Source organism: Rhipicephalus sanguineus, chromosome 4 (assembly GCF_013339695.2).
Source record: "Rhipicephalus sanguineus isolate Rsan-2018 chromosome 4, BIME_Rsan_1.4, whole genome shotgun sequence".
NCBI classification, from domain to species: Eukaryota; Metazoa; Arthropoda; class Arachnida; order Ixodida; family Ixodidae; genus Rhipicephalus; species Rhipicephalus sanguineus.
The window spans coordinates 13,724,924-13,860,850 of NC_051179.1; the positions used below are offsets into that span (position 1 = coordinate 13,724,924).

The window sequence follows — 135,927 nt, forward strand, 5'->3', positions numbered from 1 at the left end:
TTTTAAATTAAGAAATTTCTCTAATAAATGTGTCTCAGTTACTTGTGCGTGAAAAGTCCCGATACAAGTTAAAGTGTATGGCTGCGTTTGGTGACCAGCTAATTTTATATTCGGGTGGTCGTTTGAAAGTGCTCTGATCGTGTTTGAAAGGGGTGAATTCAACAGCTTTAAGGCTTACAACGAGAACATCCGGTACGCAAGTCATGTTGCTCTTTCTTTGTCATCTATTGGCCCGCTTATTTTAGTAGTAATGATTATTTGCTCCTTAGCACCAATTTTTGAGTGCCTCCGGAGATCTCTGAAGCAGCCACCCGAATGTATAAGAAAGGCATATCGGCCGATAGGACATGTCGCTGGTTGAATTAACATCAATTAAAAGAGCGCAGAAAAAGGACACCTGACGAAGCCCAGATAGGAGCAGATAGGAGCATTACGACACGTTAGCTTCTCGATTCTCTCTCTTTTTTTATGAGGTGCAAGAGAAAATGCTTTCCGCGTATCGTTGCTGGAAAGGCCAAGTTTGTAGTATTAAAAAAAGGCTGAAAAACGCTCGTTTTTCATTATTATTTTTTTCCTGATTTTCTCGTATCTTTTTTTACGCTGTCTTCATAATAGCTCCGCATATCGCTTGCTTCAGACGAATGAGAACATGGTAGCCTGGAATCTTGTGATTGTTAGTCATGATGTGGCCAAATGATTCCACTTAGTGAATATATAAAATTGGAGCAGCAAAATGATGGACAGGGCGACAATTTTGCATCGCTATGCACAATAAAGAGTGTGCTGCATACTGATGTGCATCAGTTCTCGGTACTGTGAACAACTGATTCGGCATACTGACACTTAGTTTGATAAGTACTGATGAGTACTTAGTTTGATAAGTTTGATAAGTGACTTAGTAAGTTATCCTTGTCCATGAAAAAACAAACCTTATCTGCAAGTTTTCTTTTTTTCCCCTTTAACTCTTGATGCAGTGCTTCCCAAATTGGCTTGTAAAGCGACTCGGAGATTGTACAGCGACAAGAACAAAGTTGTTGCGCCGGTTAAACAACTACAACTATTGAAATAGCGTCAGGCCAGGAATCTGGAAGCTCTAACGTCCGTAACCTGCATTCGCAGCGCTAAAGAATTATGATTGAATATATTTACTTAGCATTGTGTGCATAACGAATTGAACTTTTAGTGCTGAGTGTAATGTAGATGTAGGACTTAAAACTTAGTATTTCTGCAAATTCTATAACTGCATACAACATAGAACGTTTTCCGAAAGAGAGAAAGGGAAACACGAGTCGAATTGACAACGTGGCAATTTTTGCAATGAAAGCTGAGACCACGATACTTAGAAATGTAAGTTAGGATTGTAAAATTGGGTAAAATTGGTGCATTATGCACTGTATTAAATGATGAATTTATTAGTGGGGCATCTACTAAACGGGCGTTTAACTCTGCCTGATTAGAAAAAGAAAAAGCGGGGAGAGGGAGACTATTTAGAGTGCAGTATGCCATGCTATGGAAGATCTGTGCAGCTATCCCTTCCTGCTGGTCGAGTAAGGGTATGTACTACTGCTGGGACATCACGTAAATTGAAAACGTACACACCCTTACTAATCTACTTTTGGTGCTCTAACAAACGCAGTTTCTGTATTTGCCATATCTGTTTTTGAATCGAGTTACAGAGTCAGAAGCTCTATGCTTTGCTTATTTATTTAAAGAATTTTTTACTGATATTCGGCAATTTTTGTTAACTGTTTAAGGCCTTCAGTCAAAAGTATGCTTCCCGTAGCCGCCGGTATTCAACTTCTTTTCCTAAATGCAGCTTGAACCTCCGCAGCGGATACCAAAATGAAGGGTTCCTCTTACCACCATTTGAACAGGGAAATCGACATTGTTTCCGCCCAGAAGCTCTGTCTTAGCGACGGCCAATGTTTAATTCTAGGTACTCACAGTCCGGCACCTCAACATTTTTAGTTACGCGCGGAGAATTTACCGTTGCAGTGCTTTTGCGATCTTGAAGAGAACTTTCACATGTGTAGAGTTCAGGGAAACAACTACTAACTATTGTTAATTACCCTGCAAATTACTTCGTAACTGAAATAAAATTTCATTGTTTTGGTACCAATGTATTTTCCATAGCCAGAAATACAAGAGAACGGATTGCGATATTCTTATACGATGTGAAGCGGACTTTACAGCATTATGATTAAGAAGGTTTGGCTGGTTGCACTGTGTCACCAGCGACTAGCGAAGCGTCAGAGAAGAGGCGGGTAAGCGTTCAAGTAAGCTTCATTTAACCATTGAAATGCCCTCAACGGAAGGTGGGGTTGCTGCGGAGCTTGTAGCAAAAAGCAGAGGCCGCGAAGATGCGCGACTAACTAGATCCACGAAGAGGCGTGTTCGTGACGCGTGAGAGTCTTTCGTGCTTAATAAGAACTTTTTGCTGACCGTGTTGGTGAATACTTGACGACATCGTCATTTTAGCGCTAAAGAGAGACTGTCGTCTCTCGTGAGTTCGTCTTTTTTAGTACGTCTTCGCGTCCTCCGCGTTTCGCTAGGTATCCCGTCCTCCGCTGAGCGCAATTCAACCAATGAGAGTTTTACATACACGTGTGTATGAACGCATAAAACTGTCGGAATATGAAGACAGACGCAGACATTGAGTTGTTGCGTAACTTGGTTACGTAGTTTTGTTCACTATTACCAAAGTAGGAAAGTTACCTATATAAGGGCGTACTAGCATGAGCATGATGTGACCTCATCTCTATAAGAAGAACACGGTGGATGCGCAGCAAATTCATCGAGCTGGCCAGCTTGAACACATCAGGTGTGGAGTGAGAATAGGGTGCCGACTTGCTTTCTCTTTGTTAGTACTTTTACAGCGCATACGCACGCAAGAAGAGACAGAACTGGCTCAGAGCGCTGAATTTCAAATAACAGTTTTTAAATGCCAAGCATTTCTTAGCAAACCAAATGCTCGTCCAGCGGGCCCGTGCTGTCGCAGAGGTTGTCATCGGAGTCCAGGAATAGGGATCATCCACGATTTCTTTACAGTTTAAAGAAGAAATGTTTTCATCATAATCATCATTATCATCATCATCATCATCAGCAGCAGCAGCAGCAGCAGCAGCAGCAGCATCAAGGCACTTTGACCATTTCTATCTATCTATCTATCTAGCCGCCTACGCCTGGGTGCTATTCTCCTTAACTTGGTATATACGAAAATTGGCTTAGGAGGGCACGAGTGTATGACGAACACGACTGGAAGATCATGGCACGACTAACATAATGATCCTGTCGCGTACGTCACGAACCGTTTCCCCCAGTCGCATGCGGCACATGCCCGCATAACACGGGCCGTTGAATGCGGGTATGCGCCACAGGTGATTAACAGTCTATACCAACCCAGGAACGTGGGGAGCTGACACTGGAAACCTTAACGGGAGAGCTTTAAGGAGCCCGTGTCTCAGAAAATCCAATGTCGGCATCGAAGGTGGGTGAAAAATCCCGACGGACGCCGAGAATAAAAATCTGGATTCGAACTGTAATCGAACCCAGGTATTCTGCGTGCCAGTCAAGTATTCTACCACAGGGATACGCCATGTCTTGAAACTGCTTTGTAAAAAGACCCAATGCAGGCGTCATTTCGGTGCAATGTCAATTGTGGTTGCGGTGTTGGCTATCCGCTCTGATAAAAATGTAATAAACATGAAAGAGATACTGATATAACTCAGCAAGCTATATTCAGGCGTTTCTCGACCACGGAGAAACTCACTGACTGCTTCGCATGAAGCCGATTCCCACAATACGTGGGATCTGCCGGATTTTTTATTGAAAGCAGCTTGCCCTGTCTCCTCACAATTACCTGATATTGATCAGGTCTTCGCATAAGTAGGCAAGCTGCTCTCAATAAAAACTGTTAGTCGAAAGTCAACACTCCGTTCTGACTTGTTTTTGCTTTTTTCCCCTGTGTAATTGTTGAAAAAGTGTGAACAATGCATCACCATCTAGCCAGCCAGCAAACGTTGTTTTTCTTTATTTTCTTTTTTTTTGCCGCCTCTTCACTCCGTGTGATATGCAGATATATTCTTGCTTGACCTCACCGATTGTGCTTTGTTGAACAAAACACAAGGAGACATTGTTCCTGGGCGAGTTGGTGCCTAAGCTTGGTAAATATGTTATTCCTGGCGCAATGCTTGTAACACGAAGAAAGGACAGAGGAGAGACGCGCTCCTCCGTCTCTTCTCTGTGCTTTCTTCGTGTTACAAGCATTCCGCCAGGAACAACATATTTAGCGAACAAAGCACAGTCGACACCCACGGATGATGTTGTTGGAAGTGGATTACACATTGAATGGTATCACACTTTTAAAGGGTCGTGCCCTAAAGCTCACGTTGAAAGAGAAAAATTCATCTCGAGAGAAATATTAACCGCATTTAGATGCTACTTAAAAGGTGAGTCATAGCTTTCCAATTCTAACAACTTCGGTGTGCGTCGCCCGAACCCATTCCCTGCGCACAGAGGTCGGCAAACTCGCTCATGAGTCGACTCACTCAGAGTCGGATTTGGCCTTGAGTCTGAGTGTGAGTCAGTCCGGGTGAGTAATATTTCGGTGAGTTTGAGTCCGAGTGAGTCCGGTTGAAGAAAATTTTGGTGAGTCTGAGTACGAGTGAGTACTATTGAGGAAAACATTGGTCAGTCTGAGTCCGGGTGAGTCGTAAGCGCAAAATATGTTTCTTGAGTGAGTCCGAGTGAGCTCCACGTTTTGTTGCCGACATATGATCCTATCTACTCATCTTAGACATTACTACCAACCTTACATCGGCTTATGTTTATACTCAAGTCTATTCACACACATCTCGGCACACTAGCATTCATGCTCCACCTCAATATTTACTCATCAGAGGCGTGAGTTAGGGGAAGGGGTGCGATGACCTCCCCTCCGCAAACTATTTCATGGGAAGTTCTTGATAAAAATATCTCGTGTGAGCCGCGTATGTTATACAAATGTCCTTACTGAATCGATATATGATAATGATAATATAATATGATAACTCGTATTTTCGTATTTGAAGGTACAAGATCAAAAGGCGTATCGTAGAGAACTGATTATATGAGATATTAGCGTTAAAGAGGATTGAAACGATGATCGCAAAAGCTAATTTTACGCCAACGTGCTCATGAGTTGACTCACTCAGGCTCACTCAGACTCAGGTAAAGCCGTGAGTCTGAGTCAATTTGAGTCCGATTGAGTAATATGTTGGTGAGTTTGAGTCTTTGCGAGTCCGGCTGAGAAAAAGTTTAGTGAGTCTGAGTCCGAGTGAGACTGGTTGAGGAAAATTTTGGCGAGTCTGAGTGGCTCTGAGGGCTCTAGGGTGAGCCCTCAGAGCAAAATATATTTCTTGAGGGAGTCTGAGTGAACTCCAATCTTTTTGCCAACTTATGCCTGTGCAAGACCGAAAATATGCTCTAAAGTCTGTTGTATAGTTTAGCAGAACGGTGATCACCCTGGTAGATGATCGTGTAAGGCCTAAGGCCCTGCGGCGACTTTTGCGCGAACACAGATTTGCTGCCAAAAGCCCACCCGCGGCATAATCACGCACATTTAAAGCAGTGACATCTGAAGTACCCGGCTATTTTCAAAGTCAGCTTCTACAATTTTCTACGATAAACTTAAGAAAAACAAACAAGAAAGGAGACAAATCTCAATATCTTGCCGGAAATTCACAAATATATATATATATATATATATATATATATATATATATATATATATATATATATATATATATATATATATATATATATATATATATATATATATATATATATATTTTTTTAAGTACAGCTTGCCACAGCCCGTCCTTCACGGCTAATAATATGCGTACTATCAACATTGACTTGCGTCTATTCTTAAGAACAGCCCTAGCGTAAGAACTCTTTCCTGCAATTATTGGCTCGCATTCGCACATGTAATCCCAAAGTTGTGTGTGGGTAACTTCGGATGCACCGGAATGATTTGTTATTCTTCCACAACATAGCAAATACTCGATGGAGCAGCGTAAATAGAAATACTCACGGTGCGCCTCCTGATATGCTGCGGTGAAGTTGCTCAAGACGCTTTTCTGCTTAACATTCCTGCCTTCTCCCTTAGCCTCTCTCTCTCTTAAACATGCACTATTATGCAAAACGACTTGCAAAGTGCTCTCGCTTTTTTTTTAACAGGCTGAACGCTGAGAACGGAAAGCAGCGCTTTGCCTCCTTTTCCCTTAAAAGCAGACATATACGGGCCCAGCTACAGAAAATACAGTTTTAAGCATTATTTTCTTCTTCTTTTTTTTCTTTTTGTTAAACCGTGTCCATTCTACTTGAGCGCAATATGGCCCCCTCCGCTCCCATCAAGTGGAATGGCGCTGGCGCTGTTTCGGATTCTAGGGATTAGCCACAAAGACGTCTTGATGCCGATTTTTCCGGGGCGCTCCTTCCCAAGTTTAGCGCTACTAAACGAAAGAGCGGGAGCGCTGTTTTAGCTCCCTAGTGCGCTGTTTCTATAATAAATTGCTCGCGCCGGCCGCAGCTTTGTCTGGATTAGATGCCCGATGCTGGCACAAGACGTCCTTTCTGCGTATCCCAGCGGTATCTTCAATGTAGTGGCTCCTCCTTCGCGTCTCTTTTGTGCTAAGTATTTGGACATCATTCGTTTCCTGCAGAGACACGGCAGACTCATCTCTGCTCTCTTTGGCTTTAACTCGCCATCTGACATGCAGTATTTTCTGTTGGTAAGAATAAATGTGGCTCTACATCAGTTGGGAAAAAATGCATGGCTTCTTCATCGAGTATTTTTGGTCTCTGATAGCAATCAGCGATGAAGGGTTAGCTTGCTCAATAAGGAGACGCTAGTACGTGCTTCGGTACTATGCGAAATATTTTTTTAAATTTAAAATATTGCGATATGCCAGTGATGTGCAGTTACACGTGAAGTCGACCTCGTTAATTTTATGCGTGTGTTGCTTCAGATGACAGGAGATACAGCATGCGCAATTCTGGGGGTCACGATCTGATTCCGGTGTGCCTAAAACTCATGACGCATTATTAATAAAAGGAAAAATGGGGCAGCTACGCACTACTGGCGCGAAGACTGAGCAGAGCTGGTGACGTTTCCCTCCTCCTCACCCTGACTTTCTTTTCCCACCTTTTGCTATACTATACTATACTATACTATACTATACTATACTATACTATACTATACTATACTATACTATACTATACTATACTATACTATACTATACTATACTATACTATATACTATACTATATACTATACTATACTATACTATACTATACTATACTATACTATACTATACTATACTATACTATACGTAGCTATGCTTGCTCTCTCTTTTTTCTGTCTCTTTCGCTATCTGCCTATTTCTTTTTCTGTCTTTCTATCTTTTTCTCACTTTCTAGCCTTTCCTCCTCTCTCTCTCTCTCTGCACTCGTTCTCTTGCCCATCTGAGTTCTTGCATCCGACGCCGGAAAAATCGGCGCACTTGTTCTGGGAGCAACGCAGAAGATGAAGAAGAGGAGAAAAAAAGCGCGTGCCGGTTCATGATGGTGATAGTTTTCAGGTCACGCCACGCTGCATAACGAAAAGCTTAACAGCTCCGCTGCAGAGGAATACTTAAAACAATAATTACGTGCCTAAAAGTAAAGCGTGGTTAAAGAGGTCATGAAGCACCCCTTGGGCTTGTTGAAAAAACACATCCTGTGGAAAGCTGACACGGCTATGAACTGCTCTGCCAAATATTACAGTCGTGCGCGCCGCGTAAAGGCCACAAGCGGAGCGCGAGGTTGCCGTTTCCCCAGGCACCCTCTTTTCAAACGGAGGCCGGTTCTCACTCTCGTCGGTGGGCGGGGCGTCTGCACGTTGACGTCGCGGATCTGCTAGTTTACGTCGCAAGAGACATAGCATGCTTATTGGCCGATAGCCGACGTAAATCGAAAGCGGCGTTCGGATCAGATGCGCTTCTTTCCACGGGGTGCCGCCACTTGCCGGCGCCGCACTCCTCAGTACATGGTAGCCGCACTTGCGCACGCGAATCACAGCGGGAGAGCGATCGCGCTTCATGACGCGCGCTGACGTAACTTCTTTCCCCCGTGCCATCCTTCCCTATGTAGCTTCCAGTGCGCTCGTCGGCACGAGAAAAGAGAGAAAGCGCTAAGAGGGTGCGTAAAACCCCATAAATCCGCTCGTTCTTGACGGATTTTTGCGGCAATCGATTCTGGAGGCAGTAAACTCCGATACTGATGCCATCAGATCATTACTTGGAAAAGTGGTTCATGACCCCTTTAAGCCTGTTATGCTTCCAAACTCAGTTTAACATTTAACAAAATTAGACCAAAAACAACAGTACATTTGCACACACATACACCCCCGCCACATACACGAAATGAAACGTTAATTAAGCTAAAGCTTAGTATAGTATCAAAATATTTATTTAGTAATTGTTTTGATGGTCTATGAGCCGCTCAAAACTCTCGTCAGCCGATCAAAGACGCTAATGCGGGCTTTGGCAGGTTTCATGAGCCTAAATCCACTTTAATTCATTTCAATTGATGTTATAATTACTACACTAGCTAAAGCTAAAAACATCAAATACGGCCCCCTGTGCTTTTCTTGACTTAATTGTTTGTTGAATTTCATTAGGTTGCGCCTAATAAATAAAACCAATAAAGAATCATAACTCGGCGAAGAGGCAAGACCTCGACGTCTCCACGTAGGAGGCCTAGGCCCACCCGACTAATTGCTGGTTTTAATAAAAGTTTATTCCTCGTCCTCTGTAGTATAAGAATAGCGTAATATCTGTACGTTGTGAATTACAACTTTAGTTCGTGCTTCTGACTCGCAGAGCATCCGTTAGAAAATTCCTCCTAACGACGGATAATGCTGGCATTGCAGGCACTAATTTTGTTCGGGCAGGGTATACCATTATGACGACCGCATTGCTACTCGCCAGCGAGAATTGGCAAAACCTCACCTTCACACAGACGACATAAACCCTTCTGTATTCTGCCTTCGAGAATGATTCCACATTGCCCTTGGGCGTTACAGAAGGGTACAGCACGATGGGGGAGGGGGGAGGGGAGGGGGAGGGATTACCACATTGACTCAGACAGCTTGTTCCATTCCGCTACAGCGTTCGGAAAAAAGGAATTAGAGAAAATGCACTTCCTGGGCCGGTACTCACGTATTTTGAGAATATGATCGCTACGCATAGAAATATAAAGCGGTTACTTTAGGTAAGTCCGAGTGAGCCCTAAGCGCGAAATATATTTCGCGCTCAGACTCCCCAAAATTTTCCTCAGACACACTCGGGCTCAAACTGACCAAAGCATTAGTCACCCGGATTCACTTAGTCAGACTCACGGATCGATCTGAGTCTGAGTGAGTCGACTCATGAGGGAGTTTGCTGCTGACCTATGGATTAGGGTAGAACAACTAAGAAAATTTCTAGTGAGGGGGGACTGCTGAGCTAATGCAAAAGGAAGTCCAATCAGAAGCCGAGAACTTCCTCTCTACAAACAGTTTCACACACCAGTGCAAGGGATTCAGTCATAACGATGAAAAAGATGTGTCAAAGAAGAACTGCTCTATTACCGACACACATAGGTAAGAAAAAAAAAACAACTATTTAGTGAATTGTAAATTTGCGCTTCTTGACATATCGGTGGTCTAACGCTAGCACCATGTGCATGATAGCAGGCAAAGTATACAATACTCATACGTATAAAATGAAAGTTCCTAGGCATCGTTATCCCTTCTCTGTCGATTCATCCGCTCTGGAGCGTTTATCAATTTACGAACAGGAATTGGAGACGAGGATTTAGACTGGAGTATTCTGCCACAGAAAGTGATGACTACGTGATCGTATTGAGGCATTCTGTGCGTGAAGTTTACTGCACGCTCTCCTATGCGGCAATCTTTTATCTATTCTCGCCCCACCCTCAAGGCCGAGTAAGACATGATAAGCACACAAAGTCAAGCCAAACATTCTCGTCTTTTATTTCAATGGATGCTTCTATCTCCGGCAATTTTTTTCATTGACAAACAAATCCGGAATTCCGCCCTTCTCCTTCCTATGCACGCGGTAGTATATTGCGTCTGGGCGGCCCAGTCTCACAATGAGTTTACGGCCTCGGCAAAAGCTCACTCATTAGCACTCGCTCTGATTTGAGCAATGACCTTTCTTCCCACGCAAGTTCTCGTGAGAAAGCTCTCAAATGCCAAAGCTACCGTAGTGAGCGCCAGGCGTAAGGCATTGATGAGTTCCGTATGGCTCAGCGATAGCGACCACATGTCGCCAGTTATCAGGAGTAAGCGGGAGAGACCCGAGCAGTCGTTGAAGGGCAGCTGATTAATTTGCCCGAATCGAATCATCTTTATGCCCATTAACGCCGGCGGCGTTTCCGCATTCCCGCTCCAGCGAGACGCAGCCTCTATACGGCAGGCAATCGAAGGCGCCTGCTGCGCTGAGAGGTGTCGGAGAGCACTGAGAGCGTTTCCTGCGATCGGGCTCTCGGATCCGAGACGGTATATGCGCCGGCTGCAGCAGGATCGATGCCCGTCGGCCATAGCTGCGAAAGAAGGACCAGTGAGGAAACACGCCACCATCATGGCCCTCATGGAGGATTTTCTCCACAGGTGGCGGTCCCGGCGGGAAGTTACGATGCGAGATGCCCCCTGCCCGCATTAATGTGCACCTAGATGCCCCAATCTTGAGAGAGCAGCAAAGCCTAGGAAACAGTTATCCGACAGGAGTCGCTGGTGACGCTCTGCTGGCGGCTTGATGCCCCCGAAAAAGGCCACTGACGTTGCGCGTCTGTTTCACCCATGTTATAGAAGTCTGTTTGTAAGACGGCCCGCGCAGCATACCCGGCAGCGGTGGAGCCGATCGATGGGATGCGGGGTGCTGCTTACGGTTGAAGGCGTTGACGCAGTGAAGCTCTGAAAGAGCCGGCGTGAACGAGGCCACCGATGATGCTCCTCCGGTTGGTGCTTCTAGCGGCTGCTGCGTGCGCGTCGCGCGAAGCCAAGCGGCTACACGATGACCTGCTGTCCGACTACAACCGGCTCATCCGTCCTGTCGGTAACCATTCGCACAAGGTGACCATCGTCGTCGGCCTAAAGCTGTCGCAGCTCATCGACATCGTAAGCGACCGGCACAGGCGACTTTCCATGATCAGGTATAATCGAGCTCACTGTGTCGCGCTTTTTTACAGAACCTCAAGCACCAGGTCATGACTACGAACATTTGGCTTGAACAGGTGAGCTATTTACTTTTTACCGTTATTGAAGGCTAAATATTACCGTCAACCTCGCTTTCTAGATTAGCCTGTCTAGGCCAGGCAAAAACTGCGCATGTATTTCGTTTAAGCCTGTGCTCTGGTTGAATAGAAACACGTGCTACAGCAACGCCGGACAGCGAGAAACAAACAGCTTTTTGCCACATACTGAGTTTGCGAACTCGTTTGAGGCGCGAATACATATCGCCGCCAATCAGGCCTTCTGCGTTTCCGCTCCACATGAGAGGCTTCAGCAGCCTTCCACAAGAGGGCCTCACCGACTTACCAGCGCAATTTCAAAGCCATCGAGATGGAGATGAGAGCGCACTCAATGTCTCCTGCGGACTACAGCGACGTCTGCGGCTACACGAAGGCCACCATGCCGGGAATGGTTGCTTCAAGACTGAAGGTTAAAGGGGTCATGAACCACTTTTCCACGTAATGATCTAATGGCCTCAGTATCGGAGTGTACTGCCTCCCGAATCGATTGCCGCAAAAATTTCTCGAATCCGTCAAGAATCAGCGGAGTTACGGGGGTTTGGCGCACGCTCCCAGCGCTTTCTCTCTTTTCTCGTGCCGACGAGCGCACTGGAAGCTAGACAGGGAGGGATGGCATGGGGGAAAGAAGTTATGCCAGCGCGCGTCATGAAACGCGATCGCTCTCCCGCTGTGATTCGCTTGCGCGAGTGCGGCGCCGGCAAGTGGCGGCATTCCGCGGCAAGAAGCGCATCTGATCCGAACGCCGCTCTCGATTTACGTCGGCTATCGGCCAATAAGCATGCTATGTCTTTGCGACGTACAGCGGACAGACGCCCCGCCCACCGACGAGAGTGAGAACCGGCCTCTGTTTGAAAAGAGGGTGCCTGGGGAAACGGCAACATCGCGCTCCGCTTGTGGCCATTACGCGGCGCGCACGACTGTAATATTTGGCAGAGCAGTTCATAGCCGTGTCAGCTTTCCGCAGGATGTGTTTTTTCAATCAGCCCAAGGGGTGCTTCATGACCCCTTTAATGATGACATTGAAGATGGGAGTGCCCTCGGCTGAACTATCAGTGCTGCGAGTGCATTTAGTACGGTCGGACTCATCGATCTTCCTCCAACACGTGCAACCCAGACATTGATTTAATACCTTCGTAATATTCACAAGAATTGGAAATCGATGAAACGTACATCTTGACGAAGCTTCTTCATTACTGGGCGAAATGATGATAAAGACACAGCAACCCACAACTTCTCAAGCTACGCACGTACCTAAACAATAAACGCGTTAATTCGGAGAGCTGTAAACGGTGCCAAGGGAGGCATGGTGACATACCAGCTATAAGTGGTTTGTGTATTCCCAATGTTTATTTGATTGCGGCCTAATTTAAGCTACAGCACTATTAAATGCGAAGCATTTCTTAGCGGGCCTAAGGCACTTTGGCCGTTTCTATCTATGTATCTTTCTATCTATCTATCTAGGCACCAACGTCTAGGCATTCTCCCGGTCGTCTCCATAAAATTGCCATGACAAGGGACAAGTGTATGACAAACGCGATTCCCTGATCATGACATAAATAACGCGAAATACCTGTCGCGTACGTCATGGAAACCTTTCCTTCAGTAACTTGCGGCACATATCCGCTTACCGTAGTTCATGTTAGGCGGGCATGCGCCATAGGTGATTCACAGTCTCAATCAACACATTAACAGCGAACATACAGATTTATACGCCAGGCAAGTGAGGGAGCTGAATACAGAACACCCCTGGAAGACGCTCGACTACCATACACTCGTCCACATGGTCAGCCAAAATGACGCAGTGTTCTCTTTATTTCTTACGAGGCAGGGCGGTGGCCTCATGCTGACTGAGGGTGACGTAAGGCTCACTGAGAGCCGCTTTCTGATTTATCTAAATCCAACAAGGCCTGGATCATACACGACATGAAATACGTATTCGATGTAGCCAGGGCTTCCTAAGACATCGTTCCCATGTCCAGGACAGGAGGCATCATAGATCACTTCTTCGTAAGAGGCATCCACGATTTCCAACAGCTGTACTATAGCTCATCCTTAAACCCTTTGTCGCCGCGATCACGAACGGATCCGATAAGAAGTCCTGTCCATCTGCTGGTGCTCCCGGTGATGATGACCTTGTTAAAGAACTGTCAAGAACCCCTTCCACACATGAACACGGCTTCGTGAAACGTGCGTGCGTTCTTCGTCATAACGGACAATGATAAGCACTACATAACAGCTCATCGCTTCTGGTGTTGGTAATACCCATGTTGCTGTTGGCATCGTTGCGCACCTGTAAACAAATTGTTATATAACACATATGCGACTTTTGAACATATGTGTGTGCGTATACCGTTTGCAGATATGTTTAGCGTCATTTCGCAACGTTTCGCTCAATGTAAAAAGTTACGCCACAGTCAACTTCTCGCCGTAGGCTTTGCATAACATCGATTCCCATGGTAAGCGGGATCTACCGAATTTTTCTTTCTCAAGATTAACAAAAATTTCACTCCTCAGCGCTTTGCTCATCGCACATTACAAGTGATGCCAAAAGCAAAGAGTATCGATAGATGCGCATACAAAGTGACTTGTATGCATTGTTCGTGACATTGGGCGATCCACCCAATAATCAGTGAACAAAACGGCGAGGGTCATAGGCGTGCGCACGCGGGGGGCAGGGGGGGGGGGTGCTGATCAAGGTGGTGGCGCAAAGTCTACCCGATACGTTTACTCAGTTATGGCCACGCAGGTTTTCAACGATAATGGCAGCTGAAGGCCCCTAATGTTGTATTCCAAGAACTATTTACTTCTGGTCTTTACTGCCGGTTAATTAGGGACCAAAGGCAGGCCATTCCTGATAAGCACGTCATCGCTCCATGTTTCTTTTTTTCATACACTGTGAAGCATGTTGTCCTTTGGGATCGTCCAACGCGGGGGGGGGGGGGGGGGCGCTACTAAGAAACTTTGCCCCCTGGGGAACCCTGCGCATGCCTATGGCGAGGATATTATGCACTCCAGAGGCACGCTAGCGAAACGACTGTTTTATCCCCTAATGATTTTATATACTTTACCAGCAAGCGTCTGTCTTTACACACATCACTTTTCACTGGCAGGCCTTGATTTTTTTTTCTTGGTTGAACGGTAACGTGAGCGCAGGGACAGAAATACATAGAAGCAAGCTCGAGCTTAAAGGAAGCCTCGGTGGCGTTTTTTGAAATGCATATGATGGCGTTCTTGTTCAGTGGAAAAACACAAGTTCGTCTCGTGCGCTTGCCGCTGTATAGGCTTCAAACAACGTGTCAGAAGGCTGTAGAAGTACGCCATTTCGATGCCCCTGACAATGTAACTCTACGCACGCCCATCGAGTGCCTGCGATGACTGCACGATGTTTGACCGCCTTTAATTTGTTGCCACAGGAATGGGAAGATGACAAGCTCCGCTGGAACCCGGAGGACTACGGCGGCGTGGACATGATCCACGTTCCGGCTGAGAGCCTCTGGCTTCCGGACATCGTGCTTTTCAACAAGTGAGCAACGAACAAGCTGTAACCTCCTCCCCCACCTTCGATATTCCTGCAAGTTTGTACATTCGTGATTCATGATGAGTGAGCACTTTAAAAGCGCATTACGCGCACGAAAAACAGGGTCATAGAAGAGAAGGGTTTATAGCGGTTTTATTTTCATCCCAAGAAGGTAAGGCAAATAAACAAACGCCGCTACGTCAGATTACCGTCTGTGTACGTAAACGCCTATGTGCTAGGTGCACGTTAAAGAACTCCAGGTTGATAAAATAAATCCGGAGTCCTACTCAACGGCACGCCTCGGGATCGTGTCGTGGTTCTCGCATCTAATGTCCGCAAAATTAAGCTTTAATTCTTTGAGGTTTTGATAGAAGGAAGCGCGCATAGCCAGATAACGTGAAATATTGACCACCGTCAACGCGGCGAAAGCAATCACGGACTCACGCGGCGCATGCGTTTTTCTCTTTCTCGCAGTGCGGACGGCAACTACGAGGTGATCCTGATGAACAAAGCGACCGTCTACTCGACAGGCAAAGTGGTCTGGAAACCGCCGGCTCTTTACAAGAGCACCTGCGAAATCGACGTCGAGTATTTTCCTTTCGACGAGCAAAACTGCCTCATGAAGTTTGGATCGTGGACCTACGATGGCCTTGAGGTGCGTCCACCGTGAAACGCGTCACTCGACTTCGGTCACAGGCCATATGGGATATCCGAGATAAAAAGTATTTTGCGCGAAACCTGAAAAAATCAGGACTGCCTAACTCCTGGATCTCATATTTTTTCAGGTGGTGCGCAAATAACCTTTCATTATGAAGTTCTACCGCCTCGCCCATACGAGTGCCCTTTAAGTCGTATGGGGAAATTATTACGCATATGTATTCCTTATGCTCGTTTATATTTATTAGTTCCTACATTCAAGCGTATTTTCGCGGCGAATGTGCAGTATAATAATGACAAACCTATATAAAGACTACGCGCTCATTATTTTGTAGAAGACCTTCTTCCTGGACGAGTTTGTGCCTATGTTTGTTAAACATGTTATTCCTGGCGCACTGCGTGAAACATGAAGAAAGGACTCTCCTCTGTCTCTTCTCTGTCCTTTCTCCGTGTTTCAGGCATTGCGCCAGGAATAGCGTGTTTTGCAATCATTATTTTCACTTTCCCTCTTATTATTGTTTTTCCCATTTTGAAGTCCTAGCCTTCTAAACAGTAAAGGTATACTGACTAGCTCCAGAACGTACTAATTTATTTAATATAATAGCTTTTCTACAGCCAGTTTCGGTTGAGTTTTCCAGGAGGTATCTGTGCCGTGACGTCACGACGTAGTAGGTGGTCCCGTGAAAGCAAGACATCGCGATGTTTTGCCACTGGCTCTCTCTCGCTCGGCTGCCTGGTATGCTGCTGTGTAGGGCCTCACAAAGAGTGCCAGCAACGGAGGCGACCAAGCGAGCAAAAGCGAGCGCCAATGAATCGCGATGCCCAGCTCCCACGTGATCACCTACTACGTAGTGACGTCACGGCACGAATGCCTCCTTGGGAACTCAATCCAAACTGCTTGTAAAAAAATTAAGGCAGCTTCGTACAAGTGGTGCGAAGCTGCTACCACAAGCTGGCTCGCACATAAATAATGTCGACGTAACACATTCACCTTATTACATAATTGTGGTGGCTCTGAGAAGCTGTAATCAAACTTGCTGCTCACGTCTTCTCATGCGCAGCGGCTTTGAGAATAGATTTCAGCATACACTGCTCAGATGGAATGTGTAGAATGCGGAAATGTATTCTGTGTCATGCGAGGTTTCAATGCTATATTCTATAACCATATTGACACAGGATGTTTGAAAGTTCGCTTACCAATGTTGTCTTCTGGAAAGTCCGACCAGAATGGTACGAGTGCTCTTTCAGAATGTGCGCTGGGGAACCAATCTAATTTTCTCCCCTTCCATTAACTACTACTGAAGAATTATTTCAATATTTGCCTACGTCAACATTTAGCAAGAAAGTGATATGGTTACATACTGTCCTCATAATTGCAAATATGTTCTGCGGAATCACGCAAGGTGTCGGAAGGGTTCAAAAAGGAAAACTGAAAAGCACTCGTTTGTTGCACGAAACCACAAGGAATTGCTAATTTCCTGGATAGCTCAATTTGTAGAGCGACCGCTCCGGAAAGGCATTGGTACAGGGTTCGATCCCCGTACCAGAACGAATTCTTCGGCAACTATAAGAAACGTTCTCTCTGTGAGATCCGCATGGATTTCCTTGTGGTTTCGTACTACAGACAGTGGTTGTCAATGTTCCTTTCTGTTCTCAGGGTTTTATGTTACGAGTGACGTATACGTGGGCGCAGGTGGACCTCCAGCATGTTAAGCAGCGTCCCGGCGTGGCCGTAGTGGAGACGGGCATCGACATGAGCGAATTCTACAAGTCAGTCGAGTGGGACATACTGCGCGTGCCGGCCAAGTACAACAACGAGTTCTACGACTGCTGCGAGGAGCCGTTCCCCGACATCACCTTCAACATCACCATGCGCCGAAAGACGCTCTTCTACACGGTCAACCTGATCATCCCCTGCGTGGGCATCTCGTTCCTGACTGTGCTCGTCTTCTACCTGCCCTCGGATTCCGGCGAGAAGGTGACACTCTGCATTTCCATCCTCGTCTCCCTCACCGTGTTCTTCCTCCTGCTCGCCGAGATCATCCCGCCCACGTCACTGGCCGTGCCCCTTCTAGGCAAGTGTATTCTGCATTGCTCGCGGCTCGCTTAATGATTCGGCTATGGAGCACCGTTCGCGAATTTACCAGCCAAAGAAGAAATCCGCATTACGAATACCTATTACCATAAACTAAGCGCTTGATGCAGCTGCAGCATGTTAGATGCATAACGTCCTAAGGACCTGCGCGACGGGACGCGTACGCTGGTTCCATTGAGCACAATTAAGTGAGCACTGCGCGCATTTACTTCCGCTCAAACAAACGCCAACAATCTAGCGCGAAGTCGTGTTATACTCTGACAATATTTTTCCATTCGACACTATACACCCATGTAGTCTATAAATACAGAAGTGAGCTAGAGGCCCTTGTACTGTACGATGTCAGTGCACGTTAAAGAACACCAGATGGTCGAAATTTCTGGAGCCCTCCACTACAGCGTTCCTCACAATCACATCGTGGTTTCGGGAAGTTAAACCCCAGATATTATTATTAATACAGAAGTGAGGGTTACCAATTCGCTTTTTCTCTTTATTAGGCAAGTACCTGCTGTTCACCATGATCCTCGTCACGCTGTCCATCTCGGTGACCGTCGGAGTGCTGAACGTGCACTTCCGGTCACCATCGACACACCGCATGGCGCCCTGGGTGCGGCGCGTGTTCGTACACCTCATGCCACGACTACTATTCCTGCGGAGGCCCGATGCGGCCGACCGCCAGCAGCCGCCCGTCGACCCCTTGCAGCTACTGCTACTACGGCGGCCCACAGAACCGGTGACGCCGGCGCCGGTGGTGCCTCCTTCGGCCGCCGCCGCGGACCGCCAGCAGTCCGAGTCCCCCGAAGCCGGCTCGTGCACTCCGGAAGTGCGCAGGGCCATCGACAGCGTGCTCTTCATCGCCGACCACATCCGCAAGGAGGACGACGACGAAAGCGTGCGTACAAAGGACATCGTGAAATTTATCGTAAAGCGCAACGAAACGGAACAAGAGAAAGGAAGATGAACACAAGCGCAAACTGACAGCTGATTTTACTGAAGGCACATGCATAGGTTTATATATCCACAGGCTGCGCAGGCGCACCGTTACAACTTGTGGATATGTAAACCTGTGCATCCGCCTTCAATAAAATCAGTTAACGCCCGTGTTCGTCTTGCTTTCTGTTGCGCCGTTTCGTTGCGCCGTACGATGAACTTGACGTCAAAATATCAACTCGTCCTATATTCAATCCTTTTAAAGGCCATCGTGTTTCGTATTGACGAAACAGATAAGGAGCAGGTATATCGGAACGAATTAATCTATTTGATCCTAATTGATTTATCGGAACGAATTCAATCGAATGTGTGGCTGTGGCGTTCAATCTAGTCAATATTGCGCATAGAGCATGTCGGGCACTATTGCGCTGGAACCGTCACGTCCTGCAGCGTGTATGCACCAAACGTCGCTGCGTCGAGTTCACACAGTTGCTGGTTTTCTGCCTAAAGCTCACAAATTACACCTTCGGACACTATGAAGTAAGCCTTGAATAGGCGGCGTGCTTAATTATGTTGAGCAAGGCAAATGACTGACGGTTGTTACATTTCTACTTTTTCTTCGTTATTAAAAGCAGCGTAGCAGGATTATAAACGCAAGGCAGAGTATTGTACACATGGCACGCGCACACATCTTTGTCTTGTGTTTCCGCCCCTTTAAATTCAATATCCCCCAACTCGTCCAACTTCACACTCCTGTTACTTTTTTTCTATTTCGAAGGTCATGCTCATTCGTTTGACAATTTGCAAAATTTTGCATAAAAACCAACTTTTTTTTTATGTAAGTCGAGAATAATAACGGTGGTGTATGCACGTTCACGCTCTCCCATGCTGTAGGACTGCGAGGACTGGAAATACGTGGCCATGGTGTTGGACAGGCTGTTCCTGTGGATCTTTACTCTTGCTAGCCTGGTAGGCACGTGCGGCATAATCCTGCAAGCCCCTTCCCTCTACGACACCCGGCTGCCCATCGACGTCCAGATGTCACACATCGGCCGCGAGTACGCCACCCTACACTCACCCTGATCAGTTGCGACGACGAGACGCTGTGTTTTGAAACGACCCGAGGTCCCGGTATATTGAAGCAACGAAGTTGTTCACTTGTATTGGAAATACGACTTATATCAACTGATGGAGTCTGAGAGCAATATTTTTGTGCGTCTCTATTTGCTCCATCCTTCCGCGCTCTTTTACAAAGTTTACCTCGCTAATATGAGCTGAAACACCTTTTAATTAAAGACACTGAGGGATCAATCGAACAACTACGTTCCGACAGCCAATCTCTATTTGCTTCGATGGATCTTCGCCCCGCAAAAGAACGTTGGTCATCCAAGGCTTCGTGTGCACACTTCGTTGTTTTTCAAACGAGAACATCACGTCATCTATATATTGTCTAGCGTGCGAATCACGTAGCGCCATTTGTACAGACCACATATTTATTGTAAGTCCCCTTCATTAAGGAAGAAAAAAGTGCGAAAGATATAACGCGGGTTTCCACGCCGTTGGCGCAGGTAAACACACGTGGTATTCGCCATGACGAACAGTACAATTCGATAACTATGCGTCGAAGGTGACTGGTGCTTCATGGTATGCTTGACGAACAACCATACCATGAAACCATACATACCATTTGTATTGTCTGTGGCCATACAAATATGCATAATCGCAGATTGATTTACGGGGAGAACTCGCTACGCTGTGGCCATATTTCTTTTAGCACGGCATTATAGCCGTAAACGAGGGATCCTGCTTCATGTAGTCACGCTCACCGGATTTAGGGAAACGGGGGGGAATCGCACCGCGATGGCTTTGTGGCTATGGCAAACGAGCGCTCAAACAGTGCATCTTAACAGCAGCGCCAGAACGCACAGCACAAAAAGCGATTTTGCATTAGCAAATTGACAGCCTGAGTGTCCAGTTTTGGACCTGACTGGGCACGACGTCTTATAACGCACTGACGCATGCGCTCATTGAAACGCGCCCGGTCATGGTATAAATGACTTAACATATCGACCTAAACAAGGATTGATAAAGGTGCGTGTCTGTTAACGTTAAAAATGTCGTATTGTTCACGTGGCCTCCCTACCGGACCGCGACAGCTCGTCCTACTGGCGCACTCAAACTTCCGTAGCATTTCCTCACCACGACTGGTTCACCATGGCTGTTTTGCTGCTGAAGGTCAAGTTGCATGTTCAGGTCGGTGCAGCAGCAATCACATTTCGATGGGGGAAGTAGGCGAAAAGGGCCATGTGCCGAGCTTCACGTACAGAATCCAACTGGTCTATTTTCAGCACCAATTTGCACGCCACCCCTTTCACCCCCCCCCCCCCCCCCCGGCACCAACACCACCAGGAGAAACAAAAGACACCGCGACGCATCACGCAGTTGAAGGCTGTGTGTGGTCCTCTTATTGTATCTTCACTGTCTGGCGTATTCCGTCCGCCAGACTTTGGTTCAACAGGCCCGTGTGGTCGCCGAGATCATCCTAGAGGCCCCGGACTAGGGTTCCCTCCCACATGCTTAGTTTATATAGTTTTAATAAAATGTTTTCTCCCTCTCTCTCCCTTTCTCAGCGCTATCCATCGAAACGTACGGAGCCGTTGTTTATTGCCGTGTGTTCCACAGAGAGCGCCGAGGCTAAACGGAATGTACGGCTCACTGGTGAACACCTGTAAAGTTGGATTTTTTTTAATCGACTGCTATAATATAGAATAATGGTGCTTACGGAGCAGAAGAAAAACCTCGAGCGGGGAGATAGGTGTGCGTGTGTACACTGCGAGATGCAGCGAAAGTGAATGCAGCGGCGCTTTTGTGTTCACCTCTTTCTCAGCGGTCTCCCAGCAGCCACACGCATATCTTCCTGCTCTTCGGATCTGTCAGCTGCATTCATGTGCACGCTCTGCTGTTTGACACACTCGCTCAAATCACTATCCTGATGTAGAACCAGCATTGAAAACGTCTGTAACTTTTTAATCTTCCTTCTCTTTTGACACTGCTTTCTAGAAACATGTTTAAAACCATCGCTTCTTAAGCTTTACATTCAATTAAAGGTAAACGCCTGTACTTGTTCCTTCACATGCTGTCTTCTTTTGCTGTTATTAGTCATTAACTCCTCATTTAGAACATTTTTTTTCTCGGAACCTTTACACTGTTGAGTTGTTGTTTGCAGGACGGTTGTTAGCTGAGTTTGTTGGCACATATTCACGTGAATATGTTAAGACAATGGTATTGTTTGTTTGCTGTTGTACATTTGCTCGCTGACCATTGTGAAAATAAAGGTCATAATTCATTCTGACCACATTGTACTGTATTAGAATGTTTAGTGACAGAACGCACACATTGCGTATTATGCGCTGAGTATACCGGCTGTAATAAACAAGGCCGATAAAGTTTACCGACCAGGTCACTCAAGTATATTAAGAGCGGAGTTGTTTAAGACCGAGGAGCATCCCTGGGGATCGTCGTCCGCACTTCCAGAGCGAAGCCTAACGAGAGGGGGGGCATGGGTGTGGGGAAGCCTAGTGTAGCGCGTGGAGCCTGGTAGAGAAAGGGCAGTGACGTGGAGAGGAGGAGAGCAAAGGCAAGGCATGGTAGATGGTGTGGAGAAGGAGACAGCAGGAGCGTGATTGCCTGTGCCGGTGAAAGGAGTCGACCCATCGTAGCTTGCGCTCGAGCACAGATGGTGCTGGTGAGAGAGGAGAAAGGGCGCGTCGAGCGTTGGCAAAAGCGGAGGAAAGGCGCGCCGATGCCACCAGCTCCACTGTTTAACCAGCCTTCGCGACATTAGGTCAGTTGAAGCTGCGCATAATTTTATACTTGCGGTATGTCTGCCATTACTGCAGCATAATTGCCACAGCAATTTCAGTAAGTCAATTGCAGGCGACAGCAGCGTTCTGCTTTGATTTCTCATCTTGCCGATAGTGTCCATTGAAACCGCCGTGTCCCCACAGAGTTCTTCAATCATACGAGTTCCGAAACTCCCCGTGGGCTCCGTGTATCAAAACCAGGACACGTCATTAGCCGAAATCGAGGTGTGCTGACTGTAGCGCCACCTGTACGCGGAAAAGCATGGTAATTCACAGCAATTTTGTGTGTTGAGTTGCACAAGCCCGCAAGCGATGCCGCATTGATGAAGCGAGCAGTGTGTTTAGTTTGCGGCTTACACTTTGCAGATCGAACTGCAGCCATAGAACTCGCCCACCTTTCTTGAAAGCTCTCCTAATTCTCTCAGCCTCCGCAGTATTGCTTGACTGCTGACCCAGAGGTCGCGGAATCGAATCCCGGCCGTGGCGGCCGCATTTCGATGGAGGCAGCATGCTCGAGGCCCTAGTTAACCCTGCGGCAACTATAATGGCAATTATTGGGGTTTTACCTCCCAAAACCACGATGTGATTATGAGAGACGGCGTAGTGGAGAGCTCCGGAAATTTCGGCCACCCGGAGTTCTTTAACCTGCACCTAAATCTAAGCACATGGGCCTCTAGCATTTCGTCTCCATCGAAATGCGGCCGGGATTCGATCTCGCGTTCCGAGGCAACCCGCGCAGCGAAGACTGCAGCGATCGTGGCGATGCGGTGTGTTCTCTATCGTCGCTCCCAGGTGGCACTTTCATTTGCTGGACAAGGCAGGAGGCTGAATTTGAAAAAAAAAATCACAATAAAAAAAGTTTTTTTTTTCTTTTGCTTTGAGCTTGGTGGCGCACAGATCACCGCTCCGTTATAAATGGGGTGCTCATAGCATACATACTCCGTAAACTTGTCTATAAGCATGTCCGGTATTTGGAACGGAGCTTTGCAACTGCAATGGTGCCTACAGACCCCCCCCCCCTCTCCCACCAATTCTCTTTTCTTTTTTGGCATCCACATGGTATAAAAACCCCAGTGTGCGTCATTTAAACCGCACTACACCGCACTGCTTGTACCATAATGTGCAATAAGGTAAAACCTTCTGAACAATAAAAAAAAGAAAACATATTCAGGCGTGTGAACACGACGGAGGCTGGTTTTTTCCATCGCACATATTGATTAAAAAAAAACCAAATGGGTTCGTTCTTACGGACACAAATCTATCTTCACCTAATTGGCAACCTATACATGGCAACAAAACGGAGGCGAAGTTAGTGAAGTCACATTACAGTGCCTTCGTTCGAGAAAGGTCAGGCAGCGCACACTTCGAGAGCTTACGTTACTCTCGAGTAACGCATTTCGTAATGGAAGATACTTTATTTGGATCCGGCAGTTGCTGCTCAGGAAACATGGCCCCAACAGGGCTTTCCGAAATCGTCGCGCAGCTTGAGAAGGCAAGCGCACGTAACGTCGCCTTCACGTGACACTGATTAGAGCGAATTGCATCAATTAATCTTTACATAATACCTGTAGTAATTAGTCCTTACATAAGACACCAAGTTGATCGATGGCGCCTTCGTGGGCGCGCCTTCAACACGTAAGGGGCACAGCAGGGTACCAGTCATGGTACGCGCAAATCCAGCTTGATCTCTCACAAAATAGCGATCGACAAATGCCGCCTCGAGATCTTGAGAGAGACTGAAACGACGTTGACGACTAGAGTCGATCCTTTCTTTTCTTACAGATTTCGTTGTGGCGGTTCCTATTCAAGGATGCCATGAGTGTAAATAAGCGCGTACAGTCACTGCAGACAGTAACATGGATACAGCACAATGCGGCGTCTTTCAATGCGTACAAGATGAGCTGCTCGACCGCAGAATTCCCAACAGACGGCCACGGGTGGCATTCTCAACTGATCGCTTGCGCAAGACTTGGCAAGATTAGCTCCGGATGCGTCGGCGTCCACCAACGATAACGTTTCTGGCCCACTTGCCTTAGCGTGGTTATCACAGAGCAACACTGCTGTGGCCCGTAGACCATTGCGCTCCATAATAGGGCACTAGAGGAAAATCTGGCGCTAGTGTGAATGGGAGCTGCAAGGCATGACGCTTCAGCCAGCATGGGAATGATGGGTGTTACATGGATTTGCTTAAGCTTCGTTCTTTCGGCTGCGTGTGGCCTGCAGCCTCCTTGACGCAAGGCGGAGTTAGCAAAAGTTCAGCAGTCCCACTACAACACCTTTACCCTTTTAGGCTCGCCAATTCAAATCGGCTCACAAGGTTCACGACGAGCCGTTCTTTTATACGAAACAAAAGCCAAAATAATAAACAAAGCCAGAAACACGTTCGAAGCCACAAGCAGGAAGACTAGGCAAATCCATGTACTACGCATTAATGCCACGGTGGCTGAACGATCGCAGCGCCGGAGTTCCCTCTAGCAAATATTGTAGGAAACTCAATCCCGTGGACGGCCGAAAGCCTCCGGCGCCGACTCTCGACATCTAGCGAAAACATCTCCGAAGTGCTCACTCGACACAGCCCCAGACGCATGCACGTGAAAGAATTTAACACTACGGATACCATTCGCGGAGAGAGCTGACGACACAACCGTGCTTGCTCCCAGTCACCCTGTACCGCGACATAAAGCACAATCGAGCGGACTTTTCGCCGTAGCAGCGACCTTAACGTGAAACACACACACACACACACAACACCGATGATACATTTGTTGTTCGCACTGCTTGTTTTCGTGCCGACCAGCTTGCGCGCGGTACGCGCGCACACAGTTTTGCGGCCGAAATTTGGAGCCGAGCACCGCGGGTCCGGATAGTGTCCTTTCGCACAGCATTGTTCCCGGAGACGGTGCCGCAGTAGAAGTCTGGCGGCGCGATCACCAGACGGTGCACTTTTTGGTCGGATTCATGGGAGCTCCTGCCGGACAGTTGAACTCCTGGGCGAACTCGGGCGTGTTCGACATGGGACCGATGACCCTGTGGGAAAGCGACTGGCTTTGCTTAGCATGCTAGATAACATTTCCTGCCTTATTCGCAAAAAAAAAAAAAACGCTATAACCCCGAGAGTCTCACCTGTAAGACGGTGGGCTGTGTGATCCAGACATGATCCTAAGCTTCATTGCCTCTGGCCGGTACTTTCCGCACCACACCTGAAACGCATGAGCAAGTATGTATAGTTCCCTGCCTATGACGCGCATTGTTGTAACTCTGAAGTTGCGGGAAGATTCAGCGTTGAGAACATTGAGCCAAATAGAGTCAAGCTAACGCTTGAGATACCGCGCGCTGTTCCTTCTGAGTGTGGTACATCGCAAGCACGAAACTTCTGCAACGCTGCCTGCCTGTATAAACGTCAAGTGCTTCACCGAGTCGAGTTCGAGGGCTAGGACGAAGTTGTAATGAATCTATAGTCGTAGTATATAAATTATCAGTGAATTGCATTAACGAGCGTTCATTACTTGAGCAAATTCCGTGAGAACGGGCGTAGCTATAAAAACGAGAGCAGCGTTTGAACACCGCTACTTCCTTTCCCGCATCGCTAGTGCACGCGGCTGAACCTGGCGCGACCCTCGGCCTCGTCGTGTTCCTCGCCTTGGGAAGCCCTCGCGTGTGACCCACGAAGAGGCTTGTCATTGCTTTCACACAGGCGCCACGACGTGTGACGTAAGGACAAGAAAAGAACAGAAAATACACAAATCTTTCATGCAAAACAAATGGACCGAAAGGACCGTGTTCAGGACTATAGTTCTACCACGGTATATGCAAACTTAAATAAAAACAAAAAAAGAAGAAAGCTGGCATTTAGGTTCTTTTACGAAATTATTTTCTCTTCAGCCAAGGTTCGAATGTACGCGCTACATCGTAACTGTACACGCGCTGCGGCTACAGCGTACTCACATTTGCAGCGCTGATCCAGAAGAGTTGGTGAGGCGTGTATCGTAGGCCCGGAAGACCCGCCTCCGGACCATTCTCCTTCACCCAGCGTTGGTAGGCCTGCGTATGCCGCACGATTGCGTTTATAGTACGGCACGTTACTACACGAACTCTGCCGTTAGATACCACACACACTTTCTCATAATATCTCTTCTCAGCCCAAGAAGAAAGCACAAGAAAGGAGAAGAGTCCTGTATTCTCCCTTGAGTTGTCTTTCCGCGCTAAAATAATCTATTATGAATACGCACCAAATAGCCAGCCATTGCATTGCCACATGACGTCAGCATACCGCAGGGGCGTAGCCAGAAATTTTTTTCGGGGAGGGGGGGGGGGGGGTTCAACGATACTTTATGTATGTTCGTGCGTGTGTTTGTATGTGTACGCAAGCAAAATTTCAAAAATTTCGGGGGGGGGGGGAGTGTTCAACCCCCTCCCCCCCGCCCCCTGGCTACGCCCCTGGCACACCGGTACACATCTAATAGCGTAAGTGAACATAAAAACACCGCATTGATCAGCTTTTTAAACATCTATTGTGTGTTATCTGGTGCGCTTGCACTTGTTCGCTGGTGCGGAGAACGGAACCTGTTATATAAGGGTCAGAGATCCAATCAGAAGCTATGGGCACCGTTAACTCTGCACACTTGGTGTTCCTACAGTTCTGTAATACAAAAAAAAAATTGCTGCAAAAGAATAAAAATAGTCCCTGTACATTACAAAGACTAGATGACAATTACACCGTTTTAAAAACATACATCACGTCAGCCAGCCCACTGGCGATGCATTTGCCCAGTTGCGAATTATCTGTACCGCCTAGAGTTCGCCAAAACAGTCGAGCTTGTGGTGCGCCGCAAGTTACGCTATTTATTTTCGCCTAAGTGAAGAAGTTATATTTTGCAAGCATGTGAATGCATCTACACACAAAAGCAATCTTAAGAAGGCAATCATTGCTAGTGCCGTGAGTGCAAGCACCCCTATTATAATTAAACAAAATTTACTCTAAAGTTTCAAATGCTCATCTGTTTTGCGTTTCCTCAGTCGGAGCGCAGAAAAAGCCGCAGCGTTATTTTCATACAACAAAAGCATCGAAAGTAAATATCAACACCGAAATAACAGTTTTCAAAATCGTTTTTCTTGGCCTAAAAATACAGTAGTATTTCGTACTAACGTACAGTACAGCTCTGCAGTGTCGAAATCAATCTAAATCACGGCTCTGCGCAAAATGGAATGATGTGCGCTCCAACGCGGGAAATCCAGGGAAGTGCGCCAGCTGCGGGATTTTTCTCGCGAAATGAACTCGCTACTCCTGCTTCTGCCAGGGGCTGCATCGGCAGCCTGCCTCCTTTAGCTCAGGTAAAAATAAAATATTGCGCTGCGCATATTGTAGAGAGGCGAAAGAAGAGGCCGTTGCTCCTTTCTTGCCGAGTTCAAAATGGCCAGATTGCCGGTAGGCGCGGACGGCCCGCAGTGTGCCTCGTTACGGCGAATGCAAGGAACTGAACACGAAACAACGTAAGGAGAGTGAACAATCTGACGGGACGAGCACTACCGATCCATAGTAACATCATTTATAGTTCGCCAGAGTGCAAATGCATGCGCAGCATGCAAGCTATCTTCGAAATATATCAGGCAAAGATTTTAACTGAGAAGGCTAGAAAAATGAAGCACACAGTAAGGCTCCGATTCCTTTCGAAGCATTCGGCGAATCCTACTTATTAAGCACAAGACACGTTCAAACGGAAGGCCTGTAATGTCACACGTACAGTCGCAATCTTTTTTAGAGTGAACACAGGAGCGCGTGGCTTTGTGTACTACCAGCGCCGTTAGGCGACGCATCGCAGTACATGCGCGCATGCGCGATGAGGGTAGCTTTCCTTCACGCGCATCACGTCACCGGAATGCTCGTGTGTCGTCTGCTAGCTGTTTTTCGGCCTCGGCGGTGATCGTATTCTAACGACAACTAAAATTTGTATGCTCTCGGTTCAAACGGTGTGCTTGGCGTGTCACCTAGTTTTCGCATGCTTCTTTCTCCTGTAGTCGTACAGCGAACAGGCAGATAAACACAAACATTCGAACTGTTACTTGGTGCAAGTTTCACAAAAATATTTTATGTTTAAGGAAGTAGTATCAGTAATCTTGATGTTGTATTAGTATTTTGTCATGTCCCCCTTTGCAAAAAAAAAAAAAAAAGAAAACACCGCTGCCATTCTAAGGGCAGGGACGAGTACAGCGCTGGTACAAAAATATGATGGGCCGAAAGATTCTCTGTCTTCGCGAACGGCTCCTGGGCTCGTCCGAAGTCGCCGCGTAAACACGGTGTTGCACCATGGCTGCTTTTATGTATAATCCCATATATTTTCACAAATGTTCACTCCGGTCAGAGGAGCATAGCCATCCTTCGATTTTCTATGTGCTCTTTCACAACTTTTGCAAGTGTGTACCGGCGCCAGGTCATGCTGGAACACAAAATGGGCGTCCTAAAAAGCACCTAGCTACAGGTCAATGATAATATTGAGAACGCGATTACATCCAAGCTTCAACGAAGTTTATTCGTGCATCGTGTGGAACGTAAATGCAAGCCCAACATTGTTACCGCTTTGAAGCACACTGCTTCCTTACTGCAGTACGCGTGCAGCTTGTATGACGCAATGCGCGCGAAGGTGGAATTCTCGCACGCCGGGCGCACTGCGCATGAGCAACGCTTCTCGCTGCCGCCGCGAGCTCGGAAAGCCACGCGCTCCCGTGTTCACTCTAAAAAAGATTGCGACTGTGCAAGACTTTTCATTGCGATAGAAGTTGCAGGGACACTCGAAGCAACAATTCGTTATCGCCGTGATGTTCCGTGAAAGGTCCAAGTGCGATAATATCCAATGGCGGCCCGCGCACTCTACGCTTACGTGCAGAAGGGTGGATGGGACTGCGCTATTCATCACGGCGGCATTGTTAAATCCGGTCTCAGCGATCATCGAGTGCAATGTGCCCAACTTTTTCTGTGTGCGCGTGACATCATGCTCCTCAATTTAATTTGCGAGCGAATGGTTATTGCAATATAAAGGGCCGATAAAAATATAAGCCTTACTTTGTAGAACGCATCGCTATCGCGATGAGTACTACGCTTTTCGGGTGAAACTTCTGTGAAAAAGAAGAAAGGCAAGTGGCTTTAAAATTCCACATCTTCATCGTAAACTAGCGCGAAAGGCGGCAGCAAAATTTCGCGTTGCGCTCAAGCGACTCAGACGGCGTCTTAAGAATTGAATGGGACAACATGTTGACGTGAGTCTGTAATCGAAGCAACTCCTTGTAATTAAACAGCAGCGCTGCAAAGTAGAAACATACATAGTGACTTGTTAATACAGTGGAGCGCTGCTCCTCAAGCATATTATTACAGCTAGCCCGAAGGCAAGTTTTAATCAAGCAACTGCCAATAACAGTGTGACGTAAATTCCAATGTTGTTCGTCATTAGCTCAAAGGTGCGGTAAATTCATGCGTGCCCCAAGAAGCTACCGGGGAAACGTGTTAATCTACGTGCTCTGCACTGCGCGGGCACTTTTTTCGCTATAAAAGTTTGCTGCTGCATTGATCCGACTACGCGACATTGGCTGTGCCGGTAACCCTTTTATCTTTAATTTCTACCCACGATGCCTGCTGCAAAGTACAATCAACATTTCATTATTCAGCATAATGAGTGCGACACGCATTCATGGAATGCTCACCTTAAATGCCTCCTTGATGCCTCCGTTGTCCGCAATGTTCTCACCCTGCGTGTTGACGCCGTTCACCTGAAAGAAACAGCGCAGCGAGCGATTGAGCAGAGCAATATGCCACGTGACTGCAAACGCTCGTCTCACGTGACGGCGTTTTGATTTTATACCAAAGAATAAAGAACAACAATACAGCTGAGGGGTGCAGCCGACAAGTGTGGAATGGGCGCCGTCGAACAAACAGCTCGAGCTGCTACAGCCAATGAGCAAGAGAAAACCTGACCTTCATGGTGCCCTTGGCGACGGTGTAATTTCCGTACTGATCAATGATGCACTGCGCCCTCTCGCGAAACCGCTGATCCGTCTCGTGCTCCCACCAGTTCACGTTGTTTCCGTCCTTGTCGAACTGGCGCCCTGCACCGAGACAGAGATGCCACATTGCCAAGATTTCCGAGTAGTTTTCAGGCAAAAGAAAATAGGCATTTTGAACGTGAATGTAAAAGATGGGCAACCTGGGTGAATTTGTTCGCTCAGGGGTGCAAAAATGAATCAATCTTGTCCTCTCCCTCAAAATTAAGGCTGAAATCGAAAGCTCGAGTCCTCGTGTTTATTGTTCTAAAACAACACATGCGGACGTAGTGCACTCTGGCTTCATTTTCGTCCACCTGCTCTTTTTTTTCTTACTGTACGTACATGTAAATGAATGTGCAGCGGATATTAATCAAACCCGTGACCTCGTGCTTAGCAGCAGAGCCCAATGTTATAGAAACGCGCGTGCAATACGGACAACAAGCATTGCAAGAAAATTTTTAGTTTGAATATAACACGAATGAGAACTTTAAAAAAAAGCGAACTGCAACTTGAACGAAAGGCGTAATATAAGCAAGATGACACGAGCGCTGGGACGCCTTGGCGAAAGCGTTCGTGCTGACTCGCACAGAACAGCCTCGCTGCGTCACAGTTGCCAATCTTTCGGTAGGTAACTGATATTTTCAAAGCAGGTCATTCTTGCTTTCGTGGTTCTAGACAATGTCTCGAAGTCAACGTGGTGGCACGATATGATATCAGTCGTGATTAAGAAACCGGAACGGCATATTCAGACTGAAAAATGCTCGGTTCTGTCATGTTCTGGCATACCGGAACAGAGCGGCACGGACAGCATTGCATGGAAGGAGCGAACAGACTACTTCAGTCACCTGGAACGCAGGAAACATTTCACTAAAGAATATTCAACAAAACTCTTTGTATACTTAAAAATGGAAATAACCGTGTCGACTAACCTCTGTCATCAAAGCCGTGTGTTATTTCGTGTCCTATGACGAACCCAATGGCACCGTAGTTCATGTAGCTGAAAAAAAAAATAAAAGAGACCACGTTATGTAGACAATACAAACATGTAACATCTTGGTGGGGCTGCACGAGACGACAGTTCCATGAACTTCAGCCGTCGTGAGATTTGCCAGCGATACTTTGCAATTGCAAACAAGGTATAGCACGTCGACTTTCTGTGCCGCAAATTAAATGCAACTTCTTGAAAGCCCACAGCGTTAGAGCAACGTTTTCTTGTAAAAGCCTTTCACGGAGGAGAAATAAAAAGAAATAACGCGTTTGCCGGCAGCTGCATCAAAAAAGAAAATAAAATGGCAGTGTTGACTGCCCTATAGAAGCCATACTATAGCGAAGCAGCTACGTGCTTTAATTCGATTCTATGCTTTTCAAGTCCAGATTCCCCCCCCCCCCCCCCCTACAATTTCTTATTATGACGCCAGGGAACAAATAACTACAGCGGACAGCCTGCGAGCTACCCAGTACGGAAGAAAGGCATTCTGTGGGCGGCGGCAGATGGCGAGCTTAGGACGAACGCTGGCACAATATCAGGAAATCTTGTTTTGCTCGTTTTGCTTGGTTGCATATGAATGGCTTCACCAGTTAAAATGAACCGATCTTAACCAAAGAGTTATTGAACATTTCGGAACGTTACCATCCAATAAGCCGCGCCTGTTCGTAACATGCATTGTTCTTGCGTTCAACACATTGTGCGTTAGTGTGTTCTTATAACGGAGTACGTGGCATGCTGCAAAAGTTGAAAACTACAAAAGGCACCTACAAAATGCGCATTTAAAGCAAGCAGAAAAGGGCGATGGGAAGCGTTATGTAAATGGAGTACACACACTCCTCTAGTGAGTCAGGCAAACTTAAGTTCTTTTTGAAACAAAAGTCAGTCCGTTATTTCGTGCGAACGAAAGCACGCGAAAAACAGCGCACAAATTCGAACCTACTGCCAGGAACATTTAGACTCACTTCCGCTAACCTCTCCCAGCGGTCAGCAAGCTGAATTAGCGGCATATCTGATGTTGGCTACATATTTTCCGATTTTCTGAACATTGTAGGAGTTCAATTAACACCTTGTAATGTTCGAAATATTTGTGTCGAGTTATCTTTCTAACGTTAGACCGCTGCTTTTGTCAAACGCTGCACAATGCATTAACATTAGGGAAGAATGTGACATATGGGTGAACGCTGCACATCCAGTGTCAGTAGAACAGGCTGTTGAGCTAGTTGGTCTTGCATTATGACAATCCTGATTTAGAGCTAATGAAACAGATAAAGAAAGACAAGCCAGAAAGCGTCTGTCCTTGTTCATCTCTTCGTTTTTTGCGTCTGCCAAGACCACAAAAAGAACAGAAGTATAAATGCTACTTTTAGCTGCACACAACCCGACCAAAAAAGAATACATGACAATAACGGCAGCAACTGTTGCTACTGTTTTCTGCAAACCAAGGCGTTACAATAGAGCGCGCAAGTTGCCTAAGATCCGTTCAACAACGACACCCATGTAAACAAGAGCTGAATTCATAAAGCATTCTAATCGTAAGTCTTTTTTCAATTGCTGACAGCATTCACCGATATGTTCTCTCACGAACAATTTTATTGTCAAGAGAACTTTGTGCATGTCAGCCTACTTTTGTACTTTTCACTGTGCTCTACAGCACGTTAAAGTAAAACATCGATATATGTTTATTAATTCGTCGTGAATATTTTTATAGCTGGCATTTGTCTCTTTATACGTATCGATATTTGTATATTGTGTTGCGACTCGATATTCCCTCCGTTTGCTCACCTCGGAGCGTCGAAGGCTTTGACCCGTTTCGCAGCTCAGAAGCGAACCCTTGTCCCAACGAGAATAGAACAAAAACGGGGGAGGAGGACAAGCCCAGTGCCAACAATTCGACATGTGTACTTGTCACACTGACGTACGCCTTTTGAAAATGTCGGCCCGGGACTGAAGACCCCGTCTTTGTTCTATTCTGGTTGCAAAGAGTGCTTCCACCTTTTAGCCGTGCTTCGTGTCTCGACACACACCCCAAGCAAAACACAATGTTTATCGGTATGCGAGGCCCGTATTAGCAGAGTCGATGGCAAAAAACAATAGGCAGCTGCGCAGAACGGGCTGCACTGTTAAAAAAGACCGAGCCTGTTACACGCTGTGAAAACTAGAAATTGTGGAGCAGAGCTGAGGATTTGCCTGGCTCTGTTGGAGCTTGGCTTGCGTTCGTCTGAGTCGAAGTAGCGGGTTCGCTTGTCTTTGTTGGCGCTCGGCTTGCATCTGAGTCTTCGAAAGCTGAGGTTTACTTCGCATTCGCTGGCGTTTCGCCTCTGCTTTCGCCTCTTCCGTAGATCTGTGTCTAACCCCTGACACTGGCGTTGCGCTGTCGCTTCGCTGGCTCGGACAGACGAATTAGCCCTTCGGCGACGCTGGCGTTCCAAACGTGCGAATTGCTTGGCGTCCATGGCGGGAAAGGAAACCTTGATTTGTGATGCGGTGGCGCCTTCTCTCGACATATCTTGGTATCGACTTGTCCTGTAGCACCCTCTTTTGACCTATTTTGGTGCTTTGAGCGTGACGCCAAGCCACGACATGAGACGACAGCGCCGCCCCCTAAAATGATCCGCACTCAAAGGCGCCCCATTGATTTCGAAAGACTTTGCCTTGCTTCCGAGGACCGCTCGTCCTCGCTGCCGCTATGCGCGATGCAGGCTCACCACGTGCATGCATAAATGTGCAGTACGTGTCGTTTTAAATATCAGCTTCTACGGAAACTTTTTCCACCACAGCGCCCTCGGCGCATTTCAATATGGAATAAACGTGGTTTCATTCATTCTACGGAAACTTTAAAGGCAAACTTATCTTTATCTTCTCAAACATGCATGCGCACATGAGTAGTAAATGGCACTACCAGCAAGATACGTGATGCTGTCCCAGGCATCACGAAATATCGCCTGTCATTAAAGTTCCAGTTTAGAAACTTTAGCGATGGCTCTTCAACCTCACGGCTGATCGCTCAAAAATTCTGTGCATGCGTTCGCAGGAGCTTTTAAGCTGGAATCATTCACAAAACAAAGTTCCAGTTAATTCTAGTGGACATGCTTGATAGCATAAAAATTAGAATGGACGTCTGTTTGACAACGTAGAAATTAGAATGAAACTGTGTTTGACAGCTTAAGAGATGGAACGAAACTGCTTTCAACAGCGTGGCACCATTAGCGAAATCGGCTGGCCAATACCAAAGAACAATTGCAATCGAGAAGTTCTTTTTTGAATCTGTCTTTGGTAACGAACAAGCGCTTACATTTTGCAGGTAGCGGAAGTTCGGACACTTGAAACATGTCAGCATAATGAAAACACAGATCCACAGTCATCTTTGTAACTTCGGCCTCTCTTGCATATCATTCGCATATAGTGGTGTGAAGTATTGAGGTGAACAGGACAGTCCTCAAGAAGGTGACAGAAATGATGCCTTGAGGCCGACTACCGATCATGTGTTGAATAAGTAGTTTTGAGGCAGCGTGCATATGACAACCGTGACCAGCGTTCGTCTCCGTCAAAGGTTTGTGGAAGGCCGCGCCGCACAAGTCTATGAGCTGCATTGTTTGACAGTGGGACTTACTTTGGTCGATCTTTGGAGAAGAAAGCGCCCTGCAGGATGCCGGCTGGGAATTCTGCGCAAGCGTGAAAAGGCAGAGGGAAATACAGGTCGAAGTCAACACGCACACCCATTTTTAACGGTATCGGGATAGGGTAGCGTCTAATATTCTCGAAAGGTAACGAGGTCTACCGGTGATATGAGCATGCGCACAAACCACACTGAACTGCGAGCGCCGTCTGCCATGCTGTTTACTACAACATATCTTTAAGTAGCCTCTAAGTAAGCAGCGCCGTACAACGCAGCAGCTTGTGAAACCAATGACCACACGATTGTCATCTCCGTGTTTGGAAGAACACACTGCACGATATACTGCCCTTAACGTTCGCACTTTTTTCTTTCTTTTTTTTCTTTCTTTTTTTGCAGGTACGCCGCTGCCGAAACTCTTGTAGGGCATGGTGCCTTGAGGCATCACTAATCGCTAAGAGTGATTGCGTTATAACCTGCTTATGAATACCTTTTTCACCTGAAAGCATATGTCCAATGTTGCATTTTAACTTCATAAATGCAACAAGCTTCGGCAAGTTTGGTGCAGTGGATGGTTGCCGAGAAAATCGACTTCTGTGTTTCCATATATACTTAGATAAAAGGTCCCGATGGAAAGCTTGCCTCTAAGACAGATGCCTAGATGCGTAGCGCGGAAGGCGAGGTCGTAGAAAATGGGAAAAGTGTTAATGCTGCAACTCTAAGGTATTGCTTTCGCAGCATTTTACTAACGTAACTACCTCACTTCGAGTTAGCCTTCAGCAGTGATTTAGTGGTTCGTGCCGTTAGCGCCAGCGGCTGCGCCACTTTACACTATATAGCGACAGCCCCGGAAGCAAGCCCCATAAATATATACGAACAGGCAAGCTTGCAAGCACGTGCTTTCGTTCAGGTGAGTTGCTCTCGTCATACGGTGGCAGCAGCGGAGAATAGTGCCACGGTAGCGCGCCTTCTGTACGTGCTCAGACTTACCGATGCAATTCTCCAAGCTGTTGTAGTATGCGTTGACCACGGCCACCTGAGCATGCTTCTTCCACCTGCAAGGAAGGCGTCAGCTATGAGCGAAGCGCCCGTGCCGCAACGAGGTTAGCACGCAAGCATGACTTGCACAACATTGATGCCCATTATTCAGCACGAAGCAGCTACACGAGGTCATTTTAGTTTGCGCTACGGTCGCCCCACTTACTAAAGAGCATCTAACAAAGAGCTCCAAATCGTTTGATTATTTCCGTCCATTCCTCGCTATTCACAGGGGCAACAAGCGAGCATACGCTAATCAAACAAAATTCATGCCTTGTATACCTGACGGTTATTGTTTTACGAAAAATCAGCCCTGCGCAGCTGTAACAAAACGAAATCGTTTCAGGCACCAAATCGGAAGCTAGCTGCGCACTGCTTTCGTGATGTTAGCGTATAATGCAAGTCGTCTTAGCGTTTGGTTATCGAGGCTGCGTGCACCTATAAATTGCGCAAGCAGTCACGAAAGCAGAGGAAAGGCATAAATGCAACAGCATGTTACTTCGATGGAAACCGCGCGGAGGCGGGACAGACGGAAAGCAGCACACAACACAAGCGCTGTCCCGTCTCCGCGCTGCATCCATCGAAGGAACGTGTACGTACAAGCTGCCCCTTCAAGATACCCTTTTGCAAGCAGCAGCAGTTTCGAATGATGAAGCGTCGTCGCACTTGTTCCGTAAATTATGATATTTTGAAAGAGCGAACGCAAGAAGACGGCAGAAAGTAAGAAAGTGAGGAAGGCTCTTTGCCTGCAGTCTCTCTGCATCCGCGCTGTTTAGGGATCATCATCGTTATCAGCCTGACTGCGCCCACTGCAGGGCAAAGGCCTCTCCCATGCTTCGCCAATCAAACCAGTCCTGTGCTTGCTGCGGCTGCGTTATCTCCGCGAACTTCTTAATCGCATCTGCCCACCTAGCTTTCCGCCTCCCCTTCGCCCGTTTGTCTTCTCTTGAAATCCAGTCTGTTACTCTTAATGACCAGTGGTTATATTGCCTTCGCTATACATGCCCTGCCCATGCTCATTTATCATTCTTGATTTCGACTAACATGTCCTAGACATCCGTTTGTTCCCCGACCCACTCTTCTTGTCCCTTACAGGACATCGACATCCTTTTACACTCACTCTCCCTTGATGTGCGGCTTTCGCAGCTGTCCGAACGCGTAGTCGGTGGACCACTTGCGCAGGCGCATGATGTTCTCGAAGTAGTTGTCCGGCAGTAGTTCCACCTTGACGTAGTGCTCCTCGACGAGCGCGTCGTTGAGCAGCTCGTCAGGGTATCCGATGTACGGGCGAATGGCCTGCGCTTTGGCTCGCGCTCGCTGCCGCGTCTGCTCGTCCATCCAGTCGATGCCGTCGAGAATGGTGAGGAACTCGCGCACGATGAACTGCACCATGTCCAGGGCGGCGCCCTTGGCGTCCTCCTGGAAGAAGTGGCGCACGTACAGCGACGACAGGGCGATGCCCAGCGAGCCCGTGAGCGAGCCCATGCACTGCTCCCAGCGCGCCGTCTCGCGCGTCTTGCCCGTGAGCACGCCGTTGAACTCCTGCAGCCGCTCGCGCCACGGCTTGCCCAGGCTGGCGTACGACTGCAGCACCACGCGCCACACCATGTAGTTGGCCAGGGTGCGCGCGGGCGTCGTCTCCAGCAGGGTCTCGAAGCGCTGCACGAACTCGGGCACCACCACGTTGATCGGCTCGTCGTCGGTCACCGGGTCCACGAGCAGCGAGTTGAAGTAGCGGTTCCAGTCGATCTGCACACGCAAAGCGCGCTCGTTCATTAATTAATTCATTCATTACATGAACCCGCGTTCGCTTCAAGAGTTTTATAACAACAGGGGAGGGGCGGATACGCACATATTTTGCGCATTTGTGAATGCAAATACGATACACAGTTTCACACAAAGCGAACAAGGCTGTATAAGCAGGTAAACAAAAGCAAAAGATCGCTAACATCCTGTTCTCATACACGTACAAAAAAAAACAGCGTCAAGCAAGATCAAGCGAACATAGCGCTATAGATAACCACGTATGCATTTTCGCTTGCCTTCTTATTTAAATACCCGAACCGGAAACCAGCTAAACTGAAGGATACAGTGACTCCACACCGATGGTAGTCAGGCAAACCCACGTGAATGAAGGCCGATTTTGATGTTCATCACGCCGGTGTGTCTGCCTTCACACCGCCCAAGAAAAAGAAGCCCTGTACAAGTCCCAGTACTATTGCATTGCCTATGCAACGTAGAGCCAATTCAATGGACTGCACGTTTTTAAGACCGATTAAATCGTGCTCTCTATTTGACCGTAACGTACGCCTATACACGCCTTCTATATGCAGGCTGCGGCTGCCGAGAAGTAGCGACTATATCAGAGATCATCGAAAAGAAAAGAATCATGGCTTTCGCACGCACGAGAACTCCTTGCAGTTATTATATCATTGCCGCCCTCATGCTGTCTATACAGAAGCGGGGAGCGAAGAGCCCTTATAAGTACATGCAACTAATTCGCAGAAGTTTCGGGAAAGTGTAACCGAGTTACAGGTTTATTAAAATGTTTTTTTTTTTTACCGGGACCTGAAGAAACGAGTACAATAAGCACAAAGGTGCTAGAAGTGCTTGCGTTAGTGCCGACGTGGTATCTATTAGAGTATGTATTAAATGTGGCTGAACGAGCCACAGTCAATACATACTTCATCAAAAATATACTTCTGCGGACTGTCTATTTTTATGAATTATGCAACATTCGAAATGAAAGTCTCTTTGGCAAGTTCTTTTTTTTTTGGTACAGCTACAGCTTTTTTTTTAGTGGCACTGTACCTTTATCTTATGTAAATAATTATTACCCACATTCAGCTACCTCACGGCACGTGTTCTGAAGAGAAAAAGGGGCGTGCTTGCGTGGACCAAAATATTCCTGAATGATCTGTCTTACTACCGGAATTATCTCACAAATCACACTTGTCTATTGAGGAAAAGAAAAGGGGGGGGGGGGCGATATGAAACGAGAAGAAAGCGCGTCTAGTTTTTAGCCAGAATCTCATATCGAGCCAAGAATTGTTCACTTCCGGCTCTGCCGAATCCGCGCTTGAGGAATACAGCATGAACATCTGAATTATTTATTCATCAAGCACGGTCCCCCTGCAAATACGAAACCGCCGACTGAGGGTACAGCCCTTGGAAACCTCGCATAATCAAGATAGTAAGCACAATGAATCTAAGATAACAAAAGAGAAACCGATGCAAGTTTTGTGAAGCTTCAATGATAGTGAGTCGCGTCTGCTACAAGGCTTACGGAGCCTTCCTATATATATGTATGCTTACTTTTGGCGCCAGCTTCTTGAGGTCGCTCAACGGCATCTTGTTGTACAGCTTGCTGATGTTGCGCCGCTCTTCGCGCGGTGTCGAGTACTGGAAGGGGAGAAAAGAAACTTGAAAACAAACTCCACGCTCAATCAAGTGCATATGACAACGGCGGCACGCTTGCTGGAAACATCTTGACAAGCTTATTTTGAAAACCGTCGAAGACAGCGTGCACCGCAGTCTGGTGCGAGGCAATATTTCGGAAAGCTATAAAATATTTATATGCGGCAGTTTAATATCGCACTAGCCTTATTAAATGCTGCGCAGCCTTCTTGGTACCACGTTAATATAAATTGTAAAAATATTATCCCAGAACAGGTGTGCATGCGCGCTGGGAATGCCCAGTGTTGTACAGCGCGGTCCACTGAAGACAGTGCAGCGCTCTCACTTTCCTAGAGATGCGTGTATTTGACTGAATCTATGGCTATGCACTGTAGATATCTGTGTGCCCCAGCGCCACCAACGATAAGCAATCCTCTATGCGGGCCGATTGCACACTTCTCCGAAGGAAATATTCGCACGTTCTCTAAACTCGCACGTTTGCTCGAAAAAGGGACTGCACTGTATGTGCAAGAACACATCGATAAAAGTACGCCGTCGAGCTTTGTAGCACGTAGAGTGCGCTTCTGTGCATTAGCTGAGAAGAGCAGCTCGTACGTTAAAACACCACACGCGCAGTCGAGGATACATTATAAAAAAACCAAAGTTACACAAAATGATCATCGAGTTAACAGCGATAAGAAGCGCAGATAATGTCATATATGACTCACGTTTGCGAGCGTGATCTCGAAAAGCAGCGCGTTCTTGAGCTCCGCCTCGGCGGCCGTCCGGTCCGTGGCACCGAGTAGCATCGCGGCGTCAACCATGAGCCTCAAGTAAGCGGCCACCGCGCTGTCATTGAGGCCTCGCAGCAGGTACGTGCGGTCGGGGAGGCCCAGCGACGTCTGGTCCAGGTCGATAATGTAGCGCGTGTTGTTGCGGAAGTCAGGGATGACCGACAGGTCGAGCAGGATGTCGTGGCTGTAGCCGAAGCCCCGGTACTGGATCAGCGCGTCCAGCCAGTGGAAGCGCGTCGCGTTCCAGCCGGCGCCCTCGACTACGGGCCAGCCGCCCAGTTCGCTCAGGACGCGCTTCAGCGGAGTTTCGGCTATAGAGTCGATGAGGGTCGTGTTCAGGCACGACTGGTACATGTACTTCATCTTCTGCACGAACCGCGGCTCGGACCCCGCGCGCACCGGTTCTTCAACGAGCGTGCGCAGCTTGGCGTCCAGCTGGTCCTGGATGAGCGAGAACTGCGACAGCGAGGACTTGTCTTCGGGTATGAGGTGCCTCTGCACCCAGCCGCCGCAGGCGAACTCGTAAAAGTTCTCGCACGGGTCCACGCTTTGGTTCATGTTCTGCAGCAGCGACGAGGCGGCCTGTACGCAGCCAGGCGACAGGCACAGCTTGGCGTCCTCGCCTCCGCCCATCAGCCGGTCGGCCTTCGATGGCAGCGCCACGCCCGGCCGTCCTGCGCACGCATCACCAGATCAGAGAAGATGTGTATTAGCGCCTCCTCGTCGAACTGAATGCAAGGTTAATGTTGGCACAAACAACACTAACGTTCAAGCGAGAAGGTATAGGCCGTCTTTTGTCTTGCATCTATAGTGTTCGTTTTTTTTAACACGAAAGTGTTTTATGCCGGGGTCCACCAAGTACATCCGTCACGGATATGACGTTGATAAAATGGACGCCAACGGGCGAGAAAGAAAAAAAACCAAGAGGAAGATCACCCGCTGGGAATCGAACCCACGATCTTGCGGCCGCGACGGCAAGCGCCCGACGCCCTTCTGACTAAACTAACTGGGCAGATGCTGGACACGGCGCAAACGCGCCTTATATCTTTCACACATTCTCTTTCGCACGGTGCTCTCTGTTGGCGGTGCAGGTAGGCGGCGCGGAGCGGGGTGGTACCGCCGTCTGTGAGGGGCGAAAAGAAGTAATGCTTCACGATCGACACTTACTAGCGCTTACTCCGAGATTGCGCGCGATATCGGAGGTCATGGTTACAGGGTCTCGATACCAGCGAGGTACACTGGCCGCGCTGGCGTCGCCGAGGCACCCTTGACGCAGTTACGTTTGTTTCGTTCTTTCTTTGCCTTTCGCTTCGTGTTAGCGTGCGTCGGCTCACCGGAGTAGTGCAGCTTCCACGTGCACCAACGGGATTTCTCCGCCGCCGATTGCTTCGATTGCGAGAGCACCGACTAACAAAACTGCTGCAATACGCATTGCAGAAAGGACGCGATTTCGACGGGCGAATGCCGTGCCTTGGTGGAGCGAGACTAGCGCCTGCGAGACAGAGGCCAGCGGGACGCACGCGTTTGCGGCTCAGGCTAGGAACCTCTACCTCCCGTGTTGCTGAAGCGCAGTGCGTGTTATGTATGCATGAGCACAGGCGTCGGCTACCCATTACTAGAAAGCGCACACCGTGCCGTTTCTCTCCTTAATTGACGACACTTTGAAGAAGTCCATACCGGGTACCAATGTTGATTATGAGCTTGTTTATATCATTCTTACGCGGGATTCACGATTCGCTGTGTCAAAATATATGTTCACAACGTCAGCTACCACAACGGTTTAATCATGATCATGGGCGTTAGTCGTCGCGACAGAGACATGCCGTCAACATGGGTGCATCCACGTCAAAACGGTACTGTAGCTGCCAAACACGAATAGACATTGTACAAGCTCTCATATGTCACTACACAATAAGCACTACTTCTGTGAAGACACGTTTCACTTTCGTGTTATAACGATTCCTATGACGGAGGCATCAGCCATGTTTTTCAAATACACGTCAACTAGCCCATTGGTTGCGCTATTGCATTTCAAGGAACGGTTATTTTATTGCAGCTAATAAAAAAGAAGCTGCAGCTGGGGCCAGCTCGCCAACCACTCTTACCAAAATATTTTCGAGTTAGTTCGCTTGTGTGAAACTGAAGTACTTGTAAAAGCAGTAGGCTGTTGTGTACAGTCGAGCGCGATTTGAAGGTTATCGCGCGAGCTCCGACCGGCCTAGTGTCCCAGGGGCCTAGCGGCACGTTTTGGAATAGTGAAAATCAAGATTGCGCAATCTTCTCTCCCTCGTTGGCTGTTCCACGCTACAACACTCACCCCTACGACGATCTCTCCCCCCCCCTCCTTCCTCTCTATTTTAAGCTTTCCATCCGTTACGATCAAGGGTATACTTCGCCGGCTCTTATCTCTGCGGACGATAACGAAATTGATGGGAAAGGTATATGGTAAAGCTGGTGCTTGAAACTGTGTCATTTGAACGACTTGCTAAGTTACACAAAATATACCGCGTCGTCATAAAAAAAAGAAGAAATGAAAATGCGCCTTCCTCAGCCGGGAGTGATCGCTGTTTAAGGAACAGCAAAAAGAGTGAGTAAAGCTTGCCTGATACCTCCCTCTCCTCGAAAGAGGATTCTGGGAGTGGCGCTTTTGTATTTCTCGGTCGACGCTCGCGCGATAACCTTCATATCGCGCTCGACTGTATATCCGCTTGCAGGTAAAACACTACGACTACAAAAAATAGAACAAGATAACAAGCACGTGCGCGTTTATTTGTGTGAGTCGCATTAGTGCGACTCGGTTCGATCCGGAACCAGGTGTTTTGCGCAGCAGTCGAGTATTCTGCGACAGAGCCACGCCACTGCTTGAAACCGCTTTGGAAAAACATACTATACAGTCGTCATGTGGGGCAAAGAGTCGCGTTAACAGGTGTTATATTGTTTGGTAGAAGCACATCACGCCATTAAAATTGCGTTAACGAGTGGGTGGTTAAAAGCTTCCAGCCCATTACAATGGGCTGATATAATATTCATCATGTTCATCAGTCACAACAGACCGTGTGTCATATTTTCACACGTTATGAATTTTCTCGACAGCAATAACTTTTTCCATCCGTCATAGCGTGGTTTCCGTAAGAATCTATCATGTGACACGCAACTAGCCTCATTTCAGCATGATCTGCACTAAAACCTTGATCGTAACATTATAACCGACGTAATTTTTCTTGACTTTGCGAAGGCATTCGATAAAGTAGCTCATAAAAGATTAATATTAAAACTTTCTCACTTAAACTTGCGCCCGAACGTACTAACATGGATAAAGGAGTTTCTTCGCAACCGATCACAATCTGTCATTATTAACAATACTGCTTTTAAATTTCTACTAGTAACATCAGGCGTCCCCTAGGGTTCAGTTCCAGGACCCCTCTTTTTTTATACACATAAACAATCTACCATTGCATGTATCATCTAACATTCGAATGTTTGACAATGATTGCGTCCTATATCGATCCATTATTAACAATAACGACCACATCTCATTGCAGAATGGCCTAAATAACGTTAAGTAGTGGTGTGACGAGTGGTTCGTGGCATTAAATAAATGCAAATCCATGTCAGTTTCCCGCAGCCGTAATCGTCATACCCTTCCATTCACAACTGACAACACCCCCATTGACAATGTCGACAATTCGAATACTTAGGCATTACGATCACGTATGATCTCAACTGGTGCTGTCATGTGACTAACATCACATCCTCTTCAAACAAAACTTTAGGGTTTCCAATAATATTAATATCTGGGGTTTAACGTCCCAAAACCACGATATGATTATGAGAGACGCCGTAGTGGAGGGCTCCGGAAATTTCGACCACCTGGGGTTCTTTAACGTGCACCTAAATCTAAGTACACGGGCCTCGAACATTTTAGCCTCCACCTTAGGGTTTCTCAAACGCAACCTTCGCAGTGGTCCTCAACACATAAAACCAGTGCTCCTCAACACGTAAAGCTACTCGCATATAAAACATTGGTTAGGCCTAAACTCGAATATGCATCACCCATTTGGAATCCTCATTGGATCTACCTCAGCGACGCCATAGAATCCGTGCAGAATCGCGCCGTAAGGTATATTCATTCATCATTCTGATACGACATCAGTGTCTCGCCATTAAAAGGAGATTCTGCTTTGGAATCGCTAGCACATCGCCTTCGTATCGCAAGCCCATCATTATATCTTAAATTTTATAACAGTTCACTTCGCCAAGCACCTTACATTCTACCTCCAATGCGCATTTCACTGCGCACAGGCCATTTGTCTAATGTTGCTCGTCCAAGTGCACGTACTGTCGTTTGCTCGTCATCATTTTTCCATCGCACAGCCAAAGAGTGGAACGGCCTTCCCCACCACATCGCTTCCACCGCCACCTCACCTGCCTTCGTGGAAGAAATAACACGATTTATTCGTGGACAAATACTGTAATTTTTGTTTATAAAACCACCCCTTGTGTAACACCCCCTCCCCCCCCCCCCCCCCCCCCGGGGTCTTTAAGGTAAATAAATGAAATGAAATCAACAAAGGCGTTCGCGTCACTCGGAATAAGAAGAGCGACATTCAAGGAAGCGTTCAATTAAGGAGTAAAGAGGGTGAAAAGGCCTCGATGTCTCTTAGGAAAGAGCTAAGGGTCCCGGCAATCTCTTTTAGACGAACCGTCGGCCACCGCCCAATGTTCCCTATAAATCACCTAGCTTCACGCTTTTCCACTGAGCGACCGTGTGTTACGGTCGAGCGCACTTGTTGGGAAGTCGACTAGCAGTTTTGGCGGGCGCAAGGAATTTACCTACAGCTACGATGAAGGTATTGTCAGAGTTTCGCTAGCTCTCCGAGCGCAGATTTTTCATATAAAGAGTTGTTTCGTCTTCCATGTTTACAGTCGAGGCAGAGGCCGTCGACCGCGTGTTTAGAGAGTAACTCTTTCAATAACGCCTGCCTACTCCGCCCTCTTCGCGTCTCTGGCGAAGGAACGCGTGTTTCCGGTACGTCGTAATAAATCACTGGCTTTCCGCACCAATGAAAATAATGACAGAAAAGTTTTATCGTCGTCATCATCACCATCGTCCTACCTTATGTACGCTGCAGGGCCATGGCCTCTCTCAATGACCTTAAGAGTAGTTTTCAACAATGATGGACGGCCACCGTAGGAGTAGCAGCGAAATAATAGGTCTCCTTAATTTGATCTCGGTTCGCTGCATTGTCTCCACCTCACTCTGCAATTTCGTGCTTTGCTACGCCACAGGCCTGTGTAACGACTGGAAGAAGATATCAGGTAACGCGCCTCCCCGTCGTGCCTACTGGTGCCGCCCGCAGCGTGGCACATGACACTCCGACGGTCACCCGCAGGCCGGTCACGCGCTTGGTCAACGTGTCTTGTCGAATGACGTAACGAATCACCTCGAGGCGCTCCGCCGAGATGTGCTAACAGCGTACGCCCGCGCGTCGCACAAAAGAGCACGCGAAAACTTGTATAATGCCGGTGATGAAAGAGACAGTCACTTCGCTGGGACGCGCAAGACAAAGATGTTTGTGCGCGTCGCATTAACGAAACGTAGTAGACTGCACGCCGTGCACCCGACAATTAGTGCGTACGACCCGCGCGAGCCACCGGTGCCGTAGTGAGACAATGCGGTGCAGGCACCGGCCTTCGCGCGTCGTTTGCTGTCGACCGGGCGTTTTTCGCCGCTCGCTGCGGATGCGGCGTGTCTCCGGCGCCGCGTTGTGTGCCCTCGTTGCTCGCGCGTGCAGAGCGAGCCGTAACTGGACGTCCCGTGTAACGGGAGCGACGTGACAGCGGAAGGGGAGAAAGCGTTTTCTTTCGCAGGACCCTCGCCTTCCGAAACACCACTGGCGGAAAGCGAAGGGGAAAGTGTCTGCACTATAGTGCGCTGACTTGGTCCGGTTGGTAATAACAATATCTGGGGCTTTACATGCCGAAAATACCATATGATTGAGGGACGCCGTAGTGGAGGGTTCAGGACATTTTGACAACCTGGATTGCTTTAACGTGCACCTGAATCTATGTACACGGGCCTCTAGCATTTCGCCTCCATCGAAACGCGGCCGCCGTGACCGGGATCCGATCCCGCTACCATCGGGACAGCAGTCGATAGGGAGGTCCGGTTGGTACTTCTCCAAAGAAAGTGTGTATATTGTCAGACGGAGCCTGTCCAAGAATCGCTTCGTCGTACTCAAACCTCGTCTCCCTAACAGAGCGGGTCCCTCTACGGCCTTGTGCCCCTAACCCACTGCAGCCTTGTGACACTGCTTTGTACTCAGTAACGTTCACTAAGGTGACTGTTTGGGCACCTTGGTAACACAATAGAAGCTAAGAGCGCGCAAGGCGAGGACAGATAGGAGGCTTTGGACATACGAGCGCTGACCTACATCTATATTTTATTTGATAAATAATATATTGTTGTAAGTCGCCGCTCGTGTGTCTCAAGCCTCTTCTCTGTCCTCGCCTTGTGCGCTCTTAGCTTCTATCATGCGCAACAAACTGTTGCTTGAAATATACTGAATAAGAGGCTGGGTCCGAGCTAGTTGGTACACTGACATTATGAAACCGTTAAGCGCACAAAGACGGGAACAAGAAGACGACACACAGAGCGCTACTTCCAACAGTTGGAAGTAACGCTCTGTGTGTCGTCTTCTTGTTCCCGTCTTTGTGCGCTTAACGGTTTCATAATGTTGCTTGAAAGTCAGCGCTTCCTCAGTCCCAGTCCGTTGTTGGCGCTGCTAATCGTTTTCTTTGTATATGCTTGCCCTTGGGAAGAGTAGACTAACGGCCATGTTGGTAGAGGCGCATATTTTTGCTAGCAGTGCGGCGACCGAGTTAGAAGATGCACAAGGGTAAAAGAAAAAAAAAACACTCTATCGTGTCCTTTCTATTCGCTTATGTCGGACGTCGTGCGGCGAGCCAGATATTTACAGATTATTTTAGAGACAAGCCGATATTTCTGCACCAAGAACACTGAGCGTGCTGCAAGCGCCACATATTAAAAATAACCTCCCCTATTCCAGCAGGTTATAATTAAAAAAAAAGGCAGGAGTCAGGGGAAGATGGAAGCTTGTGATAAAAAATTCGTAAACAGCGTTTGTGTGCTGGGGCCGACGTTTCGACAAGCGGACTTGCCTTCTTTGTTGTTGCAGCCTTGAAGAAGACAAGTCCTCTTGTCGTAAGCATCGGCTCCAGAACACAAACCCTGTTTACGAATTTTTCATCGGGTTATAGTTTGCATGTTGAATTCAATAAACATCATAAAAGATTTGTGCAGTTGTCGATAAAAATGGTTTCTCTCCCACATGTTTATATAGCAGCCTCCGAGATGAAAAGTTGTTTCTAAAGTCGTGAAGGAAATTTTAACTGCGCGGGAATAAACACGAACTACCAACTCGCCCAAACTCTCACGCTAATCGGTTCTAAAGTCGATATGTGCTTTGGATGTGCTGTAGAGGAAATGTGTGCTCCTTCCAAAGTATTTTTGTGTATGTGTGTGTTTGTGACTGTATGCCATAATTATATTCGTGTGCTTATGTGATCACTGCATGTGCCAAAGTGATTCCCTGTCACGAGTAGTAGGAATTCAGGTGATTACCCAGTCTAACATCTCCAGCATATAATTCGAATCCTACCCATCTCTTCCAGAGCACTCCATGTTAGCTCCTAGCCGGAGATTGTGAAATTCTGTGTGTTCAGGAAATGTGTAGGCACCGAGGGAGAATGCGTGTATAATTTGACATAAACAATCACTAGATGTACAGGCAACCCGTTACCTAGGTAATGGAGACGAACGAATGAACTACACCACTCATTATATGCCCTAGCGAGGCGTTACACTGAGCGGCTCTACCGAAGCGTCTTCTCGCGAAGCATGTGACACGGTGCGGCCCTACTTTTCGGCTATGCCTCTGAGTGGCCGGAAGCACACTGTGGTCCGTTGGGCGACGGGGGCCACCGCGAGTCTTGCTCGTGTCTGTAGCATCCGAGGAAGGTCGACGTGCATTTACCTGCTCGGCCTGGTCGGATACCAAGCCGCAGTCCACCGTTATCTGCGGCAAAGACGCGCAGGTAGCCGTTAAAGCGTCCAACTCTATAAGACTGCGACGTTTCTAAAGAGGCTCCGCACGTTATGAAGACACTTAATCACTAAAATCGTAAAAGATCTCTAAAATCAGTAGAATCACTAATAAATTGACTGATTCCGGAGCTCTCCGGAAGTCTCATTTGCCACTTGCCGGCTGTCTTTGCTCATAACGTGTACAGCGTCAGTATCGGCGGAATTTTTCGACCACCCATGACTGTTTAACGTGAATAAATACACAAACGTTCTTGCCCATCGCGCCAATCGAAACTGCCGCTACGGCTAGGAACTGAAAATGGAAGCTCGTTTTCGGCAGCAAGTCGCCATACACCACCGCTCTTATTACGTGCGAACAGCCGAACTGAGCAGCGAATTTAAACGCCCGGCTGACTGAGTGGGCCAGTATACTCACAAGGAAGTTCTTAAACAAATCGTAAAAGTAAATGCCAGCCAAAAGTTGATGCACATACTAACAAATGCAGTTTCCCAATGGCAAACAGCACCTAATAAAGAAAAACTTTGCGAATTTGGTCCGAAATTTGTATTTTTGACCACACTGCGCGTTTTCGTGGTACGACACCAGGTTTAACTCCTGTGTTACGCCTCCAGCTTGGTCCCTGCAATGGTCAAGTGAGTCGGCACGCGTATCTTGCGACAACAGCACACTGCTTCGACGCTGTGAACGATAAACAGCATTCTGCAAGCCGTAACGATCAATGTATACAGCCTTACCTTTCGCCGAAACTTCGCAGATCGCAATAAGAATCAAGAATGCTGCGTGCATCATTGATTGCTACCACAGGGGAAAAAACATGCGTTACAACTATATAGCAAGCAGATTCAGCATGTACTTATTGCGTCTACCTCTAAAGTCGCAACGTCAACACCAAATGCTGAAGTTGCCTAATGACAGGGTGCTTGTTTGTCCCTCATTACATCAACGGCGCGAGCGCTTGCTTCGCTTTCCCAATGACTGGACGTGGGCCAGCTCTTCCGGTTAATTAAAATGCGCGCGCACACCATCGGTACATTATCGGTGGCACCTGACGCGTTTCACGAGAAGTGAGGAAATAGCCTTCGATGTGCTCGCGGATATTTTTCACGCAGGCTGTAACCATGTGACCACTTATCGGAGTCTGTTGCGTGCTATACTATGTCGCGACAACAAAACAATTACAGCATAAATACACGCTTCAGTCGTATATTTCGTCGGCTTCCTCCGTTCCTTATACAGCGACAGCACTAAAGCTTTCGCACGAAAGAAGGGACCACCTGATGTACTTTATCGCTCTCTAGAACTGCCAGTCATTCACTCTAAAGGGAAAAAAAATGCCTGCTACTCTCGTGGGCGAGCTTTGATTTACAACTCATATAACTTTAATTAAAGATACGCGTTAGCTCCCTTTCGGAGATCATTATACTATATTGAGGGAGTCGCGCGACTTTCCAGAGGAGAGTTAATCTGTATCTTTAAAGACAATTATACAAGTGGCATTTGTTTTTCTTAGAGTGTTGGTCATGCGCACCAACTAGTCAAACGTTCGCTAACACTACTGGGCGGCGTCATATCGTACCACGAACTCTGTGAAAGCGTGTCCACGTGTTATTGACCCGTACTCACAAAATCAGTTCGTACACTGCAACGCTTTGTAACAGCTGCCGTCGTACGACATAGAGTTATATAGTAAGTTTTACCAATGAAGGTTCACTACCACTAACGGGATTTCTCGCGAACGGAATTTTTTTAAGTTTGGCATACCCCTTTTCTGTAGGATGCTGAAAATTTGTTCCAGGCGTGAAGACAACGAATTCTGGAGCACGACTCGCCGAGATATCGAAAAAAAAAAAAACAAGCGTGTAACAAACCGTCCAACAACACACTTCTCTTCCTTGTGCTTGTCGTTGTCAATTCATTCATTATCTTTTACTTCTTCATTCATTTATCCATATGTTTATTTTTATTTGCACTGCAGTTGTTTCTTCAAGGCAAAGACAATGCTGTGACAAGACTATTTAACCATCGAAGGAAACGATTAACGAAAAAGAAAAGAGCCCGCGCTTACTGTGCGAGCCGTCAAGAACTTACCTACGCCATCAGATGTAAAATCGTCCATGGTAACGCGTAAGTAATATTCCAGCTTTACTTTCTCCTTTCAGATGTGCTCTTCTCCATAAGCCCCCGCGAGCTCCTATTAGCTATCAGTGACATCTCGTATTCACTCGGGTGGAACCGTCTCACAGAAACTTCTTTCCCTTTTCATATTTCCCGCCACTTTCGTTGTTGCAAAGGACGCCGCATCCTCTCGAACACTGAGACCCACCGACCGAAAATGGAGGCCACCGCTGCGCCGTTACTAGACAGGTCTGAAGCGGCCGCTCTCGATACGACGTAACAGCAGACAGCCTTGGCACGGCTGTTCTGAAATAAAAGACAGCAACTATCCCGGCGGGTGCAATCTTGAGTTATAATGATCTCGCAAGCTATCGTACAAACGCCGATGCGTCCGCGCGGTCAAGGTCCCGCGTACGGCGGCCGGTTGTCACGCTTGCCTAGCAGAGCACATCTTCCTCGACTCGTCGTGGTTTCACTACGGCGCTGAGATTCCTGCACGCGTAACCTCGCAGGTCGCGTCTCGCCTTTCTAAAGACGCTGCGCAGTGCAGCTGGCAGTGTACGGCGCAGCGAGCCGCCGATACGCTTAGCACGAGTTTATAGCGTATCTCCGCTCTTGTTAGCATCATAAGCGTCCCACGAAGCTCCATACATAAGCAAGGAAGGGTTAGGGCAACGATCACCGTAAAAGAGCTTACTTGAGTATCATGTCTTGAGAAGCAAGATACGAGCAAACTTCGTTAATCACGTTGCACATGTATACGACATTATGACCGATTCACACCGCCTACACGAAAATATCTCAGGCCACATGACTTTAGGCGAACTAGTTCGCTCAGGACTGCGGGTTGCGGCTAATATCTCATGCTAAAGGTGTCAAAGCACTGGATAGTGAGTAGAGTTTTTGCTTTCACTACAACTTTGAACACCGGATGGACGAACGGAAATAAACCCCATCAATCAGCCGTCGTTCTCATCGCGTGAGCGTAGGATCAGTATTAAAGACTCGGCGCGCCTTCAAGTTTTCGCGAAAGCGAATCGACCTTGACACACTGCCGTCCCTTTATTTTCTGGGCGTGATCGCCGACTGAGAGCTAAAAAAGCAGCGAGCGAAAAACAACCAAGGGCTCCAAACAATTCGCTTCGCTTTCCGTCGCCCTTGGCACACTCCAAAAGGCTCCAATCCTCTAACTTGTGTGCAGCTTAAGTATTGTGGAATAAAAGCGCCGAGATCACCAAAAAAAGAGAATGCGCACGCTTGCACATTTGCTAAGCAGGTGACAATGTATGTATATAACAGCCGCAATGACTAGGTCGGGTTCACAGACATATCGCAGCAGCGCAAAACTCGAAAAAAAAAAAAAGGAAACAGGAGAAGCAGCGCCTTCCTCCTCTTCTTCCGTTTCCTTTCTTTTTAGAGTTTTGCGCTACTAAGATATGTTTAGCAAACACCAACTCGCCCAAGAAGAAGCTCCTAGAGTTCACGAAGTTATTCATAAGTTACAAGTGCTGTTTGCCATTTGCCAACCACATTCCTGATCCAATGATCCATCCTCAGCATTGGCTGGAGTGTGCTCTTACAAACATTTAAAGCATACTATATTTAAAAGGAAAACCTTGCTTATTCTTCTGTGATTGCGGATATTCTTTGGGGTCATCTGGTCCAAGGTCAACTATACAGCTGCAATATCAGCTATTGTTTCGCGTCCTGTACTGCCTTTTTTTCTTCTTTTCCGCATTGTCCGTCAGACAGCCACGCAGAATGCGATAACTAGAACTTCGATGACTGCCCCATTCTGGTGGAAAGCACAGTTTTTCAAACGATGTACAGCCGCGCTCAAGGTGAGCTGCAACACGAGTGACCGTGGCCGAACGAGTCCCTGCTTGGAGGCACCGGAAAACGCTAGATTGGTTTGCAACGTACCGTTAATCGGAAGAACATTTTATTTTTTACTATGCCGGCGCCGCCGTGCAGGGTTCGGACCACTTAGCGTGCGGGAACCGTGTTGCAGCTCATATCGAACGCGACTGTTTTCAACGATCCGTGCAGCCTTGCTGCCATGCGTGTTCGCTGCTCACCGAGTCCTCGCTGGTAGTGGTAGCCGAGCACGGCCAGTGCAGCCGCCATGGCGAAGAACATGAGCAGGGCCGTCGAGGCGACGCCGCACAGGGCCCGCTCCAGCCGCGTCCGCCGGTGCCACCATGGCGGGTTCCTACGAAGTACACAAACAGCCAACGTCACTGAGTCGTACTGCACACATTTAGCGTCAGGCAGTCCAAAATATGTCAGTTCAACGAGCGACTTCAAAGCAGAATGCACCCGACGCGTGCGTACCGGGGACTGTCTGAAGCAGTGCGGCGTGAAACTTTTATTACCGACGGCAGTAAAGAGATCGTAGACGATATCCGCATTCCCCATTCTCACTGTCAAGGCGGCTTTAATAGCATGGAGGAAAAAAAAAAGAACTAGGTGAGAGCGTCACGTGACAATCTTGAAGCCCAGCCAAAAAAAAAAAGAAACAGGGCATGCTGGGAATTTTACCATGAGCATCGAGCTGGGAGCAACTTCAGAGGAGGTTGGCTCGTGGACGCTAGACGCGCCTCCTGCTAAGTTTTTTTTTTCTTTTCTTCCCCCTCCATGCCTAATAGTAAGAAACGCTTTCCCTGCTCGTCAATCTGAAAATGATATTCACGCGCCGGCGGAAACATGCGAGCGTTCTGAGGCACAATCCTCGAAACAGCGAAGCGACAAGCGACGGACCGGGCGGAGCATCAGCTCGTATACTCGCGAGCACTCGAGGACGCGTCATATGGCGAAGGGGCGTCGCACACAAAAAGCCGCCTTCGAGAATGCGTTTTGGTCACACTTGGTATAGCAGCAGCTGCGACCACACGGACCAGTGGCCCTGTGGCCTCCCGTCTGTTTAACCAGCCGACAGGTGGGACAAGCATCGCATCCTCACGGGCATTCGTCGGCGCCCTGTTGCTGCTGCGGTCCGGCGTCCAGCAGGCGGAACTCGTCCTCCCGACACTCCCGCGGTGCACCGGCGTCCATGGCGGAGGCCTGCTACCCGCCCTCGGTGCAACGCGCTTCCCCGTCTTCTTCCTCGCCTTCCACGCACCAGTGGCAAATGATGATGGGATGATTGGCACCTACCCACTCGGGGGGATCGAGTCGGGCGGATCATATGACCATAAATGAATGCCTATTATGTGCTTGTTGATACCATCTTTGCGCGGGGTTCAGCATATGTTGTGTCCATGAGTATGTTAACTACTTCAGCTACCACAAGGGTTAAATCATGATGATGTACGTTAGTCCTCGGGATGGAGATGTGCTACTAGGCGTCAATAAAGTCCTCTAGGCGTCAACGTCGGTGAAACCACGTCAAGCGGTGTTATACTTGCTAAACACCAATAGACATCGTGCAAGCTCTCATACATCATTGTACAATAAACAACTCTGTGAAGGCACGGTAAACTTTCGTGTTATGCAGGTTCCTATAACGAAGGGATCAACCATATCTTTTTTTTTTCATGTCTTACTAGAGCTTACGGCGTCCATTAGAAGGAAGAGTTAATATTAATAAATCCCAATCTTCGAGTGCTAAGTACGCGTGACGCACCCAGATCCCGGACTTGACACCGTCGTCCAGCGCACCGCGCAAACTGTGCCCTCTAAAGAGCTTTTCGTTCTTGGCTGCTTGCTTGTTTCATGTGTTATTTGGTTCGCTTTTCCTGTGAAGTCATGCAAGAGTCGAGAGGTTTTGCAATGTCGTGTTTATTTATCAATGAAAAAGAACAACTTTGGGTAAAAAGTCACAGTTTCACTGCAAGGGCGAAGCAATGAATGCGATAGCAAGAAAAGCGGCCCGTGATGGACGCGCTGCTACGCTGCAAAAACCGTCTGTTTGTCTGTTTGTTTGTTTGTTTGTTTGTTTGTTTGTTTGTTTGTTTGATTGTTTGTTTGTTTGTTTGTTTGTTTGTTTGTTTGTTTGTTTGTTTGTTTGTTTGTTTGTTTGTTTGTTTGTTTGTTTGTTTGTTTGTTTGTTTGTTTGTTTGCCTTAAGGAGACTGGCATCTGCCCCCCGGCAGCAACTACCGCGCGAGCAGAGAGCGGAAGGGCAAGGTTCTCCCTGCGCAAATATTAGAAGAAGCAAGCGAGTTGGCCGATGACTTTTAAATGCGCCCATTGCGCTCCTCGCGCCATCTCGCTGGTAATGAAGAAACGCTTATAAGCGCCTGCCCTCTCTGAGTCCTGCCAGCGGTAAAGGGTGTGTATATAACGCTCGCCGTTAGCTGCCTGAAGGATCTGCGCTTTGTGGCGTAGTGGTTAGCGCTACGCGCTGCGGAGGGAGAGGTCGCTGGTTCAATTCCGTCCTTCAGAAGCATTTTTCTGAATTACTTTTCTTTGGGACCTATATATATATATATATATATATATATATATATATATATATATACTTATACGGTGCATGACGGCGGCGGCAAAAACCAGCCGAGACTGTCCATATAATTGCTATCGCAATAAATCAAAGAAATTAAAGATAACACATTTGCTAAGATTTTTTAAAATTATATCGTCTATAAACAAGCCGCAATCTTTTCCCGGCTAGGCAAGCATTCTCATGGCACAAAGTCCAAAAGGGGAGGCTCTCTGCTCTCAACAGTCGGAATAAAAAATAAAAAATAAAAATATGCTTCAGCTTCTTGAACCGGGGCTTCTGAAATGTTTTGCCTTAAAGATGATTATCGGTTATGATTAAGAAACGATTGTCAACGGCTACTTAATCTTGGTGGAATAAAAACTCTGTTTTCTTCTTCAGGTTGAAGTTGCCAAGTCTGACAGCTTCTACCATGTTCTCCCGCATTTTATTTTTAGCTGTTGATGGAAATATCACATTGCGCAAAGCTCAGCTTGACCCATCTGCGCGTGCCATGTGCCTTAATATAATAACAGTGCGTTCATTTCTTTTTTAAATAACAGCATTCCTTCCAGCAAACTGAAAGTTCCAGCAAGCGCTCAGTGCATGTAGTCAAACCTGCGCTGCTTCTCAGTCACGCAAAAGCTTATTGCGCAAGAAAACTGACCAAATAATAAAAATTAGTGCACTGAGCGCAAGGCATAACCGAAAAAGCAATCTGATCTAACTCTATAAGGTAAACTGACAGTTGCGGCGCTGTAACTGTCAAGAAAGTGAAATTGCGATTAAGATGTGGACGCCACGCGATTGCCAGAAAATTAAGTGCTCTTCCACTGAACTATGGTGGCTAGCATAACTGTAGGAAGTGCGGCGAGGCGATTCGCCTGCCTTTCGGCGAAGCGGGCGTTCCCGGGCAAGCGCGCGCTGGCGTTGCAAACATGCAGAATGCTCAACGTCCATGGCGGGAAAGGAAACCTTCATTTTCGATGCAGTGGCGCCCTCTCCCCTCCTTCTTTCTCTCTACTCCTTTCACTCCTCTCACTTCCCTTTCCCACGCCCTGGCTGTACTATACAATACACGGGTATGATATGATTTGCCCTCCCCTCCTCCTTTCTCGCCTCCTCGCCCTCACTTCCCTTCCCACTCCCTGCTTTACTACACATGGCTGTACTATATACTATATATGACTATGTTACGCTTTACCCTCCCCCTTATTTTCCCTCTCTTCGCCTCACTTCCCTTTCCCACCACGTTGCTATACTATACTATACATGTCTATGCTATGCTTGGCCCTCTCCCCTCCTTCTTTCCCTCCTCTTCACCCTCACTTCCCTTTCCCGCCCCTTTTGTTATACTACACTAGACATGGCTATGCTACACACGGTTTTGCCAGCGTGACAAGCGACATGACACATTAGGCGCCAACAGCCCGAGCCCCGAAAGTGCTCCGTACTTTTAAAAAATAATAATTGTTGGGGTTTTACGCCCCAAAACCACGATTTATTTAAGAGGGACACCGCAGTGGAGCCCTCCACAACGGCGTCCCTCAAAATCATATCATGGTCTTGGGAATTAAAACGGCAAGCGTAGTTTTCTGCCACTGACACAGCTCCGTGGTTTGGAAGAAAGTCCTGTGAGGTGATCCGGCCACGACGGTTTCAATGACGACGTTCGTAAACCCGTATTCGCAAGAACGGGTGTTGAGCCAGATGATTGTGGTGGTGGTGGTGGTGACGTTCCCAGAAGCGAGACCGGCTGACCTGAGCGGCTGACCTGACCGGCCGAATGCTAGATCGTAAGAGAAAATTTCTGTAGTGGGGCATATCACTAAAGGCAGCCTGAAAATGACTAACAGAACTTAAGAAGGAAAAGCTGTGTGAATGCAATTGTAGATATAAGTGTGCAGCTTCACGGTTCAATTGCATTTTCGCTCGCGAAGAGTGCTTTTTTATGCTTAAGCTCCTATTATCTATACAGAGGAACATATGAGTGCGATTGCGACGTAGAAGAAGACTCTTAAGGACACAAAGTCTCCGCAACGCCTTACTTGCAAAACCAGAGGGTGGAAGCCTCTGTTTCAGGTCTTGCCAAAGATGCCCAAACAAACTACAAGGCACAACATTGAGTAATTCGACAAGAGCGCCACGGATATCTCACTACTGAATAGACTCGCGGATCCGAGGTTGGCAGTACTGGCGTAACCAGGTGAGGGGGGGGGGGGTTAAAACCACTCTAAAACATTTCAATTTTAAATGTGTATACATACGCGCACATGTACGAACACAAGCACGAACATATACATAATGTATGGTTGAACCCCCCCTCCCCCCCCAACCCCTGCCCCTCGAAAAAAATTTCTGGCTACGTCCCTGGTTGCCAACGCGCTTGAGGCAACGGTAAACTAATTTATCCGATGGCAAGCTGCGTTCTTTCGACAAGGTTACGGCACGAAAAACCTGAGAATGTCGAGCATCGCATGTTAAGAGCGCAGTTCTCCCAAGCAGCTACATCCGAAAGTCGTGCTGCTTTATGGAAAAGAATAAAATAAGCGCAGTCGGTCAGGTAAGCACTCTTATGGTCGTGGCGATGCCCGCAAGAAGAGTAAACGGAGCGAGGCGGCCGAGGCATAAAAGCTGCATGCTAGGCATCTTTTTAAGACCGACGTTTACACTCTCCCTGTGTGGCTGCTTTTTACAGCCACTCGGAACCGAGGAGCCGAAATGGGATCCGATTACGCGGCGCTGCGCCGCAGCGATGTCGTAATGGGCTGCTGTAACAACCTTGCAGTCTGCTCAGCACGGCAGGTACAGTCAGCGTCAGAAGTTTAGGGACCACGAGACTCAAGAAAAAGCTGCATATTCCCTCTGCTTCGGCAGGCAGCCTTGAATTTAGATTTCCGGCGTGTACTAGAACGCGCTAACATGTATGTGCAGTTCGACCGACTACAGTCACACATTGCTGGTAAATTCAATGTTTTCCCGGACCTAGGGGTCTCTGAACTTTTGTCGCCGACTGTACATTCAATTTTAGGAGCATCATCATCATCATCGCCACTATCAACAAACTTAAGTATAGCACAGGACGATGCCTTCTTGCAGCAACCATGTTCAGATTAGAAATTTCATTTCCTCGTCGCTACTGTAATGTTTTACAGCAGAGCGCTCGAGGTTTGCCGTGTGTCGTAATTATCATCATCATGAACCAGCACAGGATCAATCACAGCCCAAGCGTTCTGTGCAGATGGTGAACAAGAGAAGCTGCCCACCAGCTCTGCTGCGTGGTCCAGCCTTGCGCGACTTAGTGCAAGCTGCGCTGATTTTACAGCTCCCAACTACAGATTCCATTCTCTCGAAGAAAAATTTCTTAATCCATCAGACCAGCGACAACCCGACAGGCAAGATACTTCCCTCTCATATATCATGCCTGTATTACGGCAGTTACATAGCCGACCCAACGTGTTTCTCTTCATTTTTTTTTAATCAGGATGCGTAAGCTGGTTGCAGTGACCCGTGTAAGTTTGACAGAGTGCACAGTGGGCTTTCTTCGCATGATGTTTGTTTTTGTATGCGCTAAATAGAGTCGCGTTTTCAGCTTAGAATAAGAGCTCACCTGTGTCTTTTGGACAATATGCGAGCAAATTAAGCACGAAGCACGCATCTACGCTCGTTGCTGGCGACGAAAGCATTGTACGTCAAAGCTGCCAGAAGAACCTCCACCACTACAACTTCGCCAGCCACGGGCCGCACGTGGCCCAAGGTGTTGCAAGGATTTCGTGTCTAGCAAAGGTCCCTTCTAAACATTTGTCTGTTCAAAACGAATGCACAGAATTGTCAGCCACGCTTGCTTCCAAAGACATCATAACTTACGAACACTCCGGCGGTTAACAAGATTCTGGCTGCGCTCATATTAAGACGTAGACCTGGTTTTCAGCGAGTATGCGTGATACTTTCACAACACATGCCTTGGAGACACAAATTCCTTTGAGATTCTGCCAGCGTACGGTGACTGCATTAACTATTCCTGCGATGGACAGTGCCCCTCTACTCGTGCCAATACGCTTGACTCCATGCTTGACTGATTCAAATGGGCAAACAATTCGCAATGTTGCCTATCTTCATCATCATCCTATCTCATGTCCACTGCAGGGCGAAGGCATCTCCCAATGATCTGCAACCCACACTGCCCTGCGCGAGCCGATTCCATTTTATGCCTTTAACTTTCTTAATTTCGTCGCTCAACCCAACCCTGCTTTGCTCGGCCGCGCTTCCCATCTCTTTTATCCATTCCGACGCTGTGAGTGACCATCTCTCCTTCTCATGACATGACCTGCCCAGATCTATTCTTCGTCAAAAGGTTCATCACCGATGCTGTTCTTACCATTGTAAAAAGAAAAAAAAAAGTCTAACATATATTTTTTAATATATATGCATGATAAAAGAAGGTAGGCGTGTAAGCACAGACACAAGAGAAGAGAAAAATATTCTTTGTTAAGGTCAGAACGTTTGCTTATGGTCACACACTGCGACATATACCCTGCACTAGTCCTGCTTTTTTGTTGCGTAAAGCAGGTGATGACAAATATTAAACTCTGGCAGCATGCGCTTACTGACGCGTGTTCACCTTGACATAATAAAACGTCGCCTGTGCAGACTCTTTTCTTTATGCGACATACTTGAACCGTTCTCTCGGTCCGTTTGTTTCGCTACTGCGAATTCGCACAAAGCTTTCAACGTTTCCTCGATACAACGCGCACCGGTAAAGGAAGCCTTCCGTCATTTTTCAACCGCTCCCCACTATACCCCGGCATGCTCCCGAAGATTACACACATGAATGATGCTCACCATTGCCTCGGGCGTGTTGCTTGTTTGACAATGCCGTAGCTGAATACTTCAGCCAGCCCTACTGGAGGCGTACGGAGGTCGTGTGAGACAATGGTCGATTCGCCTGAATGGCGGCACCGTTGCGGTTGACAACCGAGTCCAGTGAACTAAACGCGAGGTCATCCGTCCAGAGAGCACTTGAGGGCAGCAGTGACATCACTGGGGCACGTTTCCGGTTTAAACGTGACCTCTGCTCTTTGATTATATGCCAAGCTGCGATTTCTCATATTTTTAGAGCTGTTAGGTCGGCAACCTTTGATAGTACATTCGCTATCGCGGCCACCGAATGTTCACTTCGGCGCTTCACAACCTTTTTTTTTTTTTTTTGCACGACGGCATTGTTTGCTAGTGGCTGATAGCCTTCTCTAATGAAATGTCTGACATCACAATTGGCAGCACCACCCGCTGTTGAACACTTCTATCTTGAGTCTGAGGAATACCAATTCAGATGCAGACTAACTCCTCGAACCATCAAGACCACGTAGAACCGACTGATCGGACAGGAGATGAAAACAAGCGTAACAGCGCCACTTAATATCGGCACCAGCATTATAGAATAGCGTGCTCAGGAGCGCGTACCGTTAAGGTTTTCAGACTTTGACAAAGCACGACATGAACGTTTAGGCACACCGAGTCATACTGCCTATATCCCGCTGGTCAGTGTCATCGAATAATAATAATAAAAAAACTAAAGCGTAACTAAGCATACTATTCAAATTCACTCCTCACATAACAGCAAGCAGGAACCGACCTCCGCTTCGTGACTGTTACAGCGCCCTGAATGGACCCTGTCTTCGCCTCACGAATGAAGCCCTACATGAGGATAGTGGAGGCTGCTTCCAGTACGCTTCGACGCGTCCGCGTGCGTGCCAGGAATGAGGTTATAGGGCGATGGAAAATGCCAAAAGTGGCCCTCGTCAGGAGATCGGTCGCATGCAACCAGCTGCGTGGCCGCCGGTCGAGATCGCGTCGTTAGACTCGAGGGAGCTGCTCTCACCGTTGGGCGTGCCTCATCGTCTCGGCCTGTTGTGGCGGCGTCCGTCCGCGGAATCCGGAAGGCCCGAGTGGCGCACTGCGACGGCCCGTTGGACGGGTCCCCGGTGAGGGCCAGTCGGACGGGTCCTGCCGCGATAACAACCGTTGCTCCCACCTGACGCACCCCGAGGGTCATTGCCACAAGGGACAGCTGAGCGTGTCGTTGGCTGTAGGTCTCGCTAGCCGGACACGCGACTTTGCGAGGCCAGACGCATGAAAACGCCTCGGGCGAGCGACCGTCGACTCCGGTTTCGCGGGTCGACTTCCCGATTCCGTTAAGATCGAATCGTCCGGAAAAGTATGTTCTAGTCTCCTCACACCCGAGCGTCCACACCCGCCTTTTCCCGCTCTCGTTGACGGCAAAGCTTCAAAGATTTAGAGAAGCCCCGAAAGTGCACATTTGGGATGGCACCGGCGGCGTATCTCTGCTGCTTTTCCACTCGTCTTTTTTTTTCTTCTTTCGTGTATTTTCTCAGAAATCTTGTCAGTAGCAAGACAAGCTCAGAGACAAGCCGTCAATCGTTATCGCACTAGCTCCGGGCGTTATGTTTATTGTGATTTTCATCTTGTATTTGGGTAGGGTTGAACTTATCTTCTTCGGAGCATACTGCAGATATAAGATGCAGGAAATACGAAGAACCAGAACCATAAGCGAACTTTAACGAATATTCAATTATGCGCGAACATCGGGTGAAGGCCTGTCGCCACAGCTGTATGATGGCTGCAGAACTAGGTGTGCACAGAAAATCCTTTAAGAAAGTTTTTGCAAGTGCGTGTAAGGCAACGTATGAAGAATGTAACCATTGTGTTGTTTCTACATAAAGGTTTTCTTTTTCACGGCGTGCTCACGACGTCTTTCTACACGGAAGTAGGACCAGCCAGTCGATACATATTGTGGATGAGTCGAAACTGACAATGATGTCGACCGCGCAACTTTCAGTTAAGACGACAAAGCCGAGGTGACGCAAACGGCGCTCTGCTTTTGTACCGTTGCTGTGGCAACGAGAATACAAAACAGTTTTGATGCCTGTAGGAAGCAATATTCATGGACGAGGACATTCGTGTCTTCCTACGGGGTTCATTCTTGGCAATCCTGCAGTCACCAACTTGCTCTATTTAAGGCTATCAGTTCTGTAACAGTTAACCGTTGAGTTAATCCTCAACGAAATAAAATAAGCATAAACGTAGCGGCTATGAGAAGCATCAGTATGAATCACCCACCCGGCGCGACAATGCACTGCGCGAAAGTGGAAAAGCCTCCTGAATTGTGATCGTTGCGACATGCATTTCCTATAGTCTTGTATCAAGAGTCCATCGCGTCAACGGGATGTGCCAAGTTTCTCGCGAATGTGTGTAGTGAGTTTGCATGTTACGTTTCCCTATGGCTTTCTATAACGCTGATGGGCATGTGCCGCACACAACTCTAAGCACCTTGAAGATTAATCTGAGTGATCTGTATCTACTTGAAACGCAACCCAATCCGAAGCGTAATTACCAGGCCAGCGTTCGTGATTTGGGAATGATTGCCAAGGATTACAGGAGCGATTGCAGCTAGCTCAATGCACAGTTCCGATTCTCGGAAAGGATAGTTAGCGTTTTTCGGAACGGCGTCCAAGCTGGCTTAAAAGTTCGCGCATTCATAAGGGGCACAGCGTACAGAATACGATTTCGCGTTGGAAATTGGCGCGAAACTGTTCAAGCTCTGATTGCCGTACTTCTCGAGTCTCGTGAAACGTAAATCACAGGCCGGAATACATATATTTTAAAGGATTCCTTCAAATTATATTGACCCTTGTAGATGAAAGAGGATCTGTGAGTTTTCTATGAGCTGTGTAATTTGCAGCAGCAGCTGCAACGACGTGCAGCTTCACAGGTGCCCTGTACCATGTATGGATCACGGGAATCGCAGAATGTGTTTCTGTGTATGGGTACAAAATGCCCAGTGTGTGTGCAGAGTGTCGCCAACAACACACAACAAGCGGCAAGCGCAGCCTCTACCCCGAGTGAGGTCACTGCACGAACTCAGCAATGGTTAGGCCGTGCGCTGCATTTTCTGGAGACCTGGATGGTGACGATCTATAGTATATATGAAGGATGCGTATATGTGACCACCGTTCACTTTCCAAAAGTTATGAGAGCTGGAAATGCAGTATCCAGCATCCGGACACGCGGCACAATATTGGGTACGGTTATTCGAGGTATGGGCACGAATAAGCAGAAGACGTCTTACGTAAGAGTGCTCCTCATTCGTCATAGTTTTGAGGTTCGCGACTTACAAACGTGACAGCGGGACAATAATCGAACCATGTTTAATGGCGAAGAGTAATTACTTAAGAAAAGAACGGTGAGCACTACGTGACAGTATGTGTATTTCTGACAAAAATAAATCAGAAAAAAAGGGATGGAGGAGAGAACGAACTGAAAATTAAGGAACACGTACAAAGAAAACTGTACATAATGTTCGTAGCTGAATTAACGAAAGCATCTCGTTCTCACCGTTCGCAAGCATTTGTCACTGATAGGCGGCCCTCGATATATAATATCACGAATGGCCAACACCAGAGAGGCATAAGAAAGGTAGCAGCGCCTGTTACGTCTTATATTTTATAAGTGAAAATATTTACTATGCGTTGTTAACTCATCACCGATGCCTGTCTGTGTCTCAGACCAGCGCTAGCTAATAAGAGGCTCATGCAGTGACCTCTTCCACTGGTGCCCTGGACTGAGAACGCATGAATCTGTCGTTCCTTTATGAATAAGTATCTATCCACTCTCTCATCTCCTCCTTCCCTTCTTGTATGCAATGCGCGGGGTCTATTCAGTGACCCAACAAGGAATGTAAATGGTGTCAACGTTTCGACAACGGCACTTGTAAGGCAATAACCGTTCTCGAAATGTCACCTCCATCGACAATTCCTTGCTTCGATTTTCACTGCATCAACCCCAATCGTCCCGTTAACTTATATCTTGTTTGTTTATCCAGGTAGGACATATAGGAGCGACGAGCACAGGGAAGTAAACGAATAGGATGATGGGAGTTTAAAGCTTGTTACGGGAATATGGCGTAACTATTGTACGAGGCAAAAGAAAAAAAAATTGAGAACTTCAGAACGACTGAAAACGGCAAAAATAGCAAGTGTGGAAAATTTAAAGTATCCGAGAGTCCCTTAAAACTCAAGTGCCGAAAGCAGCCCTCAGGAAGTGCTTTGAACTCTTAAAAAGTAGTTTAGGCGCTACATTAACTATGTTTTCCGGAGAAGAATAACATAGCACGCCAAAGCCGGCGCGCTTGGTTTGTGCGCTTTTATTGACTCCACTTGAAAGTGGCAACAGCTGCGGCGAGGCGCCTGTATCTCGGAGGCCTTTTTCGCGTGCGAGATCCTTTCGTTGCCGAGGCGATCACGCGACGGCCACAAGCAGCGCGAAGGAGCAGGCGACTGCGTATTTTCCTTTGTGCTGGCAACTGATGCAACCGTGGCTCGTCTGGACACATCGACCCCCCTCGAGAATGAACTACTTTCGGGCTCCCCTGGCAGATAGTGGAGCATACCCGGTGCGAAGCGAAAGCGATTCGAAATTTCTTTGTGGCGAAACAGGCCCGGATGTTGCGCTTAGATGGATGAGTTCTTGCATGTGTTTACACGTCTGTACGTAAGCGTGTGTACGCGTGTGCCTGTCTTTGGGGTTGTTTGCAAAGAGGAGATTCTTCAAGATTGCGCGTGCGCTTGCGCACGCGATGTCCCCTCTCCCAAACCCTTCTCGCCCCGCGCGCGCGCGCGCGCGCGCGCGCGCGCGCGCACACACACACACACACACACACACACACACACACACACACACACACACACACACACACACACACACACACACACACACACACACACACACACACACACACACACACACACACACACACACACACACACACACACACACACACACACACACACACACACACACACACACACACACACACACACACACACACACACACACACACACACACACACACACACACACACCACACACACACACACACACACCACACACACACACACACACACACACACACACACACACACACACACACACACACACACACACACACACACACACACACACACACACACACACACACACACACACACACACACACACACACACACACACACACACACACACACACACACACACACACACACACACACACACACACACACACACACACACACACACCACACACACACACACACACACACACACACACACACACACACACACACACACACACACACACACACACACACACACACACACCACACACACACACACACACACACACACACACACACACACACACACACACACACACACACACACACACACACACACACACACCACACACACACACACACACACACACACACACACACACACACACACACACACACACACACACACACACACACACACACACACACACACACACACACACACACACACACACACACACACACACACACACACACACACACACACACACACACACACACACACACACACACACACACACACACACACACACACACACACACACACACACACAAACACGCATGCCCACGAGATTAGCCTTAATAAATAAACACGTGCGAATTTTGTGAAGTGATGAGGTGCCGAGATTTCGCAACTATTCTTTTTTCCCGAGGACTTTATTTTTGGCAACGTTGTTCACTCTCTGGTTTGTCGTTAGCGCATGGTACAGGCAATAAACTTCACTGATGATACGAAAAAAAATGTAATGAAGGAAATGTCTGTAATCACTATTACTAAAGCTTTCTAGTTACAGTGAGTGGCCAATCACGCCCCTGTTTAAAAGTAAAAGAATAAGTCGACCAATCTCCGGGCGATGCGCTTATTCTTCGGAAGTGTGTCCAATGCACAATGAAATACATAAGTACGACGTGTGTGACCAGACTGCGACAGAAATGTCTCGAATGAGGAAGGTGCATAAACAAAATAAAACGCATACTTGATCAAACAGCAAGATGTAGCATTTATACCACCGCTACGGGATCTACATGGAACCTTGCAACATCAGTATCAATATCTTACTTTATTTTGTAAGTATGTGCGCTATTTGAAATATACAACACTAGCGTGAGAACGATGACTGTATATTAACAAGGAAAGTTATTACATTATTACTGTTCTCGAGAGCAGACGCCAGTCAATTGGGATGGGAGAATTTGTTCAATTACAATACATGGTTTTCCAGTTGCCCTGGTCTTGAATATTGCAGTTCAAGAGAGCGATGAGCTGGTGGCTTCTCGAGCCGGGTACCACGAGGACGAAATCTTTTTAGTCCTCATAGTGCCTGAATATTGACCATGTACCTTTACCTGCGGTGTCTATCTTGCAAACATGAATGCAGACTATCTAAGATTAACAAGTACCACAGTAAATTGCTAGAAAGAATTTGATGAAATAATCTCGCTAGTCTACGAGGCGTAACGAAGACCGGATGCTAGAATGGCTGAGACTCGCAAGTTCATTCGTGCGACGAGTCTACCCTGTCGGGAAAGTTTGTCGAGCCTGGTTTTGTCGGCGCCATTCTGGCAAACTGGGAGGAGGCCGCCTGCATGGTGTACTGCGCACGTCTTCCCTGGGGCGCGATCGGCACGACGAACGCGCGAGTGGCTGCCTGCTGACGTGGATCCCTTGTTTGCCACTTGCGACGCAGCGAGGTCAAGAGGGCGGCCAACATCGCCGAGGACCGATGCATCCTCCCGGCGTACGAAACGGAGGCGGCGAAAAATGGCGCCTTCCGCATAGCGCCGGGCCGAAATTGAGAAGAAATGTAGGCACATCGGCGGGACCAAAAACCCAGAACGATACTAGCGTTGAAAGTTGGAAAGTTGGACGAGTTGGTACGGGTTCACCTTGTAACAAATTACGCATCTTCTAACAAATCTCATTGTGTCCTGTCCTCCTGCGCAGTTCGTTAAAAGATGACCACCGAATGTTGTTACTTATGTATGATGAAGCGTTAACAAGGTATAGACTCACGGCGTAAACCGCAGCCGTTAAGAACAACACGTCCGTGATTTTGTAACCATAGGGCAAACATAATATTCATACATCCACTTGGCCATCGTCACATACACAAAGGGTCCATAACGTCCGCTCACTAGGTTTATACTGGTAGGAAGTTATTGCAAGTTCGTTAACTGCTTCTTTAAACACTTCGCTACGCATAGTTTGTTTGCCCTGACCCAATACACAAACACAGTAATGAGCGCAAAGGTGATCAGTTGTTTTTTCTTAATCATTTGTTTCCTCAAGAACGAAATCAGCTTCTGTACTCCTCCAGATCCACAAACTTTCGAGAAAATCTCCTGTGGCTCTGGCGGGCAATTCTCTAGCTCAAGTAATCCATCCTCTGCAACCTAAGCAATCAGGGTCTTCAAGCCCTCATATACAGCAGACGCTCGAAAACAGGCTTTCCTCCTCGAGATTGGCACCGCGGCGAAATCGCGCTAATAACGACACCAAGCGTGCACCTCTGCAATGACAATAATCACAGATCCATTTCCTTCGCCTCATGAATCGGTAATATATTCGAACACATCGCCCTTATTAGCCGACTGCAACCCTTCTTCGAATTCCAGGTGTCCTTCCCACACATGCAATTCGGATTCCGCGCCCGCCTTTCTACTCTAGGAGTGCTCTTCCAAATAAAAGGATAAAATCGACATACCAAGTGAGGCACAGATATACCCCCCCTCCCCTTAGACTTCTAAGGAGCATTTGGCAACGTATCGCACAATATTCTTTGGCACTCTATCACTGCGAAATGCGCGTGTACAATGATGTGCGAGGGTTTCTCCAAGAAAGGACGGCAGTCATCGGGATGGGCTCTTTAAGCTCACTGCATGAAGGAGCCAACCCCATTAGATGTTCTGGACGCCAGGCCCCACGTGAGTTTTCATAATGACGGTGGATGTAGTTCCAGAATACACCTAAAGGTGTCATTTCTCTAAACTTCCTAGCCGCAAGTCATCTGAAGTGGGAAGCCGTCTTGCGACGTGGTGAACCTCAAGACCTACATAAGGGACCTTGTCCGGCAGGCGCACGACGTGGAGCGGCCATTTGGAACCCTCTATGGAATGCGACCGGAACAGCGAAAGTTCTTGCAACTCTGGAAGCCTTGCAGCGAGCTGCAATATTTTCAGAGTCGGAATAGCGGTGTAGGAAAAAATGCCCGCTCTATTTACATGTCCGACCTTGCAGCGAGCTGCAAGATTTCCAGAGTCGGAATAGCAGTGTATGAAAAAATACCCGCTCTGTTTACATGTCCGACCGATAGACGCCAAGGCTTCCTTTTTTACAGAGCAGAATCACTCCGGAAAACCGTTTCTGACCTGATCGCGCCTCGAACAGAGAGTCTAAAAAATGCTGTCGTTTGGCCGTGGCGTGTATCGAACCTAGTACCTTATACGCTCAGTAGCTTATCACGTGACGTGCACACGCCCTGGACATGCGAGTAAACTTGAACCGTAAGGCGCTCGCAAAAAAAAAGAGAAAAAAAAAGGACAGGCAAAAGTGCATTTAAGCCCTAACAAGTGGTCACTACACCTACTGAGAAAAAAGGCTTACGCATTATATTTGCGCTTTCTTAATATTCGAAAATTCATTTCTACGGGTTTTCTTTTTTTCCTGCCAACCCATTTACAGCGTTAGCTGCAGTCTGCGCGATCAGCGTAATACACCCTGAGACGCTGGCTCAAGAAGGAAGGAAGGAAAGAAAGAAAACGGGTAGAAAGGCAAGGATGTTAAACAGTTTAGCATAACCGGTATGCTACCCTGCACAGTTAGAGGGGGGGGGGGGGTTGAAAGAAGAGTATGGAAAGAGAGAAACAGAAAGAGAGGGGGAGCACGCACACAACGTGACAGTCCGGTAGTCTTGTGCGGCATACGGCGTCACTATCAGCCTACAGCCGCTCGTGCAAGCCTGTTGTCCTTAGAAATTTTAACAATGCTGGCTCAAGAAAGTGTACCACAAGCCTCTAGTATGCCTCTCAGTATGCACCACGTACAGCGTCACGCCTCTCTCTCACCGCGGAACCGCGTTTCCACGGTCCAGAAAAGAGGACGAACGGAGTGTTTTGTCGCTAGCGCCCGAACTCGGTAGACAGCGTGACTGTGATAGCGTGAACAAGGTGCACAACTAATGAACGCTAACTAAACAACGACAACGACTTAGATTTTTGAACAAAGACGGCACCACAAAAACCAGTGAAAAAAACCACGCACAAAAAAAAAGAAAGAGAGAACCACAAAACGAATGCTATAGACCAGCACTTGTCCTGACCAGTATAGTCGTCCCTTCTCGAAATGTGTATGTGTTTCCTTCGTTGGCTTTCGTCTTTCGTCTTTCACCAGCTCGCACAGTGCTTTGCCATGTTGGACAAGGACAGGCTGTACACGAGAAGCTGATCGTTGAAACGGTCGTCGGCTTCGTTTGCTTCATTGTACAACGTGTCTAGCTCCAACGTTGCGTACGCGCCTGCCTCTTTTTCCAGTGGCCTTGCGTTGTACGCCGTGTAATCCCAAATTAACGGTGTGGTTGTCTAGGAACCCACGGTGGCGACTACAGAGCGACGCCCTTGTCTGGCGTGTTAGAATGCACTGGCCGCCCAAAGTGGGTCAGCGCCCGGAAGCAAGGCAGGAAAAAGTGCCGTCTTTTGGTTTCTAAGCGGAAACGGTCGCGCTGCATAGCGCGCAACCATCGGCGTCTTCCGACGCCGGACGAGAAAGGTCTGCTTGCGGCGCACGCAGTGACCACGGTACTCATCTCTGCGAGGGGTCTCCTCACCATGTTGTGACGCGTGTCGCAGTCCACGATGTCTCCATCAGGAACTGAGCGCGCTCCTCTAAGCAGTTACGAGGGAAGGGAAAATTTTCCCGGCAGATCTTGACCTACCTGTTACGGTGCCGTATTTGAGTCGACGTACTCTACTTTCGCGCATATAACCCGTTGTTCGTGCACTGATGTCTGCCAAGAGCAGGATGCATAAATGGTGCTCTGGAAATAACTTGAAGACACTGCGTCGGGACAGAGCCATGGTTTTGCTGTCACATTTACAGTTTTTGCTGGAAAGTGCGCTTTTCGTCATGAAACACTTCAGATATAAAGCATTTGATCTCTTTCTGCTCTCGCCCTGACACACAGTAGTACAAGTGATGAAACATGTCATCTGAACGGTCAATTTAAGGCCTACTTGAGAGGTCCTTCGCCCGCAAAATTTTCAGAATCTTGTGCTGTTCGAGCGCATTGTCATTAATTTTGTTGAAGTAACAATAAATATATCCTTGTTGTTTTCTTGTTTGTCTTCTAATTAACAGATGCGCACGCGAAGATGTAAAAATTTCACTATAAAGATGTAACCACTGAAACGAATGTTTTGGACAGACTGATACCTAACCTGGCAAGACACAAAGTGGCAAAGTCTGAGACAAAATAGAGTAACTTTGATAATGTAGAATTACTGCGCACGATTCCTACATTGTGCAGAGAGCGCTTTAACTTTCCTGGTGAACGGTGATTTTATTGCGATAGCAATTATATGGACACACTCGGCGGCTTTTTGCCGTCGCCGTTGCCGTCATGTCCCGGATATGTACATTATGTATATATATAAAAAAGACACAAAGAAAAATAAAGCAAGAGAAAAAAATCAACGCATCTCCACGAAGTGAATGATGATGAGTGGACGAAGCACATGGGGATCGTTCGGTGCTACCGTAAATCACCCATGACTCTCGTGTATTTTTCACTGCAGCGTGCATTGTGCTGTCACATGCTTGATTGATGGGCGCTTAATCTTGGCGTTTTTACGGTGTTTTGTCATTATATTTTCGTGCTTGCTCACCGTTTGTTAACCTTTTTTCACAGATCTTTTCGGTTTCGATCCTACACGGTGCTGTCGGTTTCGGTTTCGTGTACCGTGACGGCCGGACGCGGATGGATGGACAAGCCTCGGCCAACAAACGGAAGAAGACTTCTCCTCGGCGCGAGCGCTCGCTCACTATCATCATCAAGGCGCTCGAAGAGCAAGAAGACTTCTCCTTGGCGCGAGCGCTGTCGGTTTCGTGTACCGTGACGACCGGACGCGCATGGACGCACAAGCCTCGGCCCTAATGTGCTTCGCCCCTGAAATTCCGCAGCACCCGATCGGGGATTCGAACCAGCAATCCCACGCTCCCCAGCGCGCTGCGTTAGACAACTCAACCACGCGTCATGCATGCACCGGCGAAATAACGGCGAGCTATTTATATACACCATTTACCGCTGGTGGTACGCAGACCTCGGAGGAGCTTGAGCGTGTTTTCTATCACGCAACTCTCCTACATTTTCTTGCCATTTGAAAACTGCCCATAGAGTGTACACTCTACTTTAGACGCGCACGAAAAAGTGGCCCCTTCCTGCACCCACTCGTGATGTGGAACGAAAATAAAAAGCACACCAGGCACACCTTGCGTCAGACGCGCCCGTGTGGCAGGAGACGCCGAGGGCCGCAGTTTAAAAGAAAAAGAAATACCTAAGAGCGCCGGATTCCCCATTGTCGGCACATGCAGCGCGTTGCTCAAGCACAAAGACGTAACAACTGTGTTCACACTTGTCCTGTGTACACCTGCGCGTTCTTTTCGGGCGTCCTTCTTTGTGCTTCAGCAGCGCGCTGAAATTATCGAGGTGATTGTCGTTCTTCGTGTGACATTGCAATCTTTTGCTATCGCATTCATTGTTTCGCCCTTGCGGCGAAACTGTGACTTTTTCTGAGTCAATTTCCACTACCGAATAGACTAGTAGTATATAGGGCGTGGTTCCTCAGACCTCCAGGAAAAAAAAGTGAAATTGCTTTCACCATGGCTTTTTTCTAGAATCAGGGTGCACAATGCTTAGACCTACAACAGGACTGCTATGTTATGGGTATATTGTCGCTTGCTTACTTTCACTGACTCCGTCAACTGAACGACCGGAACGAAAAACGGCCTCTGCACTGGCCACTGCTCCAAGAAAATGCGGCACGCAGTCGCCACTTGAAGAGGGAAGCGGATCGCTCTTTAAACATCGGGACTTCCTTCAGCTTCTCAGCTGGACTGGCTTCCTGCGACTCTGTGAATATGCGTGCGCGAAATCAGCGACGCCAAACTGCAAACGATGTTTCTGCAGAAGAAACGCGTTGCAGCCGGCCACGCAACACAGCGGGTTTGCTGCATGTGAATAATGCGTGAATAAGCAACTGCCTCGCTGACTGAAGCAGGAGCAGGAAATTAATGATCGAGATAAGGGCATACTTAGCTTCCCCCTCATTCGCGCCACAGTGGAGGGTGCAGTGGAGGGCGCACTTTCTTTCGTCACGTGTAAAGAACTAGCGGCGTGTTTATGCTGCTCACTTCAAGAAACTACCGCGAGAAGGATTGATGTCATGACCTCCGTTTAGTAATTGGGTATTTGGCCGCAGCACAGGCAACCTAACGGAGAGAAAGTGGTCATGCCGTCCACCAATCAGTTCTTTTCTTTTTTTCCCTCCAGACCTGCTCGTTTCTCCGCCGTTGCTTCACTGCTGCGAGAGGCGACCGCGTGTTTAGCGAGTAGTCCGCATTTCCGCTCACGGCAGAATTACAAATCATTTCAATTTTGGTTAATATTCTAAACCGATCACCCCGTGATTCCATTACTAAAATGTGTTTCCCTTTATTGTATTATTTATTTGCAACTTCGGCATGTGTCGAAAGAAAATACATATCTGAATACTGCTTATGCGTCTATTTTACCATTACTAGCAGAGTAAACTCTGCGCACTAGCATAGCCATATGTATGCACCTTGGCAGTTAAGTATTGCGTTATCGCTCTATTTATCCTAAAGAGAGGTGTTTAATTCCATAGAAGCTGTTATTCTGCACTGATTGTATGGTCTACAGTGTTTTTGTCGACTGTCTCTTTTGCTGTACACGTTTAAAAACGCACCGCCCGCTCAATGATACGGCCTCGACATGACGTCGATACGCCCTTCTGTGTTTGTTCTTTTCAACTGTCGCCTCTGAGTTAGCTAAAGTTGGAAACTTCCTCTGCGACGCAACAATTTTCGGGCAGCGAAAGGCACTTGTATTCTGATAACAACAATGCACAGCTTCACAATGCTTCTTTCCCCTTCGGCCCTATTTCTGCGGAAGTTGTCCGCTCCATTGAACACAAACGTTGAAACTGCTTTACTCTGTTTCCGTTTCTTACGAATATATATAAAATACACTCCATCTTTGATCAGATCGATTGTTAAACCGACTTATCCGGCCGCATTTCCGCAGGACATGTCTTGTAGGGCCTTCGTAACACCGTCGGTAGTTACACGTACGACTTCAGTATTCTGTGCGAGTTTCAATTCACTCACGATTTGATGACCAATCTGTGAGCCGTACAGGTCAGGTTAGAAGTTTTCTGCCACTTTCACTATGTTATTGAACTGGCTAATGGCATTGTCTTGCTCATCTCTTACTGCCTGCATTTTGATCCTTCCTATGCAGAGTTTCCTTTCAGTTGTTTTGATATTGCCGCTTTTTTTTTAACACGAAAGTGTTTTATGCCGGGGTCCACCACGGCTCCACTGACGTATTTAAGTCACGGATATGACGTTGTAAAATGTACACTAACAGATGCCAAAGCAAAAACTAGGAAGAAAAAGTTCCGTTGCCGGGAGTCGAACCTACGACCCCTCGCTCCGCAGCGCGCAGCGCGAAACCACACGGCCACAGAGCGTACGCGTTCTCCAGCTCACTAACGGCGAGCTATTTATATACACCATTTACAGTTGGTAGTACTCGGAGCTCGGTGACTTCAGCGTGTTCTTGTTATCACTAGCGAGATGGGGCGACGGGCGCGGTGGGCGCGCTTTAAAGGTCGTTGCCCCGCGCGTTGCGATGGGAGCGCGCCTCTACAGGGGGTGTGTCTCGTGGGCGCGCGCTTATCTCGTGATGGGGGCGGTTTGTACGTCTTGTGCTTTCACCGTAAGTTTTCGTTGACGTCACAGCGAGCACGAAGGTCACTTCGCTCGCTGCAGCGGCCGCGTTTCCGAAAGGAGTACGCTGCTCACACACAAGTAACAATTGTGACAGTTGTTAGTGCTAGTCCTGTGTATGTTCTTTTCGTGCGTCCTATCTGCTTTAGAGCGCCCTGCAAGTTTCGAGCTGCTTGCCGTTCTTCGCGTGGCATTACAATTTGTTGATATAGCATTCATTCCTTCACCCTCGTGGCGAAACAATGCACAATAAACGCTCAACTACACCTGTGAGGACGCGTTTCACTTTCGTGTTATACCGATTCCTATGAAAGGGGGATCAGCCATGTTTTTTTTTACTGCTGTCGCTATGTATTTGACGTTATAATTCTGTATGTCTGTAATTTTTCTCTTGGTCATCATATTTTACAGTTCTGTAAACTTTATTATTTCTGAGGTAGTGACTTTCATCTGTTGTCGTTTCGTTATTAAGTATTGTGGTTCGGGAGAGCTTACGTCCAACTTAAATTGCTGCTTCAGAAGTCAGTCTGGTTACGGCTTAGTTAATTCCCTCTTTGTAGTTATCATACTCTTGTTGTGAAGCATCGCATTTGTGCGCAAGGACAATCTTGAATTCCTAGGTATTTACGATGATTATATTTCCGTTGGCCTGTTTATTAGTGAATGATTTTGCTCTTCTCTTCATGTTGAGAGTGACGCTCACCCTCACTAATCTACGATCGCTACCTTACCTACCACTTCTATGCTCCTTACTATATCTGGGTCCCTGCACAGCATGATTCCTTTTTTTTTTTTTGCTGCTGTTGTTCTTGCTGTTATTGTTGTTCTTTCTTCGTAAGGGCTTTTCCGTGTCCACTTTCTATTCCATTGCTTTCGGAAGAATGTCTCTGACAAGTGAGTAATTCCGTGACAGCTCTTCAACGCGACAGCGTTGAAGAACTCGTTTCACAAAAATGCCGGTGTCGGTGTCGACGTCGTTGGTTGTGAGCGAAAAATCGGCATTGTCCGTGAACGAAAATTCGAGATAGATGCAAATAAATAAATAATAATAAAAACTTCGGTTCGAGAGGGAATTGAACCCAGGCCCTCTGCGTGGCAAGCAGGTGCTCTACCACAGAGCCACGACATTTTTTTTTCTTTGTTACACAGAGCCACGCCATTGCTTGGAACTGCTTTCGAAAAACAAACCCATATGAATGTCATGTAATGCGAGGAGTCTTCTCAACGCATGCATGCTGCGTGGCAGTAGCGTAGAATCGCACCAGGCGTCAAGACTTACGAATTGCACAACGAGTGAGGGGTTTAAAGGCCCACCCATCACAAAGCGTTCAGACATATTTAATCATCATCAGCAGCAAAAGCATCAACCAAGTGAGCAGCCGCATAGGTTCGCGTGTTGCCTTACGGACGCGTAGTGGGCACTTCGCTGATTCCCAAAAGGAAGGATTATGGCGTAGTGGACACTTCGCAACTGTACTTGCAGTAGGCATTCTAGCATACTTTGAAACGGCCAATGTTTTTCGCAGAATGTTACTCCCTCTCCTTGCGGCGTGGTTTAAGTGTCCACCGAGAAGCGAAGCGAGGCTACCGATTGAGAAGGCGATGCGTACGAGGCCCGATTACGCTATCGCGCTCTACTCTTGAGGGCGAAGCTCAAGCGTCCTGCAATTTGTGTCTTCGTTTATTGACGTTTTCCTCCCTTCGGACATCCTGCGGCATCACGATTGTCTGAACAATATTTTGACAAGATAGAGAGAGAGGGGTATACTTTTAGATCAGTTTAAGAGCTTTTGTGAATACTGGCCTTGGTGAACTGCTTTGCTAAATATACATTGTCAACATATTGCCACGCTCGCTTCTTGTTTTATTTTTATCTATTCGCGTTTGACAAGCAAAAACGGATAGCAACGCTCGACGCTGACCGCACCGCAGTGCTCGAGAAGATTCACGATTGCAGCAGATCACTTTGTTAAGATTGCGCGCAGGACGCCGTAAGTGTAGATTATTCCAGAGCTTGCGCGACCACCAGTGATAAGACTGGAAAGTTCGATACTTGATGTATAAAAGACGACGCGTCCCAGCCATGAGGAGTTTTATCGACGGTCGACGCCCTGTTCGCCGCTATCAGTGTACAGCGTGTATTGCTGTAGTTTGGTTTTCATTTCCCGGCCACAAGTTCGGCCAAATAAAGAGTTTCATCTTGAACGCGCCGACTGCTGACTTCGTGGACGTCACGACCTCGTGACAATATATCCATGGCCTACTTGAGCACTAAATAATCCTTTCTGAAATATAATAGATGTAAGCACAAGTATTTCATGGGACTTTTGTGCATGGATACCTCAAAATCAACGTGAGCTTCCAGATTCCTATAATAACTGAACATGTATGCGTATCTTGGTTGCTAAGTAACCACTTACAAAGTTAACCAGCATGCTCTTCTTAATTGTACGCACAAAGCTTTACATTGTAAATTGTTCCGATGTCAATCCCTTGCCTTAAAGAATCGTGTAGATGAGACTGAACTGCGCATATTGTGCAGCCAGCGAGTAAGGTATGAAGTTGCGCCAGCTCCCCGCGCGTTTTTTTTTTTTTTTTTATGTACATTCGCCGATTTCGTGCTAGCATGGAACCTTCATGCCGATCTTTCGCCGCAAGCTTACACAATGCTGTCACGTGAAGGACTTCTTGCGCTCTTGAAACTCCACGAGACGACAACGGCTCAGCAACAACTGCATTCGACTGCGATACTGAGCGGAGCCCTTCTGAAGGGAACAATAAGGGAAGGCAACCGCGTACTAACTTTCCAATGAGCAATAAAGAACATCGCGTAGGTTCAAACTTTAACGTTATTTTTCTCAAAAGTATTCTATTGTACTATCGGCGTTAAGAAAAACCCGAACAGCGGCAAGCATTACAAATGGTATAGTGCGAGCGGTCCGGTCATCACCATTTATAGGCGCGCAGCACTCTGGTTTGGCAGCACTGGGCATGTCCGCGCGGTGGTAACTGGACGGCGCGCACTACACCATTGCTAATGCTTGCCGCTGTTCGGGTTTCACTTGACGCCGATAGTACATCGTGCAGGTGTACTGTTTATTGGAATTAAAATGAACAATCACGAAGCAAGCATCAGCAGACAACCGCGGCTTCGGCCTTCGTAATAAAAGACGGTAGGCGCGCAGACACGGACACGAGAGAGAAGCCAGGGGACCACAAACTTTTGCACAGTCCCGACTTCTCTCTTGTGTCCGTATTTTCACCCCTACCGTCTTTTATCACGAATCCCTAGCAACTAGCCAAGCTTTCTGTCTTTCTAAGCTTCGGTTTTAGCTGGAGAAACCGCTGGGAAGCATTCACTTCACTAAAAGTTTGCCGGCCACTGACTTGCCGAAAAGCAGCCATACCGAAATTCAATTACACAAGTTGTCAAAATACATACAAAAGAGAACTCCTAGGAAATTTCCAGTTTTGAAGAATACTTCTCTTCCAGGGCGCTCAACCCGCGAATGCCTCGAACAAGGTGTTCTCGGAGAGCTTCGAACTGGGTTCAGATTTCACCTGTCGTTATACAAGCCCAGTGAGCCTGGCGCTTTCTCTTACTCGGCGGCTCCCTAACAAGTTTCTGGGCCTCGGGACGCGCAGAGATCTTCGCCGCTCGACTGGCGCATAACCGGCGTCGTGCAAACGAAGCCCAGCGGGCACGTAGGCGAGACCGCTGGGCGCGACCCAGCGCAGAGAATGTGAGCTCTTGACGAGCTCTTCGCTCCGGGGTAAAACGAGAAGTTTGTTCGCTCGAGCTTCCTTCGCGGTTGGAAGAAAGTTGGCCGCGTGCACTGGCGGGCTCCCGATCGAGTCTTGACTGAATAAAAGTGTGCAGTGTAGGGAAGCAGTAGCGCCGAGTCACCGGTGAAAAATTCGCAAGTTTTGTGGTGGTATAAGGAGAATGAAGGCAAACTAGGTGAATTAATGAAACGCGCTTCTTGTTCACCAACCTACACGCAGGGGTAAGTGGTAAGAAATAAATGCCACGTAGGCTGTCTGAAAGAATATTTTAAGATTTTCCTCTCTGTTACTTTTCTTCAATGCCAGCAGTGTTAGCCGCTACGGCGAAAAGTCCGCGAGCAATAACACCTGAAAGCAATACTAGAATTATGGTCAACAATGCAGCTACGAAAAGGAGGACTTACGGCATTAAAAGCCTTTCTTGACGATACAAAAAAGTGAGCTATATTAAGCATTAATGAGCCATATCAAGCATTCCTTTAGGCTAATGAGACACTTTTCTTCCAACATAAATTGCACTTGAGAAGTTAGTCAGGATTGACTTTTGTTGTTGCGCGCCCATTTTGTTGCATACACGCGTGCAGAACTCGTATGCGAGTTTCCAGAGTCTTTCTTGATCTTTATCTTGTCTACGTGCTTAGTTAGTGGCTGAGGTTTTGCGCCGCTGTGCACAAAGGCGCGGATTCGATTGCGGCTGACGACAATCGCATTTCAATGGAAGCGCAGTGCATAAGATTTAGGTGCACGTTAAACAATCCCAAGTGTACGAAATGAATCCGAAGCCCCCCACCTACGGCACACCTTATAATCATATCAAATCATGGCTTCGACGGACACCCGTCTGGTCGGGAAGAATCATTGAATAAAAAGACGAGGACGCCGACCACAAGATAAACAAAATGTATTGACGTTTCGGCACCCAGAACGGGAGTATTGTGAACAAGGCTCCCGTTCTGGGTGCCGAAACGTCAATACATTTTGATTATCTTGTGGTCAGCGTCCTCGTCTTTTTATTCAGTAATAATCATATCGATCATAGTTTTGGCCCGTAAAACTGCAGAATTCAATTTCTTTTAGATTTCCTACCACGGTGTCTGTTTTCTGGAAAGGAGTGGAATGACGAAGTGCTTGTGCACTGAAATGTCGGAACACCGTGTAGAGCTGGTTTCACTGTCAGAGCAGAGGTAAGGGAGGCGAATTCACAGAGTACAGACTTTTGGGCTAGATGGTTCGGTACATTCATTGAAGCACTAGCGCTGAACACACAGGAATCAAGAGGTCAGGACGTGCGCTACTCACAACTGAACAAGCGGTCAGTTGTTGGTAGTGCACGACCTCTCCCTCTTCCTTGGTCCCCCTGTTTTCAGCGCTACTGCTTCAATGAATGCAAGGGAGATGTATCAGAAGGAATGTCATCAGTGACCGGTTGTTTTAATCCAGGTGGTTTTCTTCCCATAGCTTAACCGAGCCCAATGCTGCTGCAGTGACCACTGCGAGAATCATAACAGCCGAATGACGTCAAACGACGTGGCCTCACACGACGAACCGAGAAGAGACGGCGAACAAATCTTCCTGCTATTTGCGCTAAAGAACGTGGCCGGAGAGGAGCGGCTCGCGTGGACGGTGCCCAGCCATGCGAGACTGAGCAGTTACTGAGGCAGCTGGCAGGCTCCGGACTTTCCCCGTACGCTGGACGATGCCCCGCCCCCCATGAGGAGACGCTCCCTCGAAAACCTGGCTCACCGCAAAGCAATGAAATCTAGAGCCGAGACACTGCGCGGATTCGCAGAACATCGTCGCAGCAAGTGTGATGCCAAGTGCGCATCGGCGGCATTCATAACGTGAAGTGCCGTACACCTTGGTCGGTATTGGCAACACCACCACGCTAAGTTATCGATGGAGCGACACTCCAGGTTGAGAGATTTGTAGTTTTTTATTCACTAGTTTTCTGACACGTCAACACACGCAAGATTCAGCGATAATTTAATTGAAATGATGGTAGCTTTCGAGCATTTCATGATTTAGATAAAATGCAAGAGAACAAATGAGATCAAGGTTCAAGGAAAACAACGGTGTCATTGAACAGCTCTGGAACCTGGAGCGTGCTGTTCTGAACCAGGCTTTTATAAAAGCTCACTCGATGACTGCAAACCACACGTCGAGTTGTTTGTCTTCTTCTCAATGTTAAAAAAACCGTCAATCTCGCCCTTCAAGATATCGAATCTCTACCATACAGGTACCGCGCCGACATTACTAGTACATTTCGCCTGATTAATAGCAACGATGCACAACATGTGTCGGCATTGCTCATTTCCTTTGTGGCGTCGAAGTTCGAGCTCAAGTACGCACAAACCGAGCAATCAGTCTACAGTCGCATGAATCATTTATTGTCCTCAACAAGGCAAACACACACAGCGGCTTTAAAGGGCCCCTATACAACGTCTGAACATACAAAGAACGAGCGCATTATTCCCTCCTAGTGTTTCCCGTCTATTCGGCACGATATGTGACGCCTGTGCACGTGACGTCATGAAGAAATAAGCTCTCGATTGGTGCACATACGAGGGATATCAGATGTGAACTGTTTCCTATTTGGTTGTCTCATACAGTCGCACGTCTGTTCTGCCTTGTCTCGCTCGCATGACTATCCTACGCGATCAACTGATTTCACTTCGTTTTGTGCGTTTTACACTGCGCAGGCGGAGATCACAGCGTGTAGCCGAAAAGCGCGAAATCCTGATTGGCTCAGCGTTTAGTGCTCACATTGTCCACGTGCTTTATGAAGAAACAAGTGGGGAGAAGGAGACAGCGCCTGCAGGAAGGGTAGTGAAGGCGAGAAAGCAACCACTCTCTCGTCTTTGAACTGCGATCGGTTCAGGGGCCCTTTAAAGATTATCTGCGGGCTCGCATGCCGCGCTACGGTGTAACCAAGCCTGCTTTCATTCAGAGGCTTTCGGCGGCAACCTCATTTGCCAGTCTGAGCAAGGTCTGCCTTCTTCCTTTCGTCTTCGTATAGCGCAGTGTATAGTTACCCGTTATCCATGAGCTCTGGATCTATGGTCGGGCGTATACTATACTTAAACGTGCGAAACCCGGCTGAAGACAGCAGACGAGTCGCCTCTGCGAGCGGAAGTCGCCAATCGAGCGAGGAGCGGCGTCCGAGCCGGAAGCGCAGCGGTGCGCGACGATGCGCCTCGTTGCTGCAGCTGTCCGCCGCCGCCGGAAGCGTCGGACCCGGGGGAAAGGAGGACGGCGAGCGAGGAGTCAGCGCTTTCGCCGAAACGTCGGACCACTGGGTCAACACACGAAGGGTCACAGTGCGCACCCACGACTGCGCTCCATGGCGGCACATCGGTCGCTTTCATTCGAGGTGCACCACACCGCCGCCACAGGCAAAGCGCAGCGCGGGCTTCTGAGATGCTCGCATTACGTGTTGAACGAGTGCTCACTTATCGCCTCACGCGCTGTCTCCTTTCACGTAGATGGCCAGATACCAACATCCGCCTTGGACAAGGGTTCTTACTTGAGCTGGTTGGCTCATGAACATTTTGGCAGAACAGCGCAGAGAACGGGACAGTGAACACACAGGATGTAGTTGATATAGAGAGCGGCGTGTCCTGTGTGTCCCGTTTCTCTCTCTCTCTCTCTCTCTCTCTCTCTCTCTCTCTCTCTCTCTCTCTCTCTCTCTCTCTTTTCTTTTGCGCTGTTCGGCCACAATGTCCGTCTTGGGTCACCTTCATTTTTATGCAATTATTAACACCTCCTGTGGCCTTTCTGAGAGCAACCTCATCACATTTACTAACTAAAGCTGTATACCTGTAGCTCCCACGCCTTGAACATAGCACCGTTCCTTCCTCGTACCCATACGTATTAATACAGCCTTTTTTTTTTCTTTCGCGCGCAATGCAGCTTTGGAATTCTCCTCCTGGCAATACTCGCTTTTCCTGCCCCTGCCCCCCCCTCCCCCCCCAAAAAAAAGAAATATTGCTGCCACCGGTGAGCATCTTCTCGACACGTACAGTCGCGATCATAAGTTTGGAGACTACGCGATCGCGTGGCAGTGTGCATGCGCGCACCATCTAACTGCTGGTTGCCTGCAGTCAAGAGTCTCACAGTGCGCATGCGCGGTCATTCTATCTCGCCGGCCTGCTTGCTCGCTTGCTGCACGCCGGCGCGCAGGCCGATTATCGGAATTAGCGATCGCTGCCGCCGGTAATGCTGACGGCACAGCAGCCACGGCCCAAACTCGGCCCTGTCGCGATAAATGGCACTGTCTCGTAGCAACGGTGGTTGAGACGTCTGCCGAGAAGGCAACATTTCGCCACGCTTGTAAAAGCGAGTGCTTTATATTTGTTATATGCGCGCCCTCCGAGACCTCATTGCAGATCTGGCGCTGTGGTAGGCCCTCGAGAAATAACTACTGTTCGCTTTCTTTCCTCGACCGGCACTCGTGGCGGCCTTCTGCGGAAGGCTAACCAGCAAGACGTGAAATCCACTGAATACCTTTCGCTGTTGAAGACTTTTCAAAGTGTGTGTTCGTTCGCCACTACAGGGAGACGCGATGACACAGTATAAATACATGAGCACAGTCGAGTGAACGGCTCGTGCTATTTCGAACGTGATTCTGCCAGCGATAACGATCTGCGCCGGAAACCTTTAACTTTTATGTTGTTTGGAAACAGCGTCGAGATCGGACCAAGGAGTTCCAGGCTGCTGCGCCGCTGCTTCGTGATAAAGCACTACTGGTGGCGCGGCAGCCACAAATTCCGATAATCGGTCCGCGCGCCTTCGTGCAGCAAGCGAGAGAGCAGGCCAGTAAGATAGAGTGGCCGCGCATGCGCACTGTGAGACTCTCGACTGCAGGCAACGAGCCGTTAGATGGCGCGCGCATGCACACTGCCACGCGATCGCGTGGTCTCCAAACTTATGATCGCGACTGTACATTGCTTCATTCTTAATCGTTGTTTTCTTTGTATGTGTATATTTTGCCACATCTCCATTTATTGCTTGCATTCCTTGCAGTCAATTTATTTTCTTGCATTTTTGTTTGTCGCCCAGCATTGTATAACGCTTCCGCTCCGGCTGTAGCCCTATATTAGAGCTTGCAATATGTGCAAAAAGTGAATAAATATAAAGAAATCAAATTACTCTTCAGCGGATGGCTTACTTGTGATAGTTAAATAGGCGTACACCTGCATATTTTCCGTCATTAATATCGGAGCTGCAAAATTGCCTTGTGATTATTGACCCGACTGAGTAAATAATTTTGAATAGGTCCCCACGCATTCATTGAAAAATGGATCTTGGCAATAACGGCCTGGAAACCCCCGCTTTAAAAAAGACCAACTCCTACCTTTCCGTTGCGATCGCAGATGTATGCATGCATCAAGTGGACGGCGAGGACGTATATGCAGATCTGCCTAATTTTGTACAAGTTACCATATTAACACGACACAAGCTCGGGGGAAGATGGAGGCTTCAAATCACGAAACATGGATGAGCAATGTAATGTCGCTGAAGCCAACGTTTCCACAGGAGGGCTAGTTTTCGTCAACTACTGCCCTGAACGAGACAACACCTCTTGACGAAACGTCGACTTCAGCGACATTACCTGTTCAGCGATTTACTAACACGAGCAATGAGCCTTTACGCCAGGCTCCTTATGGAGGTAAAATGTGGGAAACAAACGATGCCAGAAACGCCATTTTAGTTAACAGGAAGCCGCTTGTCCGTGGTTGACACAGCTATTTCTGCTCAGCTGTCGCTTCCACTAACCTTGTTCCCAAGCCACTGTTCTCGCGTCTTTTCAGCGCCGCCACGGGTAGCTGACCCTTGCAGCGCGCCGTGTTCGACGATGCCGCTGAATTAGCATCGCTTTCCCATAGCGCGGTGTTCGCCAACCGTAGCTTCAGGTGCGTGTCTCACTGCTCGCCGGCCGACACAATGGTCAGTTCCGGCTTGAGTATAGGATCCCGGAGTAGTGGCCATCTCTCGCTGTCCCCGAACACAGAGAAAAAGATGGTTGATCCCCGTGTCATAGGAATCGGTATAACACGAAATCGAAACGCGTCGTCACAGAAGTAGTTGATTGTTTATGGTGCATTGGTATATGAGAGCTTGTACAATGTCTGCTGTTGTTTATAGCACCGCTTGATGTGGACGCATTCACGTTGACGCCTAGTGGCACATCTCCGCACCGACGACTAACGGCCATGCTTTCGGCCATGATCATTATTTAACATATACGTGGACATCGCATATGGTGAATCTCGCGCAAATATGGCATCAACAAGCACGTAATAAACACTGATACTTGATATGCACTCCTTCAAAACGTGGTGAAACGCGAAGAGAAACATACTGAATAAGAGGCTGGGTCCGAGCTAGTTGGTACACTGACATTATGAAACCGTTAAGCGCACAAAGACGGGAACAAGAAGACGACACACAGAGCAGAGAAACGCTACGCGTGTCGTGTCTTCCCTCTAGCCTGGCCGTTAATTCTCACAGGGCGAGCGGGGAACGCGGTGCGACAGCACGCCAGACGATCGTCGGAGAGCTATTTTTCGATATATATGGATGCTATGAGCGAGGCTTGGGCTAAAGCCACCACATCGCGGTGTCTTAAAGCGTTGACGAAATGATCCTTTTATTGTGAACGCGCCGAATGGGACGGTCGTAGCAACGGCGCGTTTTTTTGTTGTTTTTTTAAATGCGAATGCATTTCTTAGTCGGGCTATGTAAGGCATCCGGCGTTGTCCGCGCGCCTCTCCGCTATCACTCCCTCTCCCATAGCAACAGCTGCGGGCGCTCGCGCTTATCCTCGCCCCTAGCAACCGGAGCAGGTGGTGCGGGCGGAGTAGCCGAGAGTGAGTGGAGAGGAGGAGCGCGCACTGGCGAGTGAGGGCGCTCGCATCGTGGGAGCTCGGCGGAGCTCCCGCGTTTGTGGAGAGAGTGTAGGAGAGGGTAGGTGCAGTGCTTCGCCGCTCCTTCTCTCGCCGTTCGCTCTCTCTCCTCCCTGCGCCACCGCCTCAATGCAGTGCGTTTGAAACTCGTTTGTATACTCGCGGACAACTTTTCTTGGCAATGAAGCGAAGGCTACAGAGCCAAATCGCGAGTATCCTACCGCTCGTGAATGTAGTCCCACAATTGTGTCCGTATTTTCTGCGTGAGGTATAAAAAATACTCCCTTATTTTCTACATGTGCCCCTTTCAGACAGGGCGCAGCTCACACCAGCGAGATATTTTCATTTGTTTTGCTTTACACGTTGTCACTTTGCGTTTTTGAAGGCGTGAGAAAGTGGCGCCTTTTACGTGTACCTCAAACGCCAAGCGGCGTCTGCGTCGATATGCAACGCTGATTGCGCGTAGCCATCACTTTGCACAGGGGTGCGAAACGCGCGCCATACCGGACTACTTCGCGTAGGAGTTCATGTGTAGAAGCCGGTGTTTGTGTCACATGTGTCACAAGTCGGTGTTTGCTTTTAACTGCGGAGCAGTTTAAGGGACCGCCCTGTCGTCGTCTCGTGTCCCGCTTTGCCGTCACGCAGGTCCCACGCTTGATACACATATGATACCAAGCAGGCTGCACGATTGGAACGCCAGCGTCGCCGAAGGGCTAATTCGGCTGTCCGGCGCCTCTACCTAAAAAAAAAAAAATTCCACAGCATATCCACGGGGTGAATGATGATGAGTGGGGCGAAGCTCTCGTACGGCAGGACCTTGGCGGCGGCGTCGCGCAGCTTCACGCCCAGTACATCATCAACGACGTGAGATCGGGCCGGTTTATACTAAAGGGTCGATGAGAGTCATGGCGACTTGCAGCTCACTTTAATTTTACATGTACGCTGTGAATTTTTATTGTTTAATCACGCACAGGAGAAATCTCACCAGGCACTACCTTGGAGGTAAACAATGGCTGCTGATGGGGAATGAGAGACAGAAGAAGTCGGCTTTTAGCTAACACTTACATTTCTACTTCTGCTAACGTTTTCTACTGGAACATGCCAATGGCTGCTAATGGGGAACGAGAGACAGAAGAAGTCGGCTTTTAGTTAACGCGCACGCTGCGAATTTTTTATTGTTCAACAACGCACAGGAGAAACCTCCCACCGGCACCACCTTGGAGGTCAAGATCTGGTACTAGCGTTAAGACTGGTTACGCACTACGACGTAAGGAGCTTCGCCCCTAATAGAATAGGTCTGTCCGAGCCAGTGAAGCGACAGCGAAACGCCAGCGTCGGGAGTTAGACGCAGATCTACGAAAGAGAGGAGCGGAGGTGAAATGCCAGCGCCCGAAATTAGACGCACCGCGCTCGGAGCAGCAAACAGTATAAAAACAGTAGATAGGAGACCACAGATCATAAAAGATATGATCGCAAAACAAATCAGATAATCTCAAGTAAAGAGCGAAAAAGGATAGAAAATATCGCATAATCACGTGAAAAGAGCGGATCAACCCAAGGGAAACACAGGTGAATCAACGCTCTGCAGTTCGTACAGCTTTCACTTGGGGTGAGACTGGCTTTGATCTTTCGTGCCTCTTTAATCAGCAGCATGGGCAGAAATTCGTCACTTCTTGAAAGGGGAGCTGGACGAAGTTTCTCACCGCACTCGCCCAGGGCGACCGACCATTGAACTGTAGTTCAGAGGTCGACGCCTGTAGAGATCACACAAAAAAAGAACCCAAACAACAGACGCCCGCCGTGTTGAGTCTACATCTTCCTCCGTCTCCGTTTTCAGCGCGTCGTTTTACGTTAAACGTAAACCAATACCAAATGGCCCAGTTTCATATCCTCTTAAACAGACAGAATCGTTTTAGAACTAGGCATCCAAAACGAAAGAAGAAAACATTTTCGATGCCTTACCTCACGATGTTACATATTTAAAAACGTGTTTGTTTCGAAGACAGTGTACTGGAAAATGTATACGAGTGCAAGCAACTAGACTCGGAGGAAATTTCTGCTCAGCACTGCTGCCCGCTGCTAAGTTAAGAAAATAGAGAGATGGCATCCTATATGAAAGACGACGGAGGTACAAGAGGTACGAAAATACCGGAATGTGACCGACTCACCTATACGCAAGGTCAAGACACCTCGAAAAACAAAACAATGACCGGATGTCAATGGGAAATTATTATATTAAAATAACCTCAGTATAACTCAATCGAAATAAGTCACGGATCGCACGCTCACCACGCTGCGTTCCCGAAGTGAGGTCAGCAGTGCGCGACTATATCGTGTAATGAGGTCACTTAGACGTGGTGGCCAGGCGACATTGCTTAACAAATTGCAAGTTTGCTCGGAGTCCGCTCGGCGAAATAATAATAATAATAAATTAGGGTTATAGCATATAAATTTTGACGTAAACGAGAAGACGGGGAAAGAGGGGGCCGATTTCTCAGCCATATCTCAGTCTGCGAGGAGACATTTTATGGTTAAAGGACAAGCTTGGAGCCGCAGGCGTAGCCGGGAGGGAGGGGGGTTACACCACCCCTCAAAATTTTTCAGTTTTGCATTGGATATAGTAAACACGCACACATACAAATGCACGCACGGACATCCATAAAGTATGGTTGAACCTGCCTCCGATCCCCGAAAAAAAAAATTCTGGCTATGCCCCTGCTTGCAGCCTTCAGACTTTACGTTTGCTACACATGTATTTAATCCTCGGCTTATGCAAAGCGACTTCAGCCTAGCGAACATGCAATGTCACAGAACGCGGCTTTCATAGTATAGTTGCTGTCACTCGGACAGGTTACTCCCAAATATCGTTCGAAGCAAAATAATCAGGGTCGAAGCTAATAAAGAAGTTAGGAAAGGCAGTCGCTTATATACGTGCTGCATTGCGCTTTCCGCCTTGTAACACGGAACCTTCAATTGCCCTCATGGACAGCGCCTATTGAAGTTCAAAAACGTGCGACGGCTCTTTAGTACGTCTGCATGCGTTCGTCTGAAACTGCAGAGAAGTGTAATAAAGAAAAAAAAAAGCATGGCAACGATTTGCTCCTTCCGTTTCTCATAAAAATATTGCCAGCTCACGACTTTCGCAACAGCAAAGATTACATCGACGGTATTTCCCACATTGAGATATGGAGGGGAAAAGAATGTTCGCGACTTGCACTGATGTATACTACACTCTGTCGTAGCTTTGCTCACATTGCTTCGCCGGTATCAGACTTGACATACACTAACAAGTTTTCCTTTACAGGCGAAAGCTTTATATGCCTCATCAAACGCGTAAAGTGACCGTCGGAGCAAAACGAGTGACGCTACAAATTATCGTCACGTGATGACTTCACCACATGACGTCATCATGACGCTACAAATCGCCAGAATATGTGACGTCATCACGACGTCACATGATTCACATGACATCGTCGCTTGCTCGTATAGGCCGATCCCGGAGGCAGTGCAAAACCAGGTGATGTGCAGAGATCATGTCACGCCTTCGATCCTGGAGGCCGTGCAAAACCACGTTAGGTGCAGAAAGCCATCGGAGGAGGGGAGGGGCAGGACGAATACGTCGATTGAGAAGAAAAGAAGATCGCTCTCGCCTTCGAGTCGTCTTAAGCGAATGCATCAAAGACCCTGTGAGTTTCTATCTTTTTTCTTGCTTAAAGGGTGCACTGTGACCCCCTACGTGTCTCTAGAGCAGCCACATTTGATTTTAATGAACTAATATAACATAGCTGGCTGGCATGCACAGAGCCAGCATGTGCGGAATCATATATAAGCGAGGCTTACCGAACTACTTCTCGCGAGTTCCCATTAACTGAGTTGCTGTTTGGTTTTGTGTTAAACAAGTGCGCCAGCAGATGGAGCTTCCCGTGAAGAGATCGTGCGCAAGACCTCGCGGATGCGCATCATAAGTTCCACGAATGGATTATACGGAAAAATAATAATTCGCCGATACTGCGGCTTAATTTTTTCCGAGGCTTTACACTTCATCTCGTCGTTGCAATAATCCACATTGAAGGAAAGCGGATAAAATTTATATAAGCGTTGCGTTTCGCAACGAAAAATGCAGCAAGAATATTCGAGAAAATGTTGCGAATGATTAAAACAGAAGAACAAAGAGATGGGATTACACGGCCTGAAAGCTTTGTTAGGAGGAAACAAAAAAGAAAACGTCGATGGATAAGACAGCACTCGAACTATAGTTCCAAGACAAAAATTGCGCATTGCCCGCGCGCTTGCAGAGGTCGCTTAAACGACTGTTCGTGATCTCGTGCTCGGCAGCACAAATTGAGACGTTGCGACATGTGACGAGCAGAATTCTCGTATATTTTTTTTTAGAATTGTCCGTGAAAACATCGTTGCAGTTCTCAAGTGACTGGGTTACACTCCCGAGCTTTACATTCCGAGAGACCGGTGTGAGGCATTATGCGTGCAACTTGTCTCCAAAGTAGAATATGCTCAACTTCCCAAGCACTGCTATAGATCTCGGGGAAAATACTTGGACCTACGTCGTCTCCTTCTAAGCAACGTCATATATTAAAAGTTCTGTTCACGTTTCTCGAGGACATTAATTTAATTGATAAACTGTAAAGTGACTTACATCACAACCATTACGTTCTCACATGCACATATCACGACCACATACTATTTTCTCTTTTAATTTTCTTTTCCTGCCCTCGAGCTCCTGGCGCCTTTCTGTCCTCAATCCGCATCCCCTGCACAGAGTAGCATGTAGGCGCCTTTATTACATTCTCTGTTCTTTACCAAACAGCTCTCTCTCTCTCTCTCTCTTGTAGGTCAAGAAGATGTTTACGGACAAGAAGGAGGAGAGGTCGGCGTGGAACTTTCTCTTGTAGGCTGCAGTGCGCAAGGAAGGAAGGGAAAGACAGGGAGGTTAACCAGTTGCGAATAACCTCTATGCTACCCTATACTGGGAAAGGGATCGCGGAGTTTGAAAGAAGAGTAAAGACAGACAGAGTGGGAAGGGGGGTGGAGCAATAGAAGGGGCAGCGAGGAGACATTGCAACACATCTCGCTACAATGTCCTCGCTGCAATGTGCAGAGACTCAACCACTCGCAATCGCTATACCTCGCCTCGACCACACACCGATGCCGGCAGCAACCATTTTAGTATGTAGTCCTGAGAGGTCATCGCGAATCAAGGCGACGAAGGCAGCGTTAAAATGTTTTAAGACAACATAATTGCACAGGCGGTTATAGACTAATCGTGATGTCGTGTATAGCACGAGACAGATGGACTGTGACGACGTGTGTGTGTGTGTGTGTGTGTGTGTGTGTGTGTGTGTGTGTGTGTGTGTGTGTGTGTGTGTGTGTGTGTGTGTGTGTGTGTGTGTGTGTGTGTGTGTGTGTGTGTGTGTGTGTGTGTGCGTGCGTGCGTGCGTGCGTGCGTGCGTGCGTGCGTGCGTGCGTGCGTGCGTGCGTGCGCGCGCGCTCTCCTCCCCTTCTCCAGTGCGCAAGAAAAACGCGGCAGTAAAGGAAACACACAGATGTTTTCTTCAATGTACCGAAATGATCAATATCGTTCAACCGAAGTACCACGCCTTAATGGTATAGTGTTCATCCAATATCCTAGCGATGGTGCATCTTGAGCCAGCAGGATCACCGATCCCGTGTCATCCGTGTCAAAACCTTGACTGGAGAGTATACATGAGACGTTTGATGTCGCTACCTCAGTCGTCGACATTTAAGGATGAAACTGCGCCTTCGGAAGCTGCGCCTGACGGAAGCTGCGCCTGACGCCACGAAAACAAGCGCCGGATTCAAAAATGACTTTCTGTGGAAACAGCGCTGGAGCGATATAACGAGGTGTGGCGATCACGGGCGGATCCAGATGTACTGACCACTCCCTTGATTCTTGAATGTATACACCCAAGAATAGGAGCTTTCAGATGTTCCCCATTGCCTGACGTCCTCTCGAAAATATCCTGTGTCCGCCACTGGTGGCGATCGATATAAACTATAGATGATGTTATGAAAATAATAACAGTGCGCTGCCGATGACTATACAATCATCACCACACTTTGCCCGAACACACATTAACCCATATATGCCCAAACATAGAAAAAATGACAAAACAAATATTTTTTTTTTCACATTAGTGTACTTCTACCCTCAAAAGAAAGCACAAGTTCTTTATTTACTGCCAGGTAAACGCAGCACTGTTTTTCAAGCCGTCCTATACATGTAGGACACTGGGCATTATATAAGGGTGCTATGTGCAGGTGTGGTAAGCCTTGAAACATTTCACGTGCACACCGACATTGCATTTCTTCCTCTCCATGACATCTTTCGTACAAAGAACGCGTTTGGCCGGAGAAAGCGGTCGGCACGTGGCAGCATGAAAAGCAAGCAATGCCTAGGCTTGCACACGTTGAGAATGAGGCCTGTTTGGTGCGCTGTAGGTGACGCTAGTCATCAGCTAAAGAAATAACGATGTTAGTGTGCATCAAAGTAGCGTCCTATATGTAGGACACTGGGCATATATGGGTTAAGCGACTTTCTGCTTTTTTCGGCGGATGGCACAGGAGCGAGAAAGTGGTTATTGAGGAATGAATCGGCGCTCTTTTCTGAAACGCTTGCATAAAGTGTCGCGGGTTCAGCCTCGAGTCCGGACTCCAGCACGCCAAAATAAACATTTCTCCATATATTGAGAAACAGCGTCCCTCAGAGTCGTATCTCCACTGAAGCTTGGATGTGTTATGTGAATCTCTTTTCGCATCTAACGCACTAGCGACAAACACTATACATACAGCATAAATAAACACTCCTATCATCTCCGGGCATACCATTCAAAATAGCTATCTATCAATCCCCTTACGAGAGAGCTTCTCTTTACAGATATAATTTCATTTAGAGTTAAAGAACGAGCCCCCATTCGCTTCGATGAAAGTTGACTCAATCTATTTCGGTGGAAGAGAGAGCGAAAGAAAATACTGCGTGGTACTTAGGGTTGACACGCGCTTTTGCACAAAAAGTTACATTTAAAGCGTTGATCCCAAGCACACGTTAGAACCTATGTGTAGGGAAGCTTTTGTGAAGCAGTTAATGAAACACTGTACAAATGACGACGTGTTCGATATTTTTTCGTTCAATGGAACGTCTGATCTCGCGCGATATTTATGCACCGCAATGCTCCTACCACCGCGGACCCGAAGGTCGCGGGATCGAATCCCGGCCGCGGCGGCTGCATTTTCGATGGAGGCGAAGATGTTTGATGCCCGTGTACTTAATTTAGATGCACGTTAAAGAACCTCAGGTAGTCGAAATTTCCGGATCCCTCCACTACGGCGTCTCTCATAATCATATCGTGGTTTTGGGACGTTAAACCCCAGATATTATTATCAATGGTCCCACCATTTTTTTTCGAGCAATTTAAGTGTTCATATAGTTTACACAACTCACAAACTATACTGAAACGCAAATACCAAGTCAGGTGAATGCACAATGATTAAGCGACGTCACGACGACGAAGGTGATGTACAACAACGCTTGTCGAAGGCTCGTCATGCATGTGTTTGACTCGCACTCACCGAAGCGTGCTCATGTGTTATGCTCCACGTCCGCTAGAGGTATGCACTCTGCCATGCATTCAGGCTCGCGACAAGCGACAGCTCAAGATTATACGACGTGATTATCGAAGCTTGACGCACATCACTGGCGCAACCAGGACGCGGGGGTGCAACCCCCTCCTCCCCGAATTTTTTTCAATTTTCCATGGGTATAAAACACACACACGTACAAACGCACGCAAGAACATACACAAAATCTATCTATCTATCTATCTATCTATCTATCTATCTATCTATCTATCTATCTATCTATCTATCTATCTATCTATCTATCTATCTATCTATCTATCTATCTATCTATCTATCTATCTATCTATATATCTATCTATCTATCTATCTATCTATCTATCTATCTATCTATCTATCTATCTATCTATCTATCTATCTATCTATCTATCTATCTATCTAGCTATCTATCTTTATGCGCTACTTGAACGAACACCTAATTCAATAGACCTTTATTGATATAGCTGCAGTAACAGCACGCAGTTTTGAACGCTAAATATATACTTTCCCTCTCTCTCTCTCTCTCTCTCTATGTTGCTCTCTCGCTACGTCTTCAGAAATGCCGCACCTTCTTCCCAGCCATATCGCTGCCGCATTCGGGCGGCTTTTCGCGTCCGCTCGACAGCAAAATGGCCAGCAACATAAGCCTCGTCGAGGGCGTGCGAACCCCTGCCACTCGCCCGAGGAAGGAACCCGCGCACGGCCGGCGGCGCAACGGCGCCTCGCCCCTGCACAGCCTGCTGCCAGGGAGCTAATTAATCCCCGAGCGGGCTTCTTAATCCGCACTTAATCCGCGCGGCGCGTGCTCCTGCTTTCGCTGATGCGACCAGCGAAAGAAACGGCGCGGGACGCCCGGCTCGGTTCGAAAGGGTGCAGTGGCGCCAACAACGCGAAGTGAATGAGGAGAAGGAGTGAGTACGGGATTTCGATGGTTCCAAAGCGGCTTCACCGCAGCTGCATGCGCCTTGTTTTTCTCCCTAAAGGATGCGCCGGGACAACGTGCATTTTGTGTGTTGTTGTTGCGTCACCCTGTTCCATTCTCTAAATATAACTTCAGCTCTTGTAGCGGGAGCTTCTAACTTTTCATGGCTCGAACAACCGTATTAATTACGCGTGCATCTGCGACAGGGATTTACCAGCAGCACCTCTTGATTACTTGTTTTTTTCCTATCTGATTTTAGATGAGCTTATTTTTCAATGTCAGCGAGAAGTATGGCTTAGAATGTAACGAATTGTGCTGCGTGATATCCTGCACTAAAAGAAAACGGCGCTGTGGCAGCGCGACAGGGTATCGGCTAACAAAGAACTGAGTTCAAAAGGAGTTGATTGAAGTGGCGAGCTGGGCGTGTTGGTACATAATTTCAAAATACTGCAGCGCAGTAAACAGACAAGGACGCGACGTCCTCGTCGTCTCGTGTCGTCCTTGCCTGTTTATTGCGCTGCAGTATTTTCAAAAGAAGTATTCATCGTGTAATGACAATTCTTTTGCATCAATTTCCGTCTTTGCAACCTTTTTTTTTTTAATTGCGCATGTGCGCTTTTGCCGGAATTGTGAGAATGTGACCCTTTCGAGGCGCTTGAGCGTACGTCGTTGCCTGACGCTAATGCCTGACGGTGTTTGCCGCAGAGCGTCCCATTTCGGCTCTTCGCTAATTCGCTTTATCGGAGGTATACAGGGCTCAGCTTGCCTGGTAGTCTCGTCACACGAGCACTCGGATTAATACCGTATGGAGTTGTCAGCAAACGCTTCTGTGTGAGCTCGTTGCTTAGCGTGATCGATGAGCTGATGCTTTAAATATGTCGTGTTTGAATTTGCATTTTACCGGATGTATGTGTTGTGTGTCCTTTAATGCAGAGCTCCAGAGACACATGAAATATCACGATGAAATATCAGAAGCTTATGTTTCGCCAACGCATAGTTTACACAGTTATTGGCACACACTATGTACTATAGACCGAATACAGCCGAGCTTCACTATAGCTTTACAATATAGTCTATAAATCATTGAATGCTTTAAATATACAACGTAAACTATTTAATAGACAAGGAAGTCTTCAATGTATATACTGAATGCTTTCTTCACACAGCCTGTATGTTACACTTCTATATGAAATTGACGTTTTAACGCGGGGTATTCTTTGACGAGATGTCCACAGCTATGTTCTGCTCCGTTGGGTAACATAAAAAATGCAAAGACTGAAAGAGAGAGGGAACTGTAGCGTGATCTGTATTCTAGCACGTGAACCTGAAAAGAGGAGATACAAAGGTCACACAAGGTCGAAAATGTTCTCTCTGTTCAAGTTGTTCGCCTTCCTATGAACGATGGAACTGCCGACCTCATGTGAGGACAATTGGGCACCAATATGGGCGCGATGTTACAAGCCAGTCTCATGGGTGGAACCTGCATGTCTCGCTCCTTGAGGTAATCGCCTACCACGTTCAACACAATTGCTGAAGGCAGTGCTTGAGGATCTCAAGCAGCTTATGAGGTGCAAGGTCATGCAATTGTGCAGTCGCCTCGTTTCTTTTGACAAAGAGTTCCCGGCATGTGAAGACTGTAGCATGGACTTATATAAGCTAACATTGTTGAAAGAAAGAAAGAAAGAAAGAAAGAAAGAAAGAAAGAAAGAAAGAAAGAAAGAAAGAAAGAAAGAAAGAAAGAAAGAAAGAAAGAAAGAAAGAAAGAAAGAAAGAAAGAAAGAAAGAAAGAAAGAAAGAAAGAAAGAAAGAAAGAAAGAAAGAAAGAAAGAAAGACGGAGGGGCTATTCAGTCGAAACAGATTAGGTGATTGTCCGCGACAATACCATCGAGGACCTCCCGTGTCTCGCCTCTATTTACCGAGGCACGAACCGAAGAAGAAGCCGACTTGCGCGTCGTTGCACGGCTTCTTCCGCGCGAAGCCAAGGCGCCGCTCTCTACTAGCTATTTGCATTGCGCAACGTTACAGTGAAAGGGAAAGAAAGAAGTCCCGGCTGAAGATCAGGTTTAATCCGGCCAAATGCACGCCGTGATAGTGGTACGCTCTGTGGAAACGGGAGCGCCCAGTGAATGCTGATGTCGCTGTGACGCGCCCATGGCCGGAGCAGTGCAGCCTCTCTGCCTCGGCGCGCAAAGGAAGCCAGGCTGAAAGCGTCCAATTCGCATGCAAGAAACGCTGGTGGCGGCCCTTCGAGGAGGTGGCGCGGAGCAGAGTGGCGAGTGCGTTCCGTAATGAAAAGGGCAGCTTTACGGCGCTCCGCAGTCTGCGTTCCCCGAAGCGTCTTGCCTCACTTACCATATGGTGTTCCAAACTTAGTGACAGCCTAATAGCCCGCTTATATGGTCGAGAACTCCGGCAGTGATTGCATAATAAACATGGGACAATCGCGCTGTTCCGCGAAACTGCTCAAGCTATATTTCATCCGCTCTGTAACGCCGTGCTCCCACAATGACCGTTTTGCGCATTGCATCGATCTACGCTATTCAAGGATACCTCGGTTCTGTCCACTAGCTGAGACGTTGTTCAAGACTCGGACTTCCCTTTGCCATCAGTAGCCCATGCCGACGTATTACACCCCACGCGATTATCACGATGGAAATACCCGGTCCTGGCCAAGGGATAAAATAACGCAGAAGAATATGATTTACAGAAGCTACAAAAAACCATGTCATTTAATGATTAAGCAAAGCTATGCTATCGAGCCGCAATTCCTCTTCAGCTGAATCTGCGGGCAGAAAGCAGACTTCTACCATATGGTATGGACCTGTCAGGCTAATAGTGCCTTAAACACTACAAAGCCACCAACGTGGGAAGCATGGGAGGCAGCCCTGTCCAATCCGGCCATCGAGGACCAGCAAGCCATCGCGGAAAGAGCCAGGCCGACGGAATCACGGAATAAGAATACCCTTACCCTAATTTCCCTTCCCTTTTCGCTCTCAGCAAAACCTCTTCATTGTCATGATTTGTCCACGCAAAAGAATCCTTCAGACATGCAGTGTAGTTTGTAGCGTATAGTGCCACCGAGGCACACAGTGTTTTCTTTACCTCAGCCACAGCAAAATACGTATTTGAGACCAGTTTTTGACGATCAATACAACGAACGACTTTAATGAAAGAACAACCGAGAATCTGTGGAACTTAGACACGCACGGCAACTTTCACCTGAAATTGAGTCTTCGGAGCAACTCGCAGAGTCACAATTCCTGCCTGTCACAACTCACAATGCCTGTCGTGCCAAAAGGTGAGGGGATTTGGCAAGCCTGCCAAGCGCAGTAACGGGAACACTTAACTTAACGCAAAAAAATTATAATAATAAAGGACGTATAGCCGAAATGCGTCATTATGATGGAGGTGTAAAGGGAGAGAGAGGGTAACACACACACACACACAACGTCACAGTCAGTCAGTCTTGTGCGGTATACGTCATCACTATTAGCCTATAACAGCCTGAGCAATGCTGTTGCCTTCAAAAATTTCAACGGTGTCTTCGTCGCCTTTTTCCGCGCTCATTTTTCAGACGCCATTCTAAAACGGTTGCTGCCGACGTCAGTATGTAGCCAAGGCGGGCTAGAACGATTGCGAGTGATCGTATCTACACATTATAGCGAGGACAGTCGCAGGAGGTGCGTTGCAATGTCTTCTCACTGCCATAGTCGCCACAAAGAGCGTTTTCAGCCATTCCATTGCGAAAGGAAAATGACTTCGTGAAATCCACTTTTAGCCATAACGGGCACAGCAGAGTGGCACAGGTGTTAGTGGTTAAAGCAGAACAGCAACGTAGCTACACGCTATGCGGCCGAAATGCGTTATGTTTGAGACGTGTACCGCAGCCGGGCTCTGCTCATCAATAAATGCCTCCTCGAAGTTCGCGCTTGGTGTTTGAGCGAGGAATTTCAACCCTGTAGAAGACTTAACGATTTCGCTACCAACAGTATAGAACAATTTTAAAGCTTTGCTTTTGTTTTTCTTTCGTTATTGAAGACCGACGCATACTATATTGCCTATATCTAACCTATTTTGCACCAACTTGGTTACTGTAAAAGAGGAAATATGCACGTGGTAGCGCTTCGTCCTACAAGAAAGCGTATACGGCAACACTTGAGGCGCTACTTACCGATGTGTTTGGTACTTAGGCGTGAGAAAGCACTCAGTCTCTTGGCACTCGTCACACACCATTGACGTCTGCTTTGTTCTGTTCTGTTAACTTGCTTACTGTGAAGAGATTGAGGTATAAGCGCCTCGGCTACTCCGTTTCTCTAAGTTCTGCAGCACAAAGAAAAAGAAGAATGGTTACCCTAAAGTAAAAGTACAAGCAGGCAGCAAACTGAAGCAATAAGAAAAATTTACGTGAAAAACGGACAGTTTACTGGCAACGGTTCACTTTACACTATAACGGTCAACCTCAAGACGTGATGCGTAAAGGTCACGCATGAACGCAGCCGAGAGGGCATAAAAACAGTGACAAATGCGCCACTAAGCGCTTCACATATTTATTTCTGGGATTTCACACTCCCATTGAGAAGGCATCGCGTGCGAGGAAAAGACGTCGATAGCGATCTCGGCCATTGTCCCCGCTTTGCCACCTAACACCATTCACGGAAGAGTGTACTGCGTCCGCCGACGCTAACGGGGGCGTGGCCAGAAATCTTGCTCGGGGAGGGGGTTTGACACCCCCTTAATGAATGTTGGTACGTGTTTTTGTATGTATGCACGTATATATATATATATATACATACAAAATGTAAAAAATGGGGCAGATCCCACGCACTGTGGGAATCCATGTAATGCGAAGCAGGCAGCAAACATCTGCGTACATCGCCTTGCTTGTCTTTGAGGCAAATGAAGTCATTCATGTCATGACATAGTGCACTATTTATCGCATTTTTGTCACGTATGCATGCATGCATGCATGAACAATCTGGTATACACCATGCTAATGAAACGTATATTCTGGTATATACAATACATGACCTGTCATTTATGTTCGTCACGCAATCATGTCATGCCATACCAGCTTTGTATATATTCACTTAACAAAACCGCGGGAAGGGCAACAAGACAGTGTCATGTAAATCATACTATACATGACATGAATGTCGTGATTCGCATGTTAGGACCTGTCACTTATGTTCGTCGTACAGTCACGTCACGCAATGCCAGTTTTGGTGGATATCAAGCAAGCGAAACGGCCGCAAGCGCACCAAGAGCGTGGCATGTAAATCTTGCTCTACGTGACATGCATATCATGATTTTCATGTTACCACCTGTCATTTATGTTCGTTCAACAGTCAAGTCACGCAATACCAATTTTGGTGTATATCAAGCTAGCGAAACGGCCGCGAGCGCACCATGAGCTCCTCACGTAAATCATGCCCTACATGACACGCAGGTCTCGATTTTCATTTTTGTTCATCATACAGTCGCGTCACGCAATGCCAATTTTGGTGCATATCAAGCAAGTGAAACGGCCGCGAGCGCACCATGAGCGTGGCATGTAAATCATGCCCTACGTGACATTCAAGTCACGATTTTCATGTTACCACCTGTCATTTATGTTCATAATGCAGTTCGCGCCATATTTGCACAGCGCAAAAAGATATATTTGCACAGCGCAAAAAGAACAAGGACAGATGAGAGGACATAGTACAGGTCCTCTCATCTGTCCTTGTTCATTTTGCGCTGTTCAAATATATCGATGCTGAATCATAAGCTACCGTTCCATCTGCAACGTAAGATCTTCGCAGCATGGTTCAATGCTGTGTCGGCCGTGAAAGACGCGAATGCCGAATGCGAGGCGCGGACTCGTTGCAATTAAGTTACCACCGGCCCGGAAGGCAAGCTGCGCACTTCCTCGTGCAAATTAGCCGGTCATGAACTCATTTCTTATCTTTCGTTCATTTAGCCTTTCCTTTATGTGAAAGGGACAGCCATCGTGAATCTGGCCTGATTTTCCTCCTCTCCTTCACTATCCCCCACCGCTGGCGCCGTTACAGCACTGCGAATCTCCAGATTCAGTGGACGTGAAACTAGCCTTTGGCTAACGTCCTCCACTACGTAAGAGCCGCCGAGAAGGTAGCGCGACATGTCGCCACACGACACGGCCAGAAATTTTCCCCCGCGCAATGCAGGGACTTCCGGGCTTGCATTGCATGCACGTTGCGTGGACCGCAGCGGCGATCGCCGTCGGTACAGCACCCGCTCTTAGCCGAATATGGAAAACTTTCGCTCCTTCGTCTTCGTGTCGTGAGGACAGTGGCTGTTGAAAAAGCATCCGCAGAAATCGATCCATCGCCGAAAGCGGCTCTCTCACAATGTGTATACCGTGTAATGGGGGAGGGAAGGAGGAGTATAAGCGTACACGCGGCTGCTGCGGCGGAAATCACGATCTAGGCCACGTGCGCGTTTGCTTCCTCGAGCGTGGTCGCTCTCGGGGGCACGCCAGAGCGGGAGCAAGCCAGACCTCGCCCGCCGGCGAGCATCGCAGCAGAGCTGTCCTGCCGGCCGGCCACCGCCGATGCACGACTCGTTCGCTTGCTCGGGATGGAAAGTTACGCTACCGTTCGAAGAGACCCGATCGGTTGTTACGCCAATAAACCTTTCATGTTGTCCCTTCACTACCGACTTCCTCTCTTCCTTGTGCGTGATTTAACGGGAGCGCAGCGGCGACACCGCTTACGTCCTTGGTGCTCTGCGGGGATCCCTCGGATACCCGGCCGCTATGACGTGATTGGTTAATTAACGAGCATCTGAGAAAAGAAACTGAGCGAGTAAGCTGAGAGAACTAAGGAAGAGAAGATCGCCTTTTGCTTTCCTGCTTAGCTTTCCCAAGACTTTACGTTTTCTTTTTCCTTTGAAAGAATGCGTATGTGTACATGCCACCAAAACAGTGCTTCTATACTGCATGTGCGGCCGTTAAATTCCCCAGTGGAGCGCCTATGTGCCTCCTTTGAATTCAAGTGCACTGAAGCTTATACTCGGATATCTCTCAATAACCTGTTGAAAGCTGCGAGCCCTGATAACTTGAATTCTTCAGCACTCCACAGTTGAGAAATTTCTTTTCTCAGATGCTCGTTAAGTAACCAATCACGTCAAAGCGGCCGGGTATCCGAGGAATCCCCGCAGAGTACCAAGGACGTAAGCGGTGTCGCCGCTGCGCTCCCGTTAGATCACGCACAAGGAAGAGAGGATAATTCACACCAAGCACGTCACTTTTACAACACGTAAACCCTATGATAGCACGTTCTAAAATTTTCAGCCGAAAGCATTCAAGTCGGCGAAGCACGTTGCAGCGCCGGTGCGACGACCTTGGCAAGAAGCTTCATGTGTACTATAGGTATACAGATCCTATACAGCAGAGGGTCTTTCCTTCCATGCGACACTGTCAGCGGTGGCTAAGTGGCAGAGCGTCCGCCTCCAATACGGGAGGTACCGGGTTCGATTCGCAGTGCCGCCGTGTGCAGACCGGTTTTTCTTGTGGGGAGAGAAATACCCCCGAACTGGCACTCGATATACTCTATGGCTACGGCTTCTCAATATAAAGGTAGAAGTTCAGGGGAAGACGGAAGCGACGAAGCATCCTTGGAGCACGGGGTGCCACTGGAACCAAAGTTTTGACAAGCGGACTTGTCTACTTTAAGGGAGCAACTGGCTACCAGTGGTTCGAGGAAAGGACGGCCGCTTACTTCTGCAACCCGTAAAGTAGTACGGGGTAGCTTCGTTGGGGGGGGGGGGAGTGAAAGAAGTTGGGGCAACATTTCCAAGTAAATATTCATCACGTACTCGCTTAACGATTTTTCATATGTTGTTCAGGCTACATTTTTTTCTGTTTTGATAATTTGTTAACGATTTACATGAGCATTGTACACGCTGATTCATATTATTTATTTATTTGTAATTTGAGAACTTGTGTCATCTCTCCCCCAATTTTCATTCGCTCAATGTATCTTGTTTTTTGTTGTTTTTTTTATTCGTGTATTTAGCTTGATTTCTTTATTTTTATAATCTTGTCTTACATTGTGTAACAAACATCGATTTGCTTCATGTGTCTGCTCTCATATGGAATGCTCCTTCGAGAGCCTTTAGGGGTATTATGAAATAAATAAATAAATAAATAAATAAATAAATAAATAAATAAATAAATAAATAAATAAATAAATAAATAAATAGAGGCTGCCTTTTAGAGAAATGAGTATTCACAACACCGAGCACCAGGCCTGATACCTCTCTCCCCATTCGAAAAAAAAACCGGTGGGTGCCCGGCGGCACTGGGAATCGAACCCACTACCTCCCGCTCCGAGGCGGACGCACTAGCCCCTTGACCACCGCTGCGGTTCATTATGGGTCATCATCAACATTACCAGTCTATTTTGTGTCCACTGCATGATAAAGGCATCTCCCATCGAAATCCAATTTACCTTATCTTATGCCAGATGATACGATTTCATGCCTCCGAATCACTCATCCCGAAAGGCGGCCTCTTCTTTCCTCTCTCTTCTATATTTCGCTCCCTCCTCCCCAACGACGCTGCTCCGTTTATATATTTTTTTTGTATGGGTTGCAGAGATTATTTTTCCTAACCTCAAACCGCTATCCCGAAAGGGCGTACTTAAATCCAGAAAGTTTCGGGGCACTTTATTTCTAGCACTGTTTCAAAACCTTCCAAATCTGCTTAGAAGTACTTTCCTGTACACTGAGAAGAATAAGCGCGCCGCAAGTTAGCGAAACTCGCACTGTTGCCCAAACAATGGGCGACGCGAAAACAAAGACAGAGAAGTATGGCGAATTAACGCCAAGTGAAGTCTTGTAGCACGCTCGCGCCGGGGCTTTCATGTAGCACGATGCGGAAGTGCCGACGGCACTTCTAGAAATCGAAGCGGCAACCCCTCGCGTGATAAGCGTCCGAAACACCGAGCTAAACATAACATAACTCGCTTTCAATAAATACTATCTCGGTGCGATTAGCTGCACGCTGCTTGAAGAAGGCCGAGGCCGCATGCACGGCCCTCATTACTCTCTTTCTTCATTTCGTTTCAGAACAAGAAAAATAAAAGCAAGGGACAATTGCTGCGGCCCGCTTCCTGTGCAAATCTTCACGGCACCGCCGCCTCACATTCATTGCGTGACAGTAATCTGCACGCACGCAGCAGCTGTGCGGATTGTCTAAGCGCTGCGCCGTTTTACTTCAAAGCATTTAACCCAGCTGCCCGATAAAAGAGAGAAAGATTGCGGACGGGAAGTTCCAGAAACTAACTTTGAACTCTTCAATAAATCTAGGGGAAAAAAGCCTGTTTGGCGCCGTAATTATTTTGCTGTCGGCGCAACTCGAAGAGGCACGCACTTTCCCCGTCTAGTTTACTTGGAATTCACATATTTAAGAGTAATTTCCACGTGTACTGTATCGTGCTTGAGTGAACTTATTGAAGTTTGCTTATTTGTTATTCTTGAATAGACGGCGTTACTTTCTATACGGAAACCCTCGTCACAACGAAATCGCTTTATTCGACGTAACACTTCATTCGAAAGTTCTCGTAAATTTCGAACGCGGTGCACGAATTTTTAGCTATATCATTCGAAGCCCAGTATAACACACCACTTCGCATGGCACGAAATGCGAGTCGTGAAATCCGCCCAGTATATATAGCACCCGTTGCAGAATACACCATGACCATCTGTTCGAGCCAATCTCTTCCAAAGCGAAGATCTCTAGCAGACCACCCTATCACGTGGCCACAACTCCATTGGAACGATGACGGCAGTTAATGATGACCGACAGGCGAGGAAGTTTTTTACTGACGACAGCGGAATCTCACCGCTGTCACATACCGAGCGCGTTGCGTTTTTTAATATACGTTAAAGAACCTCCAAGCGCACTGTTGGAGCGTGCCGTCTGGCGTTACCGATGATCTAATAACTATTCTACCATTCAAACGAAGTCGGTGTCCTGTCCGTATCTGACACCACTTCCAATAATTAGAAACCATCAAAGGCTCCATGTTGCTACCCCATGCGAGGAAAACTGAACACACACACAAAAAAAAAGCAAAAATGTTCCAAAAGCCGGGAGAGTTCATGATTAAAACAGATACTCCGACTTAACATAACAAAATATAACAAAAACTACACAGACGTTTCGCCACCTATGCGGGTGGCATCTTCAGTATGAACTGGCACCGAATGAGCGAAGGTAACCCAGTCTATTTCTAGTCTCGTATGTCTCTGTACACATCCGGTAGGGGGCCACGGTTGCTGTTGCACGCCGACCTGTCACGGCGGATGAACCACGACTCGAGAAGCTTTCTCTTGCCCCACCTTTGTTCCCGAGCCAGCGTCGTCGCATTACTGAAGTCGAAGGCATGCCCCGTCGTCCAGCAGTGTTCGACGAGTTCGCTCTTGGAATGCGTGGCATGGGTGGCTTTGGCGACGTCCCCTTTGTGCTCTTTGAACCTCGTTGACCGCTTCCTGCCTGTTTCGCCGATGTATGTAGCGTCGCAGTCCCCGCACGGTACCTTGTAGACGACCCCGCTTTGATCGTTCGCAGGGGTGCGGTCTTTAGGCTTAGTGAACACGTTTCCCAAGGTACAATGAGGTCTGAAAACGGTTTTAATGCCCAGCGGACGAAGTGCTCTCCGAACAGAGTCTGACACGCCCTGGACGTAAGGAATGGAAACAATGGATGTTGTGTTCTCTCGTGCCGCACTTCTTGTTCCCCCTCGCATACGTCTCATGGTGTCGTTGATAAAGGTCCTCGGGTAATGCCTTTGCTCCAACGCACCGACCACATTTTCCATCTCATGTCGCCGCAAGTGCTGATCAGAACACACAGTATCGCAACGGGACAAGAACGTCCTCACGACGGACCGTTTGTGCTCGGCCGGGTGATGTGAGTGGAAGGACAAAAAGCCTCCGGTGTCGCATTGTTTCCGGTAAACTGTTGTTTCCACCCCGCCATTACAAGCCCTGCGGACAAGTATATCCAAAAATGGCAAGGCATTATCCTTCTCTACTTCATAGGTAAACTTAATGGCAGGATGTACGCCGTTCAGTGCCTCATGGAAAGCAACCAGATTTGCCCTCTTCAGGATGACGAAAGTGTCATCAACGTACCTACGGTATAGTTTCAACTGAAAAGGTAGAACCTCCAGCGCCCGTGTTTCGACGTGCTCCATTGCTAAGTTGGCCATGGTGACGGAGACTGGACTTCCCATAGGGCAACCTTCAATTTGGTGGTAAACTGTGTTGTTGAAACTAAAGTACGTTTGTTTCAGGCAAAACCGCAACAAAATTACGATGTCCTCAACCGACATCGACGTACGCCGTTGCAAATTCCTGTCTTCTTTCAAACGGGCCTCCGCAACCTCAATTGCCAGGCCAACAGGAACATTTGTGAATAAAGAAACAACATCAAACGACACCATCACATCATCATCATCAAGCTGCTGTGTACGCACGACAGTCGCAAATTCCCGAGAGTTTTTGACTGAGCGGCCATTGTTCTCGGTTAACGGTCTCAGCAACCCAACCAGAAACTTTGACAAGTTGTAAGTTGGTGACCCAACGAAGGACACGATAGGGCGAAGAGGACAGCCCTCCTTGTGAACCTTGGGCAGCCCATAAATTGTTGGCGTGGCCCCATCCGAAGAAAACAGTCGGCGGTACAACGCTTGATCAATGATTCCCTTGTTGCGCAGTACCCGTAACTGTTCCACCAGTTGTCGTTCCGATTTTGCTGTCGGGTCACGGGTTAGCTTCATAAAATGCGAGGAATCGCTCAAGATGTTGCACATTTTCTCCTCATAGTCCCTTCGGTCTAGCAAAACCGTGCCTTTTCCTTTATCAGCCGAAAGGATGACAATAGAATTGTCTGACTTGAGATCCTTGAGCGCATCGCGTTCCTCAGCGGTAAGGTTCGTGCGAGGGCTTTTGGCACCTGCCAGGACACTGACGATTCGGCTACGAGCCAAGTCCACCCCCGTTGTGTCCTGAATGTGCCGCAACTTTTCCTCAACCTCCGAATCGTCAGTGTCCTGGCAGGTGCCAAAAGCCCTCGCACGAACCTTACCGCTGAGGAACGCGATGCGCTCAAGGATCTCAAGTCAGACAATTCTATTGTCATCCTTTCGGCTGATAAAGGAAAAGGCACGGTTTTGCTAGACCGAAGGGACTATGAGGAGAAAATGTGCAACATCTTGAGCGATTCCTCGCATTTTATGAAGCTAACCCGTGACCCGACAGCAAAATCGGAACGACAACTGGTGGAACAGTTACGGGTACTGCGCAACAAGGGAATCATTGATCAAGCGTTGTACCGCCGACTGTTTTCTTCGGATGGGGCCACGCCAACAATTTATGGGCTGCCCAAGGTTCACAAGGAGGGCTGTCCTCTTCGCCCTATCGTGTCCTTCGTTGGGTCACCAACTTACAACTTGTCAAAGTTTCTGGTTGGGTTGCTGAGACCGTTAACCGAGAACAATGGCCGCTCAGTCAAAAACTCTCGGGAATTTGCGACTGTCGTGCGTACACAGCAGCTTGATGATGATGATGTGATGGTGTCGTTTGATGTTGTTTCTTTATTCACAAATGTTCCTGTTGGCCTGGCAATTGAGGTTGCGGAGGCCCGTTTGAAAGAAGACAGGAATTTGCAACGGCGTACGTCGATGTCGGTTGAGGACATCGTAATTTTGTTGCGGTTTTGCCTGAAACAAACGTACTTTAGTTTCAACAACACAGTTTACCACCAAATTGAAGGTTGCCCTATGGGAAGTCCAGTCTCCGTCACCATGGCCAACTTAGTAATGGAGCACGTCGAAACACGGGCGCTGGAGGTTCTACCTTTTCAGTTGAAACTATACCGTAGGTACGTTGATGACACTTTCGTCATCCTGAAGAGGGCAAATCTGGTTGCTTTCCATGAGGCACTGAACGGCGTACATCCTGCCATTAAGTTTACCTATGAAGTAGAGAAGGATAATGCCTTGCCATTTTTGGATATACTTGTCCGCAGGGCTTGTAATGGCGGGGTGGAAACAACAGTTTACCGGAAACAATGCGACACCGGAGGCTTTTTGTCCTTCCACTCACATCACCCGGCCGAGCACAAACGGTCCGTCGTGAGGACGTTCTTGTCCCGTTGCGATACTGTGTGTTCTGATCAGCACTTGCGGCGACATGAGATGGAAAATGTGGTCGGTGCGTTGGAGCAAAGGCATTACCCGAGGACCTTTATCAACGACACCATGAGACGTATGCGAGGGGGAACAAGAAGTGCGGCACGAGAGAACACAACATCCATTGTTTCCATTCCTTACGTCCAGGGCGTGTCAGACTCTGTTCGGAGAGCACTTCGTCCGCTGGGCATTAAAACCGTTTTCAGACCTCATTGTACCTTGGGAAACGTGTTCACTAAGCCTAAAGACCGCACCCCTGCGAACGATCAAAGCGGGGTCGTCTACAAGGTACCGTGCGGGGACTGCGACGCTACATACATCGGCGAAACAGGCAGGAAGCGGTCAACGAGGTTCAAAGAGCACAAAGGGGACGTCGCCAAAGCCACCCATGCCACGCATTCCAAGAGCGAACTCGTCGAACACTGCTGGACGACGGGGCATGCCTTCGACTTCAGTAATGCGACGACGCTGGCTCGGGAACAAAGGTGGGGCAAGAGAAAGCTTCTCGAGTCGTGGTTCATCCGCCGTGACAGGTCGGCGTGCAACAGCAACCGTGGCCCCCTACCGGATGTGTACAGAGACATACGAGACTAGAAATAGACTGGGTTACCTTCGCTCATTCGGTGCCAGTTCATACTGAAGATGCCACCCGCATAGGTGGCGAAACGTCTGTGTAGTTTTTGTTATATTTTGTTATGTTAAGTCGGAGTATCTGTTTTAATCATGAACTCTCCCGGCTTTTGGAACATTTTTGCATTCATAAGAGTTCTGTACGGAAGTATTCTTCTTGGCACAGTGAGGGAGTACATCAACCAGTCTACAAAGATTGTACGGCTAGAATGTCATCTGCGTTTCAACTACGAGTGCCTGAACAACAACGTGGTACCCAGAAGCCTGTACTGCAAGACCCTCGTGGACACTCCGTACGGCCGCAAGCTTGCACGGGACTTCAGCCGCAACTGCCTGAAAGCCAGAATCCAGGACAACAAGCAACAAATACACCAAGTAAGACGTCGCGTGTATGCGGCGGAAACCTGTCTCCGATCAAAGCTCCGTCCCAATGATTTCCATGACATTATCAGGGCGCGCAAGCAAGCTGAGGATTTAGAAAGGAACAAATGCATCGAGGTCCATCGCCACAAACTTGCTCGATTATTACATCATCGTCAGCCGGAACGTGACGGTTTCAGAGCGGTACACAACCTTTCTTCGAGGCAACTGTCAGACAACCACATCAGTCTGCTGTCGAAAGGCCTGAGCTTCGCGATAGCCCCACAAAGAGTGCCGAAACGGGACATTATCGCGGAGGTTGAGGAAAAGTTGCGGCACATTCAGGACACAACGGGGGTGAACTTGGCTCGTAGCCGAATCGTCAGTGTCCTGGCAGGTGCCAAAAGCCCTCGCACGAACCTTACCGCTGAGGAACGCGATGCGCTCAAGGATCTCAAGTCAGACAATTCTATTGTCATCCTTTCGGCTGATAAAGGAAAAGGCACGGTTTTGCTAGACCGAAGGGACTATGAGGAGAAAATGTGCAACATCTTGAGCGATTCCTCGCATTTTATGAAGCTAACCCGTGACCCGACAGCAAAATCGGAACGACAACTGGTGGAACAGTTACGGGTACTGCGCAACAAGGGAATCATTGATCAAGCGTTGTACCGCCGACTGTTTTCTTCGGATGGGGCCACGCCAACAATTTATGGGCTGCCCAAGGTTCACAAGGAGGGCTGTCCTCTTCGCCCTATCGTGTCCTTCGTTGGGTCACCAACTTACAACTTGTCAAAGTTTCTGGTTGGGTTGCTGAGACCGTTAACCGAGAACAATGGCCGCTCAGTCAAAAACTCTCGGGAATTTGCGACTGTCGTGCGTACACAGCAGCTTGATGATGATGATGTGATGGTGTCGTTTGATGTTGTTTCTTTATTCACAAATGTTCCTGTTGGCCTGGCAATTGAGGTTGCGGAGGCCCGTTTGAAAGAAGACAGGAATTTGCAACGGCGTACGTCGATGTCGGTTGAGGACATCGTAATTTTGTTGCGGTTTTGCCTGAAACAAACGTACTTTAGTTTCAACAACACAGTTTACCACCAAATTGAAGGTTGCCCTATGGGAAGTCCAGTCTCCGTCACCATGGCCAACTTAGTAATGGAGCACGTCGAAACACGGGCGCTGGAGGTTCTACCTTTTCAGTTGAAACTATACCGTAGGTACGTTGATGACACTTTCGTCATCCTGAAGAGGGCAAATCTGGTTGCTTTCCATGAGGCACTGAACGGCGTACATCCTGCCATTAAGTTTACCTATGAAGTAGAGAAGGATAATGCCTTGCCATTTTTGGATATACTTGTCCGCAGGGCTTGTAATGGCGGGGTGGAAACAACAGTTTACCGGAAACAATGCGACACCGGAGGCTTTTTGTCCTTCCACTCACATCACCCGGCCGAGCACAAACGGTCCGTCGTGAGGACGTTCTTGTCCCGTTGCGATACTGTGTGTTCTGATCAGCACTTGCGGCGACATGAGATGGAAAATGTGGTCGGTGCGTTGGAGCAAAGGCATTACCCGAGGACCTTTATCAACGACACCATGAGACGTATGCGAGGGGGAACAAGAAGTGCGGCACGAGAGAACACAACATCCATTGTTTCCATTCCTTACGTCCAGGGCGTGTCAGACTCTGTTCGGAGAGCACTTCGTCCGCTGGGCATTAAAACCGTTTTCAGACCTCATTGTACCTTGGGAAACGTGTTCACTAAGCCTAAAGACCGCACCCCTGCGAACGATCAAAGCGGGGTCGTCTACAAGGTACCGTGCGGGGACTGCGACGCTACATACATCGGCGAAACAGGCAGGAAGCGGTCAACGAGGTTCAAAGAGCACAAAGGGGACGTCGCCAAAGCCACCCATGCCACGCATTCCAAGAGCGAACTCGTCGAACACTGCTGGACGACGGGGCATGCCTTCGACTTCAGTAATGCGACGACGCTGGCTCGGGAACAAAGGTGGGGCAAGAGAAAGCTTCTCGAGTCGTGGTTCATCCGCCGTGACAGGTCGGCGTGCAACAGCAACCGTGGCCCCCTACCGGATGTGTACAGAGACATACGAGACTAGAAATAGACTGGGTTACCTTCGCTCATTCGGTGCCAGTTCATACTGAAGATGCCACCCGCATAGGTGGCGAAACGTCTGTGTAGTTTTTGTTATATTTTGTTATGTTAAGTCGGAGTATCTGTTTTAATCATAAACAAAAAAAAAGATGAATTTCCTCTACTATCTATACTCTCCTTTTCCCCATACCTTAATGTACGATATCAAAACAGGAATCTTGCGCCGTTACTGGTGCTTACTGACGTGCGTCGTTATGGACTGCGTAATTCAAGGGAGGTCGCCCAGTAAGGTTGCGTATAATTGCAGCAGGTTCAAAAAAGAAAATTGCTGCCGTGCGTGACCTTATACCGCGTTTTCTCGCTATAAATTTCGCTTGTCCATCCTCACGTAAGGAAGCGCGGAGCAGCGAGAACCAGCACAAAACGACCAAGACTGCAATCCAATGACTTGCAGTTGCCTGATTATATGAAAATACTGGAACAGAGCCCTTAGCAAAATGACACGCTTTGGGTGCAGTCCACGTGAGAAAGAAAACCACGTTTCTGTGGATGCATTCAAGAGCCCACTTCGATACCGTTTTGTACGATTTCCCGCGGTGATATATATATATATATATATATATATATATATATTATATATATATATATATATATATATATATATATATGTGTGTGTGTGTGTGTGTGTGTGTGTGTGGTGTGTGTGTGTGTGTGTGTGTGTGTGTGTGTGTGTGTGTGTGTGTGTGTGTGCACGCCCGTAACATCGCCAAATTTACACGCCCCAGATCGCAGAGTTTGGTCGCCCTTGTGGCCTAATGGAAAGCGCTCCCCGTGGTTGGTCGACGCCCAAAGGCGGAACGGGCGTGAGAAGGTCCAGAGAAGAGCCGCACACTGCAGCTCTCGCCTCGTCGTCGACAATCGACAAAACACCGGAGAGCTAGCATGGCGACGACGATGGTCGGCCGGCTTTTCTTTCGACACGAACGCTTCTTCTTCCTCGACTCCCTCGAGGCGGCAAGAGGGCGGCTGACCTGCTTGCAGTCACTTGTCTCCCTCCCGCCACGAGGACTCTCCACTTGCAGCTGCGCACCACGCAGTGAATGACGCCAGCATCCCTCGAGGGTCGCGACCCGAGGGCGCCGATAGGCTGCTTGCCAAAGGCCCGAAAACCAACAAACAGGCCTAGCGGCCGAGCGTTTAATATACGCACGACACGGACAAAACAACAACAAACAGCCGCTTCTCGCGGAACGTTACGTGCTTCGAGAGTGCGGAGAACGCCAAGATTCGCGGTCGTTCCTTGCGATCGCTGCTGGCGAGATGCGATAAGGCGCACGTATAACTTAACGAGGAAACGTCGCTGGTGAGGTATAGTGAACGTTTAATCAGCGTGTTGGTATGTGGTAACCTGCTCGGGTGTTCGCCAGATGCTCGGCAACGCATTTCCGCTTCGTCGCGCAAGTAACTCCACGAGAAGTGAATAGGCGTGGACACGATGAACATTTGATGCGGAATCCGTGCGCCTAACCACTGATCCGCGTCAACCGCGGCCAGTATAGCTAAAAAGCGATTGGTCGTTTAAACCTGTGGAGGAAAAAAAAAATACTGAGGAGGGAGCATTATGTGACTTAGCCAGCCTTGGCAAGAGAACGCTCCGAGAAGCCAGCAGCGTCGGCCCAACACGTGAATTTTTTTTGCGTCAGGATCACGCAAGAAATGAGATTTGTCGAGACTTCTGGGTTTGGTGCCCGGTATAGTTCTTTATCGAAGCGCGCTAGTTCGGTGTAGTTCAGCCAGCTTCCGAAAACGAAACTAAACCGGGGGTACTAAAACCTATCGAGCGCTCTTACGTTCTGACCACGTGCTGGGCCGACACTGTAGGCTTCAATCGCGTTGCGCAATTCTCCCTCCGAAATGTCTTCCTTCCTCCATGTTTAAACTGCTATAGCGCCCCGTTGGCGTTATCGCGATCGCGAGACAGAAGGCAGTACGCCGGCGTTTTCAAGATGGCGTCGCGCGAAAACCGAAACTGAAAGGGTCGGAACACGCACTGCACTCAAGGGGGATGCAGCATGTGAAAAACGTGCAGGGCACCGCATTCGCACGACAGGGCGAGGCATATACACGCAACTGCCAGGCCTTTCTTCTTCTTCCTGCTGTGCTTTCGAAGGAGCGCCGACCTGCTTCCCGCCGAAGGTCCCCAGTGCCAGGCTCTTTTTCTGTCCTCTCTCAGGATGCACACTTTCCTCACGGCACGCCTGACACGCGACCCGACGTGCTGCACTCGACGGAGCCGCTGTGGGACGGTTACGCGCACGAGACACGGGATGCGGTCGACAGCTCGGTCTTGTGCAGCTTGCGCAGATGGCCGGTAACTAGACAATGCTAACTTCATCACGCTCGCTACACATAGACTACTTTACGGATGGGTTTCGGTGCCGCCATATTGGGCTTTTAACCTTGCCGTTTTTTATCTTTAACAGCTATGCGAGCCGGCGGTGTTATTATGTGAACTCAAACTGCGCTTGGGACGAGACACCAGAGTAGAAGTATAGACATGATGAACGCCACTTCCACTCTGGTGTCTCGTCCCAAGCGCAGTTGAAGTTCACATAATAATGTCTTACCAACTAGCCCCTCCCCCCCCCCCCCCTCCCGCCCCTCGAACACACGCTCCTTGCGTACTACGGATACGCATGAAAACGGTTGGGTTGATGCATTCGACGTTTCGTGACTTAATCAATTCACGTCGCGATATGCAAAAGTAAGAAAACATTCCTTTAACAGCCCAAGATGGCGGCGCCCGTACATCTTACGTAAAATCTTCCATAGTATGGTAAATTTGCATCGGAGTATCCAACTGTGAATTTAGAGCGCATGCTTCCTGCTATCCGAGCTCACTTACATATATGCACGGTTAAATCACTGTCGGTGGCGAAAATTGCCGTAAAAAAGTCATGACGCTCATGTAAATACAAAGAGCGAGTAGTAGCTGGCGCGTACTATAACACGTATACATGCGAGGTTGAGAAACATATTTAAAGACGTTTCAATAAGGTGCGCTTGTTTAGATGCCGCTTCTTTCCTTTCTCGCCCCTCACACATAGTAGGCATCGCTGCTTTAATCCGTGCGCAAATCGAAATGACGGAACTACTTTTGACTACCTTTCTAAGTTTACAAAAAAAAAGAAAAAGATAAGGGCCTCCAAGTTCTTAGACCCGAGACTCAAACCATCAAGATTGAAACCTGCATCGAACGTGTGCGCCTTCATCTTTCCATGTGCAATATTTCGTAGCCAGAGCGCGTTCTTATGCATTTATAGAAACATGTGAAGTTACAAACTCGGCAAGAGAACTGGTATACCTGGTGGTCTTCTCTTCCATTCGAGCTTTCAGAACAACCCAGGAGCATGTATTGTGGAAGTGATCTTTTGCATACAAAGGACAACGCCAGGGGCTTAAGATCGCCGCTGCTTTCACCCGACAACGCGTGTTTACGAATACCCGCTGTGCATCCAGGGCGTGCGCGATGATGCATATTCTCTTTCTTCTCTGCCCACATGCGAGGGCGCGTGCGCTCAGCGACCGTGTATATGAGCAGCGCGGCGGCGTCACAACTTTGCGGACTTTGGCGGGAACAATGCCCTGACGCTCTCCTTTTACTGTGTGCACGCACTGCAGCGAGAGTTGCAGAAACCGCCGTTGCGCGCCGGTTCCTCGCTAAACAACACGTTTCTCAACGCCAATTTTTTCTTGCCTCCCCCCCCCCCCCCCCCCATTCCTCCATCCCCTTATTCATCTTGTCTATTTATTTATTCTATTTCTATTTATTTATTTTTTTGCGATGCTTCACAAATAAGCTACTGAAGGCTGAGGTCCCGCCGAGTGAAAAGTAACGGCCAACAGTACCACTACCGTAACGGTCAAAATCTAAGGTTTGAGTCACGGACGCGTATGTTTACACTATAATGGCTCACATCAACTGTCAGAACTATACATGTTCTCAGGCTCGGAGATTCCGTTTCGAAGCTGCACCACGCTGTTGCCTCATCGCTACAAAAACATACTGTCATTACAAATTGTGCTTTGTTTGAACGATCGCGAATTTCTGCTATTGGATATGCACACACGTTCAAGAACTTGCAATGTAAAATAATATAACAAGGATGCGTCATCACGCTATCTAAAGACGTATCCCTCGGCGTGAATCTGCCGTGTTGCTCTGTCCACCCGATTGTCCACTGTGTTCACTGACTGCCGACCTCTAGCAGTTTGCTCGGTGAGCTGAGAGCGACGCGCGCGCATGAGTCGCGCGGCGAATGTGCGTTTCGCCGTGCGCGGGCAGCTGTCGCTGTGCACACACAGTGCGTGCACGAACCAGACCGATCTCGAATACCGGCGAGAGAGGAGGATGGGAGAGAGCTCACCGGAACTTGTCCAGGTCGCCGCTGGTGAGCGTGAGCTGGCTCACGCTGACGGGCATCGCGGCGACGCCGAAAGAGCCACGCCGCTCGGCGGTGCGTTGCGCTGTGTTTGCAACGGGCTCGGGACACGCGGCCCGTCTTTTAAAGCGTCCCTCGCCCACCGCGAAGACCGCCACCCTCACCCGCCGGCGTTGGTGGCTCCGCGGGGCGGCCGCGCGGCGACCCGCAAGGCACCGCCGTGCAGTGCAGTACCGCTAATGGGCGAAAGCCCACTGGCTGCTGCAGCTGACCAGCAGGCGCGCGTTTGAGAGCCCATGTAGAGGCTCGCGTAGTTCACTTTTATGACGGCCACAGGGTAGCAGAGAAACTGTCGACGCCGATAAGGCTCGGAAGCTATGTAATGTGGGTTAGTGTTCAATCAAGTACGCTGTTGTCACGTGAGATTGTATATCTTTCTGACTACTGCATTTCTTTTCCTGACAGATCAACAAGACCATATACTTGAGCACTTAATCCACTTAATGTGTTAAATTGATACCGATTATTAACTCTCTCTCTCTCTCCCTCACTTTTCTTTTCCCTCTTCCTCGACCAAGTGGCCAAGTTATCTGGGGCCCTCCATTACGGCGTCTCTCGTTGCCTGAGTCGCTTTGGGACATTAAACCCCGTAAAATAACCAACCTATCTATCTATCTATCTATCTATCTATCTATCTATCTATCTATCTATCTATCTATCTATCTATCTATCTATCTATCTATCTATCTATCTATCTATCTATCTATCTATCTATCTATCTATCTATCTATCTATCTATCTATCTATCTATCTATCTATCTATCTCCACCCACACCTGCACATGTATGACCTGCGTACGCATAGTCAGTATAGTTAATTCGAAGTCAGTGGCCCGTCGGCGCTTCTCTGTCTATACTTATCTACCATGCCTTATATGGTTACCAATCACACTCCCGCGTGCACAGTACAGCTGTGCACCTTGAATCCTGCGAGGATGGCAGTTTTCAATACTTCTTAAGGAAGCTTTGATCGTTCGATAATAATAATTGTTGGGGTTTAACGTCCCAAAACCGCGATATGATTATGAGGGACGCCGTAGTGGAGAGCTCCGGAAATTTTGACCATCTGGGGTTCTTTAACGTGCACTTAAATCGAAGTACACGAGCCTCAATTCGGGTAGCGTCTTTACAACGACGAGTTAGATTTCGAGCACTTGTTGTTTTATTGATTTAGTCACTTCATGTGAATCACATGAAGAAGCAGACGTTAGTTGCAGGGCAAATCGCAGTGTATTCGCAGCTATTAAAATGATTGCATAATTAACTTTTTGTAACTGCTATTGCGTTTGGCATATGAATATGCGAAGGAGAAGGAAATGCTGAATAGCCTGGCGAAAGAGAAAAAGGCCGCGGCTAGCTTTGCATGGCGTCGATGTTGCAAGCCTAAGGACACATCGGAGCTGTATTTTCTGTTATTCGATGGTTTCGCTAAGGTTTTCCTAGAGTTACTGTATATGCTACCTTTAGGTAGCAGAGTTGCGCATAGGTCCGGCTAGCAACCACAGCTATGCGGTGAAGTAGCACTCCGTTTGTGCAGGTGACATGCCTATCGTGTGGGCAATTAACATGTCCGGCGTGTCGAAGACCGGTGATAAACATTGATTATCGATGACTAGTGTTAATTCAGCTCGCTACAGCGGCGGCGTCCAAAAATACAAAAATTGGCCCGAGCGTCAGCTTCTCCGCAATGCATGGTTGCTAGCGGCGTTTGGAAGACAGATGCGCAACTCTGCTACCTAAAGGTAGCATATACAGTAACTCTAGGTTTTCCTATAGTTTCATAACTGTCAACCACCCTCCGGAGTCCGCACAAGCGCATTTATACCTAGGCCAATTAATGAGAGAGGAACCAACTCGTGAAAATGAAATTGGATAGGCTGGAGCGCCTGCGGCAGGCATTCCCAAAGCATAGCAGACAGGTTTCCGCTGTCCTTAAAGAGAAAAGTGTACGACCATTGTGTACCGCCAGTGTACGGGGTAGACACTTGGAGGATCACAAGGAAACTCGAGAAGGAACCACGCAACGTGCCATGGAGCGAAGACTGACAGGCGTCACATTGAGAGTCAACATGGCAGCCGACAGTAAGAAGAAAAAGTGGGCCGGAGCAGGTGACGTAATGCGAAGGACAGATAACCGATGGTCAACGAAGGGATGGAAAGCAAGAGATGGGAGAGTGAGGCTACGAAATCATGAAGTTCGCAGGCATATAATGGAACCAGCTGGCACAAAATCGGGTAGATCGGAGAACATTGGGAGAGGCATTCGTCCTGCAGTATAGTATTAAGATAGGTTGAAAATGATTATTCCCTTTAGGGCAGAAGTAATAAGCGCGAAATTGAAGCCGAGGAGCAAGTTACGTCTTCGCGGCAAATATTTAAACTTGAAAAGCATTTCGAGGTATGAAATATATAATCGACTGAGAAGAAGAACGCTTTCGCCTTCGAGTCGTCTCACTGTAAGCAAAAAAGAGCCGAGATGGGCGTAAATGGACTTGTCTTCTAGCGCACGCCCCGATGAGGGTTTTATATACTCCGTCCAGGGGAGTAAAAAATTTAGCCCCCTTAAGGCCGGAGGTTTTGGATGGACTGAGGGGAGTATTTGTTTACATCCATAGGGGAGCTTTTCCAGGTAAGTATGGGAGTAAATTTTTAGAACCATCGAAAAAAGAATGCTTTTCGCTGTCGCACCATGCGCCTGAGAATCTTTAATTAAATTAGCATCGAAACACGCAAACTCGATCACACGTACACAAACATGCACACTAGGGATGGTAAAATCGATGAACGATTAATCGATTAATCGATTAAAGGTCCACAATTAATCGATTAATCATAATCGATTTGTGCCTTTCGATTAATCGAATTAATCGATTAAAACTATTCGATTAATCGATTACGGCATGCCTCACTCCTGCCCCCAACCGGCGCCCCTTGGCCGGAGCGCATGACTGCGAGGCGCGCTATCCTGAGACGCAGACCCTGAACGCTATCCTTAGACGCAGGAAGTTGCAAAGCCGAATACAACTACTTTTTCTGGTTCTATTTGGGATGCCGTCGATCGCGCACTTCTACGCAATTGCGTTGCACTGGAGTACGATCCGATGAACCAAATGCCTTCTCAGTTCAAGACATACTATAGTAATCCTGTAGTCGATCGCCGCACCAATCCGAATTCACATGAGAGTTGGCACAGCATGCGAACTGGCCTAGATCATGTGTTTGACGTTGCAATGGAGTATTTGCCAATTCCTGCAACGTCAGTAGCATCCAAGCGCCTTTGTTCTCATGCTGGATGTGTGGCGACCCATAGCAGGTGTCCGTTGTCGCCCGAGCATCTCGGGCAACTGACATTTCTCCGCTCAGTAGAAAAAAGCATGTGGTTCGAAGCAGCAACCCCATGAAACAAAAGGGGACTGTTGAGAAAGTAAGCAGCACGTGGATTCGCCAACTTTCAAAGGAGAAGTTTATTATTTTCTGTAAATTTCATACGTGCCAGCGCATCGTCTTGTAGCTTATTTTGTTCGTGTTTGTTTTTTGCCGCGCTGTTTCATCGTGTTGCCGCATAAACGCATGTCTGCTTACATTTGATAAACGAGTAGTTTTCGTCACCTGTATAGTGTCAATCGAAACTTTCTTTGTATTTTATTCAACTCTCAGATTTTACTCGTTTCTTGTGTAAGTGCGGCATTGTAATATGCGCTACTTATTTCCTCACTGGTTCTTAGTGCCGTTCTGTTTTACTCTTTAGCAAATAAAATATTGTTTACCAATGAAAGAGAGAGAGAAAATATATTATAAGGCAGAGAGGGTGGCCTGAGCTAGTACGCCCCTGCGTGCTACTCTGCACCGGGGAAAACGCAATGGGGCACAAAGAGTGATGAAGTACGATTATGGGGAGATGATTAGGTAATCCGTATATACATAATAAGACACGTTTACTAGCGTAAAGAGGAGAAGGACGCTAGTAACTATCTTTTATTATGCTGTATACCAACTAGCCCAACTGTCCGTCTTATAGGGTATATATACCATTTTCATAACTGTTGAGCTAACTTTCCTACGATGCAGTTAGCTGAATTATTCGCAACTAGTCACTTCTTCAAACAGTGTTCAAGAGCGGTTTGCTTGCGCTGGGACGCGGAAAGTGTAGATTCTGCTCTCTTGACACGAGCACGCGTAATAGACAAACGCTAGCATGCGCAACTACGACCTCATCTTCTCTTGAAGCACGAAAGTTGCTGCCATTAGTTGAGAGAAAACGTAGCGCAGGAATGCGCACTCGCGACTTGTGAAAAGGGTCTTATAGACCCCTTATATAATCCGCAACTTTACGCGTCGGTTTACCGAACGTCTAGCGTCCAGTGCATTACTATGGAAGAAGTGACCTTGTAGCATTTAGTAATAATATATGGTCGCATATTTAGGGAGAAAGACAGCTTTCAGCTATAGAGGCCCCCGTCTTCTGCTGTGACAGGAAAGGACAGTCGCGCACTTTATGTTGTAATGTCCGGTACACTAGATAGCGCTCACAGTTCAGGATGTACGCACGATTGAAAAGGTGTGAGTGGCGCCGTGTTACGGCAAAGATCAAGTGAAACCTGCGGAGTATACTGGCGCAGTTGCTGTTTTTTCTAGCCGGGAGGCAGAAACTCATGTCGCTCTATTTCCCGCAATATTAATTAGAACTAACAGACAATGATGCCAAGGAAAGTATAGAGGATGTGTTTTGTAATAATTTGGATATCAATGTGAAGAAAGTAAAGTGGACGAAAAGATAACTTGCCGCCGGCAGGGACCGAACTTGCGACCTTCGAATAACGCGTCCGATGCTCTACCACTGAGCTACGGCGACGGTCATCCCGACGTCCACTTCATAGGGTACACATGTGCATTTAAACCTAGGAGTGTTAGTCAGCGCCGATCACAGCCATGGTGGCGAGTGTGGAACACTCTTTTTCTGCCTTTTGGCGTCACGTAGCAAGTGACCTTTTTTTACGAGCTGGCAGCTGATCAAGGCTTCGAGAAAATGCGACCTGCTGCCGAATAGTCCAGGGATGATGGCCACAGATGCTTGAATCCACGACATCAACCAACGACGACGGGCCCCTTGTGTCCAGTGTCTCGAAAGTGGGTATTTTGGATCGTCAGCGCGTCTAATAAAATGATTTGGGCCCATATTAAACACGAACGATGCCTCTCAAACAAAGAGATATCGGTTTTAAAGCACCCATTAAAAATGTCGATTAATCGATTAAAAGATTGCAACGAAAGTGATTAATCGATTAAAGGCTAAATCGATTAACGATTAATCGATTAAAAATTTTAATCGACCATCCCTAGCACACAAGGTTCGCAAAGTAATACAACACTCACACTGACAACCACTCGCCACCCGCGCTTCACAACCAAACTTTGGTCACCGAGGCACCACATCTTGACCTCCAATGTAGCTCAGATGGGACACTTCTTTTCCGTGTAATTACGCAACAAACATTCATGGCGTACGTGTAAATTTGCGGTGGCCCTATAGATACCGCTGAGGCACACCTATCTTTTACTATAAACCCGCCTAACATTCAACGCCTTTTTAATTAGCGAATTTTGATTATCAGCTGGCACTCTGCCGCACGAGGTGTATCCGCCTTAGCAGTACTGTGCGTAAGTCTATTATAATAATAATATCTGGGGTTTAACGTCCCAAAACCACGATATGATTATGAGAGACGCCGTAGTGGAGGGCTCCGGAAATTTCGACCACCTGGGGTTCTTTAACGTGCACCTAAATCTAAGTACACGGGCCTCAAACATTTTCGCCTCCGCCGAAAATGCAGCCGCCGCGGCCGGGATTCGATCCCGCGACCTTCGGGTCAGCAGTCGAGCGCCATAACCACTAAACCACCGTGGCGGGGCTGTGCGTAAGTCTGTAAAATGCACATAATTGTACACGAACCACGAGCGGCCGTGCAGGAACGCTTCAGCGGCACACATTCACGAGCAACACCGGCGAACAATCGCGTCGCCCCGCCGGTATACTGCGTTGTGGCCGACGGCGTGGCTAGGCCTCTCCCAGGAGTACGGCACGGCTATACGATGAACGACAGCTCGCGATCACAAAATGCTTGCTGCTGTACAGTTTTCGTCGCCGTTATTTTACACACACACTGCCGCTATCCGAGTCCGCTATCCGCGTTAAGCTACGGAGCGATGCACTTACAACGAACGAGACGGCTCGTAGTCGCGGTTCCTGTTGCTCGCAGTGCATCGGCGGTCGCATGTTGGTTCAATCTGTCTCGTATCGGCGCTCGCCTTCTCGCTAGACGTTTGACAGCGGTGGCTGCATGGCGCAAAAGAGACAATTTAAACTTATTCATTCCAGCAGCTTTTATTTTCTGTGAAACATATTCTTTGCTTCACCGGTGGCCGGTGAGAGCTCGTAGAACTCACCACGGCGACCGGTGTGGCGGTGCGAGTTCGCTACGCCGCCGGCTTGGTACCGACGACGTAGCGAAGCCTTCTTACCGCTTAGAAGTTGCAGCCGGTGAAACATCGGTTCGGTGACACTCCGAGAAGCAAGCGTTGCCGGTGGTCGGGGCGAAAGCGTCGCCGGCGCAGCTCTCACACCGGCTGCCGGCCGGCTTGATGCCGACGACGTAGCGAAGCCTTCTTTCTGCTTCGAAGTTTTAGCCGGTGAAACTCCAGAAACAAGCCGCTGACGATCGCAACAGCTTACTTTTGTTACCGATGAAATTATTTTTCGCACTTCTTCGTAACTCGGCACGTTGAAGCGAGGTATCCGTGGCGTGTCGGAGGCTTACATTCGTGTGCATGGGCATTGCCGCTTGACGGGAGAATAAACACGCAACAGCCAGCTCGATGTGTTCGCGGTCGGACGCTGGCGCGAGTTGAACTTGTCTCGGCCGGCCGTTGCAAATCCTCGCTGCACTGATAATTTCGTTGTCTGTCGACAAATGCTCACACGGCGACCCACACAATACACTGGAGCTTCACACCGGCGTGCTAAACAGATGCCCGTACACACACGCACATTCACACACGCACGCACGTCACGACCAAAAATGGTTTTTAAAACTCCCATAGGGAGTTTAAACCACGTCACACGCACGTCACGGCCAAAAATACTTCTTAAACCTCCCATAGGGAGTTCCTAACCACGTGATCTAAAATTCCGTGGGGAGTTTAACAAGGTCATGTCGTTCATAAACTCCCTCATCAAGCAAGGGGCGTTTTACGACGACATGTGCCGACTTCACTCCGTTACCACGGAGTAAATGATTGGGGCATGGGGGTTTTAGGGGCTCATATGCTGGAAAAGCTCCCATCCCGGCTAATTTTTGTTTACACTATAGGCGAATGCATACGGAACCCGGCGAGATTTTTTTTGTCCCACCTTTTAACCCTCGCCACCCAGTGCACGACACCACGACACATCCAGAAGTGGTTTGAGTATACATCGAACAAACACTGCGCACGATCTATGTGTCGAGGTGGTTGCTAAATGTGGTGCTGCTGTAACATTCAAATCTTCAGCTATATCGGACGCGTAATATGCCGTCATTAGCTTACGCTCCGTATTGCCTGCGTTCGTCCGATAAGAGGATTTAATCGCTTACTTACAGCAACCGCGTACACTGGGATCGCATAATTGCACTGCGGTGCATTTTCTCTATTTTTCTTTGTTCGGAAGCAGGAAGATCAGAAGCAAGCATATGAGGATGCCCCGTGTATGCACGCGCGCGCGAATGCGTGTGTGTGGAGGGGGGCATGACCAATGCACCCTTCTTTTTTTCTTCCTTCTCCACGGCATTGTCAATATTGCCCGGTTAAGCCGGAAAGCTGTAAGCCAATTTGCATAAAAGGCGCGAGAGTGTGCATGATGGCATATATGTTCCAGCGTGGGCATTTATTCTGCCACGCACTTTTTCGTCGCTGTTGGGTGTTCAGGTCGAGATAATGTGCGTGCAAGCCCGCCAAAGGGTTAGGAAAGCTCAGTGATATTTTACTGTGTTGTTGGTAATAATAATAATAATAATAATAATAATAATAATAATAATAATAATAATAATAATAATAATAATAATAATAATAATAATGATAATAATAATAGCTGGGTTTAGCGTCGCAAAACCACGATATGATTATGAGGGACGCCGTAGTGGAGGGCTCCGGAAATTTCGACCACCTGGGGTTATTTAACGTGCTCATAAATCTAAGTATACACTGGTCTCAAACATTCTCGTCTCCATCGAAAACGCGGCCGCCGCGGCCGGGATTCGGTCCCGCGACCTTCAGGTAAGCAGTCGAGCACCATAACCGCTAGACCACCGTGGCGGGGGTACTGTGTTGTTGGTGTTCATATCTATGTCATTCACAACGCCGGCCAAACAGAAGCTATGCGCATCAGCAGTCTAAGTACGGTAGTGCGGGGGGTCCCGCTAAAAGCAAAAAAAGCACGAAGCACAGTAGGCAAACTCTCGCTTTCGAGATTTCTCGTAACTATCGGGCGCGTTGTCGTACCACTTGCTACACTTCCAACGGCTTAGACGCCAATGGCAATCGTATTCAGAGATGGCAGCAAGTCCTCAGCCCGCTCAAATAATATCCGTTCAAGAGGAAGAAGTCACTCGCGAGAACCACCATGCACTGTATCCTTTGAGTAACACTGTATACCTAAAGCACATAAGATAAATAAACAAACGAACAAAGAAGCGCGTGCAATGCAATCAACTTATTCAGCTGTGATCTTATCATTATCTGAAGAAAATTTCTAAAAAGCGAACAATACGTACAGGGCGCGCTTGCCGTTCAACTTTACTGCCATGGATACGTGAAGTGAAAACTGCAGGATCGCCGTCACTTCTCTGAAACTTTCCAGGCCACACGTATATCAGAGATTGATTGATTGATTGATTGATTGATTGATTGATTGATTGATTGATTGATTGATTGATTGATTGATTGATTGATTGATTGATTGATTGATTGATTGATTGATTGATTGATTGATTGATTGATTGATAAGAGGAAAGCTTGTTGACATCACCATAACTCTTAAAGAGAGAGGTGAATTTCAGAATGTCATGAAGTCATAACTACCGTTTGATTATAAGAAGCATGGTAGTGGGAGATTCCTGACTGATTTAGGCCCCGTTGCAAATTCTGTTTAATCTCTCGGAATTGTAACGCGCCGTCTGCGTAACGTTTTACCGAAAACATTTTTTCCAAACGGCTCATTATTGGATGCGTCAGAAGAAATATATAACCGTCTTGTTACAATGCCTCCAGGGTGCGATCGCTTCACTGCCAGGTCCTACATTCTCCCCCTTTGTATCGGCTAGCGTCCGCAAGCTCCCTTGTGCTCTTTCAAGTGCCGGAGGAGAGGGAGCGCGTCACACTGACACGAGGAGCCTCGCCTACTTTGTTTTTTCTTACGGCATTACGTGTGGGTAAAAACCGAAGTCTGGACGCGCAGGATACAAGGGGTGTCGTTGGGGGCAGGGAAAAGGGGAGTGAAAGAACAGAGCGGAATGGAGAGGACGGACAGGCGGGCAGCCCCCCCCCCCTTCCCCTAGAAGAGGGGGGCGCAATGTCTGCCCCATACATTGACTTAATAGGGAGGGGGGGGGGGGGCGATGAGCCTTGCCCCCCCCCCCCCCCTCCACCCCTGAAGGGGAACCCTGCGCACGCCTTTGGAGGCAACATGTGCGCTACCTATCACTCTCTCTTGAAGCGCTGCTCCCGCGAAAAGAAGGCAGCGGCGTTCTGCTCTAAATTTCGACCACTTTCGCGCCACACATTTTCATCGTTTACGCTGCTACGATCGCCACGGAGCGATCTACGCATCCTGCTTGTTTGTTGGTAATGCCCAAAACTACACGAGCGTTCTTCCATTTCTCCCATTCATTCTAAATACAGTAGTATTCTTCCATTCAATCTAAATTCCAGCCTTCCTGTATTTCGCCCTCATGAAAATCGATGAAGTGATTGCGTGTCCGTCTGCACTAGACGTAACATGTACGGCGGCATCTGTCGCGTTACTGCTAGGAGGCTCTATAGCGTTTGGAGAGAAGCTTATTCGAGCTTCTCTGCCAGTATCACGCCTTCTTAGCCCTATCTTCGTCAATATTTCTTCCTTTCGTGATTTCCCCAGACTGCTTGCCGACGTATGCGGTCCGCATTCCTTCCGCTGCACGCACAACCACTTAATTTTCTCTTGCTGGGTTCTATCCAATAAGGATCCGCTTAAAATGTATCAGCCAAACATCGAAGCACTTCCATATCCAAAGAATGGCATTCGTAGTTGCGCACGGCCCCCTCTACTAAGAGATCCCAAGGCCGGCGTCATGGCGTGCAGAGTGACAGTTCTGTTTTCAGCTAATCCAGGGTTGCCACTGACTTTCGAGTAAATGTCGCCAAACGACGAGCAGAAAGTCGCCAAAAGTCGCCATTTTTTTACGAATTTCGCCAAAAAAGTCGCCATTCCAGATATGTGCGGCATATCCTAGTAATAAGAATTTCCACTGATGTATAGACCCGTAGAATACAGTGCCATTCAAAGCCCTGAAAGTATATTGACATTTCTCAATACCAGGCGCATCGCCCCTTCACCATGGGAGTGCTTGGTGCACCTGGTTCTCCGACTAGCCGCAAGATGTGCGCGGAGGCGCAAGTATGAAATGATAAAACGCTCATGATATCCTTCCATCCCTGTCCGCTCGTTTCAAAGGTAAAAGTGTGGTAAACCTTAGGCGAAAGCCGCGAAGGTGTTGTTTGTAAACAGCTTTACATTCCCTCATATGAAAAAAAGAATTAACAGGTTTATTGAAAGTAGCAAGACAGAATTCTTACAGGTATCGTTCATTAGTGATTCTTATGCCTTTCAGTGTGAACTAATATGATACCGGACGCCACTGTCCCTTTCATAGATAATCACTTATATCTACCCGCGTCAATCCACTGCGTTATAATTGAACAGGTAGACATTGTATAATGTTATATAGCAATTGTTTTCATTGCACACGTCCACCGAGAACAGTAGAAAATGCCTGAATAAATAATTTTTATTGCACGAACACCAGCGTATCCGCCCATCTTCGCTCTACGAGGTCGATTAGGGGATACTGCAGCAGTGAATAAGTCGCCAAACTATTCAGAACAGTTGGAGCTTTGGCGGAACAAATGGCCGGAACACATGACCAACCCGCCATCTAGCCCCTTCAGAAGCGAAACTTTAGCGAAGCTCTGAAGCATCTAGATGAATCTAGATGAATTGAGTTAGAAGCATCTAGATGAATTGAGGAGATACACACGAGTTACAGGATGGACATACAGAACGGCGCGTAATGTGCACCTCAAAAGCGAGAAAAATACAGAGAATAGTGCCGCTCATTCGTTGGGAAGGCGCTGAGCTTAGGATGCATAACTCAGTAGAGACCTAAGCTGAAAATCGCCAAAAATTCGCCATATCGCCATTCAGAATTTTAGGTCGCCACGGGCCTCTAAAATTCGCCAATTTGGCGAAAAGTAGCCACCATTGGCAACCCTGAGCTAATCACCCAAGCTTTGATAACACCGATGCGAAAACGTTACAGGGACACTAAAGGCAAATGTTAAGTCGACGTTGTTTGTTGAAATAGCGTTCCAGGAACATCGTAGTGTTTGTTTCGTGCTAAGGAAATGCTTGTTTTGAATGAAAATCTCGTTTTAGTGGCCCGCACAGCGTTAGCGCATGTCGAATCGCGCGCCTGAAAAGGCCTCCTGACGTAGCATTTACCTTGCCCAGCGTTGCCCGCCTTTACTGCCCGGCAGCCGACGCTGTGGTTTTTGCTCCGAAGGGCACATTACACAACATCACATGCCACGGTAATTCGTCGAACTTTCCGTTGGAGCGACTTTCATGAGCGTGCAAGGCACACGCAGCAGTACGCGATAACGAACTACTTAAACGCGATCGCGCGAGCGGAGCGCACCCCTGAAAAAAAACGGAACTTTTGAACAACGCGCGCCGTTCGTTCTCCACTGTAACGTCAAGTTCTTTTTTTCCACGAATCAAACAGGAACGCACAAGCAGCATTTTATTACATCTTGCAATGCTCAGAATGTTCTTTATTATTTTAGGTAGCTTGAATACTGGTGATAATTTGTACTCGGGACTTTTGACGTCATCGGGCTCGTTCCAAAACGTCCCACTGGTGGCGCATATAGTGTCCTACATTTACCTTAATTTCTCGATTACTAGAGCACTGCTATTGAGAATATTCACGTTTTAGACGTTCTCAAGCATTGATCTTTCACTCTGACATAAATTTTTTATTTGCCTTTAGTGTCCCTTTAAGATCTCAAATAGCTCAACTCCACATCTGCATGTTTGATCAGCTAAGCCTAAAGAACGCATCGAGCATGGAGGTCAACCCGGAAGCGCAACAAGAGTTCGTTGCGTGCGCATTTGCGCACAACGCTCATCAACTGAGCAGTAAAAGTGTATTTCGTAGCGCTGCAGTACAGAAAAGTTCACTGGCCCTGAAAAGTGGCATGTGCTCACCCTGTGCTGCTGTAGCGAACGCCAGTCATTGTGATGTGTTCTCCATCGTCGAAGTTCGTGGCTTCCTGCGCCTCCGCGGAGTCCATCTGTGAGTTCAAGCTAGGGGAAAGGTGGTGGCAGCCACGTATAAGCGGACAGCTGGTGTCGTGACACACAGTACATGCGACGCTTCGGCTCGCACAAATGTCGGGACGCTGCCGTGGCGTTCTGTGTCGTCACGGACTCACGTTGCGTCCTTCGTGAGCGGCCTGTGTCTATGAACAGTGACGCAACGACAATGTCAACGCTCATCACGCGTTCTCGCTTCTGTTTTGTACAGCCGCTCGCTTAATTGTTTCTGAACCAAGGGATCCGCCGTTTAACTATAATCGTGTATCGTTTGGAGTCATTCATGTCGACTGCTCACGCGTTTAACCAACGTGTTGACACGCCTGCTTTAACCATTACCCAGTTATCTATTTTCTATCGCGTTAACATACAGAGCCATTCCACCGATTCCACTCTGTGAAGGCGGGCGGCCAGCGAAACTGTGCCGTGCGGCACGGTGGTATCGCTGCAAGTTTCACACCATCCCTTGCGCTCGGTGCGCGTTCATTCTCGCTGCTCTCGGCGTCTCTCGCTCGTTGATCCTCGGTCGTACCACGGCCGCTCAGTGAACATGACAACTTCGGAGCTAGAATGACCCCCGCAGACGCGCGCGTGATTCGCTTCGAGAGCGGAGCTACGTCACAAGCACGTGGCCAGTTGCGTGCTTCGATTCGCGCGCCATTTAGTTTCCGTGGCGCGAGTGAAACACGCGCGCTTTGATTTGTTTTGACACTTTGTCACTGGGTGAACCACCCAAAACAACAATAATTTGTGGGATTTTACGTGCCGAAACAAAGATACTTATGAGGGAAGCCGTAGGGGAGGGATCCGGAAATTTCGACCAGCTGGGGTTCTTTAACGTGCACCTAAATCTACATATAAGTACACGGGCCTCAAGCATTTCGACTCCATCGAAAATGCGGCCACCGCGGCCGGGATTTGATCCCGCGACCTTCGGGTCAGCAGTCGAGCAACATAACCACTAGACCACCGTCGCGGGTGGAAAGAAAGAAAGAAGAAAGAAAGAAAGAAAGAAAGAAAGAAAGAAAGAAAGAAAGAAAGAAAGAAAGAAAGAAAGAAAGAAAGAAAGAAAGAAAGAAAGAAAGAAAGAAAGAAAGAAAGGAAGAAAGAAAGAAAGAAAGAAACTTTCTCGCCATCAGATTACGCTATGGTTCGCTCAGTGCTATGTTTCCTGTATGAAGCCTTAGAGTATATGTAGGGACAACATTCAAAATTGCAGCGTAACAGGACTATTTTTGTCCCGCATATGGTCATGAATGAGCCCGGTTTACTTCAGCAACCGCCATCGCTGGTGTGTGCGCGCTTTTCTCGGGATCTCTTTGTCTGAAACAACCTGACCTAGCTTCCAAAAGTAGGCCGACGTTATCTCACCTTCTTTCTTTCTTCCCGATTTGATTTCCTTCCGACGGATTTCGTATATTTCTTGTTTTGCTCGGTGCTCTTGCTTTCCTCATTACGTTTTCCGGCTTCGTATACGTAATCGAGCTGTTTCTCCTGGTAAGCTTATAGTTTGCTGCACTCACCGCGCCTACGTCTGTTTATGCAACACCGAATGCAATGCATTCATCCGATAGATCAGGGGTCTCAAACACTAATTCTAAAAAGACAGGGCGAGCAAACACGGACACAAGAAAGAAGTCAGGACACCACAAACGCCGACTAACAACTGAAGAGATGCACAACGGCGGAAAAGAAAGAAGGCACGAAAACTTATCTGCGCATGCCCATGCAATAGGCGAACAGGCCCATCAATCCGGCACACGTGGGGGTCTACGTGAAAGATAACTGTTAAGGCATTTGATTTCATCTTTATGCAAGTTAACGGTTGGCTCACGCATGCTACAACCATCAGGCGCGTTTCTTCATTTCTATGCCGGTACAACACTGCGCATTCATTGAATTTTGACTTGCACTTACAATCTCGACAATGTAAAGATAGATTAGAAGGTGAGCCTCCGGTTAGTGATCTTTTATGTTCTAATAATCTCTGGTTAATGCAGCGGCCCGTCTGTCCTACGTAGAAGCGGCCGCAGCTGAAAGGAATCTTATACACCACACTTGTACGGCAATCAGTGAATTTGTTGGTGTGTTTTACGAAACAAATATCGGTTCGCTTCTTGTCTTTTACTCACTCATTCTTCCTCTGCACAGCGGCACATATCTTACCTAGCTTATTGGCAGCCGTGAAAACAACATTAACGCCGTATCTACTTCTACTTTCTTTAGCCTGTGAGATACGCAATGAATGTACGGTATACCTACGACACGTTTCTTCCTATCGCTTTCTGCAACCATGCTCGGACTTAACACAATAGACTTCTTTAAACGCTAAGCGACCGTGGCCACTGCATCACGAGGATACCCTACATCTAAAAGACGCGTAACCTGTGCGCTAAAGCTATCACTCATTTTGTGCTCACACGACAGTCGTCGTCTGCTTGTCGGGAAATGCAAACGACAATGTCTGCGAAAATCGTTGCTCCCGCCTGTTGTGAAGTGCGAGCTGTAATTCGATTTATGCATTAAAAGTATCATCAGCCTCTCAAATTTGTGGGGAGTTGTGCCTAGTTTATGGACCTAAAGTGATGACTGAAGGAAAGGTCAGGAAATGGTGTCGAGACTTCACAAACGCCAAGGCAAATGTGCATGACGAAGAGCGGAGTGGCAGGCCCAGTATCCAGACCAATGAAACTGTTCAACAAGTGGACGGGGAATTGCGATTAGATCGACGACGGACCATTAGTGGTCTGTCAGATGAATTTCCTGTTGTCAGCCGCACTACAATTTCCACGACTGTAACTGAAAAGCTCGGATATTACAAAGTGTGTACAAGGTGGGTACCAAAAATGCTTACCGACCAACTCAAACAGCAAAGAATTCTCAGGCGGCGAACTTCTATACAAAGGGACTAAAGAAACGTGCAGCGGTACGAAAAGTGCTTAGAAGTGAACGGTGATATGTAGAAAAGTGCAGTAGGTTTGTACTAAACTAATACCGCTAATAAAAATGTTTACTAACGAATATTTATTTTATGGAGACCAAATGGCCCTTGCTTTTTGAATAGCCCTCGTATTTTCGATGCGAATTTCGGTGCACAAGTTGGCTTCACGGAAATGATTCGCGATAATGCAAAGAAGACGGCTTAGATTACAGCAACACACGGGGACTTTTTTTTTCAAGTTCTTACTTTTGCGCGGTTTGTAGTTGGTGGTGGGGAGTTATGTGTAGGGGAGGGTTGTAGGCGAGAAAATACAGTATCAATATCGTCTTCCTAATTAAACCACTCGCTCTCCCAAATGCATGCAGGAAAGTCCCCTTCCGTGAGAAAAAGCAAACTTCTTGTGAGGGAAAGTCAATTTGGGGCGTTGCGCACTGGTCGATGTTCGATATATCAGGAATTCCGGCTATTTTTGTTCGATGTAGCCGTAAATTTTCCTATGCATTGACGTTGAAGCATTGTCGTGTTCGAAAATAGTTTGATATAAAAGATAATTCGACTTAGCCGAGTTCGATATGGTCGGGTTTGACTGTGTTGGGCGAGCGTTCTTGCATTTCGCACTGCAGTTGAAATTTGATCGGGATCGAACACGCTAGCCAACGAACTCATCAGAGCAACGCCCTGCATAGACGGAGTAGAGCTTTCTTTCGCGGAAGCACTCATCTCGTCCGAGAAGCTTAGTTAAGCGCAACCTGGGGTCGAGGGGCGTAGCCAGAAGTTTTTTTTTTTTTTTTTTGGGGGGGGGGGGGGAGGGGGTTCAACCATACTTTATGTATGTTCGTGCGTGCGTTTGTATGTGTGCGTGTATATACACGCAAGCAAAACTGAAAAATTTCGGGGGGGGGTTCAACCCCCCCCAACCCCTCACCCCTGACTACGCCCCTGCTGGGGTCCCTCACTAAACCACGCTGTCGATCACTTTCAGTCCTTCGCAGTTCGTCAGAAACCGCCCAACTTTCCGCTTAACCCCTCCGCTACTTTCGCGTCTCCACATAATTCATCCCTAACGTATTTCAAAACTCAGAGGGTCCCTTATTCAATCACCTAAGACCATAGAGTTTCGTACAATTGCCTAGAGAGAACTCTAGCGCTGCGATCGTTCTTCGTGCTTACGGCTTCGAACGCACTTGTGGCTTTGTTTATTGCTGTGTCTTGGCGTTCGTTTCAGATAAAAGAATAGACCGCTGTGAACTTCGTTAGCAGATTTGAATTGGTGAGCCTAAAAAGGATAAGGCCTGGAACTGCTGACTTTTGTGAACTTCGTCTTGCGACAAAGCGGATACAGGCGACGCGGAGCCAAAAGAACGAAGTTTAGACAAATCCGTATACTACCCATCATTCCTATGCTGGCTGAAGCGTCATGTGTTACACCTCCCATAGACACTAGCACCAGAGTTCCCTCTAGTAAATATTGTAGGAAACTCAATGCCTAAGACGACTAAAAGGCGAAAGTCATCTTCTTTTTTCTTCTTAGTCGATGTATTGATCTTACCCCGCCACCCTCCGAAAGCTACCTGCACCTAACGTGGTTTTCCACTGCCTCCAGGATCGGAGGCACCTCACCTGGTTTTGCACTGCCTCCGTGATCGGCCCACCTTTGACCAAGCTACTATGTGTCATGTTGTGACGTCATCGTGATGTTACGTCACGATGACGTCACAAATTTCGGCTACCTGTGACGTCAGATGACGTCAGATGGTGACGTCATCACGTGATTTTTTGCATCACTCGTGTGGACGCCGCCGACGGGAGACGCCGACGCGGGACGCCGGTCAATTTTCGCGTTTGATGAGGCATCTAAGGCTTTCGCCTTAATAATCTTGTACGGACCACCACACCATCGCCGGTGGCGAATTGTCCCTTGGAGTTGCGCGACGACTGAAAGCGAAACGCCCCAGCGGCCTCGGCTTTCTCGATATTTCAAGTAAACATTATTTTAATTTGTTTAGCACAACTTACTACATGTCATTACTGTATGCACATGAGAAATGTTTTAATTTTTATACTTTTGTATCTCGGCATTTGCCTGATCAAGGAGCTAAACAAACATGCCAATATTTGAATGTGGCCACCAAGCTAAATGTATCACATGACGAGCGCCACGAGTGGGACATTTTCGAAGTGATCCCAAAGACGTATGAGAGTCTGCCTACAATAAATCACTAGTAATCAAACTAGCAGCAATAAAAAAAGAACCTTCCGTGCATCAAAAGACGTAATAAAATGCTGCTTGTTCGTTTCCGTTTGATTCAAGGAAAAAAGAACCTCTGTGGCGTTGCCATTGGGAACGGCGCGCGTGGTTTAAAGGTTCCGTTTTCGCCGAACTGCGCTTCGCCCGGCGCCCTGTTTCGCTCACGCGGTCGCGTCTCAGTTGTAGTTTCGGGATCGCGTACTGCCGTGTGTGTTTTGCGCGCTCGTGAAAGTCGCTATGACAGAAAGTTCGACAAAATGTCGCATGCATGTGATATTGCCGGATGCCCGAATGGTGCATAACGCCAGTGCTGCAGCAAGGAAACCGATGTGTCTTTTCACTGGGTGCCGCGGAATGAACCCTTACGCTCGAAGTGGCTTATACCCCTGTCACACGGGCACCCGTTAACTCCGTGCAACTCCCTCGTCGTTACGTCAACGGAGATGCGGTCCGTGTCACACGGTCTCCCTTACGTCAAGGAAGTTAAACGGAACGTTTCGCAAAGGGACATCGGCGATCTCCATTAGCGGCGGAATGGAGTACTCTCGTCCCCAGTAATCTGTAGTTACGGAAACAAACGCAAGCACAAAACAGCCGCAGTCAACACAATAATGAATTTCATTATTATTGAAAGTTATTTCACTGTATAATCCAGTCATAACCTGCGTTTAATGAAAAAAAAACGCGTATAAGTGCACATACTCTCCGCACCAAGCCTCGCGAACATAGAGTTTCCTAAAATTAACTAGAGGGGACTCTGGCGCTGCGATCGTTCAGCTACCATGGGAATGATGGGTAGTACACAAATTTGCCTAGTCTTCGTGCTTACGGCTTCAAACGTACTTGTGGCTTTGTTTATTGCTATGTTTTGGTTTTCTTTCGGATAAAAGAATGGATCGTTGTGAACTTCGTGATCAGATTTGAATCGCTGAGCCTAAAGAAGATAAAGTGGCGAAGTGAAACTGCTGACTTTTACTGAAATTCGTTTTGCGACAAAGCGGCTGCAGCCGACGCAGAGCCAAACGGAGCCGAAAGTACGAAGTTCAGACAAATTTGTGTACTACCCATCATTCCCATGCTGGCTGAAGCGTCATGCGTTGCAGCTCCCATAGACACTAGCGCCAGAGTTCCCTCTAGTAAGTATTGTAGGAAACTCTATGCTCGCGAAAAGTCGTCGTGCCGCCATTTTGAATAAGTGTCCCCGAGTCCGTGTGCACCGTTGTGTTTACGTCTGTGCATCTCGTTTCCTTCTTATTGCGGTGCTCTTCATTCTACTTCAGCACTACCAATAGTCATAGCAGTCGTGTGACGCGGGTTTTCTTCCTTCTCCGTCGATGCCGGCACTGGCAGTACACGCGGACTGTCGTGGGAGCCATCCGCAGCAAAGGCTTCGTGGACTGGACGTGAGACCTGTACCCAGCTGATATTGGAAAGGAAAACGTGATTTGGATGGTAGCGCAACTTCAAAGAGCTCGGCGACAACTTGCATCGTGTTTGACAATCGGTACGCGTAGAAAAGACGCGTACCAAAACAAACGTACAGTGTTGCCAGCACTCCTGTCAAAATTACTGCCAACATGCTTGCAGGTGCACGTTTATGTGATAAAGACAAAAAAAAAGTTTTGTGTTGATGTGATTAAATTATACTTTTTATAATCACACATACCATTGAGAATGTTTTCAGCGTGATTAGACGCGAAATATTGCATGCAGTCGTAGGTGCAGCAGCGCCTAATGGACCCCTTGCGGCTTCTGTCCGAAGCTCGTAAAGTTGCCGTGTGACATGGGCACAACTCCATCATCGCAGTATCATCATCATCGCAGTAAAGGCGGGCAACGTCGGGCACGGCGTATGGGCACGGCGTTGGGCCGGCGTTGGGCGCGGCGTGACGTATGAAAGTCGGATTTCAGGCGGGTGATTTGAAGTGCGCTAACGCGATGCGGACCACTAAAACGTGATTTTATTTCAAAATAAGCACTTCCTTGGCATAAAAGTAGCACTACGAAGTTTCTGGACCGCTATTTCAACAATCAACGTCGATTTAATATTTGCCTTTAGTGTCCCTTTCAACTGCATACCACGCTACCACGTAAAAAAAAAAAGAAAAATATGGCATCACTATTTTTTTTGCAACTACTTGATTATTCTGATATCTTAGGGGCATTTTCTGTGTCACAGTTCATAGTCGGCATTTTATAGCTTTAGGCTTCAATTAGTAGCTACGCAAATCTGCCTCACTTAAGATTTGCAAAGCAGAAGGTTTGTAACCCAGTAAGAAAATAAAAATCAGGAAGAAAAATGTGGGCTTTGCCCGAGTAAATACACTGCAACCCTGCTTTCGTAATTCGAAACTAGAAAAGAGGAATAACAGTTTCACCGCAAGGGCGAAGCAATGAATGCGATAGCAACAAATTGTCATACGATTAAGGCTGGCTGCTAACTCTTTTAGATCCAGTCTTGCGACACTCTACAAAACGCTGGTGCAAGAGAATACGGCCGCTCCAGAGAGAGAAGCGGATTTCGCACAGATATTCGCGTTGAAAGCGCAGCTCGTAAAGGGGTATACGAGCCGTCCGCTGATGCCTGCCTAAATAGCGCGCGCGACTGAGCCCTTAGAATTGGGGGTGTGCGAATAGCGAAATTTGATCTCGAATCGAATTCGAATCGAATAGTGCCGAATAGTGGCCAAAAATATCGAATATCGAATCCAATAGAAAAGATTTTATCGAAAATCTAAAGAAAGGAGAAAGAAATGAAATTTGCTCATGTCATCGAGCATATAACGCGGGGAGTGACTGCTACCGAAAGACTTCGAGTTGTCATGCAGAAACACAAGGTGTTCCACATGACCTGGCTTCAGGCTCTCTCGCCGTGATTTTACGGTGTTTCCTGCAGTGAGCTACCCAACTGAGCTACCCTCACTGGGCTACTCTTATTTATCTATCACACGAAATATGTACCGCCAGTAGGGTTGCCACCTTTTACCGGAAAAAAAACCGGCCCTTCGACGGGGGGGGGGGGGGGGGGAAGGGGTGAGGGTTAACAGGAGATCAAAAATAATGTTGAACAATAGACGCTATGACAATTCTTCGGCATGCAGTGACATTTATTGTAACATTGCTTTCATTGCGCCAAATAAACCCAATGCACAAACAAAAGCAGCACACAGTGGGCAGGAGCCAGCTCTCGTACTCTGGTTGAGATCTCCACTCTTTCCGGAACGTGCATTGACGTATTTTTCGCTTTTTTCAAAGGCGGAAAATCTGTGCTCATGATGCAAGCAAAGGAAGCACGTAACTAACTATACTGATACTGATTTTCGCCATGTTCCAACGATCGGGGGCAGGAGAGGGAGGGCAATGTCCCCGTAGAGCGGTTGGTGTTTCCTATTGTCTGCTGAATATGCCAGGATTCGAGGAGGAGCCGCCGGCGAGGGTTCCTTTCTTTTGCCAAAATCACCACGTCGTCGGTACGGATATTGGTCAAACCGCTCGCAGTGTTCTGCTACTGCGCTCCGTTCTCGGTTCAGTTGACGGAGGTTATTCTTGTGCTGCCGCATTCTTTCGTGGAAGTTCTTGGTTTCCCCAATATGGAAGCGGGGCAGTCGGCTCACGCGATCCGGTACACGACGCCCTGAGCTTTTTCCGTAGGTGTGCGATCTTTGGGCCGAGGGATGAAGCTGCCGATGGTGGTGGACGGCTTGTGTATGGTGCTTGTGGGCGACGTCGACCCTGCCTTTCTCTGGCACCGGCGATGTAGGGGATCGACACGCGGTGTCGTTGCGGCGACGCAGGTGTCACGATTCCCCCGTCTTTTCTCTTCCCCCGTCTTTTCTTTCCACCTGCGCGGTCAGTCCCCGACCGCGCAGGTGGAATTCCTCAGTCAACACGTGCGGTCAACACGGAGAAGAGTAAAAAAAAATACTCGGGATACGATGAGCAAAAAACCGGCCAATGACGGCCTTAGGTGCGGACCGGCGACCGGCCCCTTGTCTAAAAAACCGGCCCGGCCGGTCCAAAACAAGGGAAAAATCAGGGACGCTACGGCGTGGTGGCACA

The 135,927-nt window shown here is 47.8% G+C and overlaps 2 protein-coding genes across 6 annotated transcripts; one reads left to right on the forward strand and one right to left on the reverse strand.

Annotated features, from left to right (window-relative positions):
• Positions 1–10,908: 10,908 nt before the first annotated feature.
• Positions 10,909–21,893, forward strand: LOC119389220 (acetylcholine receptor subunit alpha-like). The gene is made up of 7 exons (XM_037656423.2): positions 10,909–11,202; positions 11,274–11,318; positions 14,750–14,859; positions 15,328–15,508; positions 17,204–17,585; positions 18,103–18,497; positions 19,430–21,893. Exons 1-7 carry the CDS (start codon positions 11,029–11,031, stop codon positions 19,616–19,618), a joined length of 1,476 nt encoding a protein of 491 aa, XP_037512351.2. The 5' UTR covers positions 10,909–11,028; the 3' UTR covers positions 19,619–21,893.
• Positions 21,894–25,137: 3,244 nt separating this feature from the next.
• LOC119389434 (neprilysin-2) lies at positions 25,138–114,068 on the reverse strand. Of its 5 annotated transcripts, none has more exons than XM_037656681.2 (14): positions 113,939–114,068; positions 52,581–52,714; positions 48,316–48,357; positions 40,193–40,932; positions 39,384–39,470; positions 37,189–37,817; positions 36,021–36,085; positions 35,028–35,079; positions 31,359–31,426; positions 30,362–30,492; positions 30,091–30,156; positions 26,344–26,439; positions 25,522–25,598; positions 25,138–25,425 (listed from the first exon to the last, which is right to left on the reverse strand). In XM_037656681.2, exons 1-14 carry the CDS (start codon positions 113,992–113,994, stop codon positions 25,326–25,328), a joined length of 2,343 nt encoding a protein of 780 aa, XP_037512609.1. In that variant the 5' UTR covers positions 113,995–114,068; the 3' UTR covers positions 25,138–25,325. The 5 variants fall into 5 exon arrangements, with proteins under 5 accessions (XP_037512609.1, XP_037512611.1, XP_037512610.1 ...); XM_037656683.2 differs by lacking the exon at positions 113,939–114,068 and adding an exon at positions 112,876–113,012; XM_037656682.2 differs by lacking the exons at positions 48,316–48,357; positions 113,939–114,068 and adding exons at positions 97,353–97,501; positions 112,876–112,980.
• Between the last annotated feature and the right edge of the window lie 21,859 nt (positions 114,069–135,927).

Bases quoted from the DNA above. Each gene is read 5' to 3' on its own strand.
- LOC119389434 (XM_037656681.2), bottom strand. From the start codon at position 113,994: ATGCCCGTCAGCGTGAGCCAGCTCACGCTCACCAGCGGCGACCTGGAC. The intron at 48,358-52,580 runs GTGAGCAGCGAA...TCTTTGCCGCAG, and splicing joins CCACTACCAGCGAGGACTCG to ATAACGGTGGACTGCGGCTT. The intron at 30,157-30,361 runs GTCAGGTTTTCT...TGTTTCTTTCAG, and splicing joins TCGCCAAGGGCACCATGAAG to GTGAACGGCGTCAACACGCA.
- LOC119389220 (XM_037656423.2), top strand. From the start codon at position 11,029: ATGATGCTCCTCCGGTTGGTGCTTCTAGCGGCTGCTGCGTGCGCGTCG. The intron at 11,319-14,749 runs GTGAGCTATTTA...TTGTTGCCACAG, and splicing joins CGAACATTTGGCTTGAACAG to GAATGGGAAGATGACAAGCT. The intron at 14,860-15,327 runs GTGAGCAACGAA...TCTTTCTCGCAG, and splicing joins GACATCGTGCTTTTCAACAA to TGCGGACGGCAACTACGAGG.